We start from the raw sequence: 144,179 nt of genomic DNA, 5'->3' as shown, positions 1-144,179 counted from the left end.
TCAGCCTTTTTCAGCAGGATTCAGATTCGGCCGAACCCTTCTGCCCAGCCGAACCGAATCTGAATCCTGATTTGCATATGCAAATTAGGGGTGGGGAGGGAAATCTCATGACTTTTTGTCACAAAACAAGGAAGTAAAAATGTTTTCCCCTTCCCAACACTAATTTGCATATGCAAATTAGGATTCAGTTCGTATTCAACCAAATTTTTCGTGAAGGATTCGGGGGTTTGGCCAAATCCAAAATGTGTCCTTGGTGTGCCATCTACTGTTCCAGATGTCTATTTTTCTGACTGGCACCCAGGCTGTATTCTTTGGATAATGGTGTGTGTTCCCTATGTCCTTAAATGATGATCGTGGACCCAGGCGGCATACTAAAACTCTATAACCCTTCTTGATATATATATATATATAAAACAATGTCTTTGGACAGCACTTCTTGCCATAAAGCTACCTAGTAGCTGCCCCTGTGCAAGGAAATATAGTAGATAAAAGTAAAAAAATAAGCCAGCACCAAGGGTCTTAATGTGCAAAATATATATGTATTAATTACATGGTATGGTTATATTTTATTTATATATATATATATATATATATATATATATTTATATATATATATATATATATATATATATATATATATATACTGTATATACACACTATAACAAAAAAGGGAAAGTTGTGCTCACTACTATTTTTTAAAACCATTAGGCGGGGGTGTAATGAGGCTGTGACCACAAAATACATATAGTCAAATACAGTCCTCTGCACTCAACCCATTATCAATATATTTAAGACAGCGACATTTTGTGCATACTGCTTCTAAAAAATGCCTTACCCTTTAAACAAAACAGGGATTGTTTGTCCATATATTGCAATATATTTAAGCTGGCCAACTAAGTCAAAGTCATCCCATATCTGGCCAGTCCTATGCTCAATTTTATTGAGCATTTCATTAAGAATTCTATTGCTTCATTATACATTTTACAAAGGGACTAGGTTTTACCTGCAACTTACTTGCTGCTTTCAAAGTAAACCTCCATACTTGGCTGCCCTTTTATTAGACACCAGTGGGATCACCTGACTATAGCTGGGAAGGGTGGGAGCTACAAGGTTTAAAAAGAGACTTACATCCATCAAGTTCAACCTTTCAAATATATATAGAGAGAGAGAGAGAGAGAGAGAGAGAGAGAGAGAGAGAGAGAGAGAAAGATATATATAGATATATAGATATATATATATATATATCTATATATATTTGAAATGTTGAACTTGATGGATGTAAGTCTCTTTTTAAACCTAACTTACTTATTCTTATTTGGGCACAGAGATGGGCAAATCTGACCTGTTTCTCCTGACCAAAAATAGCAAAAACTCACCAAAAAATTTCGGTCATCACTTTGTTATCTTTGGAAATATATTACATTTCCCCCATAGTTTTGTATACTATACCATATGGCTAATTGGACTCCAACTACTGCTTCCATTTTATCAATAAAATGTTAGATGACTTCCAAGTCTATTTTACTATTAGAGAGAGACATAATAGGTTTTTCCACATTGAAGAATGATGTCATGTGGGAACTAAGATTTTGCCAGCTATAGGGTGGTATTGATCACTGCAATGTTTCATTATCTTCAGAAATATCAAAGAAAACGCTGGCATGAATTTCATCAGTACACTCTAGAGAGTCATTTTGCTAAATGGATGAACTCTAATTGACAGACTAACCCCCTCCTTTCTGCAGTTCTCAATTGCTCTTATAAAGACATGTATTATATAGCTTGTCACTTCTTGATAGAATTAATATTGATTCCCCTATGCTTGATGTTTCATAGGTTGTGAAAGATATAAATTAAGTTAAAAATAAAAAGTACAAAGGCTAACAACATATGAGAGAGAGAGAAAAGGTATAATAACCTTTGAATTTTAAATTGAATTATTCTACAAGGTTATGGTTAAAATAAAGAATTTTAATATGTCATAAAAGATTCAATGCTAAAAGTCAACTTAGAGACATAGAAATATGATGCAGAAGAAGGAAGGATAAATCCATCAAGTCTGTCCATTAGGTTATTATCAGCCCATGCTATTTCTTCATATACCTACTGTAGTTACTGTTTCCAACTATTATATCCAACCACAAATACCTTAAACATTTACACATTTGTTCTTCAATGTGCATGTCTCTGCTATGGCTATAATTCAGTTTTATTGAGACCTGGATGGAGCAGTCAGTAGTTAAGAGAGCCCAGGAACCATATCTTTGCCCACCTACCATGATGATATTTAGAAAAGACGTGCTTTCAGTTTCAAGTTCAAGGCTTTCAATTTAGCAGGGACAGCTAAAACATTTTTCAGGTATAAGGAGGCCAATAAATCATGCAAAAAAGCTCCAGACAAGCTCCAGTCCTTAAGAAGGTTATAAATGAGCTGGAAAGAGTGCAGAGACATGCAACTAAACTGGTTAAGGGGATGAAAGATTTAAATTATGCGGGTAAATTGTCACATTTGAGGTTGTTCTTTCTGGAGAAAAGAGGCTTGCAAAGGGACATGATTACTCTATGCTCTTTATACTTATAAAGGGACATTAGAGGGCATGTAGTTCTAAGGATAAATATGATTTTATGGAATAAAATTAATACAGTGCTGTGAAATATGGTGGATCTAAATAAATACATGTTAATAATTAATAATACTGCAAAAGTAGGCTTTAACATACAGGGTCGGACTGGGGGGCCCGGGGCCCACCGGGACCACTGTCCAGGGCCCCCCTCTGGCCCCCGCTACCTACTTTGAGCCGAAGCGCTGATCAGCATACTCCGTCAGGCGGCGCATCGCGCATGCGCAAAAATCACTAAGCGCGCATGCGCTAGGCGCGGGTGCGCAAATGGCGCTGCGATGCGCCAAAATAGTTTTTTCCGAAAAACTGTTTGGGAGAGGGGGTCTGGCCCGGCGGGGGCCCACTAGGGTCGGGGCCCACCGGGCCAGTCCGACACTGTTAACATATGTTAAAGCCAAAAGATTATTTCAGTAACATAATAGCCTACAAGCATTAATTTACAAATCAACACAGGCTAGCTAGGTTTGTGTTTTTCTGTTAACAGTGGACACCAGCTTTTGTCTCCCTGATGATTTACAGAACAAAGACATTGGGTCTCCACACCCAACATGGCACACCCAAACCTGTTTGGTGAAAATTGTCTCCCACTATCTGAGTGGTGGAGTTTGCACTAGAAGAATATTGGGAGGGATCACTAGTTTGTTCTGATAGGTCCCTCATGTACAGGTGGAGTTAGTTAGCCTATTTAGGTTGTGAAGTTTGAGGACACCCAAGAAATGAGCTTGCACAAGACTGTGAGGTGACTTCACTTCCTAAACTAAGTATTAAGTGTATAACTGTTTTAATTCACTATAGTAGGCTTAGCATTGTGTATTGTTTAGGATAGCGGTAGCCATTTTTGTTTAGTAAAGTAGTACGTGTGATACCATATAGTGGTGTTTATTTCCTTGACATCTACTGCAATTTCTGAACTTAATAGTGCCCTTAGTACTACAGGGCATTATAGACAGGGCATTATAGACAGCTAGAGGGAGATCTGTTCTTCCATAAAATGGATCATCAGACCAGAGTCATTTAGACTAGAGAAAAATAACTTTTGTTTGAAGCAATGTAGGTGGTTCTTCATAGTGAGGACAGTGAGGTTATGTAATGCTCTGCTGGATGGTGTTGTGATGGCTGATTCAGTTAATGTCTTTAAAGGAATTGTTCAGTGTAAAAACAAAAACTGGGTAAATAGATAGGCTGTGCAAAATAACAAATGTTTCTAATATAGTTAGTTAGCCAAAAATGTAATATACAAAAGGCTGGAGTGACTGGATGTGTAACATAATAGCCAAAACACTACTTCCTGCTTTTCAGCTCTCTTGTTTTACACTGACTTGTTACCCTAGTTACCAGGCAGTAACCAATCAGAGACTTGAGGAGGGGCCACATCTGTTACTTTTGAATGTAATTGGAATGCTGAGGATTCTCACTGAACAGATATGTAACATGTGGCCCCCCCTTCAAGTCGCTGACTAGCTCAGAGTTAGAGAGCTGAAAAGCAGGAAGGAGTGTTCTGGCTATTATGTTACACATCCAGTCACTCCAGCCTATAAACATTCCATTTTTGCCTAACTTACTATATTTGAAACATTTTTTATTTTGCACAGCCTATCTCTTTCCACAGTTTTTATTTTCACACTGAACTGTTCCTTTAAGAGGGCTTGGATGATTTCTTGGACAAGCATTATATTCAAGGCTATAGTGATAAAGCTATAATTAATATATATATATATAAATATTGGTACAGTAGGATATATATATATTGGGACATAGGGAAAGTAAGTGCTGTGCCACCATCTTTGACTGAAAAATTTGCGAACTCTTCTGATTTTTACCCAGTTCACCTAAGGGATAATACTATAATTATGTTTTAAAAAAAAGTTGAGATAGAACTAACCGATCTTTTTAAAAGTGTAAAAGATGTCTCTACACAGAAAAAAAGCTCAAATTTAACCCTTGGAGAATTGAGTGCTTTAAAAATGTTAAAATCTGAAAGAAATATAGCCATCAGAAAAGCCAATAAAGGTGGATAAATAGTCATCCTAAACAAATCTTGGAGGCTTTAAGACAGCTTTCCTATAAATATATAAACCACTTATTTTCAATCCCACAACGGGCTGAAATAAATATTCTTATTGAAAATGCTCTTCAACATGATGTTATTGATAAAAAGACTAATGAATACTTACGTGTTGATTTTCCTAAGACCCCTATCTTTAATCATTTACTGAAGATACACAAACAAGACACCCCTATGAAGACCCATTATAGCAGGCATTGGTTCCCTTGGGGAGAAACTTTGTGAACTAATAGACCATTTTCTACAACCCCTAGTCTTAAAACTACCGAGTTATCTAAGAGATAGTGGCCACGTGCTACATGTGTTTGACAATTTCAGCTGGCACCAAAATTACAATTCGGCCTCAGTTGACATCACCTCCCTCTACCTCCATAAGATATCATTTTTGTCGTTAAAGCACTTATGATAATAATACCATAACATTTATTCTAGAATCCATCTCTATTGTTGGTTAAAGAGAAAATAATTGAGCGAAAGGAGAAATCCTTACGCACAATTATTTTCTCTTTAACCAACAATACTATCTTCAATGTTGTGGCACACAAATGGGTGCAAAATTTGCCCCCTCCTTTGCCAATTTACATCTTGGATGGTGGGAGGACATGATCATTTTTAATGAATCAAACATATATAAATAATATATTGTCTAATTTGGTCGCTATATTGACGATATGCTCCTAGTCTGGTCAGGCACCAAGTCACTTTTTAAAAACTTCATCTCCTTCATTAATGAGAATGATTTAAATTGAAATTCACTTTTGAATCCAACACTCAGTTTTTAAATTTTCTTGATATCACTCTTGATTTCCCCAATGAAAAAGTTTTCACTACACTGTACAGAATGTACAGAAAACAATGTGAAGGTAACACAATTTGCATGCTAAATCCTCTCACTCTAGTCACTTAATTAAAAGTATACCTTATGGGCAATTCCTGAGATTGCGTTGAACATGTTCTTCTTTTGATGACTTTATATCAGAATCACGCCAATTGCGTAACAGACTCTCACAAAGAGGTTACAATATGTCAAATCTAATCAGTGCCTTTACTAAACTAAAGCAACATAATCTCTTCAAAAGATATATATCTAATGATATACAGTATGTGATCACATAGATCTTTCCTCATTCCACATTGAATCTTCAAAAAATTTAAATACTAATGCAGAAACTCTGCCCTGCATTTTTACTTACAGTTCACAGTTTAATCAAATCAAACAGATTGTAAATAAAAATTTGTCCATTTTACGTACGGATCCTGTACTTGATAACATTTTAGGATCCTCTTGCCGATTTGTTTCAAGACGTTCAAAAACTATCCCCAAGCCTCACAGAGCACTTGGCTAACTTGGCTAACTAGGGGGCTTCTAGATGTATTACATGTAACTATGTTAATAAGACTACCTTTTCGTCTTCTGTTTCAAAAAAACATATAATATAAGACAATACATTAATTGCAATTATAAAAATGTTGTGTATCTGATTACTTGCAAAAAATGTTTTCAACAGTATGTCGACCAAATTAGTCGAACCCTTAAAGAAAGAATAAGGAAACACATTCTGAACATTAAAAATGAAAACAGCACATATAGCTAAATGGCACATTATTCGCACACCTCCCCACTGGGTAACATTAGAAGGAGCTGAATTGAGAGCCTGCTCACTCGCTAATTTGTTATGGACCCCTAAAACGTCAAGACCTAAAATACATAATCAGGTGCTAAAACAAGCTATAGGACTTTGGGACCAGACTCACAAGTGGTATAAACTTAAATCCCCTCACGCTCCATTACTGGGATGGTCCCTTAATCCGGCCTTCCCTCTCGGGATGCTAGACAATTTTGAGTGGTGGCATCGGGCAGGGTTATCCCGGATCTGGGACTTGACTAGAATGGGTGTCTTGCCTTCGCCTCTGACATTAAGGGAAAAATGTAAAGTTCCTCCGGAGGAAACACTCCGTTTAGCCTAAATACACCATTATATATCAACTTTATTGAAGGGTCAGGACAAGGTGCTTTCTCCTGTGACACTATTTGAACATATATGTATTTCTAAACCTTTGGGTCCCAAAAGCGTTTCGCTTTTATATAAAGATTTGATCTCCACTATTCCGTTTCTACATTTGAAATATATTAATGACTGGCATCAGGAACTGGGGGACGCACAACCTGAGGAAGTATGGAACGAGATTTTATTACAACCTACTAAATGTTCAATAAATGCATCTATACAGGAAACTTCCTTCAAAGTTTTATTGAGATGGTATATGGTGCCTGTCAAGCTCGCCAAATGGTTCCTGGGTCACTTATAGCTCAGTCCTGGCGAACCTCATCTTTAGATTTTAATATGGTGAAACATAAAGTTGATAATGTCATGGTACTGGAGAAATTATCCTATATGATCAAGGATAAACAAACACTGTTCCTGAATATTTGGTCGCCCTGGCTGAGCTATAGGGATATCGGGATCAGCCCATGATGCACTCCGTAACATTGAGTGCTGTAGTGGTGAGGCAGGACTCAGTACGGCAATTTTCTGTATATCCAAGCATGTGAGTAAGTGCAATTTTGCGACATGTGAAATGACTAACATTTGACTTATGATGGGTCACTATGTCTTTTTTTTTGTTATTCGATGGATCTCTCTCTTCACCGGAGTTTGTATGGTATAGTAATTTTATATTCTTTTTTGTTTTATTTCTCCTGTAATGTGGACATATATTTGATGACATGCATATTCTGAAGGACTGTATGTGTATAATCATATGTTTGCATGTCAACTTGTAATAGTTGTAATTTCAATAAAGATTATTGAAAAAAAATGAAAACAGCACAACTGCAGTGGCCCAACATTTTGCTAGCTGTACAAATAGGTCCCTTAGCTACTTTTCAGTGACTGGTATAGAACAAATTTCATTGCATATTAGAGGTGGAAATACTGTAGACAGAATCTACAAGACGCAAAATGGATTTTCTTTTTAAGAACAAGACAACCCACAGGAATGAATTTAGATTACAATGTATCTTGTTTCATCTAAAAGTCTTTGAAATTCTGTTTATGATATGTTCCCAACCTCTAAATGAATCTTAATTAAATTATAAAGTATCCTGCTTTGTTCAAAGGTCTTTGAAAATCTGTCTAAGAACACATCTCCAATCTCCTGTATCTAAAGTAATTTGAAAAATACTAGAACTGTCACCTTAGCCTTTTTAAATTTATGAAACATAGAATGTCTATCACAAAAAGTATTTTCCCATGGAGTTTATGCATATGTTTTTTTCTGTGACAATATGTAATTTTAAGCCTTTAACTTGTAAACTTTATATGTACTTTATTTTTCCTGGACAAACCAGTCATTTATGTACTAAGCTTTCTGATTGGCTGTCCAAAACACTTCTCTGATTAGTGTGTTTCCATTTAAGTATCACTGGTTGTACAGAATATCCCTAGCCTATGACGAAGTGCCCACAAGGCACGAAAATCATAATGCCTCGGGAGATGTCCCTTTTTGCGTAGTAAATATTTTTATTTGCATCATATTTTGGAGTGAAGTCCAGTTTTTGTGCAAGCCTGCCACTGAATCGAGAATGTATGATATTACCTCCAAAGCTGAAGGTCTGGGGCTTGAGCACCTGGACCCCCTGTTAGTATTGGTAAGTGTACCTAACTGCTAACCAGCTTACAATACTGGACACTTTTCCCCCTTCCTTCATTTTATTCCTCTATTATTATGTACAAAACTATCCAGCCCAATAAATTCCATCCAGGATGTGGCATCCTTGCAACAGGATCTTGACAAACTGGCAATATGGGCAGCTAAGTGGCAAATGAGATTCAATATTGATAAATGTAAAGTCATGCACCTGGGATGTAAAAATATCCAAGCCACCCTTAATGGGACTGCACTAGGCAAATCCATTATGGAAAGTAGATGATAAACTTGGCTGTAGCAGCAGCATCAAGGGCAAATAAGGTACTGAGCTGTATTAAAAGGGGCATTGATTCATGGCAGGAAGCGGTCATTCTTCCATTTTATAGAGCACTGATAAGGCCCCATCTAGAATACGCCGTACAGTTTTGGTCTCCATCACTGAAACAGGACATTATTGTATTAGAGAGGGTACAGAGAAGGGCAACTAAGCTGGTAAAAGATATGGAAAATCTTAGCTATGAGGAAAGACTGGCCAAATTGGGGATGTTCACACTGGAGAAGAGGCGTTTAAGGGGTGATATGATAACTATGTATAAATATATAAGGGTATCATATAATAGTCTCTCTAATGCTTTATTTACCAGTAGGTCTTTCCAAGGGACACGAGGTCACCCATTCCAATTAGAAGAAAAGAGGTTCTGCCTAAATATTCAGAAAGGGTTTTTTTTTACAGTGAGAGCTGTGAAGATGTGGAATTCTCTCCCTGAATCAGTAGTACATTAGATACTGTAGCTTTAAGAAAGGGTTGGATGGCTTTTTAGCAAGTGAGGGAATACAGGGTTATGGAAGAAAGCTTATAGTACAAGTTGATCCAGGGAGTCATTTTGGAGTCAGGAAGGAATTTTTCCCCTTCTGAGGCAAATTGGAGAGGCTTCAGATTTTTTGCCTTCCTCTGGATCAACTGGCAGTTAGGCAGGTTAAAAAAAGTTAAAAGGTTGAACTTGATGGACATGTGTCTTTTTTTCAAATTAGCTTACTATGTTACTACAGTATGTTATGATGTAATTTGGGGGGGTTCCACACATTAACAGCACTTACACATACTTGCACACGTGAGCGCACATGCACATTTCACCCAGTGTACCCAGTGTACAGTGGTAATACCTTTTGTATGTTATTACAGTGATTATATTAAAATTATAAAATACGAATTTTTAGCCAATTTTATCGCAATTTTAGTGATTTTATTGCATTTTTAGCTCTGCATAGGTTTTTTTTTGCTTGTTTCTGTCCATAAAATAACATAGTAACATAGTAACATTTTAAGTTAGGTTGAAAAAGACACACATCCATTAAGTTCAACCTTTTAAATCTATAGATAACCTGCATATCTGATAATTGATCCAAAGAAAGGCAAAAAATTTTTAAGCCTCTCCAATTTGCCATCTTGGAGTAAGTAATTTTTTCTCCCCTCTGAGGCAATCAGACTAGTCCCCAGATCAACTTGTACTACAAGCTATTTTTCAAATCCCTGTATTCCCTCCCTTGCTAAAAAGCCACCCAACCTCTTATTAAAGGTATTCAATGTATTAGCCAATACGACTTCAGGAAGAGAATTACTCATCTTTACAGATCTTACTGTAAAAAAACTCCCGAATATTCAGGTTGAAAGACCTACTGGTAAATAAAGCATTAGAGAGATTATTATATGATCCTGTTATACAGGGCCGGAACTAGGGGTAGGCAGAGTAGGCACGTGCCTAGGGCGCAAAGCTGTGAGGGCGCCAGGCACGTACCTCCTCTGTCGCCTACCCCAAGTCCGGTTCCTTCTCTGGCCGACTTCTGCGCAAATTCGCGCATGCGCACACGAGCGCAACTTCGCACACACGAGCGCAATTTTGCGCATGCGCGCGAGCGCAACTTCGCGCTACTAAATAGTCGCTGCGACTGCCGGACCTGCCTAGGGCGTCTGCCCAGCATCACCCCTTAAGCACCTTTTCTCCAGCGTGAACAACCCAAATTTGGCCATCTTTGATCATAGCTAAGATTTTACCAGCTTAGTTGTCCTTTTCGGCACCCTTTCTAATCCAATAATGTCCAGGTTGTGTGATGGATATCAAAACTGTATGGCATATTCTAGATGGGGCCTTTCCAGTGCTCTGTACAGTGGAAGAATAACCCCCTCCTCCTGCAAATCTATGCCCTTTTAATACAGCTCAAGACCTTATTTGCCCTTGATGCTGCTCACTGGCATTGCTTGCTACAGCCAAGTTTATTAGGATTCCAAGGTCATTTTCCATTATGTTGTTTAATTAAGGGTATAAGTGGCTTGGATGTTTTTACAACCAAGGTGCATGACTTTACATTTATCTCATCTACTACTTTCCAGATTGCCAGTTTATCAGGATCCTGTTGCAAGGATGCTGCATCCTGGATGGAATTAATTAATTTTGTGTCATCTGCAAACACTAATACATTACTTACAATATCCTCCCTTAAGTCATTAATGAACAAGTTAAATAAACGTGGACCCAATACCGAGCCCTGAGGGACCTCACTAACATCCTTACTCCAAGTAGAGAATGTAGCATTAACAACCATCCTCTGTACCGGATCCTGTAGCCAGTTTCCTATCCATGTGCAAAAGACTTTGTTAAACCCAACAGACCTTAGTTTAGAAAGCAGTTGTTTGTGGGGCACGGTATCAAATGCTTTGGAAAAATCCAAATAGATTTGCCCTCCCACTGTCCAGCATCTTACTTACCTCATTATAAAAAGCAATCAAATTTGTCAGACATGAACTATCCTTCATAAAGCCATGCTGATTGCTGCTCATAATGCCATTCACTAGAGCAACATTTTGAATGTGATCCCTTTAAAAGCCTTCAGACAATTTGCCCACCACAGATTACAGATTACTATCCTATAATTGGCATCCTGAGATCGTAATCCCTTTTTAAATATTGGAATGACATCATCTTTTCTTCAATCGCTGGGTACCATACCAGATGAAAACGAATCTGAGAAAACCAGAGATAGGGGCCGGTCTAAAACTGAACTAAGCTTTCTTAGAACCATGGGGTGTATGTCATCTGGCCCTGGAGCCTTGTTTACATTAATTTTTATTAAAGCTTTATGAATCATATCCTGAGTTAGCCACTGACCAGATTGAGCTAAGCCTGATGGAGCTATGAAGTAAGCCTGGGAACCCAGGCTCCTCAATTTTATACACTGAAGAAAAGAACTGATTTAGCACATTTGCTTTTTCTGCATCTCTTACAACCATACTGTTAAAATTATTTAAAGGAACAACACTCTCAACCCACATCTTTTTACTATTAATATACTTAAAAAACTTATTGGGGTTAGTCTTGCCTTACGGATTGATGTTTTACAACATGTATTATAGTGTTTATGTTCATTAAATGCAGCTTATGTCCCAACAGACTTGTAGTTTTTAAATGCCTTTCTTTTCTTTCCTTTTAACTTTTTTACATCTATATTAAGGCATGGTGATTCTTAGTGATTCTACATTTACTCCTTAAGGGAATAAATTGAGAACAGTAACAATTTAATATCATTTTAAATGACAGCCATTTCTGTTCTGTGTTTTTAGCTTAAAACAATGCCCCAATCAAAGCTCTGAATGACAGCCCCATAGGCACTAAAACTAGCTTTTGTGAAATTCATGTTTTTTTTTGCCCCAGTGAATATTTGTTTTTTGCGTGAGACATTAAATGATATAACATTATGGTCACTATTTCCCAGGGATTCGATTACTTGCACATTTGCTGGGTTATTAGAGATCGCTAGATCCAGAATAGTATTTTTTTTGGTTGGCTCCTCAACAACCTGTGCCATAACATTGTCATGCAACAAGTTTATAAACTTGTTCCCATTAATTGGTCTGGCAGTACTGTTGCTCCAGTCAATATCTGGGTAATCAAAATCCCCCATTATCAATACTTACTAGCAGCCTTTGCTATTTGCATCAGGAGCTTAGCCTCCTCCTCCTTCCTTATATTAGGGGGTCTAAATCATACTCCTACAATTAATTTGCTGGACTCTTTAAAATTGGTGAATACTTCCACCCATAAGACCTCTGCCCCCTCATTTTCTAACATCACCTCCTGCTTTATATAAGATTTTTAATCCTGCCTAACAAACAGACATATCCTCCCTCCTTGTCTATAGCATATGTCCCTCTGAAACAAAGTACAGTAGAACCCCCATTTTACGTTTTACAGGGAACCAGAAAAAAGAGGCCCCTGCAAAGTCCCATTGTTGAAAAAAGACATATGCTGAAGAGGTTACAATTTGCCAAAGAACACATTCACTGGCCTAAAGAGAAATGAAGCAAGATTTTGTGGACAATTTTACTCTTTTGGGTCTAGGGCCCACATATAGTTTGTCAGACAACCTCCATATACTGAATTTAAGCCACAGGACATTTTAAAGACTTTTTGTTGACTGACAAAAGCAGTTTGTCAGATGACCCCCAAACACTAAATTCAAGCCACAGTACACTGTGAAGCATAATGATGTTATTATGATATGGGTATGTTTCTCATACTGTGGTGTTGGGCCTCATGGATCAATTTCAGGACATCAAAATACTTAAAGAGGTCACGTTGCCTTATCGAGGAAGAGGAAATGCCCCTGATATGGGTGTTTCAACAAGATTTGGTTCCAGACCAACAAGATTGACGTTATGGAGTGGCCAGCCCAATCCTTGCACCTGTTTCTAAGGCATCTAAGAATTGTGCAATGCAACAGGTCCCAGAAGTTAGTCGACTCCATGGAACACAGATGTGCAGCAGTTCTTAGAAACAGTATTTATACAACTAAATATTAGTTCAGTTATTCAAAGGAAATGCCCAATTAACTTTAATGCATTAGGACAAAAAAAAGTCTCTATAAGAAAAAACAATCACTGACTTTAATGCATTCGGAGAGACAAAAATTGTCGCTTGCGTAAAGATTTGCCGTGCGTAAAAATGCCCATTGACTTAAATGCGTTTTGCAAAACAGATTAGCTCATCGCTATTTATGGTACCTCATTCCTTTTGTATGAGTCTGCTTCTAACAAGCAACCTTCCTCTAGGGCTCTGACTGGAGTATTCCTGCTGACAGGCCAATGCTATCTGGTAAGGTGCCTGTGTTCCTCTGACTTCTTTGTATTGTTTGTTATTTGAAGTCTTATTTGTGAGCCTAAAGGTGGCCATACACGGATAGATCCGCTCGTTTGGCGATGTCGCCAAACGAGCGGATCTCCCTCCGATATGCCCACCTTGAGGTGGGCAATATCGGGCTGATCCGATCGTGGGCCCTAGGGCCCAACGATCGGATCCTAGCGTTCGCCAAACGGGCGGTCGGATCGCGGGACCGCATCAACGAACAGATGCGGCCGCGATCCGACGGGATTTTTAACCCCATCCGATCGAGATCTGGCCGACTTTCGGCCAGATCTCGATCGGGGAAGCCCGTCGGGGGCCCCCATACACGGGCCAATAAGCTGCCGACTTGGTCTGTCGGCAGCTTTTATCGGCCCGTGTATGGCCACCTTTAGTGTCACTGTGCAGATACAGTGTTTTTATTTGCTCATGTTTACATAGGGTATTTTCATTACTGGCTGGTGGTTAGCTCTGCTGAAGCAGAATGGTACCTGACTATGATTCCTTTTTTGTGTTTGAAATGCTCAGTACACTTGGAATTCTGCATGCTAATTGGCTAATTATGTCCCTCAGCTGGTCAGGTCCTTCTGACCAGTCACTGCTATCTGGAAAGGGGCATGGGCCTGCTCTTTGTCCTCTTGCTATTACTATTATTTTTCATATTCAAAACATGTTTATTGAAATAGAATTGTTGACATAGTTGTATAAAAGCAATTGTTACATGTATCACATTGCACCAATAAACATTATTTCAATAATTGCAATAATTCTCGACGTTATACACTTCAAGATAAAGAAATAAAATACAAGAAAAAAGAAAAATAAGGCAAGGCAATATATCCATATAAAATAACTTAAAATATACTGTAAAACTCTCAGGCTGCAGCATGTCAATGGGCACTTGTATCTCCTTTATTTTCTATAAATTGCATCCATAAGAATCATGTGGCCGCAAATTCCTCATGGGTATTATTTATACATGCTGTCAACTCTTCCATTCGGTAAATCTCACTCACCACTTTATACCACTCCTCTCTAGTAGGTGGCTTTGGGCTCCTCTAATGTATTGGGATTAGTGACTTTGCTGCCATCAGTAGCTGTACCAATAATTTCATCCTTGAAGGGTAAGACCCGATCTGATGCAACAGCAGTAGGGTCGTCGGGGATTTGGGTAGTTGAACTCCAGTTATACTTTAACAATCTGACAATATATGTAACCAAAAGGAGTTTAACTCCGAACAATTAAGTCAAATATGTGATACAGTTCCCCTTTCCATCCTACACCTCCAGCATAAATCGTCTTGAACCAGACCCATTTGTTTCAACCTCACAGGAGTTCTATACCACCGTGATAACAATTTAAAGGAGTACTCTTGATATTTATTACTGATAGAACAGCCAGAATTAGTTTGGAATATGTGGTCCCAATCAGAATCATTAAAAGTCATATCCAATTCAGCCTCCCATTGGCTCGCATAAGTTGGCCGGTCCTTGCATTTCAAGCTATTTACTAACTTATAGAATACGGACATCTGATGTGGAATAACCCCCTCTTTAGCACACACGGATTGAAAAGTAGTTAAATCTCTGACCTCTATTCTGATTAATTTTAATTCCCTCATCCAATGAGAAAGCTGCCTGAATTTCCATGGGTCTTGCAGGGACCTCTTTTTGCTGTAATACTTGGAACAGTACCCCTGGGTGAGTTTCTTATAGATGTGTTAATCTTGGCTTTGAAATTCCAAAGGTCTGTTTGTATCCGTCATCCTGTAAACTAGGTGGGAACTCAGGATTTCTATACAACAGCAAAAGTGGTGAGGGAAACTTTGTTAACTCAAGTTTACGGCTAAGCTGTCTTCATATTGAGAGGGTGGGAGTTATTAGTACGTGAGTACGGTATCCCTTAATATGATGGCTAATATCCTGAACCCATGGTAAGGAATGAAGAGTATTCTCCACCCATGTATCTTCCATTTGTCTCCACTGGAGGATAGAATTCCGGTCCGCATCTGCCCGTATTCCTGCCAATATACTGGCCTGGTAATACGATTCCAAGTCTGGGTAACCTAGCCCTCCATTCTGCTTTGTTTTATGGAGCGTTAGAGTCTTTACTCTGCCTCTTTTCCCTTTATTCATATAATCTCTAATCAGAGTGTTGAATTCTGTAAAGAGGTTCGGGGGAAGATGGATCATAGGGAGAATCTGAAAGAGGTACAAAAACTTAGGAAGCATGGTCATTTTTACAGTATTAATTCTACATAGCCATGTAAACTGTTTAGTTCCCCAAACTTTTAAAACTTTCTGAGTCTACTCTAGTAAAGGCTTGTAATTTAAATTGTATAATTGTTGACTGTCAGACGAGATCTGGATCCCCAGATATTTTATCCAAAAGGGCGGATACTTAAAGGCAAAATTAGACCGTAATTGTTGCTTCAATTGAGACTTTACATTTAAAAATAAGGCCTCAGACTTATCCATGTTAATTTTGTAATTAGATAATACTCCAAATTCCTTCAGTTCTCGCAAGAGGTTAGGGGTGGTAACAATTGGTTGCGAAATAACGAATAGGAGATCATCTGCAAACGCCGCAACAGTATAATTATTATTCGAAAATGGTTATACCCATAACATCCTGATTGCGTCTGACAGCATTCAACAAAATCTCCATAGTTATAACATAAATAAGTGGGGAGACCCTTGTCTCGTCCCAATCCTTATCTCAAATGGCGAGGAAAGAATCCCATTAACTCGTACTTGTGCTGACGGAACCGTATAGGAAGCCATCATTTTACCTCTAAACCTAGGCCCAATTTCCAAGCTTTCCAATGCTAGATCTAGAAAATCCCAACTAACGCTATCAAAGGTCTTCTCTGCATCCGTTGAGAGAAGCAGAGAAGGCCCTCTTTGTTTCTGCACCCATTCAATCCAATTGAAAACTTTATAAGTGTTCTCCTTGGCTTCCCGACCCATAACAAAGCCCACTTGGTCTCTATATATAATCAGTGGAAGAATAGGTCTTAAACATTGGGCTAGAATTTTGGTAAACAGTTTTAAATCCTTATTAAGAAGAGAAATTAGTTTCATCTTTACCTGGTTTGGGAATGACAGCAATATGTGCAAGCAAGAATTCCTGGTTTGGAGGAGTATCCTTATCTAAAGTATTAAACAATGTTTCCAAAAGAGGTGTGACATGTATGGTACATTTTTTGTAAAATCTGGCCGAAAATCCATCAGGGCCCGGTGCTTTATGGGGTGAAAGTTGTTTAATAGAATCTAAGATTTCTAATCTAGTAATAGGGGATTCCAATGCTTCTAAATACATGGTGGTATTGTAGGAAGTTTATTATTACATAAATACTTCCGAATACAAATTCTAAATTCTTCTCTTGCCTGAGAAGAAATAGATGGGTTAATATTGTATAATTTCTTATAATACGTATGGAATGTTTTCGCTATCTGTTTTGGTATAAGGTGAACTGTATCTTTATCATCCTTAATTCTATGAATATGTGAAATGGTGTGTTTCTGCTTCAAAGCCTGAGCTAACATTTTCCCTACTTTATTCCCATATTCAAAATATTTTTGTCTGACCTTTGTTAAAGTTCCTTGAATCTTATGATTTAACAAGGTATGGAGTTTGAGTTTACATTCCGTTAAATTTCTAAGATGTTCCTCATCATGAGATTTTTTATGTGTCTCTTCAAGTGTATGTATCTGATCTAACAATTGGGTGAGCCCTCAATTTTTTAAATCTTGAACCGTGTTTAATAAAAATTCCTGGCTAGACATTTAAAGGCTTGCCATTTTGACATAGGGGAAGAAGTTGTGTCTACTTGTATGGCTTCACTATAAGCCAAAGAGGCCTCTGTCAACTCTTTCATACAATCCTGATCCTCCAGCAATGATTCATTAAGTTTCCATTTCCATTCAGAAATATGCTTATGCGGAAAGCCCAAAGTCACTTGAGTTGCCCCATGATCTGACCACAAAATATCCTGTATCGAAGCTGATGACAGCCATCCCAGATGGTGTTGGGAGAGTAGAATATAGTCAATTCTTGTGTACACCTGTCACGATCAGCACCCAACACCAGTACAAATGCCAAGCACCCTGGTCTTGGCTCGTGCTTCACCTGTAGTGTGACCGCCTTTGGCCTCGGGAGGAGCCCTCAGCTACTTGGATGCCACTAGGACTTAAACCAGAGGTGCAAGGCTAGAGGTTCTGGATAGACAGAGGGGCACAACTGTTAGCAAAGTCTTTGGGCAGAAGGTTGTGGTGCAAGGTGTTAGACAGAATCGTAGTCGGAACAGGCAGGCAGAAAGTGAGTGTAAACAAATCAGGCCGGGTCTGGGCAGGCAGAGTTCGAAGTGTGGTCAGGCAGGCAAGGGTCAAAACCAGGAGATCAATTAGATGGATTAAGCAGAAGAGATAGTTGGAAATTCAGGCAATGGATCAGGATACAGAAGTCAGAATCCTCAGGAACAGGCAGGGGTCACAACAGGTTGCTCCCTTAGTTAACAGGTGCAGGATGAAGACCGATTTGTGGCGTCCCCGCCGAGGGGGCAGCAGGTGTCCCTGCCGTCCCCCCACTAGACCACCAGGGTAAGCTGTTACAACACCATTTTAGCATGAGAATAGAAAGTAAAACATTTTTCCAAGGGATGCAGATACCTCCAAGTGTCTATTAATTGGGCTGGATTGGGATCTTAATGTACCAAATTAATGGCAGAGTATGGCAAAGAAGATGTCCCTTTAGACTAATCTAACTGGGGGTGTAATGTTAGATTTAAATCTCCCCCAAGAATCAAGCATCCTTCTCTAAAAGTGTCTAAACTGTTTAATACCTTCCTGAGAAATGAAGGTTGGCATTTATTAGGAGAATATACACTCCCAATAGTACATTTGGTATTATGTACGAACCCTTTGACAAAAATATACCTGCCTTCAACATTTTTTAACACATCTATTAATTTAAAAGCTAAGTTTTTGTGTAACCCAATAGCAATTCCCTTACTTTTTTTGTGAAGAATAATTACTATAATACCACCTGGGATAGCCACCATGCTTGATAGGAGTACACTCCTCTCCCTTGAAACAAATTAATATCAGTTTTGCCCTTATACATTTCATGCAGGATGTTGCGCCTTTTTTCTGGAACGTTGAAGCCATTAACATTTAAAGATGTCACAGTAATATCACCCATTGATACACATTGCAAAAGTAAGCTTACTTATATAGCCTTGCCCAAGAAAGATAATAGAAAAAACTTAACATATTAAAACATGTAACAAAGATATCAACATAGATAGTGAACTGTGTTGTAAATCTTTCAAAATGGGGTATATATAAAATCACCATTGCAGGTGAAATGTGGCAGGCACCACAAGGGCCGACAGCCAGTGTCTCCCTTAGTAGTTACCAAATCTCCTGGGGGGTGGAGAGTCCAGTATGATGAGAAGTCTGCCCCTCAACTACCCGATCCAGATAACAGTGCAGAACCTTACATGAAGAATGTAAATATACCGTCCAGCAAAGATCTGATCATCGTATTTCATATTGAGAAAAAGATGAGGAATAATTAACTAATCAATTCCAATTGAATTCCTCCAACGCAGCTAACGAAGTGTGGCCGACAACAAAAGGCTCAAGTAACTGGTAGTCAGTATAGTACATGTTGTATACTTATCCCTCTGGCGTTTTGTCTTGGCCGGGGTGACTTTGTTCTTCTTTTTTTGATCCTTAGGCGTAGTCACCTCGATCCATGGTTCCCGATTAGGCAATAATGGAATTTTTGGCAGGTAACAGAATTTTATACATTCCAGTAGATCCGCATCAGAGAGCCCCAGACCATCAAGAAACAGAGCTAGGTCATCCGGCCCAGTGAGCACAAAGGACTGGCCATTTTTGGTTACATGTAGACTGAAAGGGTACTCCCATCTGAATAAAAGATTATTCTCTTTGAGTGCCATAAGGAGGGTGCCATAAGGAGTTGACCAGGATAAATCCTGAAGAATCATCAATTGTGTCTCTTGGAAAGGAATAGTTTGCATTTTCCTTGCATTTTGCAAAATTTCCTCCTTTACTGGGAATCGTGTCAGACAGCAAATTACATCTCTAGGCTTATCCATCCGTAGTCCTTTAAGCCGCAGCGCTCTGTGAATCCGCTCTAGCTCTACCTTATGCATTTCCGGCTGCTCTAATATTTGGTTGAAAATTTTCACTGCTGTAGCCTGGAGGCTCGCCCCGTCTACTTGTTCCGGGAGGCCCCTAATGCGCAGGCTACAACGTCTACCTCGATTATCCAAATCATCCACCCGCTTCTGTAAAGAATAAAGCAGTTTATTTTGGGCAGCATGTGACTGTATTAAGGAATTTGGAGCAGTTTCCACTGTATCTGTTTATGCATCCGCAACACGCAAGTGCAAGGTGGCCATTTCAAGTTTAAGATCTGCCACTTCTTCTCGTATAGTCTTTTTAATTTGCGTCACTAAATGCTCAAAATCACATTTAGTCAGCAATGACTTGAGATGAGAGTGGTGGTATCAGTACTCAGAGACTCGCTGTCTGAGTCCTCGATTGGGCTGCGGGGGTGTCTCAGCACCATTTTGGATTTGTGCAATGCAGCTTCCAAATCTGTAGAAGTAAAGAACTGATTCAACGAGCGTTGCATCTCGCTTGTCCTTGGGGTCTTGGAGTCCTCCGAGGTAGATTCCTTAAGTTTACCATGTTTGCCCATAGCCAAAAAGCGGGATTATCACTGTTCTGGATCGGTTTGGTCAGGAGCCACTCGCTCAAATGTCCACCATACTCGGCTGCAGGCCACGCTCCCCACTATTACTATTTGATATTTAAAGTTTTTGGATTGTGAGGCTCTGCATACAGTAAGTGTGTGTGCTTTAATTCACACCAGGTACTTTCAGGAGTGGCTGGGAGCCTGTACTGCTTAAGCAGCTTTGTACCTCCCCTTTTTTCTTACAATGAGTTTGCATTTATATGATAGCCGTACTCCAGGGTCCTCGCTTACATGTCCACCAAGTAATCCCTTGGTCACGCCCCCCGCTATTACTATTTGATATTTAAAGTTTTTGGATTGTGAGGCTCTGCATACAGTAAGTGTGTGTGCTTTAATTCACACCAGGTACTTTCAGGAGTGGCTGGGAGTCTGTACTGCTTAAACAGCTTTGTACCTCCCCTTTTTTCTTACAATGAGTTTGCATTTATATGATAGCCTTACTCCAGGGTCCTCAATGGAGTTCTCATCCTGCTGGCTAGTCCATGCTATTAAGTTAAGTGCATGTTTTCCTCTCACTTCTGTGTATCGTGGTTTAAAATCAGAATTATATTATATTTGAACCCTCTTTGCAAACACAGAGTTAGGGTGCTCATTATTAGACCAGGTGTTTCCAGGTTGGCCTTTGGCTTGAATCGCCATTGGCCCTCAGCTATGGTGTTGGTCCTTGTTAAAGCCATTGGCTCGCGTGGCTGCTGACCCATGTTATGAATTTGAGTTGTGTGCCCGCTGACCCTTGTTATGGCCTTTGGCTCGCATGGCTGCTGACTCTTGTTATGGCCTTTGGGTTGCATTGTTGCTGTATCTGGTTTGGCTTTTGGCTCATTTATTCACTGGCTGTTGGTAGGACCTTTGGCTCTGGTGGCCACCGTCCCTTGGTAGGGCCTTTTTCTCTGGTGGCCACTGGCCCTTGGTAGGGCCTTTGGCTGTGGTGGCCACTGGCCCTTGTTTTTGGCCCTCAGCTTGCAAGGTTGCTGGCTTTTTAAGGGCCCTTTGGTCTTGTGGTTGCTGGCCTTCGGTCTGATGTGTTGGGGTCTAGGAACACTGTTTGCTTGTCTCCTCTGTAGCTCTTGCTGCATCTGGTTTCTGGCCTGGCCTGTGCCCATTGGTGCATGTGGGTGCCAGCCTGCTCTGTGGCCATTGGCACAGGTGGGCACCGGCCTGGGCTGTGGCCCTTGATGCAGGTGGGCGCCAGCCTGGGCTATGGTGTTGTTGCAGTTGGGTGTTGGCCTGGGCTGTGGCCCTTGGTGCAAGGGGGCCTCCAGCCTGGGTTATGGCCCTTGGAGCAAGGTGTCTTCCAGCCAGGGCTATGGCCCTTTGCACAAAGGCCTTCGCTGTGGCCCTCTGCACAGGGGGTGCATATTGGGCCCACAGTGCATGTTGTCGCCAGCCTTTTCTTTTCGCAGGCATGGCTGCTGGCCTTTGCTATGGTTTTGGACTGGCTTGGCTGCTGGTATTTTCTTTGGCCATTGGCAAGCATCACTGTTTGCTTGTTTCTTTTCTTGGCAGGGCAATAGCCATGGAAGTGTAATGGAAGATGGAGAACTTACCCCACGGGATGTCCAAGATGGCGACCTCCTGCTCCACCATGCGGTCCTTCCTGGTCGCAATATGACTGCGTCCGAAACGAGTCGCCCTCGGATTGGTCGCCGGCGACGGAATGGACGCTGGCGTCAGAATGTGCGTCGGCGTCAGGACGCTAACGTGAGGACGCCGGCGTCGGCGTCATGACGTCATCGCGTCAAGTTTTGGCGCCAACTTTGGACTATTTATTCCTGACTGCCCTTTTCCTCCTTGCCCAATTATAGGTCTATCTTGCATAGTTCCTGGGTGTGATTTACTGCTTTTGATTATCTGTGTACCGACTTCTTGCCTGTTTTTCGACTCTGATCCTTGCTGCCTGTATTTGACCATTTGCCTGTTTACGACCGTCCTCTTGATAAATCCTTTTGTACCGCGAACTTGGTGTTATTGCCTCCTCCTTGGTCCGCACTACAACAGAGCCTGACAGGAAGATGGGGCTTCTGACTTTGGCACTTGCATGCATGGTGTTTGACTTGTACCAGGATTTTGTATGCTTGACAGCTGGATTCTTCATTTTACTGTCACATGCCAGCTGGTGAGTGCCCTGAGTCGTGCTGTGTGTGCTTATGTGCTGGTTTTCACCAGCAGTTCCATTTTCAATTTCAAATTACATTTTTTCTCTCTTACAAGATGTGACATAGGTGTGACCTGTGCTTTCTATGCGGGAGCTTTCCTCCCATTTCTGTGAGGTTATGGAATCCCTGCATCCTAACTGATAAATGGTATTGCAATGTTTTGGAATTAGTTTTGCAGCCTATCCAGGGCCAGATTTACATTGTGGGTGGCCCTAGGCCCACTGCCGGACGTCACCCCTGTCCCTTCCCCTTCATTGATGCAAATTTTAATCTGGACTGGAGCAATGGGTATTGGCGCATGGGAAATTAAAAAAATGATTGTATTTCCAGCGCATCCCCAGTGTTTTTGAACCAATGTGGGTGTGGTTGGGCAGCATGCCGTCCCCCTCTAAAATCCTGCTGCCCTAGGCCTGGGCCTAGGTGGCCTTTCCACAAATCCTGGGCTGAGCCTATCATTTTCTTCTTTTCTGTTTTTCCCTCTCTAAACAACTTTTTTTATCAAAGTACGCTATTTTTCTGAACAATGTCTAGAAACCATTTTAATCATATTTTCAGAGAGTGAACAATTAATAGAGAGTAAAGAATGACCCCTAAATTGCACCTTCCCAATTATTATTCCATGAATCTCATGAACACAAGGTAAAACTTAACCTTTATTGGTATATTGTTAAAATAGCACCAAGGGTGAAGAATCAAAAAAGATTAAAATTACAACCAGGAGGAGCACATTGTAGCTGAATTATGCAGTGTGTCCCAGATGCTTGAAAAACGATCGTATTCAATACTGAAAGGATCCCGTGAGAAGCATCACATTAAGGATTCACTGCATTCAGTCTTGTGAATCCAAAAAAAAGCCCATGGTGATTACCCAAGGGGTTAATTGACTGAGGGGCGCAAAGATCTGCAGTTTACAACAGTTAAATAGAATTGGAATGCAGATACCAATTAAATCGGCCCAAATCCTTGCAAGGAATATGCCTAATAGAACGGGCAATATAAGGTTAAAGAGCCTGTCTGAGCGAATGAGATGGTCGGCGTTACATTCTTCCACTGTTAGCAGATATGGTGCTATTGAGTCAGACACCTTAACTGCACCCCCAGAGATACTATGTTTCCAACGGAAGGATCCGTTACAGAACAATTAGCAGCAACTAACTGAATTAGCAGCACGAGTAACTCCCTGCCTGGTTGAGCTAAAAAAGTAACAAGCGCCTGACGCGCGTTTCGCTCGCTCGGCGAGCTTTATCAAAGGCAATCAGATTGCTGCTAATTGTTCTGTAACGGATCCTTCCGTTGGAAACATAGTATCTCTGGGGGTGCAGTTAAGGTGTCTGACTCAATAGCACCATATCTGCTAACAGTGGAAGAATGTAACGCCGACCATCTCATTCGCTCAGACAGGCTCTTTAACCTTATATTGCCCGTTCTATTAGGCATATTCCTTGCAAGGATTTGGGCCGATTTAATTGGTATCTGCATTCCAATTCTATTTAACTGTTGTAAACTGCAGATCTTTGCGCCCCTCAGTCAATTAACCCCTTGGGTAATCACCATGGGCTTTTTTTTTTTTTGGATTCACAAGACTGAATGCAGTGAATCCTTAATGTGATGCTTCTCATGGGATCCTTTCAGTATTGAATACGATCGTTTTTCAAGCATCTGGGACACACTGCATAATTCAGCTACAATGTGCTCCTCCTGGTTGTAATTTTAATCTTTTTTGATTCTTCACCCTTGGTGCTATTTTAACAATATACCAATAAAGGTTAAGTTTTACCTTGTGTTCATGGGATTCATGGAATAATAATTGGGAAGGTGCAATTTAGGGGTCATTCTTTACTCTCTATTAATTGTTCACTATATATCACTTGACCCTGCACACCAATTGTGTTTGCTGATAGGTGGAAGGTGCTGATTACTCCATTCTTTTTGCATTTTCATATTTTCAGAGAGAAATGCACTATAACCAGCACTCACAACATTTGCTTTCTTCCTTCCTTAAATAAGGGGTATAATTGGCACCTGTTTTTTCACAGAACGAATGACCTCCCTAATTGCTACAGACTGCTATTATTTGGAACACGCTATTATTATTTTGAACACTACTCAATTAATGATTCAATTACAGAGAATCAGCAGCATGCATGTCATAACTGTTGTGTCTGTTCGTTTTCTATTACTCTACTACATCTACTAGTAAATTATTTGCCATGTAGAAATATAATTTCTACCATTAACAGTGATTGATGTCGGACTGCTATTATTCTGAAAACAACTGTACATGCATATATAGATTTTAGCTTCTTACCCTTAAGTTCTGTGCATGTGTGTGTTGTGGAACCTTAAAAATCGGAGACCACTTGGGGTGAAAAGGTACAGTTTATTAAAGGACATGTAAAGTATTTTTGTGGTGCCAGTCTGTGTGCATAGAGCACCTTACCCTGACCCCAACCGCATCATTTTCGCACCCCCATTCGGATCCTACGTCCTGCACCATTGCTTTGTGTGTAACTGCATTAAACTTTTCACCCGGCGGCCATTTTCCCTGCCCGGCGTCATCGCTTCTGGCTTCCTCTTCTAAAAAAATATGCGAATGTGCGCATAGTCCCTTCTGCACAAAAACTTGATAACGCAAGCTTCAGCTGTACTGAAGCAGAGACAGGGCGCATGCTCCCCACGCCAAATGGCAAGGAGAATTCTGAAGGGAGGGGGGAGAGGGAGCGAGCCAGCTGCCGATATGCAGACAGATCAAGGGAACGGAGCAGCCGCTCTATTAACTTCTCAGTGACCGCAGAGGCAGGTATTTAAAGATCACAGTGGGGCTTTTTACAGATAAGATTTTTGGCTGGGGGGTTAACATGTCCTTTAAGGGTATTACCATTGCGAGAGCATATACCTTCACATCGCAGAAAAACAAAGAACTGCTCATATAACCAATGAGATGGTATTTTCTTAACGTCAAGGTGATAATGACCAAGCTAGCATGAGAACAGAATCCATCCAAATCAAGGGGGCTCTTGGGGAATCTGCATATGAAGAATTTTGTTATTTCTCAGTTGAAATATGTTTATAATAAAAAGGATTTTTTGAGAAGTATCAAATAACCTCAGATCAGATTGCATATGTTCACAGCACCCCTTCATTCTAGTTTTATTAGGCCTGCCATTCACAGGTGTACTTTGTATATATTGGTATTTCTTCTTTATTGGTTTAGAAAAAGCACCTGTTTTATTAAATAATGTCACACCATGGATCCTACATTACCTCGCTGCTTGTGCCCTGATTTTTGCTACTTGTTATGCCTCCAGCACTGTTCTATAGTTTGTTTTGTATCACCTAAACATTTAGCTGTATGGTTATGCTTTGTTATAGAAATGTAATTCTTAGGCCACCATACCCTTCCCATGTGATCCTGTGTGATACCAGGAAATGATCACTGTAGCTGCCATCTTCATAGTGTACACAGCTAGCACGTAGCACTATACTGAAGATAGTGATCTGCAGTAATCCTACCCCATCCAGCCTCGTGGTAGCATCGTTGGTCTCCCCTAGTTTTACACCTTTCCCTTTGTTAATAAACTGAAGCTTAATAACCTGTGTCAGTGGGTTAATGAAGGAAGGAGTTTAGCTGTATGTCAGAGTGTACCCGACAGGCCAAAGGGATAAAGCCATTTATGCAATTATGGATGATCAGAGCAACAAATCAGCCTTCTTTGATGAATTTAATGTCAAAGGCCCAAGCACTCCTGACTCTCTAAAAACGTGTGCAGGAGTTATTGAGACAGCAGGGAGGAAAGCATCTGGTTATCAAGTAGAGTCCATAGATGGACAAATACGCTTGCCCTTGCCAACTATAACCGAATGCAATCAGATTCCTGAACACAAACACACTGGAGAATGGTCGCCCTTCTCTTCCAACCATGTCCAAATCATTTTCTGGTCAAAGAAACTCAGAATAATTCTCAGCTAACCAACTTCTAAGGAAACCCTTGTTGTAACAGCTACCCTTGCAGTGAAGAGGAGGATCACTTGGGCTGCACAGTCTTCCAGAGATCAAAAGATGACAACCAACTAACTTTCTCCATTGAAGACAAAACCTTCCTAGAGATAATGAAGCAAGGTATGTGTAAAGACAATGCCAACAGATGGGTAGCTCCACTTCCCTTCAAACCACAAAGACATTCTCTTCCTAATAATAGGGATACTTTTCTACTCCTCCTGCAGGAATTAAAGAAAGGAAACTCTGTGTATTCTGTGATGCGTCAACTAAGGCAATAGCTGCTGTTGCTTAGAACAAGACTGTTGACTACAAAAATCACTGCCAGTTAGGATTTGTTATGGGCAAAGCTCCATAGCCAGAGCAAACTACAAAGTCCTTTAAGAAAGATTTTCCTCCAACCTCCAACAACTGCAAAGGTTGGCACAACTGTCCAAAGACATATACACCAGATGAACTTAAGCAAGCAACATTATCATTTTCAATGTACAGCATGGAACAAAGTTACATAGTTATATAGTTATATAGTTAAATTGGGTTGAAAAAAGTCCATCAAGTTCAACCCCTCCAAATGAAAACCCAGCATCCATACACATAACCCTCACTACTTTTAATTCAATTCTATATACCCATACCTATACTAACTATAGAGCTTAGTATCACAATAGCCTTTGATATTATGTCTGTCCAAAAAATCATCCAAGCCATTCTTAAAGGCATTAACTGAATCAGCCATCACAACCTCATGTCACGGCCGGCACCCAATACCAGAAAAAATGCCAAGGACCCTGGTCTCGGCTCGGCTTCACCAGTAATGTGACCACTTTGGGTTTCGGGAGGAGCCCTCAGCTTAATTGGGTGCCACCTGGACTTAACGAGGGGTACAAGTAGAAGTCTTCTGGCTGGCAAAGGGGCACAACCGGATAGCAAGAGTCTTTGGACAGAAGGTCAAGGTTGTCCTTGACCTTCTGTCCAAAGACTCTTGCTATCCGGTTGTGCCCCTTTGCGTCTGGTGGAAACAGAACAGACCGGATCAGGACAGGCAGATAACAGAATCGTCAGACAAGCAAGGGGTCAAAACCAGATAATCAGACAGACTGGATAAGGCAGAAGGATGGTCAGACAGGCTGGGTCGAGGCAGGCGATATCAGAATCGTCAGGCAGGCGATATCAGAATCGTCAGGCAGGCAAGGGTCGAACCGGGTTGTCAATCAAGGGGTTAAACAGGAAGAGTTGTCGTAGGCAGGCAAGGGTCAGGATACAGAATGCAGAATAGTCAGGAACAGGCAGGGTCAAACACGGATAATTTCAAAAATAGAAATAGTACTTTCAATGCCCACCTCCAGGTCATTAATAAACAAGTTGAAAAGCAAGGGACCTAGTACAGAACCCTGCGGTACTCCACTAACAACTCTGGTCCAATTAGAAAATGTTCCATTTACCACCACTCTTTGTAGTCTATCTTTTAGCCAGTTCTCTATCCAGGTACAAATACTATGTTCCAGGCCAACATTCCTTAATTTAACCAGTAACCTTTTGTGTGGCACTGTATCAAATGCTTTAGCAAAGTCTAAGTAAATCACATCCCAGAATCGAGGTCTCTACTTACCTTCTCATAAAAAGAAATTAAGTTAGTCTGGCAAGATCTATTACGCATAAAACCATGCTGGCACAAACTCATAGTATTATGATTTGCTATGAATTCCAGTATATTATCCTTTATTAACCCTTCGAAAAGCTTTCCTACCACTGACGTCAGACTAACTGGCCTATAGTTTTGAGGCTGAGAACGAGCAATTCGCCAGTCACTCGGCACTATGCCAGATCTCAATGAATCCTGAAAAATTAAGTAAAGAGGTTTGGCAATCACAGAGCTAAGCTCAGTAAGTACCCTGGGATGAATACCATCTGGCCCCGGACCTTTGTTAATCTTAACATGTTCTAGTCTCTTTTGAATTTCATCATGTGTGAACCATGCATCATTAGTTGTATTACTAGAATTGGGACTATTAAGAAGGAAACCTTCACTTATTGGTTACTTATTGGCTACTATAGTACAGTCAAGCACATCCAAGGCAAAAGCACATCCATGGCAAACAATTTGTCTCCAAAGACAATGTCCTGTGGAAGCTTGGTCCACTTATTGATCCAAATAGACTTTTAAAAGTGGATGCCAAGGTCACAAGGCAGCATGAGACTGAACTTTACCTCAGACCAAATTCTGAACTGGTCTTACCACTCTTTTCCAGAGAACTAGATAATGGATGATATCTTTCAATATCAGACGGGGAGTGTTATGCCTCTAGCACTGTTCTATAGTTTGTTTTGTATCACCTAATCATTTAGCTGTATGGTTATGCTTTGTTATAGAAATGTTCTCCTTAGGCCAACATAACCTTCCCATGCGATCCTGTGTAATACCAGGAAATGATCACTGTAGCTGCCATCTTCATAGTGTACACAGTTAGCACGTCTCTATCTGCAGTAATCAAACCCCATCCAGCCTCGTGGTAGCATCGTTGGTAGGTATTACTTATGTCCCAAGCATGATCTATAAAGGCAGACTATTATTTACCTGTTTTGTACTTTTATGCAAGTTTATATCTGTTATATACGCAGCTACCTCATGGCCCTGCTATACAGTATATGTTTCTCCCTAGGTATCTAGGCCTTATACTATTACAGATGCCTCTCATCCCCTTTAGTTACATATGCTACACAGTGTTTATGTATTTAAATATATATTATGATGTATTGTACAGCCTACTAAGCACTGTTATTTTCTATCTCCCCTAGTTTTACACCTTGCCCTTTGTTTATAAACTGAAGCTCAATAACCTGTGTCATTGGGTTAATGAAGGAAGAAGTTTAGTTGCATGTCAAGCTACACACTACCCCAGGGTAACACGTAGTGAGGACAGAACACTACTACACAAAAATATTACGACAGTAAGAAAAGCCAGGGAATTTTGTTTCTAACTACATAGTCATATGTACATCTAAGATTTACTTGATAATGGATTTGACATGCCTAAACAAAATCTGTAAATCAGTGGCAACCAATCATCCTGAGTTTAAATCATCTAATTTTTGGCTTTATTTTAATGTTATGCATATTGCATGTGGAAAGATGCATTAGTGATCCAGTTCCTAATTGCCCCTGTCGGAACAGGGCACATGAGGGGGCACCGGCTCACCAGTGTGCACAATTGCCCCTGGAAGCAAGTTAATACCTTCTGTCTTAAGGAGCACTGCATTTTGTACACCGGAAGGCTTTTTAGCTCATAATAACCTATTTGACCATTCAGAAACCATATATTTATGCATCCATAAATTTTCATACATACACACCTGTAAATTACCTTTTTTCAGGTTCCCTGAAGCCCACCAAGAGAGAGAGCCCCTCCTCCAAGTACAGGAAACAAAATAAAAGACCCCCCCACACTATTTCCCCAGTATTTATAATAAAGACCAAGAGACCTAGGGTTGCTTTGTCCAATAAATAAAGCTTTAATTGGGAGGGAACTATGTGCTGCCCAGGCCCGGATTTGTGGAAAGGCCACCTAGGCCCGGGCCTAGGGCGGCAGGATTTTAGGGGGGCGGCATGCTGCCCAACCAAACCCACATTGGTTCAAAAACACGGTTGATACGCTGGAGATACAGTCATTTTCTAAATTTCCCATGCGCCAATCCCCATTGCTCCTGTCCCGCTGGAGGGGACAGGGGCGACGAAGGCAGTGGGCCTAGGGGCGCCCACTATGTAAATCCAGCCCTGGTGCTGCCTGAAGGGACCTGAAGAAAAGGTAATTTACAGGTAAGAAATTTTTATTTTCATTCAGGTGCCTGGGCAGTACACCAATAGATATTGAAAAGATAACCAGTGATGGGTTACGAAACTGCCTGCAACACTTTTTGGCCAAACACAGCCTCCCCTGAAGACATGACATCCAACTTATAATGTTTTGTAAATGTATGCAGTGAAGTCCAAGTTGCAGCTTTATAAATTTGCTCTGTTGATGCCTTCATTCTCTGCGCCCATGCTCACTGCTCTAGTCGAATGTGCCTTGATTCTAGAGGGGGGGGGGCACAGAACCCTAGATTCATAAGCCAGAATAATAGTTGTATTTCAAGTGACAGCACTACAAATAGCTTCTTGAAAAAAGACTTTAATTAAAACATTTCTTGGAAGCAAATAATATGCAACATTCTAATGGGACTCTTTATCAAGCTTTGAAAAATAAACAGTGGAGTGTGTTCAAAATGTTGCATATTGTTTGCTGCCGGAAATGTTGTAATTAAAGCAGCGCTGGGCCCTAGGTGACCTGGCCGGCCACCACGCTCCCCCACCCCGTGCACACGGATGCCCCCAACTGAGACTATGCGCCATGCCCCTGAATGACTTAATTCGTGGGCATGCCTGCACAGTCTCAGTTGGGGGCACCCGCGCGCACGGGGTAGGAGAACGCGGTGGCCGTCCGCGTCACTAATGCGCAGAGCACGGGAGGGGAGAAAGGTAGGAGAGAGCACCGGAAGGGAGGGAGACAGGGGAGAGCAATGCAGGGGAGAGCAGCGAACAAGGACTAGGGGTAGGCAGAAGACAGGTACCTGCCCAGCTCCCCTTTTTCCTTGCACCCTAGGCAGGTACCTCTTTTGCCTACCCCTAGTTTTGGCCCTGCATTAAAGGATTTAAGTCTTTTGTGTTTTTTAAAGAAGCTGTTTGGAGTGCTGTCACTTGGAATACACCTATATGGAAAGGAGTCTTTGTGAACAGGCTTTAAGACGTGCACCCAAGATATTTAAGTGAGCTGAAGAGTAAGTGCTGTTTGCCTTGAATTGTTTGTACGCTAGAGTAATAATAATAATAATTAATAACCTATGATTCTCAGCCATCTGGAAATCAGTTTTTATGCAGCTGAACCTCTGGACCACTAAAAGATTAAGAACATTTGGAAAGATAAAAAAAATCTTGGAAAGCTAATAAATAAGGCATCTTCTGACATGCATCTTATACAATCTTAACTCCTTATTCTATTCTATTCCTTCGCTGACAATAAAATGATGGCAAAACAATCTCCTGAGAGGCATGGACACTCATCTCTAATTGTTGGCTTGTTTCTACTTGCTGCCTTAATGAAACGTCTAACAAGGAGATTGTTCGTTCCTCAAGCTGCCAATTGTACTTTAAGGGTGACGGTCTTAAGTCCATATGAAATCTATGTGAAAGGAACTGAAGATATGAGGGATAGATGCCAACACTGGATCCACTTAGTGATCTACACACCAAAAGGAGAACCTCTTCCAAAGTCTGGAGTAGATTTCCGTAGTACCCTCTTTCCTACTCTGAACCAAAATTTATACTATTTCAGATCTTGATTATTTAAAGACTGCCATTCAGGATCCAGGCGGAAACAGCCAACCTGCTGGGGTTCATATGGAATATAGGGCCTTGATGAAGCAACATCCTGTTGTACCCCAACAGCACTGTATCTTGCTCTGCCATCAGCAGGTAGAACCAAGCCCCTCTGAGCCAATAAGGAACCACCAAAATGACCCTGGCCTTGTCAAGCTTGATTTTTTGTAGCACTTTGGTCACCATCAGAAGAGGAGGAAAAACATAACCATGACTGCCGCTCTAACTCTGCAAGCATGGCATCTCTGGTCTGTCCTGAGAAGACAGAGAAAAGAAGGTCCTCACCTTGGCATTCTTCTTCATGGCCATCAGGTCTGTCTGTGCTCAGAATGTCTGATTCTCTTAGGTGGACTGCTTGAAGAGCCTGAAGATGCACATCTGCCCAGGACATGATGCCAAGCATCAGTTCCATCAGACTGTGGCTGGGAGTAACTCCTTGTATGTTTAGATGGGTCACTACTGTCATGTTGTCCAATTTGACCTTTACAGATGAGCTGTAGCACTGAGTGCTCTCCAAACAACACTGAAAGCTCTTCAATTGGAAGAGAGAGACACCTCCTGAGGAGACCAAGTCCCTTGCCAGACACCTTACTCAGAGGGTTGCTTCAGCCTTGCCTGTTGGCATCGGTGGTAAGAATGCGACCCAGGGAATGCCTTTGAACAGATTGGGGTCTCTCCGCCATCTAAAAGAGCGTTTCACATAAGAAGGAATTACCATGGGATTGTCCAGAGTGCTCTTTGTGCCATATCTAACTCTCAGAATTGCCTTTTGGAATACCTCATGTGTAACCTGATCCAGGTTCTATAGCAGCTGTCATGGCTCCCAAGACTGACATAGACTGCCTGATCATGTTCTGCTGAGAGAGACTTAAAATGTTCTTGCACAGGTTGATCTTCCTCTCTGGGGGAAGAAAAGTGTGAGTTCAGAAGAACACATAGAAACTGATTCCACTGTGAAGGAACCAGATCTGACTTCTGGTAGTTGATCTTCCAGCCCAACGCTGGACGATACCTTTATCAGCCAGTTGCTGAGATAAGAACTGGTAATGGCTTGTCCTGAATGGATTCATGTTAGTAATGTCCAGGAACTGTTGGTGCCCCTCCCATATGGGAATATGAAGGTAGGCATCTTGCAGATTGATTGTAACCATAAAATCCTGTAGAATAAAAATCGCTAACTAGATTCCTTTCATCTTGAAGTGAATCTTCTTCACAAAGGTGTTGAGGTATACATATTTATCACCATCTAAAATTTTCCTGACCACTTGAGGACTAAAACACAGAGGAATACATTCCTTTCCCTTCTTATTTTCATGGGAGTGGAACCAAAACATGGGAATGCACAAACTCCTGGATTCCCCTGAAAAGGCTTTCTTTTCACAAATCCCCTGTTGAGAACAAAAAGTGGTCTTGGGCAAGAGGCCAGTTTGATCCTGTAGCCCTCCTTGACAATGTTCAATATGCAAGCATCGGAACTAATCTTTGTCCACTCCAGAAAATAAAAAAGAAGTCTTCCTCCCACAGGTCCCACAGGTCCCACAGGTCTGAATGAGCTGACATTAGAACTGTTCTGTCTAGCAGGAGTCTTCTGACCTAACCCCCTTTGTTGGGTTCTTGATAGTTTGCCCCAAACAGCTCGAAAAAAGGGTGTCTTTTTATCTCTTGTATTCTTGGACTGGCTTGACAGGCGAAAAAAGCTATTTTGTGAAAAAAATAGTTTGTCCTGTGGAAGCAGCTTATTTTTATCTACTAACTTGAATACAAGAACTTACAACTCTTTGCCAAAAAGAAATGGATGTTCAAAGGGCATGCACAAAGATTATTCTTCAAATCCTGATACATTCCACTGAAGCATCACAAAGATAATCTGCCGCAAGCTTTACAATTTCCAGAGAGGACCTGAATTCCTCATGTGACCCTCCATTTTCCATATCCTGATCAAGCTGAGTAAGCCACAGCCTAATGGAGTGGATGAAACACTTAGTTGCAACACCCGGTCTAAAAATTGCAGCGTATGGTTCAAAGAGTCTCTTCAGGGCTGTATCAACCTTACGGTCCATAGGGATTCTAAGGCTGGAACCATCCTTTCTTGGCCAGCCTAGCTACTTCTACATCCACCTTAGGCGGATAACCAATCTTTTGTAATTTGGATCTTCATACTGTACCTACTAGAAAATCATGTAAACATTAAATAAACCCAAATAGGCTGGTTTATATAGTGAATAAAGTACCCCCTCTTGTAAAATATAAGGATATTATAAGTTACCGAGGAGCTTCATGACCATATAAAAACACAAGGCCGCAGGCCGAGTGTTTTTATACAGGTCGTGGAACTCCGAGTTAACTTCTAATATTCTCATATTTTGCAACTGGGGGTACTTTATTTATTATAATACACATGTTTTAGGGAGTCATGTGACAGAAATGACATCAGAACTCACCGTTTATAACTGATGACATCAGAACTCACCGTTTATAAGGATATAATTTACAAGATATTAATGGCTTTTGTGTATTATATATTTATATAATACACAAAAGCTATGAATATCTTGTAAATCGCACATAAGAGTTGTAGGGGATAGTGGGCCACTGCTCAGTTAGAAATAAATTACTATTGTATAGCCTGTGAGGCCAATAGGTTATCAGAGTAGCAAGGTGGGAGGGAGATATGGTCAGTTTAAGAATATATTCAGTTCCAAGTCTGACTGCCTTTGTTACATAACACTACTCCCAGGCAGCCAGAAGACCTAGGGTTAATATGAGGGTTAGGTACCTCATATATTTGAAGAAGTCCAAATTCCAGCACACAGAGAGAGAGAGAGAGAGAGAGAGAGAGAGAGAGAGAGAGAGAGAGAGAGAGAGAGAGAGAGAGAGAGAATGAATGCAGACTCACCAGAACAGAGGAGCAAAGCAGCAGCAGCTGCACTACAAAGGAAGGCCACATTTCAACCTAGCTTTCTCTCTAGATCACTGGTGGACATCACATGACATGCCGACATGCACTCACTCCCTCGGAGTGAGTGCATGGTCCGAGGTAGTGCTGCACATAGACTCCAGCACCAGTAGCTGACCCAAAATACATGCAAGATGCACAGAATTAAGCCCCTACTGCAACATCTGCTGCTGCCTCAGCTCAAGGACCGACCTGACCTGCATCCACTCCTCTGATCCTGCAGTCACAATGCAGAGAATAAACCAGGTAACCTGCACACCCACAGCTAGGGATAGTCCTCGACCCACTCTCTGCTTCACTAGATAGAGCATAAAAAAAAACAGTACTAGGTACCAGGCAACTACTTACCTTTCCTTGGAAGACAGGAAACAAACACTGTGGCAATAGTGGGGTGGATGACTTTTATTTTGTTTCCTGTCTTTGGAGGAGGGTCTCTCTCTTTCGGTGTGCTGCCTGGGGACCCGAAGGAAAGAATAATTTGTTCTTTCTTCTTTGTTAGCTCATTGTTAACTCATATGTGAAGGAGGAAAGTTAGTTGTGTAGGACTATACACAATTTGCCACTTTTTTTTGCACTGTGGCACTGATGAGAATGTAAAGAAGGACAACACTGAAATACCTCCCTTCTGTACCTAAAAACACAGGCACTCTCAGACTACATATTTCTTATCCTTTATTATTTCTTTATTCTTTAAAATATAAAGCAATATAAGGAAACGGTCATAGTTATTTTTTAAAAAAAAATCTGTGAACTGCTAGCTTCAAACTATTGCCAAAATAAAAATGCACAGTGTAGCTATCAACACGAAATCACTAAAAGAATCATATTTCTAAATGCTGTATGAATGCTGTATTAATTCATGCAGAAACATCTGAATACCAGCAATACCAGTCATCATAGTGTATTTTATTGTTTACACAGACAGCCCAGCATAACAGAAAGGACACAATTTATTGTTGTCCTTTCTGGAAGCATGCCAATGCAAATTCCTTTGGGTTACAGTTAGTGCCAACAACATATTTTCATAAAAGAGCTAGGTAATGCATTGTATTTAATGTTAACTAAACCAGCATGAATCAGTCTTAAAGGCAATTCAGATTTACATGGTTTGTTAATGTTCAAACAAACCAACTTTAAAGAATTGTACTCTAGTCAAAAATACTACCTCGCAAAAACTACAAATGCAGCTCTTTTTCAGAGCCATCTTATAATTTGAGCACTACTCCCTTGAAAAAAAGTAAAAGAACTGATAATATATACACAGTTATACAACAGTTTATACACCGTCCTAACAGCAGGTACTAGTAAAATGGTGTTGCCTTTGTGGTTTAGGTAAAAGACAGCCCCCATGTTGTATATGTACTGGCTTGCTTAATCCAGATGTGACAATGGGACAGTATATTCTTCATTAATCTGGCAGCCAGACTCAGATTTCAAGGACGGCAACTGATTGTCAGGGAAAGCCAAGGAAAAGAGAGCTTCAGGTTCACATACAAACTTGTATACATAGCGTTCGCCAGCCACCTATAGAAATAAAATATCTTAGGTCATTACGTGTTAGGGCAGTTGAGATAAAATATTATATTAATAAAAATCAGAAGATGACTTAGGTTTACTTGGTGCTTATAAATGTAATAGATTTGGCATGCACTTAGAGGGGCATTTCCATGCCCTAACATGTAGAGGCTCATTAACATCTGCAAGTACAGAGAGCAAAGTGCAATTCCAAGTGCGATTGCCATGGGTTTTTTTAAACACAATACAACATTTCTTTCCAGAATTCCAGCATAATTGCAGTGGCAAAGACAAGCATATTGACGCAAGTACCTTTAATGAAAGGTGTTTAAAGGGGACCCACATATGAAAATGTGTATAATAAAAGTCCTTCTAAAATGAATCATGAAAACCCAAATTAATTTTTAATTAAAACAACCATACTGGTTATATGTAAACTTGTTTAAAACTCTCAACTGTCAATCATATATTGCCGGCAGCTGGAGCAGGCAGTTACTTTCACTTTCCATTCTGCTAAAGCACTCTCTGCACTAGTGAAGCTGAATTTCTGGTTTAAAAAAACAGAAATCCGTCTCTTAAAGTTACAGGAAGCAGCTTTTTGACACCCCTGGTAACTGGCCGCTCGCTTCTGCATGAGGCAAGTTTTTCACTTTGCTTCATGGCAGGAAAGCCTGATGTTACCCTTTGTATCAGAGGGTGGTAAATAAATTGATGAGAACAGGGTAAAACCACAGTTTTGTCTTCTGTTTAAAGTGCAAGGACGTAATTTCATGAAGACTTCCTTTTTAATTGACCAAATTATTATAATTTAAGAATAGATGTTGTGGATGACTCAGGAGGAAATTAAAAAAGACTAGAACATGTGAAAGTAAACAAAGGCCCAGGACCTGATGGCAGTCAGTCCAAGGTAGTAAAAGAACTTGATGGACATAATTTATACTGGGTAATCAATGGATAATTTTCAAATAATTACAAATAAAATAAATTACAATGGTTAAAAAAATATATATTTTCAAAAGGCCAACAAAGCAAACACAATGTTAGCATGTAGACTAAGTAACAAAGTTCATCAAACACCCTTTACACAAGTTAGGACAAAAGATGGAGCTTTGACAGATAGTCCAGAAAAATATATACTGAATTTGCCATGTACTATAGAACTTTATATGAACAAATGGTGAATCCTACTCCACATGCAACAGATACTTTCAGCAAAAATATCTCTCCCTAAACTCTCTCGAGTTCAGCAAGAGATCTTATTTAAGCCAATTGATCTAGAGGGCCAAATGGGTACGCAACCAAATATTATAGACTATATGTCCCACTATTGCCCTCTAATTTCATTATCTTATTTAATGATAAAACATCAGGGAAGGACATTTTTGACTATGATTCCCAATTGTCCAACATAGCAGTAAATCCTAAGCCCAATAAGGATAAAACACAATGCAAAAATGTCCACCCTATTTCAGTTTTAAACATTGACTTGAAATTATTTGCTAAAATTTTTGCAGGTACAATAAATACATTTGTTGGTAGCTCACTCCATAGGAATCAAGCCAGTTTTCTTCCCAACAAGTAACTGACAACATTCATCATGTTATCAATTTGATTCTCTTATCTAAGAAGAGTGGTTTTCCCTCTATGTTACTTTCAATGGAAAAGGAATTTGATACGATCTCCTGGCAATATTTAGTGCAGATAATACAGAAATATAAATTCCCCTCTACCTTTCTAAATGTAACTAAAGCTCTATATCATTTAACTAGTGCTTGTGTATGTCATATGAGCTTCCTATCTGTACGTCATATGAACTTCCTCTTTTGCATCAAAAGAGGCACCAGGCAGGCGTGTCCCCTTTCCCCCCTCCTGTTTGCCTTAGTAATTGAACCAACAGCTATATGTTTTTGATAACATGCAGACATCTTTGGGCTGAAGACAGGGGAAACCCATCATAAATGAGTTTTAAATGCAGATGACTTTTTACTTTTCGTCACCAAACCATTACCTATCTCCATAATTTGCATAAATTGTTGGCAAACTTAACCATCAGTTCCGAGATAATGGAAAACTATCAGAAATGGAAAAATCTTAATATCAGCCTCCCATCACATATTCAAAAACTTTTGGAAATACATTTTGAATTATAGAGGCAGACAAAACACTTAGAGCCAACAAAACTTATAGAAGTAGATATAAAGGGGCCATCGTATCCAAGAGTTTAGGTCCTATTTTAACCTGGTTAAATGATGGAATGGTACCTCATTATGGACCCAATTAAATCTCATTATGGACCCAATTAAAACAATTCTTAATTGGAGTCCTACTAATAATCTACTATGGATCTGTGCTCCCCTACAATCACCCACAGTAAACCACTCTCTGCAAATTTGGCAGTCCAAGTGGGACAGATACCCATTAATTTGTATCCATCTCCCTAAAATTAACCCTGTTGAATAATCCTGAATTTCCCCCTGGCCAGGATCTTGTTGTGTTAAAAATCTAGCAGTTCACTCATAGTAAAATAGTAAGTTAGGCTGAAAAAAAGACACACGTCATTCAAGTTCAACCTTTTAACTTTATTTTAACCTGCCTAACTACTAGTTGATCAGAGGAAGGCAATACACCAGATTTGAAGCCTCTCCAATTTCCCTTAGAGGGGGAAAACTCCGAATATTAAGTTTATTTCTAGCCAAACTCTTACCTACCGATACCATATGCCCAATGCCAAAATCTGTAGATATGCTCAGAATTGAGAGACTTGACCTCACCGACTGTCTTCGAATGATTACGTTTGCATTTTCTCCCATTATAAAGGGGCTATTTCTAGGATTTATGAAATACTAGTCCACCAAACACCACTGAAAGATTTGCATTTTGTTAGACAGTAGCAGCAAGACTTACATATATGGCTAGAGGGCGAAGCCCGGCATTATATATTCCACTGCGTTAACATTGCATCGATTATTAAAGGGATACTTGGAGCCAACACAACTTACAGAAGTAGATATAAATGGGCCTTCATATCCAAGAGTAAGCTCTTGGATTTTAACCTGGTTAAATGATGGAATGGCACACTTTTTAGGAATCTCCTCATTATGGACCCAATTAAAACAATTCTTAATTGGAGTCCTACTAATAATCTACTATGGATCTGTGCTCCTCTACATCCAATGTAATCACCCACAGTAAACCACTCTCTGCAAATTTGGCAGTCCAACTGGGACAGATACCCATTAATTTGTATCCATCACCCCGAAATTAACCCTGTTGAATAATCCTGAATTTCCCCCTGGCCAGGATCTTGTTGTGTTAAAAATCTAGCAGTTAACTCATAGTAAAATAGTAAGTTAGGCTGAAAAAAAGACACACGTCAATCAAGTTCAACCTTTTAACTCTATTTTAACCTGCCTAACTACTAGTTGATCCAGAGGAAGGCAATACACCCCATTTGAAGCCTCTCCAATTTGCCTCAGAGGGGGAAAACTCAGAATAATTAGTTTATTTCTAGCCAAACTCTTACCTACCGATACCATATGCCCTGATTCTTGTGAGCCTCAGATGTGTCTTGTCACATGTATGTGGTGTTGGAGCAGCAGTTCCATGCAGTATTTACATGTGAGAGATGCCTGTGGGTTTTCATCTTGGAATCTGAACTTGCAGCACTGAGGGCAGCAGCAAATATGGGGGAGGAAAGGATGCTCACAGAGCAACCACTGGCAGGGGACAGTGCAGTGGGGGGGGCCAGTAGAGGCTAATTAAGGAGGCATTTATTACAGTTAAGAGGGGAAGAAGGTAACAGAAGTGTAGGGGGGCTGCTCCACAGCTCATCCAAATCAACAGATTCACCATTTTGGCTGAAGATGCTGGGGAGGACTGAACTGGTGTGTACGGAGTAGGCTGATTCTCAGAATACCCTGGGAGGCAGTGACTCTTATAAGGGTGGTGGGGGGAGTGCAAGGAAGGAAAGGCAGGTTATAGTTACAGGGGATTCAATTATTAGAAAGGTAGATAGGGTAATCTGCCATAAGGACAGTCTGCTGCTTGCCTGGTGCTAGGGTTAGTCATGTGGTGGAATGAGTGGACAGGTTATTGGGAGGGGCTGGGGAAGACGCGGCAGTCTTGGCACACATAGCTACCAATGAGAAAGTTAAAGGAGGTGGTAAAGTCCTCAAGAATGATTTTAAAAAACTAAGTGTAAAGTTGCGGATGAGGACTTACAAAGCAATTTTCTCAGAGATATTACCTGTGCCACGAGCACGAACGATAATAAGACAATGGGAGATTAGAGATTTATGCAAGATTGGTGTAGAGAGGAGGGATTTAAGTTTTTGGAGAACTGGGCTGATTTCTCAATCGCTACAGGCTCTTTGCCAGGGATCGGCTGCACCTCAATGATGATGGTGCTGCTACTTTGGCAGAGAAGATGGCTAGAAAGTTGGAGGAGATTTTAAACTAGGCATGGGGGGGTCAGTAAAGGATTCCATGAAACATAGGTAAGATGAGGTAGTGGGCAAAGGAAAGGAAAAGGGGGGCGAATATATGGATGGGGGTACTGTAAAGGATAGGGAGGACCACATGTTCAATATGTTACCAGTATTAAATGTATGTTTGCAAATGCAAGAAGTCAGACTGGTAAAATGAGAAAGCTGGAGGTGCTGGTGGGAAAATATGATATGATTGGTGTGGCCAAAACATAGCTGAATGAGTCGCATTACTGGGCAGTTAATATCAGCAGCTATACTTACAGGGTTGAAAAGCTAATATAAAGGAGGAGGTGATGTTAGAAATGAGGGGGCTGAAGTCTTATGGATATGTTAGAAATGAGGGGGCTGAAGTCTTATGGGTGGAGCTCTTCACCGATTCTAAAGAGTCTAGCAAATTAATTGTAGGAGTATGCTATAAACCCCCTAATGTAAGTGAGGGGGAGGAGGCTAAGCTAATAGAAAAGGCTGCTAGTTTGGGGAAGTAATGATAATGGGGGATTTTACACAGATATTGACTGCAGCTACAGTACTGCCAGGATAGTTAATGGGAACAAGTTTATAAACTTGTCGCATGACAATTTTATGGCACAAGTTGCTGAAGAGCCAACCAGAAAAAAATGCTATACTGGATCTAGTGATTTCTAATATATTTAAATGTTGCTGCTTTAAATAATGGTATCAATATGGTTGTAACAGATACAGAAAAGGCAAATGTGCTAAATCAGTTATTTTCTTCAGTGTATACAACAGAGGAGTCAGAGTTCCCAGGCTCACTTCATAGTACTGTTGGCTCGGTTCAATCTAGTCAGTGGCTGACTCAGGACATGGTTCATAAAGTTTTTATAAAAATTAATGTGAACAAGGTGCCAGGACTAGATGGCACACACCATGCTGAAGGACAGGTCATGTCAGACAAATTTGATTGATTTTTATGATGAGGTAAGTAAGATGCTGCACAGTGGGGGAACAGTAGATGTGATCCATTTGGATTTTGCCAAAGCGTTTGATACCGTGCACCACAAATTAAGAGGGTGGTTGTTAATGGTTCATTCTCTACATGGAGTAGGGTTCTTAGTGGGGTCCCTCAGGGCTTGGTATTGGGTCCACTTTTATTTAACTTGTTCATTAATGACTTAGGGGAGGGTATTGTAAGTAATGTATCAGTGTTTGCTGATGACACAAATTATCCAGCCCAATTAATTCCATCCAGGATGCGGCATCCTTGCAACAGAATCTTGACAAACTGGCAATCTGGGCAGCTAAATATTCAAAAGGGGGTTTTACAGAGAGAGCTGTGAAGATGTCGTACAGGCTACAGGATACATTAGATAGCTTTAAGAAGGGGTTGGATGGCTTTTTAGCAAGTGAGGGAATACAGGGTTATGGAGGATAGCTCATAGTACAAGTTGGTCCAGGGACAAGTCCCATTGCCATCTTGGAGTCAGGAAGGAATTTTTCCCCCTCTGAGGCAAATTGGAGAGGCTTCAAATGTTTTTTTTTCCTTCTTCTGGATCAACTAGCAGTTAGGCAGGTTATAATAGAGTTGAACTTGATGGACTTTCAACCTAACCTAACTTGCTATGTTACTATGAAAGGCATGGATGTTTACAGAGGTACATGCATTAATTTGACATCTGTGACTTGTTTACTAACTTAGGTGCATACTTGAACAAAGCAAATTGGACAAATTATTAGGTTCTAGTATGACTCCAAAAACACCTTATGAAAATTCATAGTTACATAGTTACATAGTTACTATGTAACTGAATTTTCATAAGGTGTTTTTGGAGTCATAGTAGAACCTAATAATTTGTCCAGTTTGCTTTGTTCAAGTATGCACCTAAGTTAGTAAACAAGTCACAGATGTTAAATTAATGCATGTACCAGCCAAACTGGACAAATTATTAGGTTCTACTATGACTCCAAACACACCTTATGAAAATTCATAATTAGAATTAAAAAATAATTATAGGAAAAATAATCTTATGTAGTAGTGAGAACTAATTATATAAACATACCTTCTGCATAATGCCTTTCTCATAATAGTAACGCAGAGACCGGCTGAGTTTATCATAGTTCATGGCTGGACGGTTTTTCTGCATGCCCCAAAGTCTTGCAACCTGCAATTTAAAAAATGTCAAACTTGGCATTCTAGCTTTTAGCAGATAAACACATGAGAACAAACCATTTAATGTTATTTTCTTTTTTTTATTTCTATTGTGTTAGATTTGTTAAGTCTGAAGTAATTTGGCCAAATAGGCCAAATTATTATTTTAATAATCACAGCTGTTTTGTGGAATAAAACAGCAATATTATTCTATGTACGAAGATCTCAAAAACTGTGACAACATATGTCTAACATGGACAAACTGCATCAGCACAAAAGAATAAAAAGCTACTGACTTTCTCTTGTCTCTTTTACTCTGAGCCTCTCTATTGGTCAGTCAGATGTCAATCATATCATGGGTGTCACAAAGTATTGAACTGGGGAAAACTCTGAATTAGCCATTGGCATTAGTAGCCTATATCTCTGGACCGACATCTGATGGTATCTTCTGAATATGTATTTTATAAATACAAAATGTACTTCATTACCTTGCGCTACCCAGATTGGTGACAGACAGGCAAATTCACTAAAGGGCAAATTTTCACCAGCGAAGGCTATGCCACACTTTGACATGTGTAAATTCGTTACCACTATGCTAATTAATTTAAATGCAAAGTTGCATCTCTGTAGCTGAACACTGGCAAAGTTTCACTAGCATTAATTCGTCAGCGTGAGCATTTCATACTAAAGTTTCGCTAGCGTTCATTTCTGCCTAGCGAAACTTCGGTAGTACTTTTACACTTGGGACAATTTGTATAGGGTGGGTACATATAGGTCATATAGACATCTTTATTAGAGATGTTGGTGCAAATGCTTGAAGTGGCCACTTATTATAATAAAATGTCCAAGGAAGCAAAATAAAGACAAAAGGGATCCTCTAATGCCCTAGACATGAGCCCACCCTAAAACAATTGTGGTATGCCCCTCAAATGGTTATAAAATGTTAACATGAAAATCTATAATAGTTAGACCTTTTGAAGGCAATCCTGCTTTAAAACATGAAAAAACACCAGTGTTTTGTAGAACTTTTATGATTTTTCGGCATACATGATATGATGTCACTGACATAAGATTCAGGGTTCACCAGGTCTAAGGTGGCGAAGGAAACTCTGGCGAAAGAGGTAACATTCTGTAAAATTTGCACTTTAGTGAATTTGCAGAGTAAGGATTATTTGCCTGAGAAAAAATCCACCTGGCGATAGGATGCTAAACTACGCTAGCAACGGTCTCTTTCACTAGAGAATTGTCCTCTACACCTGTTAGTAAATTGGCGTTGTGCCTGTGGATGGGATTTCTGCTATTTTTGCTAGCTGGAATGGGATTTCCGCAATTTTCCTAGCCACAGCCACTTCGCCCTTTGGTAAAAGATTTTTATGGTTTCTTAGCTGCTACTTATTGTAATGGTTGGCACCCTGAATCTAGAACCAATGCCAAGCACCCTGGTTTCGGCTCGTGCTTCTACCTGTAGCAGCTGTCTTTGGCCTCGGGAGGAGCCCTCAGCTACTCAGATGCCGCCAGGTCTTAAAATGAGAGGTGCGAGGTGAAGTTCTAAACAAGCAAAGGGGCACAACTGTAAGCAAAGTCTTTGGGCAGAAGGTCGTGGTACAAGGCGTAAGGCAAAATCATAGTCAGATCAGGCTGGGCCGAGGCAGGCAGCGAATAAGCTTAGTCAGGCAGGCAAGTGTCAAACCGGGAGATCAATCAGAAGGGATTTAGCAGAAGAGGTAGTCGGTATTCAGGCAGAGGTCAGAATAGTCAAAAGCCAGGCAGGGGTCACAGCAGGAATCAAAACATGTTCAGACAGATTAGCTTAAAGCTCAGAAGCACCAGGAACAAACTCCTATAACGGGCAATGCAAAAATGAATGAAGTCCCTTTAAATACCTTTTGAATTTCGCACCATTGCGTGCTGACATTATCATGCCAGAGCGTCCGCGTCCATAAAGGGGACGAGATGCGGGAGCGTGCGTCCTAAGGAACAACCATGGCGCAAGAAGATGAGCGGCGCGGTGGGCATCCCTGCCGCACCACTAGACCACCAGGGTAAGTGGATTTTATTACATCACCCCCCTTACTAGGGGGGGCCACTGGACCCCCAGGTTTCTCAGGAAGCTTAGAATGAAATTGTTTCCTGAGACGATCAGCCCTAATATCACCAACAGGAACCCAAGAGTTTTCCTCAGGACCATAGCCCTTCCATTTGACCAGGTATTGTTACCTCGCACTAGGCGAGAATCGAGGAGCTCTTGAGCAATGAATTCAGGCTGACCTTCTACCAATACTGGGGGAGGAAAAGACTGCTGGCATACCTGTGTGGCAGGTTTCAGGAGGGAAACATGAAATGAATTAGAAATTTTGAAATTATCAGGAAGTTTGAGACAAACAGAAGAAGGGTTGATTATTTCAATGATGGGATATGGACCAATAAACCTGGGCCCCAGCTTGAGAGAAGCGACCTTAAGCTTGATGTTTTTTGTAGACAACCATACAGAGTCTCCCACCTGATTTGGGTGCCTCTCTACGAGACCGGCTGCTTTTTTCTGAGCGGCCGTGGCTGCAGAAAGAGAATCGTGCACCCCAGACCAAATTTTGGCAAACTGTTTGATAGAAGAATTGACAGATGGTACAGGGGACAAAGAACCAGAAAAAGAAAATGCTTTGGGATGTAAACCATTAAAAATAAAGAATGGGGATTCACCAGTTGAAGAATAAGTTGCATTATTGTAAGCAAATTCTGCCCAGGGTAAAAGTTCAGCCCATGAGGACTGGTTGTCAGACACATAACACCTTAGAAATTGTTCAAGGGACTGATTAACCTTTTCGGTTTGACCATTAGTTTGAAGGTGATACGCGGTAGAAAAAGATAACTCAATTCCAACCAAAGAGCAAAATGCTCTCCAAAACTTTGAAACAAATTGTACCCCTCTATCAGAAACAATATTGACCGGAAAACCATGTAACTTAAAGATATTGGAAATGAATAACTCAGCCAGGGTTTTCGCAGAAGGGAGGTGTGGGAGGGAAATGAAGTGACTCATTTTGCTGAACCTATCTACCACCACCCAAATTACAGTTTTCCCCTGAGAAGGGGGAAGATCAACAATAAAATCCATCGAGAGATGGGACCAGGGTCTGTCAGGGATAGGTAGTGGCCTTAACAATCCCTGCGACAAATTCCTGGAGGATTTTGATCTTTGGCAAACAGGGCAAGAATCAATGAATCTTTTGACATCCTGCTTAAAGGAAGGCCACCATACATTGCAAGACAAGAGGGACACCGTTTTAGTGATGCCAGGATGTCCTTCCCTCAAATTCTCAGGAACAAATCTCCCAGGGGGAGTTTCTACAGGAGCAGAAGACTGGACTGAGGATAATAGGGTGGCAAGATCTGATGCCAGAGCTGCCACAATTAACTCACCAGGAATGATAGGAATGCACTCACTAGAATCAGATGAGTTGGATTCGAAACTTCTAGAGAGTGCATCTGCCCTGGTGTTTTTGGAGCCAGGCCTGTAGGTAAGGGAAAAATTAAACCGGGTGAAAAATAAAGCCCACCTGGTCTGCCTAGGATTCAACTGCTTGGCAGACTCGATATATAACAAATTTTTATGGTCAGTAAAGACCGTTATCAAATGCTTAGCCCCCTCCAACAGATGTCACCATTCCTCAAAGGCCCACTTAACAGCCAACAATTCTCTATTCCCAATATCATAATTAGCCTCAGCAGGCGAAAATTTTTAAGAGAAAAAGGCACAAGGGTGTACCTTGTTGGTTGTTGGATGCCTTTGAGAAAGTACTGCCCCCACCCCAACCTCTGAGGCATCAACCTCAACAATGAATGGGAGTGTGGTGTCAGGGTGACGAAGAATGGGGGCAGACACAAACTCCTCTTTGAGGATTTTGAAGGCTTGAATAGCATTGGGGGACCACATACTCGGATTTGCACCTTTCTTTGTTAAATCAGTGATAGGGGCCACTATCAAGGAAAAGTTTTTTATAAATTGGCGGTAATAGTTGGCGGACCCTAAGAACCTTTGGGTTGCCTGTAAAGAAAGAGGCTGGGCCCAGTCTAGTACCACTTTAACTTTCCCAGGATCCATTTCTAGACCTTAACTAGAGATGTTAAACCCCAAAAATTGCACAGGTGAAACCTCAAAGGTTCACTTCTCTAGTTTGGCATAGAGGTTATTTTTCCTCAACCCGAGTAACACCTCCTGCACGTGTTTACGGTGATCACTCAAGTTGGAAGAAAAGATCAGGATATCATCTAGATAGACCACTACGAATAACCCCAGCAAGTCCCGGAAAATGTCATTGACAAATTCCTGAAACACTGCTGGGGCATTACAAAGACCAAACGGCATTACTAAATATTCGTAGTGGCCGTCCCTGGTGTTAAAGGCCGTTTTCCACTCATCCCCCTCCCTGATATGGATGAGGTTATATGCACCTCTAAGATCAAGCTTGGAATAAATACTGGCATTTCTAACCTGATCAAATAATTCTGAAATTAGAGGAAAGGGGTAACGGTTCTTTATGGTGATCTTATTTAGACCCCTGTAGTCAATACAAGGATGAAGACCACCATCTTTTTTACCAACAAAAAAGAAACCCGCACCAGCAGGGGAACTAGAGGGTCTGATGAAACCTCTTTCAAGGTTTTCCTGAATATACTCTTTCATTGCCTGGGCTTCAGGCAAGGAGAGAGGGTAAATTCTGCCTCGAGGGGGGGTAGACCCAGGAATGAGGTTGATTGGACAGTCATACTGCCTATGTGGGGGTAAGGTCTCTGCAGCTTTCTTAGAAAAGACATCTGCAAAATCTGTGTAGGCTGCAGGTAAACCCTCAAGAGATGTAGTTGCTACCACCGGGGGAATGCAAGACCCCTGACATTTTAAACCCCATCGAAGAAACTTCCCAGTTACCCACTCAATATGTGGGTTGTGTGCTTGTAACCAAGGTAATCCCAAAATTAGAGAAGAAGCACCCTCAATAATATAAAAGGCTAACTCCTCACAGTGCAAGTTATTAGAACACAAAGATAAGACCTCAGTCTTTTTAGTCACCAGACCTGACCCTTTATCGACTGCTAATATCCTCATAGGAGGATCTAAAGGGGTTAGAGGAATACAAAATCTTGCCGCAAAGGCAGCATCCAAAAAACTCCCCTCTGCCCCTGAATCCACAAAAGCGGACAACTTGACAGAGCCTGTAGGCCAGGTTAACTTAACTGGTATCAAAATCCTAGAGGAAGAATGGGGAGAGGAAGCTTCTTTATCCAAATGGAGCTCCCCTTCTCCATTTAGGCTTGGAAGTTTCCCGGCCTCTTAGGACATTGATTGAGAAAATGACCCTTTTCCCCACAATAAATGCATAATACCAGCGACCGCCTGCAAGCCTTTTTCTCAGCAGAAAGATGAGAAATGACCAATTGCATGGGCTCCTCCTAAGGCACAAAGGGACTAGGAGGCCTGATATTGGTAGCCACTTTAGAGAAAGAGGTTTTTACGGTTTTTACATAGTAAGACCAGAATGAAAAGAAGTACCCCTTTCACCTCTTCTTTCCCTCTGTCTTCTATCTACCTGGATGGCTAGAGACATGAGTTAATCCAAGTTGGTAGATAGCGGATAGTTCACAATACTGTCTTTGACAGTGTCAGAGAGCCCTATACAGAACTGGCTACGAAGAGCTATGTCATTCCAACCAGTTTCTACTGCCCACCAGTGGATGCACCTCCACATCCCGCTTCCCCTGGCGTAATTTACGAATCGCAGAGTCGGCTGAAGAAGCACAATCCAGGTCATCGTAGAGTATTGCCATAGTTTTAGAAAAAAGTCTGTAGGGAATAGCGGGCAGGATCAGTGGAGGGTAGCCTTAGGGCCTAAATTTGGGGATCACCCTGCAACAGGGTCATTACAAACTTCACTTTTTCCTCGCCAGTGGCAAAAGATTGAGGAAAGAAGCTGAGGTAGAGTTTGCATGCCTCTTTAAACACAAAAAATTGGGTTCTATCCCCACTTCTCGGGGAAGACAATTTAGGTTCATGGGTTTTAGGTACGTCACCCAGCATGGAAGGAGAACCCACAGGAGCGACCACAGGAACTGGAGACTGTACAGAAGAATCCAGATGGCGGGTCAGATTGTGAAAACCTTGCATAACCTTGCTTCTGCTCATGTTCTTCCAGACGCTGCAGTAGAGTGGAAAGTAGCGCTTCTGTGGTGGAAGGAGCAGTGGCAGCAGCTGCTTGACCTTCTTCGTCCATGGACCGTTATAATGTAACGGTTGGCACCCTGAATCTAGAACCAATGCCAAGCACCCTAGTCTCGGCTCTTGCTTCTGCCTGTAGCAGCCACCTTTGGCCACGGGAGGAGCCCTCAGCTACTCAGATCCTGCCAGGTCTTAAAATGAGAGGTGCAAGGCGAAAGGTTCTAAACAAGCAAAGGGGCACAACTGTAAGCAAAGTCTTTTGGCAGAAGGTCGTGGTACAAGGCGTAAGGCAAAATCGTAGTCAGATCAGGCTGGGTCGAGGCAGGCAGCAAATAAGCGTAGTCAGGCAGGCAAGGGTCAAACCGGGAGATCAATCAGAAGGGATTTAGCAGAAGAGGTAGTCGGTATTCAGGCAAGGGTCAGGATCCAGAGGTCAGAATAGTCAAAAGCCAGGCAGGGGTCACAACAGGAATCAAAAAAGGTTCAGACAGATTAGCTTAAAGCTCAGAAGCACCAGGAACAAACTCCTATAATGGGCAATGCAAAAATGAATGAAGTCCCTTTAAATACCTTTTGCGTCCATAAAGGGGACGAGACGTGGGCGCCCTAAGGATCAACCATGGCGCAAGAGCGTCCATAAAGGGGACGAGACGTGGGCCCCCTAAGGATCAACCATGGCGCAAAAAGATGAGCACAGCTCTAAACAAGTGTGATGCAGGCTGACTCTCAGAGAACCCTGGAAGGCAGTATATTTAATACAGGTGGGGGAGGGGCTAGGAAGGAAAAGCAGGTTATAGTTATAGTAGGGGATTCATTTATTAGGAAAGTTGACAGGCACATTTACTACCTGCATGTAGCACATCTCTATTTTTGACGAAGTTTGAGGTAGAAGATGGGCCAGGGACAGGCCCGGATTTGGGGAAAGGCCATCTAAGCCCGGGCCTAGGGCGGCAGGATTTTAGGGGGGGGGGCATGCTGCCCAACACTGGGGATACACTGGAAATTCAATCATTTTTTTAATTTCCCATGCGCCAATCCCCATTGCTCCAGTCCAGATTAAAATCTGCACCAATAAAGGGGAGGGGACAGGGGTGACGTCTGGCAGTGGGCCTAGGGGCACCCACAATGTAAATCTGACCCTGGCCAGCGAGAGGGGGAAATGATACAGCAAACTCCATGGTCCAGGCCCCCCTGTTGCCTGCCCCCCCCCCAGGTCTGCTGTATATGTAGTTATGCCACTGGACCCTACATGCCAAACTGTCTGTTGCTTGCATGGTAGAGTTTGGTGCATATGGAGGAGTAAGTAGACCGATTATTGGAAAGATCTGGTGAAAACCCAGCAGTCATAGTACACGTTAATACCAATAACAAAGTTTGAAGAGTCCTCAAAATGATTTTTAAAAACTAGCTGAATAGCTGAGGGTGAGGACTTATATGGCAATTTGTCTCAGAGATTGTATTACCTGTGCCACTTGTAACGTTATGAACGGAGCATAAGGAGATTAATGCAGAATTATGGAGGTTAATAAGAGAAGAGGGATTTAGGTTTTTGGAGAACTCTGCTACAGGCTCATTGCCAATGATGCGCTGTACTTGAATAATGATGGTGCAGTTGCTTTGGGGGAGAGGATAATTAAACTAAGCATGGGGGCAGGGTGCAGTGAGTAATTCTGTGAAAAATAGGTAGAGGGTGTAGCAAAGAAAAATGAGGGTGGACATTTGGTCAGGGGGATCAATAATGGTAGGGAGGACCACAGAGTGTATTTTTGCAATTTACAAGTTGCTACCAGTATTAAATGTACAGTATGTTAACAAATACAAGAAGCCTGCCTAGTTAAATGGATGAGCTGGAGGTACTGATGCTGGAGGGAAAATATGACGTAATTAACATTGCTGAAACATGTCTGAATAAATCATATGATTGGGACATAAATATAGGGACTTTACTTTGTTTCGAAGGGACAGTTTAAATAGAAAAGGAGAAGGGGTATACTATATGCCCCTCAAGTCAGTAAAGAGGAAGAGGTGCAGCTCCTGCTGCAAATAGAAAGGCTGCTTATTTGAGGGCAAGTATTGATAATGGGTGTGTCACAATTTTGGCATTTCCAGCTGCACGTGACTATGTGTAGCTATCAGGGGTCACTAGCTCAGTCACTCACCTTGCATACAGATTAGACAACAACAACTTGCTACCACGATTTTCATACTTCTAGCACCCTGGCGATGAGAGAGACCAGGCAATCTAGTATTGAAAGGATTAACGCGCTTGAACTTGAACACACTATTCCTACCAGCAGTCAAATGGTTAACCAGCATACAGCGGCTAAAGCACACAGTTAAACACTTTCTGGATAGAGTTCATTTGAGCATCAATGACAAATGTATAAAACATTTTATTTAATAATTAGGAATGAAAAATTAGCAATGAAGTAAATAGGCATCAAAAATTTTTTATGTGCGACGATTTTTTTCTCTCCAAATGCATCAAAGTCAATGGGCGTTTTTTCTTATGGCGACTTTTTTGTCCTAATGCATTAAAGTCAATGGCCGTTTTTTCTTATGGTGACTTTTTTGTCCAAATACATTAAAGTCAATGGACTATGGGTGGTTTTCTCTGCAATTTTTTCCACTGCAAATTTTTGCCACAGTTTCTCGAAAAAATTTGCACGTAGCAAAATGCGGAATTTTGCTGCAAAACCATGGCTGGAAAGAAAATGTATTCATCACTATTAATATTATATGGTATAATATTATAGGTATAACACTGCATTTGTACAAAAAATATGTTACAAAAATTACATACATTAAAAATACAGTTTATAAAATAAAAGAAACAGAAAACCTACTGTATACTAAGAAACAAACAGGATAAACCCCTACAGAAATGGGTCCTCCTTAGTAAATCCAAAGTTTACTCAGAAGAGCTGACTATTTATCAGTGATTTCAGGGGTATCAGGTAAATGGACACTCCCTCGGGAATGCAACTGGGTATGGCCTAGCATACATACATACATATTGTGTTTTTTATGACCTCCTTTGAGTAGGAACTGGACCAAGAATATAATATCCATAGCTCTTTACAGGAACATAGTGGATAAATGATCTTATATTCATTGATTATGAATTTTCCTATGGATTCCATAGATGAATTCCATAGATGTATTCCATAGATACTATGGGGCAAATTCACTAAGATGCGAAGTTGCGACAGGCGCAACTTCGCCGCACTTCGCCGCACTTCGCCGCACTTCGCCAGGCGTAGTTTCACCAGCGCTCCGCAAATTCACTAAAATCCGAAGTTGCGCACAGGGGTAGCGTAAGGTTGCGAAGTTGCGCTAGCGTTGATTCGCTATATAAAGCGAAGTTACGCTAGCGAAGGCTAATTTGCATACGGCGCGAAATTCAAATTTCAATGGAGGAACACGTATCTGCACTACAAATGCCTAGAAAACCTTCAAATCAGCAAATAAAAATTTTATTTTGCCCTACACATGTGCCCACTGTCTAGGTAAGTTGCCATGAGTCAGGAAATGTAGGGGGGAGGAAGGAGAGCCCCAAAATTTTTTCGATCTTTTTCAGCCTATCAGCCATCATGTAGAAAACACGCCAGCGTTTTTTTGGGACTTAGAAAAAAAATTGACTTTTTTTTAAACAATCCCTATCTACTCTATTGCGCTTCGCCAGGTCTGAGGTGGCGAAGGAAGTCTAGTGTAAAAGGTAGCGTTCAGTACACTGCGCAAGTTAGTGAATTTGCGTAATTTCGTCGCTAACGAAGATTCGCCTGGCGTAAGGTTGCGAAGTAACACTAGCGAAACTACGCCAGCGTTCGTTAGTGAATTTGCACAGTAGCGAAAATGCCAAACGCTAGCGAATTAACGCTAGCGTTCGGCGCTTCGCGCCTTAGTGAATTTGCCCCCTATGTGACCTGCCCCTGCCCAGATATTCCCATCTGGTTAACCAAGTGTCAAACCTAGTCATGTTTGGAGTTGGACTCCTTTGAAAGCTAATACTGAATCCATAGTCAGTTTTTTTTTATTGCATTGGTAGAAAAGTTAAAGGTTCTATGATAATATATGGATTTGAGTTGTGTTATATTGTGACCTCCACATCACCTATGAAGGGGTCTTGTTGTGAACTCTAAGTTCCCCCTTTCATGGGCTTCCCACTCCCCCATATTGCATGGCTCTTATCAGTAAGTTATCAGCAAGTGCTTAGAGCAGGGCATTGGAGGTTTTGATCCCTTCACAGGACTGATTCAAGACCTTACTGAGCAGAGGCCTATTAACAATCTGTTTCTGTTAGTGGCAGAATGTTTTTCATGATACCTTGGCCTGTTTTATTAACTCTTACATGCATCATGACAGCAGGATTTTAATGGGGGGAGTTTCCTTACCCAGATTTTGACTGGCGTACTGCCAGTAAACAAGTTTATAAACATGTTGCATGACAATTTAGTGTCATAGGTTGTTGAGGAGCCAACAAGAAGAATCATGATATACTGGATCTAGTAATCTCTTATGACCCAGAACCTATAACAAATGTGCAAATCATTGAATCCCTTGGTAATAGTGACCATAATATGATCTAATTTATTGTTTGTTGTCCCAGTGTAATTTTGCATATTGCGCCAAAGTATCTGAATCACAGAAAAGCAAATGAAAGGAAAACTATACCCCCCCCCAAACAATATAGGTCTGTATAAAAAGATATTGCATAAAACAGCTCATATGTAAAACCCTGCTTCACGTAAATAAATCATTTTCATAATAATATACTTTTCTAGTAATATGTGCCATTGGGTAATCATAAATAGAAAATTATTTTAAAAAATAAGGGCCGCCCACTGGGATCGTACGATTCACTGTGCACACAAACATACCAACCAACCATACTTTGTTAGGTCATTTGAGCCAATTAACAGACAGAGTTCTGTCTTTTGCTTCAACACTTCTTCTTGTTACAGATAGAGTTGTAGTATTTCTGGTCAGGTGATTTCTGAGGCAGCACAGAGACCACCACAAAATGGTGGCTCAAGACAAGAGATATAAAAGGGCAAGCTTTACTTAAATACTGTTTATAGACCAGTTTGGTAAGATTCTTTAATGTGCCACTTAATATGATGTAAACTATCTGTTGCTTAAGTATTCATTTTGGGGGTATAGTTTTCCTTTAAAGTTCTTCAGTGCATATATTGGGGCATTATGATTTCTGTTAAAAACCACATAGAACAGAAATGGCTGTCATTTAAAATGATTTTTAATCATTACTGTTTTTTATTTATTCCCTTAAAATGTAAATGTAAGTGTTATGGATCACCCTATGTGGCTTAATTCAGAAGACAAAAAGTAAAGAGAATGGCATTTAAAAACTACGAGTCAGAGGGGACAGAAGATGCATTTTTATGAATATAAACACTATACAGCAGATTGCGGGAGAGGTTAAGACTATTCCCAAAACATTTTTTAAGTATATTAACAATACAAAGGTGTAGGTGAAGAGTGCAGCTCTATAAAATAATGACTCAACTGATAGGGACACTGATGGCATAAATGTTTACTCAAAATGAATGTGAACAAGGCACCAGGGCCAGACGGAATACAGCCTCTGTACTGAGAGAGCTTAGTTCAGTTTAGCTAGGCAATTTTTTCTAATTTACTATCAACAGGAATAGCACTTTTTGACTGGAAGAAAGCTGGTATAATGCAGTATTTAAAAGGGATTATGATATCAACCTGTCAATTGACATCCATGTTGGGCAAGTTATTTGAAGGTTTGAAAAGGGATCACATTCAAAATTATGTTTTGGGGAATGGCAGTATGTAATCAGCATTGCTTTATAAAAGATAGGTAAAGCCAGACAAATTTGATTGCTTTTTTTGATGAGGTTAGTAAGAAGTTAGACATTGGGGTTGCCTATTTGTATTTTGCCAAATTCCTTGATACAGCATCACATAAATGACTGCTTTCTAAACTATGGTCTGTCAGTCTTTATAAAGTCGTTTGCACATAAATAGGAAACTAGCTAAAAATAACATAGTAAAATCATTGTTTGCTGAACTTTATAGACCTGTTGAGCTTTTAGGGATAACACTTCACCTGATTAATTCTTCACATATTTATCTCTTACCTCTTCTGGCTCAATCAGTTTGAACTCCATGCCTCTCCCTGTCCATGCAATAAAGTTGGAATTTGTTGGATTGTCTAGCAAAGCCACAAGAAACTGCCATAGTTGCAAAGAACCTCGACGCTGATATGGCCTCTCTCTGTAGGTTACCACTTCTTGTTTTATATCTCCTGCTATGAAACATAGCTTGAAAACAAAATATTTCTACAAAATAGTTCTGTAAATCTATGAAATTAAAACATTAAATACATGTTTGTTATGTCCGATGTGCAAATTATAAGACAATACTGCATACAAGGGAGCAAGCATACATTTAAGGAAGTAATCAAAACTTGTATTTTTGTCCAGTAACCAACAGCAGCCAACTAATCAATTAAGATAAGAATTAGCATGTTGATAGTGCTGAAAATGTAAGTTATATATGTAGTCAGGATTGGCAGTGAAAATAATAGCAAGTAACAGAAACCTAGCGATATACAAATACATTTACTAATAACTGAGAAACAATTTACAGTAACTAATGATATCTTAAGGACATTTTTATTGGTGCCTAAACATTAGTAGCATAGTATGCTGAAAGTGATACAGTGGTAGATATGAAACTGTTATATCGGAAAATGAGGGATGAGAGGGAGTGGGGTTAGAAGGGTTAGAAGTCAGAATTTACATGTGACTTGTCAGCAGTATGGATTAGAGTAGTATTAAACTATTAAACATAGGTCAACAAATGAAAGAAGTTATATTAAAAGGAATAGAGAGAAAAAAAGTCTATCAATCTATTATGATCCACCAAATAAATTTAGTTTTGAGGGTGCTTTTTAACTATGTCTCCAGAGGAATAAGGAAACCTTCAACATGTTAAAGGAAGCAATTTTGCTAATTTTCTACATCACAATTAAAATTCCTCAACTATGTTGCTTTTATGTCAACATGAACATCACTTTAGCAGAAATAATGTATTCTTAAATAAAAATTATTGTCTTTAAAATTGGTAATAAAGGATTGCAGTTCTCAATGTATTCCCTTGGGAAAGAACTATCAAATTATGCAGGCCTTAATTAAGTTGCTTGTAAGTCAGAAAGGGCAGAAACACATGAAACCACATGAATTAGGATGTCACATCAATTTAGAAGGCAACAATTGAAATCAAGGAATGGATTGTTACACAAACTATGATCAATAACAAGGCATGTTTTATTATATTTATAGCCTATAAACCAGGGGTGCCTAGATTATTTTACCCTGAGACCTACTCTTGCTACCTGGCCTCCGTCGTGAGATCTACCTTAATATAAATACTGCGCTATCTATCGTATGGCCACAGGCAAAACTATCACTCTGCTGTCAAACTTTTAACCATAATAGCTATTACTATTAAGTTTCCATGATATTATCTACCATTCCGTCTTTGCCCAGTCTACTGAATTCGAGTGGGGAAAATGATGATGAATAGGAAATATTAGCAGAAAAATAAGCATTTTTCAGGTTTTTAATACATTGTAATGATCATGTTATCAGGAACCTTGTTCAGAAAATGTACCTTCTGACGCACAGGTGAACCCTTTGGGTTCCGGTGTGCACGGATGCCCTTTTGGAGCCCCAGGCTTTCTGCTGCGGAAGCCAACAAGGAAGTGCGTAACCAGTCCATATGCGAGGTACCAATAGGGATTAGAGAAGACGTAGTCAAAGCCAGGTGAAGAGTTCAAGGTAGGTAGCAGAAATCGTAGTCAAGGATCGGGCAGAAGTCAAAAAATAGGAATTCAAATCACAAACAAACGCTTTAGCAGGAACAGCTTGAGCACTCCCAAAATGGAGGACTGGACTTTTAAAGATGTTTTTGGCGACAAAATTTGAATCCCGTGCCTCCTTGTGATGTCACGACGCTTGGCGTCAGACACCAGCGTCAAACTGACAGGGACCCCGGAAGTGTGCACCTGCACACGGACAAACGTCTTACAATATCCCCCCCCCTTCAGGAGTACCCTCCTATACTTGTCTGTAACCGTCGTGTGAAAGGCCCGGATCAGACAAGGAGCATGAGTGTCAGCAGCTCTTACCCAAGATCTCTCTTCAGGCCCAAAACCCCTCCAATGGACCAAATATTGGATCTTGCCTATCGCCTTCCTGGAATCCAGAATCCCCTGAACCTCGAACTCTTGGTGATCATGAAGAATGATGGCTGCAGGGGGAGGTTGACACACTGAAAAATTTTTCTGACAAAAGGATTGAGCAGGGAAACATGAAAGGAACTGGAGATGTCCATGGTGGAAGGAAGTTCGAAACGAAAAGACAGGATTAATCACCTCCTTAATCTTGAAGGGTCCCACATAGCGAGTTCCAAACTTGGGAGAGGGTAGATGAAGTTTAATGTGCTTAGTGGAAAGCCAGACAAAATCTCCAATCTGGTAGGGAGGATCAGCAAAACGGTGTTTGTCAGCCACAATCTTCTGAGCAGCTTTAAGTAAAGATTGGTGGACTTGAGACCACATGTCTTTGAAATTGTGAACAAGCTCATCAGCTACAGGTATCTCTGTCTTTAAAGCATCAGGAGGAAGAGCAGAAGGGTTATAGCCAAACGCAATGGAAAATGGAGAAACTCCCAGAGACTCATGTTGAAGATTATTATGAGCAAACTCAGCCCAAGGAAGGAGTTCAACCCAATAGTCCTGGTTTTGAGAAATGAAACATCGCAGGAACTGTTCCAAAATCTGATTGGTCCTTTCCGTCTGACCATTGCTTTGTGGATGATATGCCGCAGAGAAGTGCAAACTGCACCCCACGGTTAGACAAAATAGACTGAGGCACACCATGCAGCGAAAGATCTCTCTCTGAAAATGGATGGAAGTTTTCTCAGAGGAACAAAATGAGCCATCTTGGAGAATCTGTCCACTACTACCTACCTAGGCAGGTCCACAATAAAGTCCATAGCCACATCTAGCCAGGGTTTAGTAGAAATGGGTAAGGGTTGGAGAAGGCCAGACGGGAAGGAGTCTGTTGTACACAGACTGTGCAGGCCGAAACAAAGAGCTTGACATCTTTAACAAGCAAAGGCCACCAGCAATACCTCGAAATGAACTCCTGAGTCTTCTTGATGCCAGGATGACCAGAAACCTTAGAAGAATGAGCCCAATCGAGAACTTGGGCCACCCTTGACTGTGGTACAAATATTCTCCCAGAGGGGCATTCAGGAGAACATTCCAAGTTTGAAAAATCAGACAAAGATAGAGAAGTAGGCACCACAACCAAGTCAGGGGAAATAATAGGAGCGGGCGGGATCGGATTACCCTGTCTCTGCACCATACATCTGGATAAGGCATCCACTTTAGTATTCTTAGAACCGATAGGAGATGAAAAAATTAAACCTAGAGAAGAACAAAGCCCAACGGGCCTGACGAGGATTGAGTCTTCTAGCCGAGGAAATATATTCGAGATTCTTCTGATCTGTTAAGATGGTAATAGGCTCTTCCTCAGGCAGATGACGCCACTCCTCCAGAACTTGTTTTACTGGAAAAAATTATCAGAAATTGAAGAATAAACCAGAATATCGTCCAAATAGACTATGACACAAGTTTGTAAAAAGTCACGAAGGACATTATTGATGAAATCTTGAAAGACAGCGCGCACGTTGCATAAGCCGACATGACCAAATACTCCCCGGTGTTGAAGGCCGTCTTCCACTCATCGCCTTGACGGATGCTAATGTATGCACCCCGTAAGTCTAACTTAGTGAAGACTTAAGCTCCTCTTAGACTGTTGAATAATTCTGATATCAGAGGTAATGGATATCGATTCTTTATCGTTATCTTGTTCAAGGCACGATAGTCAATGCACGGTCTAAGCATGCCATCCTTCTTCTGGACAAAAAAACCCTAGCTCCGGCTGAAGACGTGGATTTCCTGATGAACCCTTTAGAAAGATTCTCCTGAACATGTTCTTTCATGGCTTGGATCCTAGGCACGAATAAAAGAAATGTTCTTTCCCTAGAAGGAATGGAGCCAGGAATCAGATCAACAGGACAATCATATGAACGATGAGGAGGTAAGATTTCAGCATTTCTCTTCTCAAACACATTCGCAAAATCGTTGTAGGCATCAGGAAGAAGTGGATTGGACACTGGAAGTAAAGATGAGGCGGCCACAGGAATAACAGAAGAGGAAATGCAATTGGAACTGCAAAACGAACTCCAGGCCGTAAGTTCCCCAGAAACCAGTCAATGGAAGGGTTATGGAAGCCAAGGAAACCCTAAAATTATAGGATTCTCAGGATAATCAATGGGCAGTCCAATCAATAAAACTGGAAACAGCTTGGGCACTCACAAAACGGAGGACTGGGCTATTAAAGATGTTTTTGGCACCAAAATTTGAATTCGGAAGCTCTTCGTGATATCAAACTGACTGGGAACCTAGGAAGTGCACGCGTGCACATGGAGAGACGCGTTGAAGGTAAGAGATTGCAACAATCTCCCAGCGCGTCTTACAGAGATGCTGTTCCATGCGGTACCAATGAGCTAAAACTTTTTCATTTTTTCTCAAATATTTAGAAATCTTTGCAATTTTTTTTGTCTGAAAGGTGTCAAATTCTTTGTAGCAATCACTAGGGCACACAAACACTAATTTAAATCTGTAATGGCTGACAATTTGGAACAACAATCTATTCCTTGTTCAAAGCAGATACCATATAACTGTTTAACCCAAAAACATATGAGGAGTATGGAGTATTTAGCACTCCAGTTTGATGCTTCAGTAGCTAGGTCCAAATAATCAAAAACTTAAATAATGAAGACAACTGACAATTGAAAAGTTGCTTAGAACTGGCCATACATAACATACTAAAAGTTAAAGTAAAAAAGAGCTAAAGGCTTGTCCCCTTCACCCCCTCCAAGCTCCCTTCTTGGAGCATGTATTATTTTCAGAAGTCTCCCGGTCTGCTGACCTGCTATAAATCCATTTTCTGTCTGTCTTCTATTCCTCTTCTGTAGACCAGCAACATGGATCTTGGAAGAGTATGTACCATTAAGCCTATGTGCTGAATCAGCTTGTACTGTGCATGCTCCTGTAATATCCATATTGGCAACTCACAGAAGATAATCAGAAAACCCCACTATGCAACTCTGCAAATTTATAGCAGGTCAGCAGATGAAAAGAATACATGCTGCCTTCTGAAAAAAATACATGCTGCGGGGAGGGAGCTTGGAGGGGAGCAGTAGAGGGGACACGGTTTAGTTTTCCTTTAAAGTTGAACCACCCTTTAAATCATGTACTACACAATGTTCTTTAGAACCAACCCATTATGAATTCCTAAATGTCTTACCTGAATCATATGAATAGTCCATGTGTTCTTGCTTGATGACCACATTTAAATGGTATGGGTGGGTCGTCTGTTTACCCAAATTATTTGTCTCATCACACAGAGGGTCATGATAATTTTCTTTAAAACCTTGCTGCATATACTGGAGGCATGGTTCCGATATTTGAGAACAGTAATTATTAGAGGATTCTCTACTCATATGAAAAGATGGGAATGGTTGGCATACTTCTATTGGCTGTGTATACTGGGACCTGAAAGCATTAATAACTTTTATTCAAGGACAAACACTAACCTTATGTTTATACAGTAGCTATACTTTTTTTTGTTACTTGTATTTGTCAGAAATGAAAGCATACAAACAGGCGTAAACCCCCAAATATACATATTTTTCTATATTTTAAGAACCCTAAACAATAATTCAGAGACCCAGGACCTGCTGCAAAAAAGAAAATCTATTCCTGTTCTGTTCATGCCCCCATACGAAAGGGTCACCGGCGACTTTGCATCAGCTGATAGTCACCTCTGATTTCTTGCCCCTTGTCGGTCACTCACTTTAAAGTGCAACATGTATACACAGTGATGCAAAATCTTACAATGCAGAAAAGTACACACACAGGGAGGCCAAGATTATAACAAATAAATTAATTAATTAATACATATTATAAATATAGAGATGGTAAAGGGGAATATATTATTTAAAGCAATATTCCAACGTGCATTGATTAAAAATGTGAATGGTTTTAAAGTCATTTGTACACAATATAAAACTATATTATACTGAAAACACCATGGGCAGATTTACTAAAGGGTGAAATGGCTACCGATAGAGACATTTCGCCAAAAATCCCATCCACAGGGACATCACCAATTTACTAACCGGTGTAGCTGACAATCGCTAGTGACTGGGACCATTGCTAGAGTTCATTTGCACTCCGCCTCCTCAGACCAGATGAACTGCTAATATGAAGCTAGATCTTCCTCAGTCAGTTACATCATATCCTGTCTGCCAGAAATGCATTAAAGATGTAAAAACGCAGGATGCAACTTCACATTTTAGTGAATTAGGGTAGTGGTAATGAATTTTCACCTGGCAAAGTGTGCGGAGCGTTCATTTACTATTCGCCTTTTAGTGAATCTGCCCCCATGTGTTTATCCTTCTATTCTCTGGTTCTTTTTCTGGAAAAAAAAATTAGCAAAAGCCATTTTTACTCCAGTTCTGTTACTGGCTTCTGCCACACTGTTTCAAGAGTTACTGAAAGTTTCAATGAAAGCATTGAACAATCATATAGTCACTTCTTATTTTATATAAAACATACTATCTGTAATTTGTTATGTGTGCGTCTTTAGCTGTATATAGTTCTTTTCAGGCAAGGAAAATCTTTACCTATGTTCTGAGAAATACTCCTCAGCTGGAGCATGCTGGATAGAGCCATGTTCATTGCCAAGTCTTCTGCTTTCTATAGAGAAGTAGTGGAGCTGTGACCTTTGATCACCTTGCTTTGAAGAAATGATGCCATGTTGATGGGCACTAAAAAATATCAATAAGATAAATCAAATTTCACTAGCCAGAATGCTAGATGAAGTTATACTTATAAACAATATCCTGTTTATAAGTTTATGTTATCTTGTAATTGTTCCCCTTAGTTTGGAAAGGTACAGCCATACTTCATTGTGGACATAGAATAGCTGCACACACTTTATTTTGCATTCACAGATATGTTGAGTGCCCCACAAACGACTGCTTTCTAAACTGTGTGTTGGTATCAGCAATGTTGTCACAAAAATATGCAGCCCAATTAATACCAACCAGGGTGTGGCATCCTTGCAGCAGGATCTTGGCAAACTGGCAATCTGGGTGGCTAAGTGGCAGATGAAATTCAATGTTGAAAAATGTAAGGTCATGCACCTGGAATGTGATAATATGCAAGTCATTTATACCCTTAATAGGACTGCACTAGGCAAATCAATAATGGAAAAAGACCTTGGAGTCCTTGTAGATAATACACCTGGCTGCAATACCAGTCAACAGCTACAAAGGCATATTAAAAGGAGCATAGATTCATGGGAGGAGGGGTTAATTCTTCCCTTTTACAAAGTGCTGGTAAGGTCCCATATAGAATATGCTATGCAATTTTGGTCTCCAGTCACACACTGGATATCAATGAATCAGAGAAAGTACAAATAAGGGCAACTAAACTAGTAAAGGTAATGAAAAGTCTTGTTATGATGAAAACCACGGTAAACTAACAGCTGGAATTGGATAAGAGGTGCTTAAGGAGAGATATTATAACTATGCATAACTATATAAGGGGAATCTCTACAATGCTTTATTCATCAGTAGTTCCTTTCAGCAGACACAATGGCATCCATTCAATTTAGAAGAAAGGAGGTTCCATCCAAATATTCAGAAAGGGTTTGTTACAGTGATAGCTGTGAAGTTGTGGAATTCTCTCCCTGAATCAGCTGTACTTGCAGATACATTAGGCTCAAGAATCAGTTGGATGGCTTTTTAGTAAGTTAATTTAAATACAGGATTATTGATAATCGCTCCTAGTACCAAGCTGATCCAGAGACTGGTCCGATTGCCATCTTAGAATCAAGAAGGATTATTTCCCCTCTGAAGCTAATTGGAGAGGCTTCAGAAGATTTTTTTTTTGCCTTTTTCAAGTCAACTAGCAGTTTTTCTAAACATAAAAGGTTGAACTTAAACCATTACGTTAAACCATTAAGTGTGTGTCTTATTTTAACCTAAGTCACTATACACTTAAGTAGATCTACAGAGAAATGAACTTATAGCTGAGCCAAAGAGGTAGCTGGGTGGTTATTGGAAAATGGACTAATCTGCCTTTCCTGATGATCTAGTGCCTTGTCTTGCCTTGCATTTGTTACACTAAAGAAAACACAGTATACAGTGTCGGACTGGCCCACCGGGATACCAGGAAAACTCGCGGTGGGCCAAGGTGTCAGTGGGCCCTCTTTCTTCTAAACAATTGGCTTATTTCATGGCCATTCCCTATTTCTATGTAAACAAAGAGGCTAAATAGATGGAAAAATAGGTTTTAGTATGTAAAGAAAAGAGAATAGGGGAATAGAGGTTGAGTAAGGAAAGGAAGAAAATAACCTGGTCTAAAGGTTTTTGGGTGGGCCCCTGGTCTAAGGGTTTTTGGTGGACCTCTGGTGTCCCAGTCCGACACTGACAGTATATATTGAAAAATGAAAGGTATTTTGAACTACGTTTCACTTTTCTGTACTAGAAAGGAAAACTCAATATTGGTCAGAAAACCTTCTGCCACATCCACAGCCCATTCCAATGCCTTCCACCTTGCTCAGTGCCCACAGGAGAGTGGTTTCTTCTTTGCCCCGTGCTTACAGAAGAGTGGGTTCTGCCTTATTCAGTGCCCACAAGAAACTGACTAATGCTGTCATTTCTCGTTTCCACTCCTGACATCAGACAGCAACCCACTTTAGAACTTTTTAAATCTATAGTTTTTGTGTATTCAGAATATGCATTCTCTAACCACTGAAACATTGAAACAGCTGAGATTTTCCTGGAGAATTTTGACTTATCTGCCTTTCCTGGTGGGCATGCAAATTGCTGGCGCCCCAAATTTTCCAGTTAGGGCCAGCCAAACACATACAAGTACTGCCTATATAAACCTTCAAACTGGGAGCATTATTTATGAAGCAGTGTGCTCCAAGCAACATAGGTTGCACCCTCAGACATAGATCCATTCCTTCTCTTGTCTTGAGTGTGTGACTGCGGTAAGGACCATGATGAATCATCTTGTAGCGGCTCGGTCTTGCTTTCACTCCTGGAATGTCTATACAGCCCTTGCGCCTGCTGGTGGCTTCCTGAGTGTGCGACCATGGTAAGCCAACTATTAATTTACCGTGGTCGCACACTCAAGAATGTGACAGGCAATACGTGAAAGGCAAGACCGAGCCACAGCAAGCAGGATGAAGAGCTGCATGAGGCTCCGGAGTAGAGATGGCGCGAACTGTTCGCCGGCGAACTTGTTCGCGCGAACATCGGGTGTTCGCGCTCGCCGGAAGTTCGCGAACGTCGCGCGACGTTCGCCATTTTGGGTTCGCCATTGTTGGCGCTTTTTTTTGCCCTCTCACCCCAGACCAGCAGGTACATGGCAGCCAATCAGGAAGCTCTCCCCTGGACCACTCCCCTTCCCTATAAAAACCGAAGCCCTGCAGCGTTTTTTCACTCTGCCTGTGTGTGCTGAAGAGATAGTGTAGGGAGAGAGCTGCTGCCTGTTAGTGATTTCAGGGACAGTTGAAAGTTTGCTGGCTAGTAATCGTTTTGATACTGCTCTGTTATTGGAGGGACAGAAGTCTGCAGGGGTTTGAGGGACATTTAAGCTTAGGTAGCTTTGCTGGCTAGTAATCTACCTTCTACTGCAGTGCTCTGTATGTAGCTGCAGTGGGCAGCTGTCCTGCTTCTGATCTCATCTGCTGACTGCTGCAATAACAGTAGTCCTTGTAAGGACTGCTTTTATTTATTTTTTTGTTGTTTTACTACTACTACTACTACTACTACTATAAGAGCCCAGTGCTATTAGTCTAGCAGTGTTGGGGAGTGGGACTGGTGTGCTAATCTGCTGCTCCTAGTAGTTCAGCAGCACCAACTTTAATTTTTTTTTTTTAATATTCATTTTTTTTTTATTTTACTTTTTTTTATTTTACTACCGCTGTAGTAGTGTATAAATTGACCTTTTAGGCATTATTTGCCCTGTAGGCATTTTTTGCCCAGTGTGTTATTCAACCAACTGCCATCTAGCTGTGTGACCTTGTTCACATTCTGTCTAAATATCCATAATATTACCGTCTCCAGAAAAAACACCGGAGTGACTTTTTTCAAGCAGCCATAATATATTTTACGTAATCCGTATCCATCGCTGTAGTAGTGTATAAGTTGACCTTTTAGGCATTATTTGCCCTGTAGGCATTTTTTGCCCAGTGTGTTATTCAACCAACTGCCATCTAGCTGTGTGACCTTGTTCACATTCTGTCTAAATATCCATAATATTACCGTCTCCAGAAAAAACACCGGAGTGACTTTTTTCAAGCAGCCATAATATATTTTACGTAATCCGTATCCATCGCTGTAGTAGTGTATAAGTTGACCTTTTAGGCATTATTTGCCCTGTAGGCATTTTTTGCCCAGTGTGTTATTCAACCAACTGCCATCTAGCTGTGTGACCTTGTTCACATTCTGTCTAAATATCCATAATATTACCGTCTCCAGAAAAAACACCGGAGTGACTTTTTTCAAGCAGCCATAATATATTTTACGTAATCCGTATCCATTGCTGTAGTAGTGTATAAGTTGACCTTTTAGGCATTATTTGCCCTGTAGGCATTTTTTGCCCAGTGTGTTATTCAACCAACTGCCATCTAGCTGTGTGACCTTGTTCACATTCTGTCTAAATATCCATAATATTACCGTCTCCAGAAAAAAGACCGGAGTGACTTTTTTCAAGCAGCCATAATAAATTTTACGAGATCCGTATCCACCGCTGTAGTAGTGTATACGTTGATCTTGTGGGCAGTATTTGCACAGTGTTTTCTTCAAACCGCCATCTAGCTGTGTGAGCTTGTTCACATTTTGTCTAAATACTGATAATATTATCGTCTCTAGAAAAACCACTTGAGTTACTTTTTTTCAAGCAGCATTCATATATTTTACGTAATCCGTATCCACCGCTGTAGTAGTGTATACGTTGATCTTGTAGGCATTATTTGCACACTGTTTTCTTCAAACTGCCATCTAGCTGTGTGTATTATCGTTTCCAGAAAAACCAACTGAGTTTTTGTTGTTGTTGTTTTTTTAAAAATAATGCCAGGCAAAGGCAGGCCGCCACGCAGAGGCCGTGCTAGGGGCCGTGCTGCTATGCAATCCTGTGGCCCTAGCAAATTGCCCAGTTTTAAAAAAGCCAATGACCCTGAACTCCCAAAATGCTGAAGAGGTAGTTGACTGGCTTACACAGCACACCCCATCCTCTACCGTTTCTAACTTTACCACAACATCCTCCTCATCCTCCACTGCTATGGCCACCCCACGTAACACTTCCTCCACCACCGGTGCCCCTTCTTCACTGGAGTCAGAGGAGTTATTTTCCCATGAGTTTCTTGAACTGATTAATGCGCAACCATTATTGCCAGAAGAAGATGAAGGAGATGAGGACGTTACACCAGATTTAATTCTGGCAGAGAACACGACAGAGATGGACATAATGAGTGATGAGGAGGAGGTCCCCGCTGCTGCTTCCTTCTGTGATGTGTCAGAAGAAATTGATGCATCTGAGGAGAATGATGATGAGGAGATTGATGTTTTGTGGGTGCCTAGTAGAAGAGAGCAAGAGGAGGGTAGTTCAGATGGAGAGACGGAGAGTCAGAGAGGCAGTAGGAGAATAAGACTTAGAAGAAGCAGGGAGGACAGCCCGCAGGGATCAGTAGGGCAACAACATGTATCGGCACCTGTGTTCAGCCGGCCAACGCACCCGCCATTGCCGCCAATGCCGCCAACTTCTACTGTTACCGCCAGATCGCACACTTCCAAAAAGTCAGCAGTGTGGGATTTTTTTAATGTGTGTGCCTCTGACCAAAGCATTGTAATTTGCAATGAGTGCAGTCAGAAACTGAGCCTTGGTAAGCCCAACAGCCACATAGGTACAACTTCTATGCGAAGGCACATGAGCGGCAAGCACAAAGCACTTTGGGAGCAACACCTCAAAGGCAACAGGCAAACTAAAAGCCACACTCCTTCTGGTCCAGCATCTTACTGCTCTACCTCTGCTCTCCTTGACCCGTCTGAACCACCCTCCACTCCGCCTTCCACCTTGACCACCTGTTCCCATTCCCAGTCATCTGCCACCAGCCAAGTTTCTGTGAAGGCCATGTTTGAGCGTAAGAAGCCAATGTCTGACTGTCACCCCCTTGCCCGGCGTCTGACAGCTGGCTTGTCTGCACTCTTAGCCCGCCAGCTTTTACCATACCAGCTGGTGGACTCTGAGGCCTTCCGCAAATTTGTAGCAATTGGGACACCGCAGTGGAAGGTACCCAGCCGCAATTTTTTTTCTAAAAAGGGAATACCACACCTGTACCAACATGTGCAGAGCCAAGTTACCGCATCTCTGTCACTTAGTGTTGGGCCAAAGGTCCATATGACTACTGATGCATGGTCCTCCAAGCATGGTCAGGGCAGGTATGTCACCTACACTGCCCACTGGGTGAACTTGGTAATGGCTGGGAAGCAGGGAATGGGTAGCTCAACAACAACAGTGGAGTTGGTGTCACCGCCACGGATTGCACGCGGTTCTGCCACCACCTCTACTCCTCCATCGCTCTCTACCTCGTCTTCTTCCTCTTCTTCTTCTTACTCTGCTGCTGGGTCCTCCTTCTCCTCCTCCACACCTGTGCACCCCCAGCTCCCCCTAGGCTATTCGACGTGCCAGGTACGCCGTTGTCACACTGTCTTGGGGATGACGTGCCTGGAAAGCAAAAACCATACCGGATCTGTACTCCTGTCATCTCTGCAGTCACAGGCTGATCGGTGGCTGACCCCACACCAACTGCAGATCGGAAAAGTGGTGTGTGACAATGGAAGCAATCTGTTGGCAGCGTTGAGACTGGGCAATTTAACACATGTGCCCTGCATGGCACATGTGTTAAATTTAATAGTCCAACGTTTTGTCTCCAAGTACCCAGGATTCCAGGACGTTCTCACCCAGTCCAGAAAGGTGTCGGCCCATTTCAGACGTTCCTACACAGCCATGGCACGCCTTGCTGACATTCAGCAGCGCTACAACATGCCAGTCAGGCGTTTGATTTCTGACAGCCAGACTCGCTGGAATTCAACGCTCCTTATGTTGGAACGTCTGCTGCAACAACAAAGGGCCGTCAACGAGTACCTTTTTGAACTGGGTGGTAGGACTGGATCTGCACAGCTGGGGATTTTTTTCCCCCGTTACTGGGTGCTTATGCGCGATGCCTGCAGGCTCATGCGACCTTTTGAAGAGGTGACAAATATGGTCAGTCGCACCGAAGGCACCATCAGCGACCTAATACCCTTCGCTTTCTTCCTGGAGCGTGCCGTGCGACGAGTGACAGATGAGGCTGTAGACCAGCGTGACGAGGAGCTGGAAGCGCACGATTTCTGGTCGGAATCACCAGAACGAACCCAGGCACCTGCTGCAACGCAGGGAGAGGTGCCAGAAGTGGAGTCAGAGGAGGAAGGTGGCTTTGTGGAGGAGGAGGAGGAGGACCAACAGGAGCAGGCTTCCCAGGGGGCTAGTGGTGACCTTTTGGGGACCCCTGGTCTTGTACGTGGCTGGGGGGAGGAGACCGTGGATGATGCAGTCCTTGATAATGAGGAAGCGGAGATGGATAGCTCTGCATCCAACCTTGTGAGAATGGGGTCTTTCATGCTGTCATGCCTGTTGAAGGACCCCCGTATCAAGAGGCTTAAGGAGAAGGACCTGTACTGGGTCGCAACGCTACTAGACCCTCGGTACAAGCATAAAGTGGCAGAAATGTTACCAACATACCACAAGTCCGAAAAGATGCGGCATTTACAAACCAGCCTGCAAAACATGTTGTACAATGCTTTTAAGGGTGATGTCACTTCAGGAACTCCTCAACATTCCAGGGGCAGAGGTGCCAGTAATCCTGCCACGAGCACACCTGCAAGGACAAAGCCCTTTGGCCAGTCTGTAACGTCAGACATGCAAATGTTTTTCTGTCCAAGGCAGCGCCACAACCCTTCTGGATCCACCCTCAAAGAACACCTCGACCGGCAGGTAGCGGACTACCTGGCATTAACTGCAGATATCGACACTCTGAGGAGCGATGAACCCCTGGACTACTGGGTGCGCAGGCTTGATCTGTGGCCAGAGCTGTCACAATTTGCCATGAACCTCTTGTCTTGCCCAGCCTCAAGTGTGCTCTCAGAAAGGACCTTCAGTGCAGCAGGAGGGATTGTAACTGAGAAGAGAACTCGCCTAGGTCACAAAAGTGTCGATTACCTGACCTTTATTAAAATGAATGAGGGGTGGATCTCGGAGGGTTACTGCACGCCGGAAGACTTGTTCTGACTTCTATGCAGCTGTCCTTCTCTTCAAGCCTCATGACTCCACACACAGCTGTCCTTTAGCGTCCTCCTCCCTCCGCCACCGTTACAAACTAGGGTGCAAACCCTACTGGTTTAATTTTTTCTGGCCTCTGTGCTTCAGTGGCTGCAACCAAAAAAACTGGGCAAACAATGTCTACAAGGTCAACGTATGGCAAAAAATGACTATTTTCAGCATTTATATGGCATATTTTTTCTGGCAACTGTGCTTCAGTGGCTGCGTCCAAAAAAATGCATATTTTCTGCATTTATATGGCATAATTTTTCTGGCCTCTGTGCTTCAGTGGCTGCAACCAAAAAAATGCATATTTTCTGCATTTATATGGCATAATTTTTCTGGCCTCTGTGCTTCAGTGGCTGCAACCAAAAAAATGCATATTTTCAGCATTTATATGGCATAATTTTTCTGGCCTCTGTGCTTCAGTGGCTGCAACCAAAAAAATTTATATTTTCAGCATTTATATGGCATAATTTTTCTGGCCTCTGTGCTTCAGTGGCTGCAACCAAAAAAATTTATATTTTCAGCATTTATATGGCATAATTTTTCTGGCCTCTGTGCTTCAGTGGCTGCAACCAAAAAAATTTATATTTTCAGCATTTATATGGCATAATTTTTCTGGCAACTGTGCTTCAGTGGCTGCGACCAAAAAAATGCATATTTTCTGCATTTATATGGCATAATTTTTCTGGCCTCTGTGCTTCAGTGGCTGCAACCAAAAAAATTTATATTTTCAGCATTTATATGGCATAATTTTTCTGGCCTCTGTGCTTCAGTGGCTGAAAACAAAAAAATTTATATTTTCAGCATTTATATGGCATAATTTTTCTGGCAACTGTGCTTCAGTGGCTTGCGACCAAAAAAATGACTATTTTCAGCATTTATATGGCATATTTTTTCTGGCCTCTGTGCTTCAGTGGCTGCAACCAAAAAAATGCATATTTTCTGCATTTATATGGCATAATTTTTCTGGCCTCTGTGCTTCAGTGGCTGCAACCAAAAAAATGCATATTTTCAGCATTTATATGGCATAATTTTTCTGGCCTCTGTGCTTCAGTGGCTGCAACCAAAAAAATTTATATTTTCAGCATTTATATGGCATAATTTTTCTGGCCTCTGTGCTTCAGTGGCTGCAACCAAAAAAATTTATATTTTCAGCATTTATATGGCATAATTTTTCTGGCCTCTGTGCTTCAGTGGCTGCAACCAAAAAAATTTATATTTTCAGCATTTATATGGCATAATTTTTCTGGCAACTGTGCTTCAGTGGCTGCGACCAAAAAAATGCATATTTTCTGCATTTATATGGCATAATTTTTCTGGCCTCTGTGCTTCAGTGGCTGCAACCAAAAAAATTTATATTTTCAGCATTTATATGGCATAATTTTTCTGGCCTCTGTGCTTCAGTGGCTGCAACCAAAAAAATTTATATTTTCAGCATTTATATGGCATAATTTTTCTGGCAACTGTGCTTCAGTGGCTGCGACCAAAAAAATGACTATTTTCAGCATTTATATGGCATATTTTTTCTGGCCTCTGTGCTTCAGTGGCTGCGGCCAAAAAAACTGGGCAAACAATGCCTACAAGGTCAACGACGTTGACCTTGTAGGCATTGTTTGCCCAGTTTTTTTGGCCGCAGCCACTGAAGCACAGAGGCCAGAAAAAATATGCCATATAAATGCTGAAAATAGTCATTTTTTGCCATACGTTGACTCAACGTATATGGCAAAAAATTACTATTTTCAGCATTTATATGGCATATTTTTTCTGGCAACTGTGCTTCAGTGGCTGCGACCAAAAAAACTGGGCAAACAATGCCTACAAGGTCAACGTATGGCAAAAAATGACTATTTTCAGCATTTATATGGCATATTTTTTCTGGCAACTGTGCTTCAGTGGCTGCAACCAAAAAAACTGGGCAAACAATGTCTACAAGGTCAACGTATGGCGAAAAATTACTATTTTCAGCATTTATATGGCATATTTTTTCTGGCAACTGTGCTTCAGTGGCTGCGACCAAAAAAACTGGGCAAACAATGCCTACAAGGTCAACGTATGGCAAAAAATGACTATTTTCAGCATTTATATGGCATATTTTTTCTGGCAACTGTGCTTCAGTGGCTGCAACCAAAAAAACTGGGCAAACAATGTCTACAAGGTCAACGTATGGCGAAAAATGACTATTTTCAGCATTTATATGGCATATTTTTTCTGGCAACTGTGCTTCAGTGGCTGCGTCCAAAAAAACTGGGCAAACAATGCCTACAAGGTCAACGTATGGCAGTTGTTTAAAGAGAACAGTAGATTACTAGCCAGCAAAGCTACCTAAGCTAAAATGTCCCTCAAATCCCTGCAGACTTCTGTCCCTCCAATACAGAGCAGTATCAAGCAGATTACTAGCCAGCAAACTTACTATCATCTGTCCCTGAAATCACTAACAGCTCTCCCCCTACACTATCTCTTCCAAGCACACACAGGCAGATTTTTCAGATAAATTTTTGCCCTTGATCCCCCTCTGGCATGCCACTGTCCAGGTCGTTGCACCCTTTAAACAACTTTAAAATCATTTTTCTGGCCAGAAATGTCTTTTTTAGATGTTAAAGTTCGCCTTCCCATTGAAGTCTATGGGGTTCGCGAACCGTTCGCGAACCGCTCGCATTTTTGCGCAAGTTCGCGAATATGTTCGCGAACTTTTTTTCCGACGTTCGCTACATCCCTACTCCGGAGCCGCGGGTTGCCTACCCCTGTTCTAGAAAGAGTTCACTTGAACAGGAAGTTCTAATCTTTACTCTGTATACATTGTTACATGTCACTATGATTGTTTTGGCAACATTGTACATTATTGCAGCTTTACTGACTACTCCTCAGTTTCTGAACATGCAATGTTGTTTTCGGTCACCTTTTGTGTTTGCAAACAGTTTTTTGTATATTTCACACACTTTATTGTTGTTTTTATGTTTGTGTATTGCCCCACCCACATCCATGACACTCTATGATGTCACCCATACCCTTTCCTGCCTTTGATGCTTTAAAATGGTTGTGATTGTTTGTTTCATTCACATATATATATATATATATATATATATATATATATATATATATATATATATATATATATATATATAGACCAAACGAACAGGAACGCACAACCAAAAAAGGATCCAACGGCTGGGTGCCAGTCTGATAAATATGTAAATCTTCCCTTCAATGACGGCACCCCAAATACAGTCAAGCTTAGTCAGTCAGTTCAATTCGTATAGGTTTATTTAGGTGGACCAACGTTTCGATTCCACACAGGAATCTTTGTCAGGGTGAGAGTGCCAAACACAGATTGCCAATTTAAACGTACAAAATGGCGCCAAAATACTGTTGCTAGGGTGCCTAGCAGCACCAGTGTCAGGAAAGAAAGTTGAGCGTAAAGTGAAAAAGAGGAAGAGAAAACACGCAATACCATCCAGCAACCACCCTTACCTGTAAGCGCACCTATTGTGACAAAAACTGGATCAGTGTGCAGCCAGGGAGAGTACACCCGTCCTACGTTCCTATGGAGGTGAGCCGGCAACCCTGAAGCGACAGGCGGGTGGTGTGATCAGAACGATGCCCCTGTTGCTAGGCAACCCAAGCAGTTTCCCGGTCTGCGTGCGCCTATGGTTATTTGCATACCAGGACCGGTGACAGCACCCAGTGCAGAGCGTAGGGAGCTAGAAACGGTCACTGACCATTAGCAAATTAAATCCTTGTGCAGAGGGAGAGCTAAAGGCATCAAGCCCAACACAGCACCACAACTGCAAAGCAGTATCGGTGTTAGTCAGTTCTGCCATGGGGTTGGCTGTGGATCTCAGGGGGTGGTACAATATGAGTCTATCTCACGAGCACCTGCATACTCACATATAGGAACTGGGGTCTCAGTCAGCACAATATCAACGAAACCTCAGGCAGCATGTCCCGATAATAGCCATAGGAAGCGACACACAGTAGTCGTGCTAAGGGGTACTCCTGCTACCCACTAAGCTACGGGGGGTATTTTGGAGGTACAGTAAGGCGTGAAAGAAGCAGAAAAGGATAAAAGCAGTATCTGGGAATACAGGCAGAGTACTGTGTAAGTTGTTAAACAGGCAGTAAGGTGATGTTATCACAATGCATAAGGAGAAAAAAATCAATCAAGACAATGTATAAATGACCAAAAGAACACATCAATACTCTGGTTCAAAGTCCAGGAGTTGGTGCTGGTCTTACCTACGTAGTACAGACCACAAGGGCAAGTTATGAAATACACAACAAAGGATGATGAGCAGCTCAGTCGATGTGGAATCTTGTGTCGTTTTCCTGTGTGGGGATGAGGGAAATCAGGGCTAGTGAGAAGACTTCTGCATGTCACGCAGTCCGGGCATTTGTAACAACCCAGTTTCTTCTGTGTGGTTAGCCAATTGGTCTCGGTATTAGGGGATTTGATAAAGTCCGTACGTACCAGTAGGTCCCTGAGGTTTCTGTCTCTTCTGTATCCAAACATGGGTTTGGGCATGTGATGGAGAGATAGGGAATCATCCATGTTAAGCATTGGCCAATATTTATTGACAATTGTGGTCAAATTATGGGAGGATTGAGAGTATGTAGTTGAGAAAACTAATGGGGCGTTTTGTTCTTCTTTCGGTTTCTTTGCTGTCAATAGGTCGGCTTGTGTGTATTTTAGTGCTCTTTCAAGTTGTTGGCATAGTAGGTTCTCTGAGTATCCTCTCTGTAGAAATCTCTCGAACATTTCTTTAAATTGGATTATGGCCGGATCACGTGAGCTATTGTTTCTTATCACCCGGAGGAACTGGGAGTAAGGAATACCCCTAATTGTAGCCGGCGGGTGGTTGCTGCTTGCTTGCAAGATTGAATTACGGTCGGTGGCTTTTCTGAATAGTCTTTTGCCAATAAAGGATTCCTCCAGATATATGTTGAGGTCAAGGAAATCAATGTTGTTATTACTAAAATTCATGGTCAATTTGATCCAAGCTGTTGAGGTGTTGATGAAAGGAATGTAGCGCCTCTTCTGTTCCAGTCCAGATCAGGAAGAGATCGTCTATATAACGAAAATAGGTCAATATAGACTTCCCCAGTAGTGGATAGATGTGAGTTACTTCGAATTCTAACATAAATAGGTTGGCATATGAAGGTGCCAACGGGCTTCCCATAGCTGTCCCTGACACCTGTAAGTAGAACAGCTTCTCAAACCGAAAAAGGTTCCTTGTTAAGGTAAGTTCCAATAGTTGGAGTAGAAGTTCAATGGGTGCTGTGTGTGACGGAGAAGACAGTAGAGCCTACCGGCATACCCAGATCCCTTGTGTATGTGGTATCACGGTGTATAGACTCTTAACATCCATAGTCACCAACAGGCATTTAGGAGGTAGGTCATGTAATACAGAGAGTCGCCTAATCACATGCCTTGAGTCCTGTGTGTATGAGTCCATACTTTGTACAAACGGCTGTAAGAAATGGTCAATGTAGGTTGCTACAGATTGGTATAGGGACCCAATGGCCGATATGATGGGTCTGCCTGGAGGAGAGAGACTTGTGTACTTTTGGTAAGGTGTAGATAATAGGAGTGCGGGGAAATGCCGTGGTCAGGAAGCGATGTGTACTCTGGTCCAACACCCCAGCGTCCTTATCCAATCCCAATAAGGCATCCAGTTCCTTTTTAATCCGGAATTTTGTGGGAAATGGTGCGGGATCCTGAATCGATGCTCCTTTGATCTGATTCTTTTAGTGGTTGATCAAGTGGGTAAAGACCTTATAACAACAAAATCTGAAATTGCAAGACTTGAAGAACAGTATATGGAATCACTCAGAACTGACACAGCCACTGACTGGATTGGCAAGCTAAAGGGGATGGTCGACAAATATCAACAGGACCTGACAAATTTTAAACAGAACAAGCTTAAAAAAGTTTCAGACGACTACAAGGCCAAGAGAGTATACGGCTGGCTACTGGGGCTGAGACCAGACAACTATAAGGTATCCCTCAGACGAAGACGATTACCCCGGTCACTCAACACAGTCGACAGCTCTGATCAATCAACAGACTCAGACACTGGAACAGAACATCCTACATCGAAGCCTTTTTTAGGGGTAAAGACACGGGCAGGCAAAATAAAAGAAGGAGAACGCGGGGACAAGGTCGCACTAGACGCGGAGGGAGGAAATCCAAATGGAAAACCCCCAGGAACAAGAAAATGTAATTTTTAATCTGAGTAAACACGTACTCTCTCCTGGTGAAATGATCCTACTGTCAAAAGGCCTGTCCTATATCCCGAGAAATAAGCCCAATACTCTGGATACTCATAGACGTCCACAGATTTCAACGTAAACTTAAACTCAGAGAACACTTCAAGGACTCCCCCCCTCAACCCACAGCAACTTTCAAAAACAAAAGCTCCTTTGAGCCACCTAATACCCCTGCCTCATTAAAAACCTTTGGCAACATTCTCAGAGCAATGAAGGATTTTTCTTCACCCTTTAACAACCTGTCACCACCTGAACGTAATGCAATCAAAACACTGAAAGACGACACTGACTTGGTCATACGCCCTGCAGATAAGGGGGGCGCTATTGTACTTTTAGATTATACATACTATAGAAAAGAACTACTAGAACAGATGTCAGATGAAAGTACATACAAACTTCTCCAAGCGGATCCCACTGCTAAATTTAAAAAGGAACTGGATGCCTTATTGGGATTGGCTAAGGACGCTGGGTGGTTGGACCAGAGTACACATCGCTTCCTGACCACGGCATTTCCCCGCACTCCTATTATCTACACCTTACCAAAAGTACACAAGTCTCTCTCCTCTCCTCCAGGCAGACCCATCATATCGGCCATTGGGTCCCTATACCAATCTGTAGCAACCTACATTGACCATTTCTTACAGCCGTTTGTACAAAGTATGGACTCATACACACAGGACTCAAGGCATGTGATTAGGCGACTCTCTGTATTACACGACCTACCTCCTAAATGCCTGTTGGTGACTATGGATGTTAAGAGTCTATACACCGTGATACCGCATACACAAGGGATCTGGGCATGCCAGAAGACTCTACTGTCTTCTCCGTCACACACAGCACCCATTGAACTTCTACTCCAACTATTGGAACTTACCTTAACAAGGAACTTTTTTCAGTTTGAGAAGCTGTTCTACTTACAGGTGTCAGGGACGGCTATGGGAAGCCCATTGGCACCTTCATATGCCAACCTATTTATGTTAGAATTCGAAGTAACTCACATCTATCCACTACTGGGGAAGCCTATATTGACCTATTTTCGTTATATAGAAATCTCTTCCTGATCTGGACTGGAACAGAAGAGGAGCTACATTCCTTTCATCAACACCTCAACAGCTTGGATACTCCGATCAAATTGACCATGAATTTTAGTAATAACAACATTGATTTCCTTGACCTCTACATATATCTGGAGGAATCCTTTATTGGCAAAAGACTATTCAGAAAAGCCACCGACCGTAATTCAATCTTGCAAGCAAGCAGCAACCACCCGCCGGCTACAATTAGGGGTATTCCCTACTCCCAGTTCCTCCGGGTGATAAGAAACAATAGCTCATGTGATCCGGCCATAATCCAATTTAAAGAAATGTTCGACAGATTTCTACAGAGAGGATACTCAGAGAACCTACTATGCCAACAACTTGAAAGAGCACTAAAATACACACAAGCCGACCTATTGACAGCAAAGAAACCAAAAGACGAACAAAACGCCCCATTAGTTTTCTCAACTACTTACTCTCAATCCTCCCATATTTTGACCACAATTGTCAATAAATATTGGCCAATGCTTAACATGGATGATTCCCTATCTCTCCATCACATGCCCAAACCCATGTTTGGATACAGAAGAGACAGAAACCTCAGGGACCTACTGGTACATATGGACTTTATCAAATCCCCTAATACCAAGACCAATTGGCTAACCATACAGAAGAAACTGGGTTGTTACAAATGCCCGGACTGCGTGACATGCAGAAGTCTTCTCACTAGCCCTGATTTCCCTCATCCCCACACAGGAAAACGACACAAGATTCCACATCGACTGAGCTGCTCATCATCCTTTGTTGTGTATTTCATAACTTGCCCTTGTGGTCTGTACTACGTAGGTAAGACCAGCACTACTCTAAACGAACGTATTGCAAATCACAGGTCTTCTATCAGCAAAGCTTTGAAGGAAAGAAAGGCACTACAACCAGTGGCCAAACACTTTTTAATGAAAGGTCACTCTCTACCAACCTTCAGATGCATGGCCATAGATCACCAACCCCCCCTGGACAGAGGTGGAGACAGGGACCAATCACTATTAAGGATGGAAGCTAGATGGATTTACAAACTAGACACGGTAGCCCCGCGTGGATTGAATGAAACACTTCCTCTTGGCTGCTTCTTATAAAGATAGCGCACTGATCCTCCTTCATCCACTAGGACAATCCTATTATGGAGTTGTGCTGAAGGCCAACTCCTGGACTTTGAACCAGATTATTGATGTGTTCTTTTGGTCATATATACATTGTCTTGATTGATATATTTCTCCTTATGCACTGTGATAACATCACCTTACTGCCTGTTTAACAACTTACACAGTACTCTGCCTGCATTCACAGATACTACTGTGTGTCGCTTCCTATGGCTATTATCGGGACATGCTGCCTGAGGTTTCCTTGATATTGTGCTGACTGAGACCCCAGTTCCTATATGTGAGTATGCAGGTGCTCGTGAGATAGACTCATATTGTACCACCCCCTGAGATCCCCAGCCAACCCCACGGCAGAACCGACTAACAACGATACTGCTTTGCAGTTGTGGTGCTGTGTTGGGCTTGATGCCTTTAGCTCTCCCTCTGCACAAGGATTTAATTTGCTAATGGTCAGTGACCGTTTCTAGCTCCCTACGCTCTGTGCTGTGTGCTGTCACCGGTCCTGGTGTGCAAATAACCATAGGCGCACGCAGACCGGTAAACTGCTTGGGTTGCCTAGCAACAGGGGCAGCGTTCTGATCACATGACCCGCCTGGCGCTTCAGGGTTGCCGGCTCACCTCCATAGGAACGTAGGACGGGTGTACTCTCCCTGACTGCACACTGATCCAGTTTTTGCCACAATAGGTGCGCTTACAGGTAAGGGGGGTTGCTGGATGGTATTACGTGTTTTTTCTTCCTCTTTTTCACTTCACGCTCAACTTTCTTTCCTGACACTGGTGCTGCTAGGCACCCTAGCAATGGTATTTTGGCGCCATTTTGTACGTTTAAATTGGCAATCTGTGTTTGGCACTCTCACCCTGACGAAGATTACTGTGTGGAATCGAAACGTTGGTCCACCTAAATAAACCTATACGAATTGAACTGACTGACTAAGCTTGACTGTATTTGGAGTGCCGTCATTGAAGGGAAGATTTATATATATATATATATATATATATATATATATATATATATATAAATATATTTTATTTCACACAGATACAAACATTAATAAAAATCATGGCTTGTGTACCACAATACTTACTCAGCATAAAGGCATTGTCCATCACTATTATATTGATACTGTTGCTCCTTTTTGATTTTCTTGGGAGGGCTATAAAAAGTAACTGAAACAAAAGAATTTACCAAAATAGAGTTATACATTTGCAAATGTATACAATTTTAATCTTTAATGTTTTCATATAAGGCTACTAAAAAATGTTGCTGATTTAATAAACCCAATAGGACTATGATTTAGGATAGCTTACTAAGGATTGAGTACAAGGTAGTCTTGTTACAGAGAAAAGGGAAATTATTTGAACAAGTAGAATTATTTTTCTTAAAATGAACTACGTGGGAGATTGCCTTCCCCTAACTTGGAGCTTTCTGGAGTCAAATATGTTATGTTTTAGGTTCTTGTATCAGCACACACTGCTCTGGACTGAGCTTTGGGACTGACTTACACTATACAGAGCAGAGAGGGAAGCATCATTTGTCTCTGTAACAGTTAATTCAGATACATTTAGGGTCAAGTGAATACATGCTGCCAGTGTCGGACTGGACATGGGGGGGGCCCACTGGGTTACTAACCTCCGGGCCCCCATACACGCATGCGCCATTGTCAGTATGCACATCGGCGCAAGATCGGGGGAGGGGGCTGGGCCAACGGGGGCCCACCAGGTGAAATTGCCCAGGAGAGACTCCTTCCACAGTCCAGGGCACTGGCATTTCGTGGCTGCTTTGAGATTTTTTTAACCACTTTGGCTGCAATACTTCTGCTGGTTTTTTCTGTAGGAGTTCAGTGACGCCAAGTTGTATGGGTTCTTCTCCAGAAGGTAATGCGCAGAAATAACCACAGGCACAGACGAAGAAAGAGAGTCATGCAAAAGACTGCAAACACAGGGAGAAAGTGTATCTCTTAAAAATGTGCATCAGTATAAATGGAGACACTAAATCTGAAATGGAGGCAAGTCTGGAGCTGCTAGCTCATTCTTGAGAGGTTCACTAAGGCCTTTGCCAAAAAGCAGCTACCAGGGCTTCATTGCACCCACTACTACAGGGTTCAAAAGTCTATGGCATTATTCTGCTGCTGAGAATGATTCCTGAGCAAAATTCTCATGAGGTTGGCATAAGCATTACACACCAGTTCCTCTGGTAAATTTTATTAGTAACAGCTTTTCTGCTCTGCAAAAGAGTATCGATTACTATCTAATACAAGTGATTCAAAAACAAAGAACTGGACTTGCTGAGTAGTTATTGAAGATGTTTCACTGCTCATCCAAGCAGCTTCTTCAGTTCTACTGACTGTGGGACGTTCTCGACATATAAACTCTTCCACCAATCCAATCACAAAGGCACAACTGCATCTCTTCAGAGAGGTGTTGATTCTGTATAGTTACTGGGATAGGATTACCAATGTGTCATGCAACTCCTAGAAACAGGTGTTACTTGTGAGAGTTGCATGAATGGATGTGTGAAGTGAAGTGAAATCGCCGGGGTACAGATGTCAGAACAGCATTGTATATAGCAGACAGGTGGTCTCGAAGGCCCCCCGCCTCTGTTCAGGGATGGTTTCTCCACCTTGACATGAATCGCCTCTTTCAAACCAGCAGTCTTCTTTATCCAAGATTTGGACATTGCTATCTTCAAAGGAGTGTTAGTTCAGTGTGAAAATAAAAACGGTGTAAATAATAGGCTGTGCAAAATAAAAAATATTTCTAATATAGTTAGTTAGCCAAAAATGTAATATATAAAGGCTGGAGTGACTGGATGTCTAATAAAACAGCCAGAATCCAACTTCCTGCTTTTCAGCTCTATAACTCTGAGTTAGTCAGCGACTTGAAGGGGAGCCACATGGTACATTTTTGTTCAGTGAGTTTGCAATTGATCCTCAGCTCTCAGCGCAGATTCAAAAGCAACAGATATGACCCATGTGGCCCCCCCTCAAGTCTCTGATTGGTTACTGCCTGGTAGCCAGGGTAACCAGTCAGTGTAAACCAAGAGAGCTGAAAAGCAGGAAGCAGTGTTGTGACTGACCTGTTATAGATCAAATCACTCCAGCCTTTATACATTACATTTTTGCCTAACTATATTAGAAACATTTTTTATTTTGCACAGCCTATCTATTTACCCAATTTTTATTTTTACACTGAACAATTCCTTTAAACCCCCTTGATGCTTTAGCTAATATGCTGTTGCTTATGTGTCTGTGTCAATAAGAACATGTTTATTTCTTATATATGGAGAAAAAACTTTTAAGGCTCTTCAAATGGCTTCCAGTTCTAAGGAATTTGATGGATGGTCTGCCATACCCTTCTCCTAGGTGCCTTGCTTTGAGAGGTCTTGAAGATGAGCACCCCAACATCTTTTGCTTGTGTCTGTTGTGATCAAGATTGGGCAACTAAAGGTATATGGAATATACATCAGTTCATTCAACAGGAGAAATGGATACCTTGGGACAACCGAACAGGACAGATTTCAATTTATGCAGCTGTCCCACTACATTAAATCGGCATTTCCAACAATGCTCACAGCCAAATTAAAAAGGTTTGAATGGATTTTTACAACCTGTCCATCTGAAGAGCCCGAATAACCGAGTTATATAGACAATCATGGCATGAGAGGACTCCAGAGAAGACAAAGCATCAACAAAGATGGGAAACACGCATACCAGACCTATTCACCGAAATGGCACACATCTCACTATATGATTGGTATGTATGACCAGACCAACTACATAAATGGAACCCAGAATGCTCAGAAATGTGCTTCAGGGGCTGTGGAAAGATAACTGGTGGCAGATAACTGGTGGACATGCCCAACAGTGCAACAAACATATGTGTAAACTTTTATAAAGAAAGAATTGTTCAGTGTACCTTCCTAAAAAAGCAATACGTTTTCCGAACGAAAGAGGTGTGATTACCAAAATAATGTGTTATAGAAATGAAAAGAAGTAAAACCCCTCTCTATTCAATTGGCCACCAATTAAAGAAAATTCAAGTATTAGTGCAGCAGTGTCAGAGTTTATTAACAGTTTCGTTAACGGTTACTAACCCAGTGTTGCTTCAATTATTGGGCAGCCATTGCTGGGTTACCCAATAAAGTGCTATGTGCTAGGTGCTAATAATTCATTAGCAATTAAAAATCATGTAACAGGATTAATTAATATTGTGTAAAATTGTATATGTGTAAACTTTTATCATCACTGTTCCAAATTAATATAGAACGGCCCCAAATGAAAAATGACGACAAACTTGTGATTCAAGTCTGCTTGGCCACAAGATGTACCTTAGCCTCAATGTGGAAAGGGCCAGGCCAACATCATATGGCTATAGAGAGGAAAATCTAGTGAATAGCAGCCAACGAAAAAAATACTTACACCCTAAATGACAAACTTGATAAATATGAACAAATTTGGAACTCCTGGATCAATAAAGAAGACTTTACCCAGGAGGACAATGCTCTCTAATTTGAAATACTTAAACGTATACTGAATGCTAATAATAATGACACAGTGATAACAACATTTTGCATTGATACTGTTATGACTTTATTTTACTTTATTTGAAAAATGAAAATAAAAAGTTGAAAATAAAAAAAAGAAAGATTGCGGGTGCAGGCAACAAATGGGTCACTTATGTTAGGTTTTCTATCTAAAGCCACCAAGTGAGGGGTAAATGGACCTTTTTGATTAAAGGTTTCTTTTGATGGTCCCACACAAAATGTAAGAATTGTTGAACATCCTTTGTGTGCCCATGATATAACTACTAGGGCTGCTGAAAAGAGTCCCAGGACTTCCATGAAACTTTTTTTTTTTTTTTTTTTTAATTTTTTTTATAGCAATTTTAATTTGTTTCTGATCTTGCAAATTTTCCTTAGTGGCAGGGAAACACTGCCTGTCCAGGAATTTTGTTTTTTATAGCTTGGAGATTTGATGAAAATTTGAATTGTCAGATTTAAATGTTTTTGTAGCTTTTGCTTCTATTAAACAGTCATCTAGATCACCATCACTTTTATGAAGACCCTTGGTGCACTTGAAATTCCAAAAGCTAGTGCTGTATAGCTATTCTTAGGAATTTGGTGGCATTGTCTTATGCGGATATGCAAATATGCATTTTGTAGAACCAGAGTCGCCATTACTTCTTGTTTGCGAAGGGCCTATATGGTAGAATGCATAGTTTCCATCTTGAATTTTTTCTTTATGAAATAATGATAAAAATCTCAGATCTACAACTGTTCTGTATTTGATGCTTGGCTTTGAAACTAGAAAAGTAGGAGATTATACCCCTAAAATATTTCTTCTTGCAGTACCTGAATTAATACCCCATAATCTTTGAACTCTTGAATAGCCAAAACCAGTCTTTGGAAACTGGCTGGAGGAAAAAAGTTGAATTCGATGAAGTAACCTTTTTCCAGTGTTTGTTATACCCATTTGTCAGGTTATTTCTCTCCATTCTGCTACAAACCTCCTTAATCTCCCTCCAATCTCCCTGACGTCATGCTGAAAATGGCCGCTGGTGAAAGTTTGTATGTCCCCTCCCTCTACTAGCTCTTCCTCTGGACTGACTATTGGACTAATCCTTTGCACCCCTTTGGCTTTTCCACTCATTTCGTTATTCCTATGAAGTACGAAATTTGATGCTATATCCGCAGCCCATGGTTTTAACGAAATTTCTCTTCTTGTTGTAAAGGCTGTAGACAACACATCTATGGAAGCTAAAGCAGCTTCTGTAAGGAAGTCTGTTGCTGAAGACTACATAGGGAGATCTGACAGTAGCTTGCCCCTTATAAAACCCGGCTGCCGCTGCAAAAAGGCACCAATGGCTTTCCTATCCATTGGATCTCTACGGCCTCTTCAAAGTGTCTGTGCTACTGGAGGATCCAACTTTGGGGCAGTATCCCAACTTTTAGCATTAGACACATCAAAAGGAATAAGGATAAACTTCCTATCCAAGTTAGACCACTGATTTTTAAATTTTCCCTTTAATAGCTTCAACCAAACATGTTTTACGTTTACTGATTTTAGCAAAAAGCTTGCTTGATTGTTTTAGGGGGTCCTGAAGCATCCTCAAATCCCATTGTTTCTCTCACAGTCAAGATCAAAGAGTCCATATCCTCTATAGGAAAATAAATCCTCAGAATCAGAGCATTCTCCTTCCTCGGACTCAGATTCAAGCTTATATTTGGAAAAACAAGGTTCCACAGATTCCTCTGATGAGAGAATCTCATAAAAAGGACTGGCTTCAGCAGGCATATCTTTACTCTGCTTAGTTTGTTCAAAGGCTTGCATCATTGCATCCTTTGTCTATGATACCAGTTTCTTTAGACCTAGAGGCATAACCTGCAGGATTTTAATTTTCTCTTTACAAACACCGCATAGCTTGTCTGCCTCACTAGATGAAAGTTTGTTATTACAGCCTAAACAGTAATTGGAGAATGTTTTCTTAGACTCCTCTCTTTCTTATCCTTCAGATTCAGATGTAGACGCTTTGTTTTTTGGTTTTCTCCTTTGCCTTGTTTTTAAAGTCCCCCATGTCAGGTGCAGTGTCAGCCATGCTAAAAGACACAAGCACAACAGGAGCTCATAAATATCGTGCTCCCGAATAAAAATAAGCATAAAACATTGCCTTGGATTCAGACTTACTTGCAGAGTTTGGGGACCCGAACAGCGGTGTGTATACCCAGTAGTGGCAACCCGTCACCATGCCGCATGGTGTACATAAACGGCAAAGACTCGGAAGTGACCAATGCGAGTCTCGCAGCTTATGTGATGCCATTTCCTTTGTGCCCACATGCTGCCTCTGTCCTATCAGATATCCTTATGCGCATAGCCAGGGGGCCTGGTCATCTAAACGGCACCTTGCATCTGCACGCTGAAGATTTCCCCTCTAGCAACAAGCGATGCGGCGCATCACTTCTGCCAGGCACAGATCCTCCTAGGCAACGAGCATAGGCAGTCATACTCACAGATCCCATGGACGATCGTTTTTTTGGCAGCCAATGGGAGCAGTAGAGATACGAGGAACACAATGATGACATCTCCACTGCTCCTCCTATAAATGACACCTCTCAAACGCCTCCCCTGCGCACTTGTGACTGCTGGAGCCCCCCTGCTGCCTTTCTGAGCTTTGATCGCTGAATTGGTTGCCTGGATTGCCTGGATTCAACATTGTGAGCTGAACTGCACCTCTCTACACCCTTATTTTACATATTTCTAAAATAAAAATTCAATTTTTTTTCTTCTATCTTTGGCCTTAGCACACTTACAGGCATCTTTGCTAAGCATACACTCACACTTACTTTCTTACTTTTTTCCTCTTATTTTTTAATATACTTTCTTTAGTAGTTTTTTCTTTATTTCTTGCTCAAACGTTATTTCTGATCTTGTTCTACAGTTATTTGATTGCTTTTTACTGTTTGCCATTTTCATCTTCGGTTTGTGATTTTTTAGTACTATTACTTGTTTTGTTCTTCTCGTTAGTAAAAAGTTCTGTTTGCAGTGATGCTGGTGGATCTAGATTTCTGACCACCGATTTCACTCCAATAACTTCATTTTATTGCTTTTGGTGATTTTATTAGGCTTATTTTTTATATTGTTCTTTGCTGCTGGTTTAGTTTCCCAGAAAACTTTCCCTTTGCAGTTATCTGGTGGATCTATAGTTCTGACCACCGATTTCACCCAAATAACTGTTCATTTTATTTCTTTTGGTCGTTTTATGAATTCATCCTTTGCATTTTTCTTTACTGCTGGTTTAGTTCCCCAGAAAACCTTCCCTTTGCAGTGACGCTGATGGATCCAGTGTTGGACTGGGCCGGTGGGACACCGGGAAAAAACCCGGTGGGCCCCGCTGGCCCAGATCCGCTTCTTAGTGGTGCGGCCGCGACCCCACTTTTTCGGGGTTGTGGTGAAATAAAAATTTTGCGTATGCGGCAAACGCAGCGCGCATGCGTACTAGCGTGGCGCACACACGTAGGTACCCGGCATACCCGATGCAGCACACCGAAGCGGGAGCCAGATTGGTGGCCCTGGGTCAGTAGCCCCGGTGGGCCCCAAGCCCCCCAGTCCGACCCTGGGTGGATCTATAGTTCTGACCACCAATTTCACTCCTATACCTTTTTTTATTTTTTTTTTATTACTTAAGCTGTTTTTACTGCATCTTGTTGATTTTATTCAGTTTTCCCATACATTGTTTTTACTACTTGCTTAGTTCCCCAAAAAGGTTCCCTTTGCAGGGACCCTTGACCACTGATTTCAGTGTAATCACTGTTCTTTTATTGCTTTGGGTAGTGTTATTGCATTTTAGTGATTTTATTCAAGAGATTTGCATTTGTTTTTGTAGATTTAGGCATCTCTGGATTTGTGGGTAGTTTTCTTGAATAGTAAAGATTTTTGAGCACAGGGTGACCGAAACACTATGGTCTTCTGTTTAGATTTGTTTTTAGTGTAGGCATTCAGCATTTTCCAGAAAAGCTGTGGTTGGAACAATCCTTTTTATTTTTTTTATTTTTTTGTACTTGTAGCACAAATTGAATACAAGTTACATTGGCTCTCTGAATAGGAATAGCATTTTGATCATGTGCCATGTCTGTCACCAGTGGGGCACCAGCTTTTTTACAAATTTCTGGTGTGCATGATTTTATGGCAGCTGCTTATTCCCCAATCCTTATTGTTGCCACCTAAATTCCTAAACTTCTTTGGACACTTGCATAATTTATAGGGCAAATTTACTATGGACTCTTGGTGAATATATTTACAGATTTTGAAAAGTGTATGAAGAAGCAAACAAATTGGTATTGTAACACCAAGACAGATAAAACTCAGACGCTCCACTAATTCAAAAAGGGTGAGTGAAATATATTTTTGGGGTTAATTTGGGGTAGTAGCACCCAGATGCAGGTCTATAGAGTAGTCCCAAAATTCTCTGGGAAAATTCTTGGGTATAACTAACTTTGTATATTGTCTTTTCCTTTATTTCAGATCAAAGCACTGAGTTCTACAAAGGAATGTGGCCACAATTCTCCATGTAGTAAGGCATGAATGACATCTATGAATAGTTGAATGTGTTTATTTGCAAGAAATCTATAGTTTGTGGGGGTTATTTCATCGGTAAGGGACAGTTTAGGATGAAATATGGATACATGCACATAAATTCACAGCCCCAATATTACGCATTGTGCCTGTTTTGGGGTGTTTGGCGGCTGCATTTCTATGTGTATCCATACATATGGGGTATTGTTTTATTCAGGGGAACTTGCAGATTGTTATTGAGCAGGTTTTTGTTAGTTGCCATGGAAACATAAGGAGAAATCTAACTTTGTATATATATATATATATATATATATATATATATATATATATATATATATTTTATTTTATTTTTTTATTCAGACCAAATCACTGACTTCTTCAAAGAACTGCGGCTACAATTCTCTGTATGAAAAAAGCAAGTATCTTTGAAAAGCTGAAGAAATGCATTTTTGGAAATATATGGTTTGTAGGGGTTATTTCACAGGTAAGGGGCAGTTTGGAATGAAAAAAGTTGAGAACTGCATATAAATTCACAGTCCCAATATTACGAAGTGCTCCTGTTTTGGGGTGTTTGGTGGCTGCGTCTCTGTGTATCCATACATATGGGGTATCATTCTATTCAGGGGAACTTGCAGGTTTTTGTTAGTTACCATGGAAACAGGGAGAAATCAACCTTTTTTCCCCTTTATTTCAGACCAAATCACTGACTTCTATAAAAAAAAAGACTGCGGCCACAATTTTCCATGTAGAAAAGTGAGAATGGCATCCCTGAATAGGCGAAGAAGTGTACTTTTCGGAAATATATGGTTTGTGGGGGTTATTTTACTGTTTGGGAGTGTTTAGACTGAAAAACTGCAAGTAGTACACATAGAGCGCAGCCCCCAGATTTTCAACTGCAGTTGTCCTTATGTATTGCTCCTGTTTTGGGGTGTTTGGTGGCTGCGTCTATATGTGTATCCATATATATTGTAAGACGTGCCGGGAGATGTCGGCAGTCTCTTACCTCCCGGTGTGTCTAGTCTAGGAAGTTGGTGCACAGGCGCACACTTCCTGCTATTGTGTCTGCTTTGACGCCGCGGGTCATGGCACCGAGCGTCATAACATCACGAGCAGGCGTTGGATTCGAATTTGACGCCAAAACCGCTTTAAAATCACAATAAAAAAGAATTAATATACATTACTTGCTTCCAATATGCTGCTCTTTCCTGCCGTTCATGTAAGACATCTGAAAAAACTCAAACTGGCGCTGTCCCACGGTGTCCAAAGGGTCCCGTCATCTTCTTGCTTCTTCTCCCCTACATGCGCCCAGCTGTGACCCAACTTCCTGCTTCGTCACATAGCAACCAAGACACCGGGGATGCGGCTTCAGTTTCTAGGCTGGACGCTCATCTGGATGGTAGTTCCCTTTTCCCCAGCTGTTCCCTCTCTCCCTGCAGCCTCTCTTGCCCAGCTGTCCTGCTTCTTTCCCTCCCCGCAGCTGTTTCCACTCTACCTGCAGCAGTCCTGCTCCTTTCCCTCCCCCAGCACTTCTCTCTGTCTCCCAGCCTTCACCTTTCCTCAGCACCACCTTTAAATGCAGCCCCTTCCCTCCGTGTTCCTCTCACTGCCGTGCCTTTCACTCTTCCGTCTCAACAGCTTCGTGCTGGTTGCTTGCTGCTCTGAAGCTCTTCAGACTTCCGGGTTCCTGCCGGAATTCCTGGGAGGAGAAACACTGTCGGCGGCGTGCACGTACTTCCATGGGTAAGGGTTAGTCGCCATATTGCCGTTTTTCTAATGTCAGTTCAGACTGGGGACTATACTGGGGACTTTTCAGGAAAAAGGAGGGCTAATATGGGATATTTATTAGTTCATGGGTATTGTGTGCAGGCTGTAATTTTTTTTTTCTAAATGATAAAGTTACTGGTCCTTTAAAGGTCCAGTCCTCCATTTTGTGAGTGCCCAAGCTAGGTTCTATTTCTACTGTTCCTGCCTAAGCATTTATTGTATTTGAATTCCTGGTTTTTGACTTCCGCCTGACTTTTGACTCGGATTATTGCCGCCCGCCCAGAACCTTTGCCTGATTCTCGACTATGTCTCTTCCTCATCCTTAGTAGAACAGTCCAGGAAGCACTCGCACACCCTGGCCTTCCTGAAAGGCAGAGACCCCTGGTGCACAGCAAAATGGAGGAAACGGCAACCTCACTATCCAATGGCGACAAGAATTCACCGGCACACAGGTAATGCAAGCAGGTTATACCTTACTAAGTGTTTATTGCAGCATGCAATGTTTCGGCATTACCCCCTTTATCATGCTTGATAAAGGGGGTAACCCCGAAACGTTGCATGCTGCAATAAACACTTAGCAAGGTCCTCTTCATCCTTGCCTTTACCTCATTTACGGACTTATTGTTGTCATGCACTCGTCCTTGTGTTTTCTGCAGCAGAAAGCCGGGGCCCCAAAAGGGCGTCTGTGAACACTGGAATTCGCAGGGTTGCGCTGTGCATTGTGAGTGTACCCACCACCAAGCAAAGTTCCCGATAACGAGAACATTACACATATGGGGTATCGTTCTATCCAGGGGAACTTGCAGGTTATGTTTCCATGGAAACTTATGGAGAAATCTAACTTTGGAACTCTTTTTCCCTTTATTTCAGACCAAATCGCTGACTTCTACGAAAGACTGCGGGCACAATTCAACTGCAATTGCCCTTATTTATTGTTCCTGTTTTGGAGTGTTTGGTGGCTGCGTCTCTGTGTATCCATACATATTGGGTATCGTTCTATTCAGGAGAAGTTTGTCTTTTACATTTTCTGTGGTTTCAACATTTATGATAGTGTTATTTTGTCAGATTTACATTTGATCCTGCACCTAAGTTTACATTTTAGAAAAAAACTAAAAATGCAACAAAAAAAGCTCTAAATTTCAACTGAACTTTGAATTTCAATGGGTCAAAAAGGGTCTTAAATATCTGGGCGTGACAATCCCTCCCACGACCAGTCAAATTGCAGATATTAATTACACCCCACTGGTAGCCTCCTTACGCAAAGATCTCCAAAGGTGGCATAGAATGCCAATATCATGGATGGGTAGGATCTGCTCTGTTAAAATGAATCTACTTCCTAAACTTTTGTATTTGTTTAGGGCACTGCCCGTGCCTCCTCCCAAGAAAGATCTGGAGAAGCTGCAACAGCAGATGTTCGATTTCACTTGGCAGTATAAACGACACAGAATAAATAAAAAAATTTGCTATCAATCCACCACACGAGGGGGACTGGCCTTTCCAAATTTAGAGAATTATAGGAAAGCAGCTGTATTAGCACAAATATCTAAGTGGCACTCAGATCCTAATGATTGCAGATGGGTAGAACTAGCAAACCAACTGACCGCTCCCAATACAGCTGCAGATTTACTATGGCTAGAGCATAAATATCGACCTAGACATAGTATGAGGAATGTGTTTATTAAGTACTCAGTGACTGAATGGGATGAAGTTAAATCAACCCTGTCTTCTCGGACGCTCCCCTCTCCTCTTACTCCACTGTTTCATAACCCTGCTTTTCCTCCAGGGATGAACTCCACAACATTTACATGGTGGATTAATAATGGTTTCTCCAGAGTTCAGGATTTGTTCATTAACTCTAAACCCATCTCATGGGATACTTTACGTTCGAAATATCATATACCACTGAAGGAACATTATGGATTCCAACAGCTCCTTCATTACGCTTCTGGGCTGATGGGACGAAGATATCCCGATGCCTCCTCCTTCGAATCCTTATGTAATCATCCCTTACGCAAACATAAAATCAGTGTTTTATACTCTGGTCTTGTGGAAGCCACATATACACAGGGGAAAACAACTACTATGCTGAAATGGGAACAGAGACTAGGGGAGCCCATAGAAATGGAGGAATGGGAGAATATTCATAAGGTAATGGCAAAAGCTTCTATAAATACCTATATTAAAGAGAATGCGTATAAAATTTATCATGACTGGTATTACACTCCTAAGAAGTTGCATAAATGGTTCAACTCTTCTGATCTATGCCCAAGGGGATGTGGGGAAGTGGTAGATGAAATGCAGATGTGGTGGACATGTCCTACAATATACAGGTTATGGGAGGACGTCTTTAAAACGATAAATGACACTTTGGCGACATCAATGCCACCTGATCCTTGGTTAGCTCTCTTATTGCGTAAACCTGAACAGATAACATACAATGAACATAAACTATGTGTTCAACTCTGCCTAATCACTAGAGGTTTAATAGCTAAAAGATGGAAGGGCCCACCTCCAACTATGCAGGAAATCCAAAACAAATTGCGGTGGTCTATCGAAATGGAGAAGCTTACTGCTTTGATGAATAATAGGCTCAGTAAATTTGAGGATGTATGGAATATTTGGCTATATAGAGAAGGACTGTTGCTAAGACAAATATAATACCTCAACCACCAGGAGGTCTCACTCAACACCTCCCCCACCTTTTTCCCCCCTCTCCTTTTCCTCATTTAAAAGGAATTGTTGTAAATTTGTTAACAAATAAATGGGTTTGTAAATGTGAAATAATGCGATAGGCACAGATTGCATCTCAGTAAAATTTTATTGCTGTATGTGTAAACAGGAAAAGACAATTGCATTCTGTCGAGCTTATGTGTTAACTTCAATAAACAGAAAGTTGAAAAAAAAAAAAAAAAAGCTCTAAATTTCATGATGCACTAGTAAAATGTATTTGAATTTTGAGTGAAAACTACAGCACCCCTAGAAACCTGAAGGTCTGTAGTTTCTACAAATACCAAACTTGAAGGGATAATTTAGATTTACATATAAGTTATGGTGTTATATGTGCTTATCCACTTTGTTCTGGTGTCAAATTTACAAAATTTAAAAAATTAGGTTACTCCTGGGCAAAAAAAGTGGGTTACTGATACATATTTGGTATCGTTGGACTTGGCAGGCTTTACAAACACAAAAAAAGAATGTAAAAATAAAATTTCCTTGGAAAAAAAACTCGATATACACAATTTATTTTATATATATTTTTTTTTTTACACAAAATACACATTACATCTCTAGAAAAGTTGCAAAATTCCACTTGCATGTCAAAGCCCAATTTGCAATGAAAAAAACAATATATAATTTTCCTAATTTCATGGAGGTTTTCCTACAAAAAAACCTTGTTAAACTGAACAAATACTTAAAAACGGTTGGCATTTCGCGTAACCAAAATGTGAAATTCTGCTGGCACTTAAAGGGTTAAAAAAATAAACCAAACTCCCAAACTCAAATCCCCTTTGTCAATTGACGCTCTTAAAACTCAACTTTATCAAGCTGTAGCCCATAAAATTTGGATTATCGAACAACCAGCACAAATAGTCCAAAACTTTCGAGAACCGTGAAGGTATAAAACATGTTCCAAAATAAAAGGGTAGTGTAGAAAGAACCTCACTGCACACAGGTCTGCATGAAGTTTTCAGTGATTTATTGAAGCGGAGTGCACAGCAACGTTTCGGGGTCACCCCCTTTGTCCCCCTTTGCTTGACAAAGGGGGTTGCCCCGAAACGTTGCTGTGCACTCCGCTTCAATAAATCACTGAAAACTTCATGCAGACCTGTGTGCCGTGAGGTTCTTTCTACACTACTGCTTTGGGGGGTTGCCGAGCCTCCACCCACGTGCACCAGGCATATCTTTGCTGACCTAGAAGGTGGGTGTGCTAATCCACACTACATTGCCCAAAATAAAAGGGACCATTAGCCATTGACTTTTACATGATTTTAACAGGTTTTAGCTGAAGTATTTTCAGATTCAAACTGTTAGCAGCTTGGGGTATACTAAATCTCTAAAAATTCTGTTTTTCCCCTAAAACTAGTTGGTTTCAAATGTGTTTTAGACTTTACCTTTTCTACAGTAACTATATATTAAATGTAGTATGGTTAAATGCTATCAGGAAGTGAGTCTCATGCTTAGGTCCAATAGCATTACGCAATAATAAAACAAAAATGCATGTCAACTCACTTCAAACATTTTATTTGTGCAAAATCACCCAAATCAATTCAGACAATATGAATAGTTAATTTCTTAGGGGGACACAGCCAAGTGGTATGTAAGAAATGAACTATTTTTATTGTCTGAATTGATTTGGATGATTTTGCATAAATAAATGTTTGAAGTGAGTTGACATGCCTTTTCTACAATATAAGCACAATAAAATGATATTAGGTACTATTTAAAAAATATTTTGGTTCTTTGGATATGGTTCCTTAATTTTATGATGGCCCATCCCTCATTGGCCAGTTGCATTTTAGATTTAAATACTGTGAGGTGTATTATACTAACTCAGCCCTAGATTAAATGTCCCCAAAACTAGGCACAGACATTCAGTTTTCATTCCTTTGGGATTTATTTTTAGCAAATTTGTTTTGGAACTGCATGGAGCCTTAAATAGTTACATGTAATAAATTCAAGAGATGAACAAATACTTACTGTTTTCAGACTGCAAGTCTTGTGGAAACTGTTCATCTGAGTCTGGAACTTGAGCTAAACAAGCGACAAAAAAAACATATATTTCAGATTTAATGAAGATTAATGCCAGCAACAGGATAGTGGTATCACTTGACAAGACCATAGCGTTTGATGAGATATTGACTTGGTATGGATAAGGACCTCAGTTCCAAACCTGGACTAAAGCCTTGTACAAACATCTCCTGGAGAAGGTTCTGGTTAAGGGCATGGGCACACGGAGCTGTAGGCTGCACTGCTCTCAGCCTGACTATTTTTTTTGCAGGCTGAGAGAAACAGATCTGCTCTGTGCCCCTGCTCCATTGATTTGAATTAGCTCCATCACACACACCGGAGTGAAAGTGACAGCCATCTTAAATATGTGAAAGGAGGCATATAGCTTGTAAAATAAATAGCAGCAGCCCCCTTCCAACACATTTGCAGATTTCAAAAGTATTTTTTTTTTTTTGTGTTATCGTATAATCTTACCCATAGGTGTGGAATAGGTATGGTTTATAGACTGCAGTAGGGGTCATTTATTATTCCTCAAGGCACAAGTGCTAAGCACTAAGGGGCACAAGAACATGCTTCTTAATACTCACATACCCTGCACCCCCAGTGAATGCTGCACTTCATATTGAACACCGGGTCAAAAATCTGGCCCTCGTGCAGACAGCAGTGTAATGGGGTGCAGCTGAGTTCTGTCCTTACTACCAGCCAGCTGACTTTGCCTGACTTGCATGTCTGAATGATGCCTACCTGCCACCCCCTGTCCCCCCCTCTTGGATAAAGGGGGAACAGGCAGAGCTCTATCCAAAGGGCAAACTGCAGGTCTCAAATAGAAAATAGATTCCAATTGCAAATTATACAATGCTGGGCATAGTGTGCAAAGTGCAAAGAAAAGGTCAGATTGCAGCTTTTTTTTTCACTTTGCAAGCAATTCCTAATGAGTTTTATGGGTATATGCACTAAAGACTTGCAATGTAATTCTACCTGCTGCTAAATATTTTAACTTAACACAAATGCACACATCGAAGTGCAACAAAATTAATTACTGAAGTAATGAGGCTGAAGATTAAGCGCTAAACTCCACGAGTGCTTTTGTCGCATGGTGTCGGATTGACAAAATGCATCCAATAAGTTGGATATAGTTGCATGGGCCAAAATATAATAGGACTGATAGAAAAATCTGATGTGTAAACTATTTTCCATCAGACACAACATGTCTATTGGATGTGAACACTGCATGCTGCATCTTCACCCCACAAGATAAAAAAAGGATGGTGTTGGAAAGACACTTTTTTTCTCATTGAAATATATTGACTGTCGGATGTAAACGCATGAAGAGAAGACTCCACCGACTAACTGTTCTGACTTTACATTGTAGCCTAGGGGGCCAGATTTTGCAGCATCCTACAAAATCTTGTGGTGTTGCGTGTTGTTGCATGATGAATCAGATAAAATCTGACCCGCAAAAGCTGATAAAAAGCACTCATGGAGTTTTACCCTTAAATCAAACATGTTTTATGGTGAGTTAAAATATAAAATATACATAAACATACATAAACATAATTTTTAGTCAAATATCACTTGATGGGACAACTGCTATTTCCTAGTATTTTTCTAAAATTAATTATTAAAATGGATGCTGTGTAAATTTTACATGCATGTATTAAGTTTTAAGTATTTAAGTTTCCTCTGTTTTAGTATACGTAAGGTAAGTTAAAAAGGACAAATTAACATCCTGCTACAGGATGGAGGACAGAGTGCTCAAAGGCAGAACTGTCCTGCCTAAAGCAGGATGTCTATCCACTCTTATTTGATTGACATTAACATAGAGACTATATTTTGACTGCATTCCAGTATCGTAGCTTCAGAGTTTGCATGCCTATTATGATCCTGTCTCATTCTAACTTGTTCATATCCACCACTGCAAAATAAAGATTTTAGTCTAGCAGCACACTGATTTAGTGAAAAAAGTGTTTTCTCACTAAATCTTTTTTCTGTTTTTTTCCCTAACTCAGTGTGCTGCTTGAATGAAATCTTTATATTAGATGTTACCCTTGGCAGTGGGAAATCAGCATGCAGCTGATGCAGCTGACACTACGAGTGAGAAAGCTTTGCTGTGCATCACTCTCCGTGTTTACATAACCACCATTGCTCCACCTGTACAATTTGCTACTATCTTAAGCTCTTGTAGATCATTCAAAATATAATTTCTATCCACCTTAAATCAAAAGTCTTATGAACTCATTTAAAAAATCAATTGCATTACTGCTAATGTGTGTTTTTACACATTAATGGGGATGAGTCCCACCTCTTACATCCTCAGCAAAAGGATATTAGAAAATGAGATGAAAGGACATATGGAGATTCCAAGCTAACCTTTTTCTAAATAAAGATATCCTGAATGGTATCCTTACAGACTCAAGGGACAAGTATTGGGAGATAATAAGTTAAAGAAAAATTAAAAGAAAAACAGAGAACCCCTTGTAGCACTAGAAAGCCTCAAATCTGCTGAGTTGCATTGTGCCTATGCAGGTATAGGATTCATTCTCCAGAAACCCATTATCCAAAAGCTCCAAATTACAGAAAGGCCCTCTCCCATAGACTCCATTTTATCTAAAATAATTCAGATTTTTAAAAATGATTTTCTTTTTCTCTGCAATAACAAAACAGTACCTTGTACTTGATCCTAATATATAATTAATCCTTATTGAAGGCAAACAAGCCTATTGAGTTTATTTAATGTTTAAATGATTTTTTAGTAGACTTAAGATGTGAAGAGCCAACTTACAGAAAAATCAATTAACCAGAAATCCCTGGGTCCTGAGCATTATGGATGATTATATCTGTATAATAATATTAATTAAAAATGTGAGCACTTAATTGTGTAAAATTACATAAATTAATTGACTTCAATTAAATGATCAATTTTAACTCAAGAATTTTGACTTGTATTGCTTAAAATGATTTGTGATAATAATGCAAAAATCATGTAAAATGGTTTTGAATACGGAGTAGAAGAGAGTAAAAAGAAACATTGAAAAAATTAAAGCAAACAAACGGCAGACCCCACACAATTCTGCTGGAGTTACAGTCAGGCATGCACTAGTTGGTTGCACTGTGCAGTCACTGGTTCACTGGTAATGTGTTAGATGTTCAGCACTGTTGACCGATAGAAAGTGCCATTTAACTGCTTATATAATTTCTAACACTCTGTATACAGCAACTGCCTTCAAGTCCGTTTTCAGCAAAGTTTCTGAAAACAGCATTAAATAATGCAACAAATAGACTTTGCTAGTAGGTATTGCTGGCAATAGTGAACAAGGATAAGGAGTGATATTTTTCAGAATTTAAAGCATTATTTCTACTGTAGAAAGATGCATTCTAAAGAACTATTCTTCCTTGTTTTTATTTTACCATTTATGCATATCATAACAGTTTTTCGTTTTTTATGGTCTTGTTAAAAAAATAACCCTGATTTCATATACTGTATGTCCAGTTATCCATGTTATTCTCTGTTCCTTCCACTAGTTGTTTCAGATTTTTTGTTTACATTTGTCCATTTTCAGAAAAAGCACAATTGCAATTGTCTGTTGGTGTCCCTTATTATGATTTCATTATCTGGCTATATTTACAGGATATACAGTTGTAAAAAAAAAACTCTTTACTCTATCTATAATTGGTGCCTTGGTCTCACTCTTCCCATTCTTCTCTTTTTCTTCTGTTCTTCTAATTTTAAAAATTATGCAAAAAAAATCTATGCATACAGGCTTTTTTTCCTTTGTCATAGTGTGCCTTCCTGTGCTTAGGTATAGGGCTGTCTAGTACCTTGCTTTAACCTATCAAATATTCTCTATGTTTATGCAATAATATTTTTTTTTTTTTAATATTCTATGGGCTCTCCAGTCTTATGCCATTTGTATAGATAGGATATTTACAGATGCTAAATTGCACCGGTGCACTTACCTATAGCAACCCAAAAGCAATTACGTAAATTACGTAAATTAAAGCAAATATTTTGTTGGGTGTTATGGGTGTACTAGTGCAAGCTAGTATAGCCCCAGAAGCAAACAGTAACAGCACATAAGTTGCACATGCACACGTGAAAACAAGCTGACAAATATTTGTAAAAAACATACATTTAGCATGCTATGCAAGTTTGCTCACTGAACATTATGGTCTCTGAAAATAATTTTCAAATATTGGCATCTATAATCCTGACATAACTACTAAATTTAATTAAGACTATAACTGGATTCAATTTACAATAGTTTTTACACTATTAACATTTTTATCTTTTATGAGTGCGCTGGAAAATGATTACTTATACGGTCACATACCACATACAACAAAAGTCTTAACTCACTCTGATTTTTAGTCTGTAGCATGCAAGCAAAATTAAAGAATATAAAAATGAGAACCAATATCGCATATTACAAGGATGATTACAGTTATATCTCATATTATTTAAACTACATAAACATTTAGAATTCATATACAGAAACAGTTATGCCTTAAAAAAAATATAAAATTGCAATTAAACCCTTGGTGGCCAGACATATACCATTAAAAAAGTGAAGGTCACATAAACTGAAAAATTCTTTAAATAGTACTGTACACCATAATTTTTCTCCTATTAAAATCAGTTGTACGTTTAGAATATAATTTATGACCTACCAGTTTTATCAGCCCATACGGACACAGGTGATTGTATCAATTTTTGTATCCCAGTATTAACCAGCATGTTGTTGACTACTTCACAACTGATTAAGAACAGTACCAGCAAGAGGGCTCCCACTGTGTAGAAACAGAATATGCAGTGCTAGGCACCTATTTCTGAGTTATTCCTCATTAATAGCCACTCTTTTGAAAAACCTGCTAGCTCACCTGCATTAGAACTGGCAGTATGTCTTTTCAATATTCCAGCTAAGGATCATCATGCTAATCTCAGTGATCCAATTGTTAAAAAGCAATTTCCGTTCAGGGCATTTTCTAGGCAATTTGGCTCGCACTTCCCATACCAACCCCCAAGAAAACATTTAAAATAAATGGCACCTCTTTAGGATGTACCTAACAAATGAACGTGAAAAAACTGTCAGTTGCAGAACATTGCAATATTAAACTCTTTACATCTAAAGAGAGATTATACCTGACTCAGATATGAACAGGCTAAAAGTATCTATAATGATATTAGCTAACTATGTTTACTAGTGCTTTTCTATTCCATATAATGGACATGTAGACTATGAAACACAACAGGATGGTTATAAAAAGCCAGGGTTCAAACACAAAGCAACAGCAAATGTCACATAAGTACATTTTTATATCATGTACCATAGGTCCACCCATCACTTTTGCCAATTCATAATATTATTTCTAGTTCATATATGATTTTAGTGGCATAATAAAAATGTGCTGGGTACCCCCCACCCCCAAATAAAAATCCCAGAGCTCCTCAACCTGCTCAAATGGTTATCTAACAAACAGTATAATAGCAATATAAAACAATACACAGGTATATATGACACAAATAAATCTATAAATACACTAAAAAAAATAAATTGTCAATTGCTGGACTAAAGTCATGTGATAATATAAAAAGTCATGTAATAATTAAGGGTTTGAATTCAGCTTAATCACAATTCCAGTATTTGGTGCATTCCTGTTTTTTTTTTAGTTTTCAAGATATTAGCTTTTTTTTAAACTGCTAACATAGACACAACAGTGCCACTTGCTGGTCACGAAAAGTAAAATTTCTACTCTGCTTAGATTAGTTTTTCCCAACCAGTGGCTCCTGAGAAACATGTTGCTGCCAGTGGAGGCAGGTTTTTCATAAAACCCAGGTGTACTGCCAAACAGAGCCTCCCGTAGGCTGCCAGTGCACACAGAAATAGCAAACCACACACTTACCCCGTAACTATTTTCATGCTTGTGTTGCCCCTCGACTGTAGTTACATTTGAATGTGGCTCACAGGTTAAAAAAAAGTTTGGGGACCCCCAGCCAGTCTACTGGTATTTCTCTGGTTAGTTCTAAATATGGCAGCAAAGCAAGACATTTTGTTTGCAGGTTGCAAAGTGGCAAAGTTCTTTCAAAATAATTATATAAGCAGTTTCCAAATAGCTAATTGCTTGAAAACAGAAAAAATAATAGAAGTTGCAGAGGTCCAACTTGATGGATGTACAGAGAAATTCCAGCACACAAGTTAAATGCAAATGAGGATAAACTCTGTATTTACTGGTGTCAAGACAAACAACTACAATGTTTCAGTGGCAAGCCCCTTCTTTAATAGTATTTGCAGGGCCGCTATAAGAAATCACGGGGCCCCGTACAACAAAATTTTCTGGGCCCCTGGGCCACGCCCACCCCAGCCTCCAAGCCCCACCCCAGATGGCACCCACACAACAGTTAAAAGACCACACAGACATCAGTGCTAAAAATTGTAAAACCCTCCCCCCCACACAAGTTATATAAAGCCATTGATGATGAGGTTTAAACAACTGTGGCATCAGGGCCCCTCATAAAAGTTTTTTTTTAAAAAACATTGGCGCTCAAGGCCCACCTACAAGTTAAAAAATAATTGGTGACCAGGGCCCCCTATAAGTTAAAAAAAATTGGCACCAGGGCCCCCATAAAAGTTTTTTTTTTTTTTTTTTTAAAACCTTGGTGCTAGGGTCCCCCGTAAGTTTTTAAAAAATCATTGGTGGTCAGGGTCCCCATAAGTTAAAAAAAAACGGCACCATGGCCCCCCCATAAAATTTTTTTTTAAAATAACATTGGTACTAGCCCCCCCCCTTAAAAGTTAAAAAGAAACACTAGGGCCCCAGAGAATTATTTTTTAAAAAAAACATTGGTTGCAGAGTATTAAAATAATACATTGGTGTTCAGTAGAACTGATCTTGTGGCTTCAGGACTTCAACTTCGGCTCCTTTCGTGGCTTCGGGTCTTTTTGCGGCTTGGGGACTTCAACTCTTCAAGACTTAGTCGGTTTGGGAGTTCAGCGGCACGGCTTCTGCGTCGTTAAGGGGGGCCCGGCTATTTCAAAAAGTGCAGCACAACCGGGCCCCCATTTAGGCCCAGTACAACAGTACCCCTGTGCCCCCCTGATGGCGGCCCTGAGTACTTGCAATATAAATTTGCATGATAGTTTTGTAATAAATAATTCATTATTGTGCCAAGTTTTAGAACTCCTACGTTCAGACAGACCTTTATTTCAGCCCACAACAGCTCCATGCCAATCACCAGCAGTCTCTTTTATTGTCCACAAAGCTGCAGCCTCCAGGGGCGTAACTACAGAGGAAGCAGACCCTGCGGCTGCAGGGGGGCCCAGGAGGTACATGGGGCCCCATGAGGCTCTCATTGATGAGCAATTTGAACATATATTGGTAAAACAGGACAAACACTGGATATGTTGGGGGCCCTAAAATTAATTTGCTGTGGGGTCGAGCAACATCTAGTTACGCCACTGGCAGCCTCCCTTTCATGTAATTTCAGATAACAGTAATTGCTTGCAGAAAATTTTAATTAAAATACAAAGGTTCTGAACCTTCTGCACCTGGTTTCAACAATGAGTTACACTAAGCAGCTAGCCACATCATGTGTGCCTATGAATCTTACCGGGCTCCCTGCTGCCCCTGCCTGGTCAGTAACCAGTCCTACCTGCACAATGTGCCTTAATGGGGACCCAGATATTATCATTTAATACAAAAAATAGTCCAGCTAGGCCCTCATTGGACAAATTTCACTTCAACCCTTATAGCATTTCCCTCCATATAGTGGTCCTGCACACAACACTTGCACTTCAGAGTGCAATGACAGATTTGGAAGTGCACTTTTTTTATGCACAATTAGCACCAAAACACCTTTATATTCTTGCACTTGCCTTGTTTGTGTGCTCTTTGAAGGTATCAGCTTCTGGAAAGTACCTTGCACTGTTTTATCTGAATTCATTCCTGATCCTGTTGTTTCTTTTACCAGGTATATCATAAGAGATTGCATTATCTGCAATGGACTTAAAGGGCAACAATCCTAACTAAAATAATTTACTAAGTAAATACACTAGGTGAAAGTTCAAGAAATCTGATTTTTAAAACAGTTACCTTCTGCAAGATCTCCAGGGTCGGACTGGGGGGCCCGGGGCCCACCGGGACCGCTGTCCAGGGCCCCCCTCTGGCCCCCGCTACCTACTTTGAGCCGAAGTGCCGATCAGCATACTCCGTCAGGCGGCGCATCGCGCATGCGCAAAAATCACTAAGCGCGCGTGCACAAAAGGCGCTAGGCGCGGGTGCGCAAATGGCGCTGCGATGCGCCGAAATAGTTTTTTCCGAAATACTGTTTGGGAGAGGGGGTCTGGCCCGGCGGGGGCCCACTAGGGTCGGGCCCACCGGGTATTTTCCCGGTGTCCCGCTGGGCCAGTCCGACACTGAAGATCTCCCCTATCTCCACTGCAGTTCTAGCTGAGGCAGGCATCTTGGATTTCACTGGCTCCTTCTACCTATAACTTCCCAGTCAACTGTAGCTCTGAAATCTTGCACATGCTTAGTTGAAATTCCTTGGTTGCTTGGCAACCCTTCTAAGCTATTTTCAAATCAGGCAAACTTCTGTGTTAGCTGCTGTTCAGTAGTGCTGCCACCTTCTTTAAGTTAGTGTGTGCCCTTCATTTGCATAATAACATCACCAGCAGGGGACAAGATAGGGAAATCTCATGATTCTTCTAGTGGAGGAGTTTACTAAAACAAGGCATTCTGGGTAGAATACTCAAGGCAGTGCTACAATCTGATCATACTCCTAAAATTTGCATGTTATAGTCTCTGTTATAGTCTCAGTATGGACTCCCTCAGTGAAAGAACCCATTTGACAAAGTAAGGGATTTTTTAAAACCTGCAGTTTTTTTTCAAAAAAACTATATGTGTAGTTGGATTAAACATGTTTAGCTTGTACTGGTCAGATTCAGGGGCGCGCCGCCAATGAGGCGAGCTGAGACGCTCGCCTCAGGCGGCAACGCCGGAGCGGTTTCCAGGGGCGGCAAAAAGCCGCTCCTGCACCTTTAAGAGCCGAATTTCCGGTTTTTAAACCGGAAATTCGGCTTTACGAATGCGAGAGAGCGCAATTGCGCTCTCCGCATTAGTGTTCCTACCTCCCCTCCCGACCGGTAAGTCGGCGAGGGGGGGCGGCGTTGCAGGAGCCGCCTCAGGCGGCACTAAGGTACGAATCGGCGCTGGTCAGATTGATAATATGTGTTTGATTTTGAATGCTATAGGTGCCCTTTAAAAGACTGCAATAACTGACAGCACAATACTATAACCAAATTTTTTGACTCCCACTTTGCTCACATTAAGATTTGCCACAGTGGCTATTCCTCTCAATATAGCAAAATTAGCTTTTTGTCAGTGAATTACATGAAGTATCATAGCTACAATAAACTAGCTAATGTTTCATTGACTTTAAAGTTCTGTAGTCAGACTTTTAGCAATGTGCATGTCAACATGAAGTCTGCTGCAGTGTCGGACTGGCCCACCGGGAACCAGGAAAATTCCCGGTGTGCCCAGGTGTCAGTGGGCCCTCATGCTGCTAAACTTTTGGCCTATTTCATGGCCATTCTCTATTTCTATGAGAACAAAGTGGCTAAATAGGTGGAATAATAGATTATAGTATGTAAAGAAAAGAGACTAGGAGAGTAGAGGTTGAGTGAGGGTGGGCCCCTGGTCTAAAAACTTTTGGTGGGCCCTTGGTGTCCCAGTCCGACACTGCTCTGCTGGACCCGCTATTTGTCCACATGAGTGTGGGCAAACCTTTTTTTGAGTATAGACATAACAGTGGTAGCCTAAGATAGCAAATACTAGAAGAAATTAAACTGCCACTGCGAGGAGGTGATAGAAAGTTAATGCTCCTTCAATGTGAAGCAAAATGGATAGACCTCCTAAATACACTAGAACCTTGGGGTTTAAATGATGCTTTTAGCTATAAATGCTTTCTATAACTTATTATCCTTCGATCAAAAAAACTTAGGAAAGCCTATGGGGACCTTCCCCATGGCGAACTAGGGGGTCGAAGATTTTTCTTAAAGAGACAGTACTTCGACTATCGAACGGTCGAATAGTCAAACGATTTTTTAGTTCGAATCCTTCAATTCGAAGTCGTAGTCGAAGGTCGTAGTAGCCCATTCGATGGTTGAAGTAGCCCAAAAAACACTTCGAAATTCGAAGTTTTTTTACTTCGAATCCTTCACTTGAAGTTTGAAAACTCTTTAAGTGAAACTGGATTGAAAATTGCAGAATGGTACGATTTTATACTATTTATTTATTGTAACTATTTATATGAATACTGAAATTTTAAATGTTGATACAACAGAATGTAGATTGTGACAGAATAAGGATACTTTTGATATACTTTGTATCGTAAATTGTGGTTCTGAATCTATACAATTGTATCTATATGGCTTGGTGCATTACTTGAGTAGGCCACAAGATGGTAGTACTCTGTTAAGTATATGTTAATTAAAGGACCAGTAACATCAAAAATTTTTATTTAAAAAATACATTCTATATGATAAAAATAATGGACATGCCCTAATAATGCCCTATAAAATACCTAGCGTTTTTTTTCCTCCACACAGCACCAGAAGTCAGGAACAGGACGTCACACACAGAGCAGAGAGGCATAGCTTCTGACAAGGCAGCGTGAGCTGTGGTGAGAGAGGCTGCACGGAGAGAGAGAGAGTAACGCTGGGGGGGAGGGCTTCAGAACAGCTGGCACAGAAAGCTGCTGGGACAGAAAGGGTGCCAATAAAGAAAGCCCGCGGGGGGGGGCGGAAATAAATTCTGTAACGGAGAAAGGAAGGCTTGTCAAGAAACTCTGGGGGAGTGACAAAAGGTGAAGGCTGCGCGACTGAACAGCAGTGAGAAGAACACAGAGGAGGGGGAGGAAAGTTTAAGGCTGGGTGAGGGAACTGCAGTGAGACGCACACGGAGTCAATGGCTGTGTGACAGGAACATGCTGAGGGAACAGCAGTGAGAGAGGAAGTGACGTCACGAAGAGCCGGAAGAGGCACACAGCTGCGCGCACGTAGGGAAGGAGAAAGAAGATGAAGCTAGAATATGGTGGAGACCCTTTGGACGCCGTGGGACAGCGCTGGTTTGAGTTTTTTCGGGTGTCTTGCCGAAACCGCAGGTAAGGGCAGCATATTGGGGGTAAGTAATGTACATTAATTATTTTTTATTGTGAAAAAAAAAATGATGTTAGTGGTCCTTTAAGCCTGGCCACTAGCTGGAGCTGGCACACTTATTGTTGGTGTAAAAGGGTTAATAAATAACTTGGGTTCTCACACATTTGTAATTTGATGAAGGATATTTATATCCGAAACATGTTGTGAAATAAATTATACTGAGCTTGCTGTGGGTCTCCAGAGTTCATTTTTAAGTTGATTTGGAAGCTTTTGTGGCTTGATGGGGCCATTACTCTGTTGAGAATACCCTGAAACATATGGAGTGAGGGACCACCAAAATCTTTTCATTGATTGGTGAGGTTCAGGTTGAAATTTTGTTGACCATTGAGGATTGGGTGCAGGCCAGGCTTGAGAAATGCAATCCTTCTCTGCTCCCGAAGATTCCCTATCGTCAAACCAAATTTAGTATACAGACACTACAGGAGCAAAACCAAAAGAGTAGAAGTCCAAAATGGCCAATTAAGCACTCCTAATCCTATCCACAGAGTTTCTAAAGAACATAAGGCTTCTTGCTGCTACATTTGTATTCACTGTTACAGGAGAAAGATGTAAATAGTTACTGTATATAGGAAGCTAGGTCTATTATATAGGCTTAGATAGGAAGCTTCCGCTTGGGCACATTTATTAAAGGGTGGTTAATCTTCAAACATCTATTTGTTTTCAGATAGATCACCAGAAATAATGACTTTTTACAATTACTTTCTATTTTCTACGTGTGACTGTTTTTCTAATATTGAAATGTCAAGTGTTATTTTTAACCTTCTGAAGCAGCCCTGGGAGGACCCTGTAAATTGTTGGATACATTTAGTTGATACATTTCTTATTTTTGTCCCTGCTGGAGCAGAATCTCTGGGTTTCATTACAGGCAGCTGTTAGAATTGATACAATAGTTGCTAATACTCCAGCAATGCTGCTGAGAAATGTATCAACTAAATGTTGCAAAATTGTAACAGTTTAGAGTCTGCATTAAAATTACTGCACCAGAGACATGAACATTCAACTTTAAACTGGGTTTAAAATGGGGTTCAAGTAATACAAAAAAGTATATTTCTGGGGAACAACCCCTTTAAGAATTTGTCTATATTGTATTATTTTGCCATTCTTTCAGCTTAAAGGACAAGTTAACCCCAGTAGAGATAAAATGCCAAAGTATTACTACTTGCACTGAAGTCTGTAGCGCTGCTGATTCTTCTTTATCCTGCATGATTTCTCAGTAGCAAAAACTTGCCTGTTTAAATTCCTATTACTTGCATGACATGTAAAGTGACATGACTTCCAGAAATGCAGCAATATCAAGACCAAGACTATCGATTCTGCACACTTAATCCAAGCCAGGATTTGTGCATGCGCAGATGGTGCCATATTCTCAGCAGCGAGCAGGAAATATTTGGCCATCTTCAGAACATTGTAAGGGGGAAAATGACGATCACGACCAAGGAACCTACAGAAGTTTTACTTGCTGCATCTCAAAATAAAAGTAAGACGCTGGGCAGTGCAAACTAAACGATTGTGAAAAGCTAAGGGGGGAGGAAAACTAATACCATAGTTCAGCAGGGTTGCCTTGTCCTTTAAAGGGGTGGATCACTTAAAGGACAAAATAACATTTAGTATGTTATAGAATGGCTATTTCTAAGTAACTTTTCATTTAATTTTTCCTTTTTTATAGTTTTTGAATTACTTGCCTTCTTCTTCTGAGTCTTTACAGATGAAAGGGGGGTCACTGACCCCATCTAAAACAAATGCTCGGTAAGGCTACTATTCTGACTCCAATTGCTGTGATGATGGCTGATTTCCCAGTGAGACTTCCCTGTTGGGCCTATATGGAGCTGTTACAACCACTGAAAGCAATCTTTGCCAGATAGCTGAACTCACCAGACACTTGGAATCCACAGGGGTGGATGGTCAAATGTAGCAGTGGATGTACTGCAGGCAGGGCTGCCATCAGAAATCGCAGGGCCCCATATGAAAAAATTTCCTGGGCTGCGCCCATCACAAGCCCCACCTAGAGGTCCGCCCTCCCTACCTCACAGGTCCACCACACACTAAAAAAAAAACATTGGTGGCTATGGTTCCCACATGTTAATAAAAAAATATTTGTGGTCAGGGCCCCCCCATTGAAAAAAACATTTGTGGTCAGGGCCCTCCCATTTAAAAAAAATTTGTGGTCAGGGCCCCCCATTAAAAAATATTGGTGGCCAGGGCCCTCTTAATCGTCCATTTAAAGAAACTTGCCCCCCCCCAGAAGTTTAAAAAAAATTGGTGCCCAGGGCCCCACCAAACAACAGGGACCACAAAGGGTTACCTTTAGGGGGCCCTGCCATGTTACACTTACTTCATTAGCGTGGCCCACCTGCTAAAAGTGAGCTGCCAACTACAGAAGGGAGGAGGGGAGCACAGGTGGCTGCATCTTTTTCCAGTGACAGCATTTTCTTCCCTTATTGGTCACAGAATTTCAAGTTCTGGTAAAGCTGCATGGTGATTGGATGAGCTGGAGGATAAGTTCAAACCTCAGCTATCCAATCCCTGAGCAGCTCAACCGGGACTTAAACTCAGTGACCAATAAGGGGATGTAATAGAGTCACGGGAGGAGGGGGTCATTCTTCCACTGTATAGAGCACTTGTAAGGCCCCATCTAGAATATGCCGTACAGTTTTGGTCTCCATCACTCAAACAGGACATTATTGTATTAGAGAGGGTACAGAGAAGGGCAACTAAGCTGGTAAAAGGTATTGAAAATCTTAGCTATGAGGAAAGACTGGCCAAATTGGGGATGTTCACGCTGGAGAAGAGGCGCTTAAGGGGTGATATGATGACTATGTATAAATATATAAGGGGATCATATAACAATCTCTCTAATGCTTTATTTACCGGTAGGTCTTTCCAGCTGACACGAGGTCACCCATTCCGATTAAAAGAAAAGAGGTTCCGCCTAAATATTCGGAAGGGGTTTTTTACAGTGAGAGCTGTGAAGATGTGGAATTCTCTCCCTGAATCAGTTGTAGTGGCTGATACATTAGATAGCTTTAAGAAGGGGTTGGATGGCTTTTTAGCAAGTAAGGGAATACAGGGTTATGGGAAATAGCTCATAGTCCAAGTTGATCCAGGGACTAGTCCGATTGCCATTTTGGAGTCAGGAAGGAATTTTTCCCCCTCTAAGGCAAATTGGAGAGGCTTCAGATGGGTTTTTTGCCTTCCTCTGGATCAACTGGCAGATAGGTAGTTAATAAAAAAAGGTTGAACTCGATGGACATGTGTCTTTTTTCAACCTTACTTACTATGTTACTATGTTACTATGTTTATCTATTCAGACCATTTCCGGTTCATATTCCAGTCTTTTATTCAAATCAGTGGTTTCTAGGATAATTTAGACCTTAGCAATCAGATTGCTGTAATAAATAAAAATAATTTCAAATTATCTCAAAATATCACTCTCTACATGATAATAAAAGTTAATTTATAGGTGAATAACCCCTTTATGGATTTGTCACTGTTCCTGCTGCCAGTATTTGGTGTATGACAAACATCCTGCTTGCTTTGTCAGACAAAACAGAAATTAAATTAAATCAAGATAACATTATAGATCAGCACCACAGGCTATGGACAAAAAAAATATAGAACCTAGTGCAATATTGTTAAAGGAACAGTAACACCAAAAATGTAAAGTAAAAGTAAAGTAAAGTAAAAGAGATGACAATATAATGTACTGTTGCCCTGCACTGGTTAAATAGCTGTGTTTGCATCAGAAACACTGCTATAGTTTATATAAACAAGCTGCTGTGCAGCCATGGGGACAGCCATTCAAGCATAGGATACACAGATTACAGATAAGTTCTGAAGAACCCCACTGTACACTACAGAGCGTATCTGTTATCTTCTGTGTATCCTGTGCCTTTTCTCCTTCTTCAGCTTTGAATGGCTTTCCCCATGGATACAGAGCAGCTTGGTTATAAAAACCATAGTAGAGTTTCTGAAGCAAATACGGGAAACACTACATTATACTGTCATTCTTTTAAAACACTGTCATTTTTTGGCATACTGTTCCTTTAACTTTCAGTGTAGTCACCAGTGTGTTACTTTATGTTGGCTAGGCCCTGTCTTGAGTGTTTCTTGAACCATAGAAGTCTATGCACAGATTTTTCACTATCAATTCCAGGGCATTTCTTTTTCTGTAAAGACATTAAAAAACAGAAAAAAAGCTCATAGTGTAATTTGCCTTTTTAACATTTTTTATAAACATATTGCAAAAAAGTATATTGCCTGCATTGCTATGGTTATACTTTTTTCTTTTGCAAGTCTATTTTATGCAAAATTATTCAGATTATGTAATGATATACAGTTGTGTTCAGAATAAAAGCAGTGTGTTTAAAACAGTGAATAAAGCTCAAAAAGATGTGGGTTGAGAGTGTTGCTCCTTTAAATAATGGTACCAGTATGGTTTTAACAAATACAGAAAAGGTAAATGTGCTAAATCAGTTATTTTCTTCAGTGTATACAATAGAGGCCTCAGAGTTGCCAGGCTCACTACATAGCCACACTAATGGCTCAGCTCAATCTAGTCATTAGCTGACTCAGGATATGATTCATAGTAACATAGTAAGTTAGGTTGAAAAAAGACACGCGTCCATTAAGTTCTACCTTTTAACTTTTTTTAACCTGCCTAACTGCCAGTTGATCCAGATGAAGGCAAAAAAAAAACCATCTGAAGCCTCTCCAATTTGCCTCAGAGGGGGAAAAAATCCTTCCTGACAATCGGACTAGTCCCTGGATCAACTTGTACTATGAGCCATCATCCATAACTGTCAGGACTGACCACATGTGAGTGGTTGGCGGGTAGGAGTGTTGGTGCTGTATAACACGGGTACAGCGGGTATTTGAGGTTTTGATAGGCAGGAAACATGTTTGCAGAAGAATATTTTAATAATGAAAATTATGGCAATATAACAAATGAACAAAAGATAAAAAATAATATAAGTTCTTACACCAGGCCAGTGGTCAAGGGCAGGCAACAATAAAGGCAAGTCAGAGAAACAGGCCAAGGTCGGGGGCAGGCTGATGGCAATAACAAGTCCGTATGGCAGAGGGTAGTCAAGTAAACAAGCCGAGGTCAATTACCAGGAGATCCAACAGAGAGCAGGTAATGGGAACTGGAGAGAAGAACACAGGCACTGAGAAGGAACAGGGAACCAGATGGGGACTCAGGAACAAAGGCAGGAATCAGAAACAAGGCAGGAATAGGGAACCAAGCAAGGTAATCTCAGGTCTGTAGAAACAGGCTGTGACGCTTAATGATCAAGCACTTGGGCATGGTTTGCAACAGGCTTATAAAGCCCCTTAATTGGCAAACTACACACACCTGCGTTTGATAAAGGAGGAGGAGTTGAGTAAACACATAAGGAAACCAGAGTGTCTATAATCATTTGTGTAGAATGCAATCCCAAAGGTCTAATGTATCAACCAGTACAACTGATTCAGGGAGAGAATTCCACATCTTCACAGTTCTCACTGTAAAAAAAAACCCCTTTCCGAATATTTCTCTTTCTTTTCTTGTTAAAGGAATGGGTGACCTTGTGTCAGCTGATAAGACCTACTGGTAAATAAAGCATTAGAGAGATTATTTTATGATCCCCTTATATATTTATACATTGTTATCATATATCCCTCTTCTCCAGCATGAACATCCCCAATATGGCCAGTCTTTCTTCATAGCTAAGATTTTCCATACATTTTTCCAGCTTAGTTGCCCTTCTCTGATATAATAATGCCCTGTTTGAGTGATGGAGACCAAAACTGTATGGCATATTCTAGATGGGGCCTTACCAGTGCTCTAAAAAGTGGAAGAATGACCACTTCCTGCCGTGAATCAATGCCCCTTTTAATACAGCTCAAGACCTTATTTGCTCTTGATGCTGTTGACTGGAATTGCTTGCTACAGCCAAGTTTATTAACTACAAGAACTCCAAGGTCCTTTTCCATAATGGATTTGCCTATTGCAGTTCCATTAAGGGTATAAGTGGCTTGGATATTTTTACATCCCAGGTGCATGACTTTACATTTATCAACATTGAATCTCATTTGCCAACTTAGCTGCCCAGATTGCCAGTTTGTCAGGATCCTGGGACTACCTTGTTTAGTATGTAAATTAAGCCTTGCCCACGTGCACCCAATAAGAAAGGTGAGGAGCGGCATTTCAGCTTGTTTGTTTAAAATTTTTATATTTTTAAGGGGGGTGGCTCTCTCCTTAAATGCTTGCTCTCCCAACCCCCACCTAATGGTGTCTTTGGAAGAGATCATGCTAAATAAAGGTAAAGGTAACACTTTATTATTTCACTTAGGATAGGACTGACGCATGGACACTGCCTTGACGGGGTGCTTCAGCTTATGCATGCTTTGTACAAACTTTGTAACTAAAAGTGTCTTTTTTAAGAAAGTTACCATTGCCACTCATCCCATTGTTCTATATTCTGCCCAAAATTCATAAGAACCTGCAACATCCTCCGGGCAGATCTATAGTCTCGAGTGTGGATTCAATTTTTTCACCAATTGCAATTTTTGTAGACAAAATAATTCGACCCTATGTGGAAAGACATCCCTCCTACATACACGGTACAAGTGATTTTTTGAATAAGCTCAATGATGTATCTGGTGATGTTAATAATTGGTGTTTGGTGACTCTGGATGTTGAGAGCCTCTACACCTCCATCCCACATGATGGGGCTGTAGAGGCTGTCACATCGGAGCTACTTACAGATAATTCAATGGATGGCTCACAAAAAAAGTTTATAGTACAATGTTTGACATTATTGTTGTACAATAATTATTTTCAATTCCAGGATGAATATTTCATGCAAATTAGGGGCACGACAATGGGATCTAATGTGGCCATGTCCTACGCAAATATCTTTATGAGCCTGTTTGAAAAAAACATGATATATCCTAATTTACTATTTGGAAAATACTGTAAAAAATGGATTTGTTTTATCTATGATATTTTTGCGTTATGGGCGGGGCCACAGGAATCCCTTGAAGCTTTTGTACAGGAAATCAATTGTGCACTTCCCTATATCCGATTCACTTTGAATTATAGTATGATAGACATTTTGTTTCTAGATACCAGGGTATATAAACAAGATGATAAATTATTGACAGACTTGTATGTCAAACCAACTGACCGAAACATGCTCATACATTATCATTCATTTCATCCTCCTCAAATTAAGAAATCGCTCCCTAAATCACAACTGATGCGAGTGAAAAGAATAGTATCCTCTGATGAAATAGCTGATACTAGATTGACAGAAATGTGCAATAAGTTTCAGGCAAGGGGATACCCAAAAGATGCTTTGGAGAGACAATGTGAGGAGCTAAAGATACATGAAAGATCACTATTGTTACAGAAAAGGGAGAAAAAAACTGAGGAGCATATAACATTTGTTACTCAGTATAATGCTCTCAGTAAACATATTGCAAAAATACTTAAAAGTCATTGGTCATTGGTGAAAGATAATTTGCCCAATATCAAGGCTTTTAATAGAACACCGGTTATTGCATATATAAAAGGAAAACCCTGGGTTCTACTCTGGTGAAAACGGATATAGATAAAAAGTGTGGAAATCGAGTCAAAAATGTTACTTTTCCCTGCATTAATTGCAATTGCTGTTCTAATGTTCAGAAAGGAGAATTTTTGTATCACCCTAGACAGGGGACTCCGATACGGATTCCCGGACGGTTCTCTTGTAATTCCACATATGCAGTGTATGTGATCAAATGCCCATGTGGGCTAGCATATGTGGGACAAACGACAAGGACCGTCCGGGAACGTATCTGAGAACATAAATCTGCAATTAGAATGGGTAAGAAGGAACAAGCAGTTTCTGGTCATTTTCTTGAGATGGGCCATAATGTTAACCAACTTAGGTTTCAGGTCATTGAAACAGTTCAGCAGAAACGACGAGGGGGAAATAGATTGAAAGCTTTACTATATAGAGAAGCCTATTGGATTAGGAGGTTGGAGACACTTACCCCATTTGGCCTAAATAAAGAATATGACAAACCAATTTTTAGATAAATTCATTATTTTAAAAGATTTTATATTGTTGTTATTTTAAATCTTTTACAGAACTGCATCATTTTGAATTTGATTCACCTATACTATTGACTTCACTACGGATGGATACTTTGTGGAAACTGTCACACTCGCTTTTGTAAATGGTTACACTGTTTGACATATTATAAGATGTAACACATGATTGTTATTAGATACTAATTGGCCACTAGATGGCTCACAAGGGTTTAAAAGGCTATGTTTGGATTGTCAGTTTAGCTTGATAAAAGGCCATTTGAGGCCTGAAACATCGCTGTGATGCCCAGAAGTCTGCAATAAAGGCATTTTTATCTTACAAAGATTGAGTGGTGCTGTTCAATTACAATTTCTTCCAGAGAAAACAACCCCAACCTTGATAGTCTACCCTTCTAATGTGTCTTCCATCCCTCTAACCAGTTTAGTTGCATGTCTATGCACTCTCTCAAGCTCATTTATATCCCTCTTAAGGACTGGAGTCCAAAACTGCACTGCATACTCCAGATGAGGCCGCACCAGGGACCTATAAAGAGGCATAATTATGTTTTGATCCCTTGAGTTAATGCCCTTTTTTATGCAAGAACTTTATTCGCTTTAGTAGCCACAGAATAAAACTGTCCAGAATTAGACAACTTGTTATCTACAAAAACCCCAAGATCCTTCTCATTTAAGGAAACTCCCAACACACTGCCATTTAGTGTATAACTTGCATTTATATTATTTTTGCCAAAGTGCATAACCTTACATTTATCAACATTGAACCTCATTTTCCAGTTTGCTGCCCAGTTTCCCAACTTAGACAAATCACCCTGCACGGAACCTATAGTTCTGCACAATTTAGTATCATCTGCAAAATAGAAACAGTAGTTTCTATGCCCATCTCCAGGTCATTAATAAACAAGTTGAAGAGCAAGGGACCTAGTACAGAGCCCTGCGGTACTCCACTAACAACACTGGTCCAATTAGAAAATGTTCCATTTACCACCACTCTTTGTAGTCTATCTTTTAGCAAATTCTCTATCCAGGTGCAAATACTATGTTCCAGGCCAACATTCCTCAATTTAACCAGTAACCTTCTGTGTTGCACTGTATCAAATGCTTTAGCAAAGTCTAAGTAAATCACATCCACTGCAATCCTAGACTCGAGGTCCCTACTTACCTTCTCATAAAAATAAATTAAGTTAGTCTGGCAAGATCTATTACGCATAAAACCATGCTGGCACAAACTCTTACTATTATGATTTGCTATGAAGTCCAGTATCTTCTCCTTTATTAGGATCACCTAGCAGTTAGGCAGGTTAAAAGTTCAAAGGTTAAAATTGATAGACGTGTCTTTTTTAACCTAACTTACTATGTTACGTTCCACAATTCTTCTGCATTTATTGGTTTTGCCTTAGAAATAGCATTTTTGATGTCACCCACAAGTTTTCTATTGGGTTAAGGTCCAGGGATTGGGCTGGCCACTCCATAACATCAATCTTGTTGGTCTGGAACCAAGATGTTGCTTTTTAACTGGTGTGTGGTCATCTTGTTAAAACACCCATTTCAGGGGCAGTTCCTCTTCATCATAAGGCAACATGACCTCTTCAGGGATTCTGATGTATTGAAACTGATCTATGATCCCTGGTATGGGATAAATAGGCTCAACACCATAGTATGAGAAAAACACCCATATCATGATGCTTGAGCTACCATGCTTCACTGTTTTCACAGTGTACTGTGGCTTTAATTCAGTGTTTAGGAGTCGTTTGACAAACTGTCTGTGGACCCTAGACCCCAAAAAAACAATCTTGCTTTCATCAGTCCACAAAATAGTTTTTGGCAAATTGTAGCCTCTTCAGCACATCTTTTTTTCAACAATGGGACCTTGCGAGGGCTTGTTGCTGATAGCTTGGCTTCACATAGGCATGTGCTAATTGTGAAGATACGAAGGAGAGTGATCCAAACTAGAGACGTGAGCACACATCAGCAAACAGCCTGGCAGGTGTGGCCGCTGGGTCCGCTCTGGCCGCGGCAAACAACGATCCAAGGAAATGAGAGTTGCGGGCACCTCCAGCTAGTGTCAACACATGCGAACCGAAGTATTTAAAACAAATCCATCTTTATTAGACAAGTTAAAAATAGCGGGCAGGGGAAAGGAAAACAGGCTTGACGCGTTTCGTGACGTCTAGGTCACTTCATCAGAAGCTTGAATGCCCCCTGCTGGAACCTCACTAAAATAGCATTCACAATTAAGAACATTGAGAACATATGTTAAAAGTCACGTAACAGGTACACTCTGTATTCAAATAATGATAAGCATATATAATGATAGGCAAGTCTAACAGCAAAAATGTGCACTGCAAAAATCACTATAATATAATATAAACATAATTATATAAATGTTATAAGAGTAATTATAAGAATGTTAAGTGAGGGAGGGCAAGCAGTACCAATCATATGAGATTGAACAACGTGTTAACAAATGTGAAACTGAGGTGAAACGTATCAAGAGGGAGAAATTTCTCAGAGACAAGAGGGACTACGAATTGAATCGCGTTTACGATTGGAATATCAAAAGTAGTTTTGCCTCTTTTCGTTCCAAATCTTTCAACCGTAAACATAACAAGGGGGCACTGGCACAAGAAAAGAAGGTACGCTTCAGGGATGATGATGAGTATCTTTCAGAAGGAGCAGCGTCCTCGTCTTCTTTTTTATACACCGAAGGGGAATTCTCAATGAGCGATTCGGAGGAAGACAACAGACGTACCGACAGACGCGACCATGGGGGGATCCCCATAGACAGGGACAGGGTGAAAACAAGGAGCCAACCGGGCCCTATAGATCCAAGAGGCCTGGAACCATACAAGAAGAAGATCCAATCGGGTCCAATAGATCCAAGAGGGCTGGAAACACACAAAAAGAAGCATGGCAACAAACGCAATTAACCTCTGATTCAAACTTGAACATTTCCGAAAATAACGTTATTAATTTGTCTAGTTATAGACTCACTAGGGAGGAAACTAAAGTTTTGAATTATGGTTTGAATTTCATTCCAGAATATGATCAACAGATTTTTGATATGATTCTAGAAATTAACAACTTCATTCGTAAATTAACATTAATGAGACACTTCAATGTTGAGTCTATTCCTTGCGATGACTACTCTGTGGATGTTTCGTCCACTTCTGACAATGATAATAGTTTTTCCCACAATGTTCTTGATGGAGATAATAACGCGAGCAGTATTCAGGGGTTGCGTACATTTGAAGAAGTGTGTACTTTGAATATTATGGAAGATCTCTTGTGTGAATCAGGGACAGTGCCGCATCTAGATGGTTCGGTTATACACACCAGTCTCAGTAATAAATCTAAGTTTTATCCGATCCAGAGTAGAGGATTTTATATTGACACTTTTCAGAAATTGGTAACCAAGGATCTTTGTAAGCTCAAAGGCAGCTCTGGATCTGATAATTTAAGTAAAGTTGAAATCCTGGCTATTTCCAGACTTAAGCGAAATAAAACTATTGTAGTTAAGAACGCGGATAAGTGTGGATCAGTAGTGGTTTTGGATGCAGAGTACTATAAAGTAGAGGCATACAGACAACTTGGAGATAGGGATACCTATGAGTCTTTGGATGGGGATCCAACCAGAGAGTTTAAGAGTATATTACAACATTTATTGGAGGGAGCCAAATATGATTGTATCTTGAGTGATAAGGAATTTGATTATCTTAATTGTGATTCCCCCCGCATACCTTTCTTCCACTGGTTGCCTAAGGTTCACAAGACACTCGTGAATGTACAGGGTAGACCCATAATGCTTATCATTATTTGAATACAGAGTGTACCTGTTACGTGACTTTTAACATATGTTCTCAATGTTCTTAATTGTGAATGCTATTTTAGTGAGGTTCCAGCAGGGGGCATTCAAGCTTCTGATGAAGTGACCTAGACGTCACGAAACGCGTCAAGCCTGTTTTCCTTTCCCCTGCCCGCTATTTTTAACTTGTCTAATAAAGATGGATTTGTTTTAAATACTTCGGTTCGCATGTGTTGACACTAGCTGGAGGTGCCCGCAACTCTCATTTCCTTGCATGTGCTAATTGTAACAGTCAGTGGCGTAACTAGGGAGGAAGCAGACCCCGCAGCTGCGGGGGGGCCCGAGAGGAGAGGGGGCCCGGCCGAAATTGATGTCCTCCGCCTTTCACACAAGCATGCGTCAAATTTCCATATCGAACATCCAGTATATTTGTTGTCTCATGGCTTTCCGTAACTAGTGCGCTTCAACAACCTCAGTGTCTACTTCGTTTTGCTACTTCCACTGTCTCCCTGCGTTCTGGGCTTCCGTGGTCTCCACAGCCCTTCTCAAGCAGTTCTTGGTCGCCTGCGTCACGAGGTGGAGCTTTCACCTGTCACCGAGCAACCAGGACCAGCGTTCATTGGCTGAGAGCATGGTTCCTGTCTTTACAGTATGATAGAGTGATATGGAAAATGTGGGGTACCTACAGCCTCTGTGTTTGGTTGGGGTTGGGTACTCTATGGGAAAGTAAGGGTTCCAGCTTATGTGTGGAGACATGGGGCTATAATGAGAAGAAAGGTAAAATGGCGGAAAGGCAAAGATCGGAAAATGCGCTGGTTACACACAGTAACCATAGTATTGCGCTTGCGATTTTTCTGCGCTCTTGGAAGCTTGTTTGGAACCATAGCGCGTTACTTGCAGCTGTCCTAAGAAGCTGGAGGTTGTTATATTCATGCGCACCACCTATAAATACATTTCATTATTAGAGATGAGAACATGATATATATGTGGGCGCCGTAAGTGTATATACATAGTTTATCAGATGGAGATAAACATTGTTGAAAAGGGTGTTGTTGTTCCGGGAGTGCAACTACAGAGGAAGCAGACCCTGGAGGTATAGGGGCCCCATGACGCCCAAAATAATGAACAATTTCAACCTATATTGGGACAACCTCTGGTTATGTTGGGGGCCCTAAAATTAATTTGCTGTGGGGCCCAGTAACATCTAGTTACGCCACTGGTAACAGTACTCACAGGTAACTTTAGACCTTTTTTGATCTTCCTGGAGATGATTCCTGGAGATTATCAGAGTCTTTTGGTCTATCAATTTGAATGGTAGTTTTCCGTTTTCTTCCACTTCTTTCGGGTTTTGGTTGCTATTTTAAAGCATTTGAGATAACTTTATCTGAGCAGCCTATCATTTTCTGCCCTTCTTTATGTGTTTTCACTCTCAAATCAACTTTTTTTTTTAAAGTTTTTATTTTCAGCTTGATACATCCATAACAAACAACAACAAACAGTTCAAATATATGGTGGTCTGTCATATCCATACATAATTATCACATGTGAATTGTCGACCCAAGTTAGGCCATGGAAGGATAAGTCAAGTGTTTTTTAACCTTTTAATTTGAGAGGGGTTAACAGGGAAGGGGTAGTAGAGAGAGAAGGGGAGGGGGGAGGCCGAGGGATGCATACCATAGTAGTCTAGTTATATATAGCTTGTAGCACACTAAATATGGTCCTGGACATATGCTGCATCAAATTCATCTATCCAGGGACCCAAAACTTGTCTGGGCATCCTCTACTCAAATAGGTTAGTTTGTATAGGGGAAGAGCTTCATTTACCAGCAATTTCCAACTTTTTAGGGAAGGGGCTCTAGGCAGCTTCCAAACCAAGGTTACATAGTTACATAGTTAAATTGGGTTGAAAAAAAACAAAGTCCATCAACCCCTCCAAATGAAAAGCCAGCATCCATACACACACCCCTCCCTACTTTTAATTAAATTCTATATACCCATATCTATACTATACTATAGAGCTTAGTATCACAATAGCCTTTGATATTATGTCTGTCCAAAAAATCATCCAAGCCATTCTTAAAGGCATTAACTGAATCAGCCATCACAACATCACCTGACCACCATCAGTGCATTCCACAACCTCACTGTCCTGACTGTGAAGAACCCCCTTCATTGCTTCAAATGAAAAGGGGTAGCCTCTGGTACGGTGATCCACTTTATGGGTAAAAAGTTCCCCTGCCATTTGTCTATAATGTCCTCTAATGTAATTGTAAAGTGTAATCATGTCCCCTCACAAGCGCCTTTTTTCCAGAGAAAACAACCCCAACCTTGAAAGTCTACCCTCATAATTTAAGTCTTCCATCCCTCTAACCAATTTAGTTGCACGTCTCTGCACTCTCTCCAGCTCATTTATATCCCTCTTAAAGGGGTTGTTCACCTTTGTAACACATTGACAAATCTAACAGTTCACATAAATAGAACAAACTTTTCCATAGAAATAGTTAACAGAAAAAGTACAGTTCAAGAGATATTCACCTCAAAAGTGTCCCTGTACTAATCCTTCAGTTCTTCACAGACCCTGTGCTGGGAGGGGGTCACTGACCCCCAAAAACACTACAGTGTTCACTTCCTCTTCCTTATATGACATCACACATTGTACTGGCAGCTAACTTAACTCCTATTGGCTGTGTCTGCTGTCAATCTGCCACTGCTTCCTGTGCTGGGCTGTGCTGGGGATTTTGAGCAGCATTCAGGTACTGAAGAGAAACTGTTACAAGTTTGTGAGAGGGAGGGGGAGTGTGGGCTGCCTGTGTGCAGCAGAGACTTCAACTGTGCAGATGGGGGGGGGGGTCGAGGTGCTTGGGACCTAGAGTTTTATGGATAATGGATCTTTCCATAATTTGGATCTTCATACCTTAAGTCTACTAGAAAATCATGTAATCATGTAAATCATGAAATAAAGCCAATAGGCTGCTTTTGCTTCCAATAAGGATTAATTATATCTTAGTTGGGATCAAGTACAAGCGACTGTTTTATTATTACACAGAAAAAAGAAATAATTTCTATAAATTTGAATTATTGGATTATAATGGAGTCTATGGGAGACGACACTTGTTCTTTCCAGAAATATATTATTTTGGGGGGGGGGTCCATGTATTATTTTGTGTATTTACCTAATAAAAATCATTATTCGGCAGCTGACGTGACTTCCGGGACTATTTGTATGAGCTTGAGGCTTTCCAAATGAGTTGAATTTTTTGTGCATAAAGTAAAATATTTTTCTGGTATGGATCCCCATATCATGAAAAATATAACTTTTGAATTGTTTTCTATTTAGAGCTCTAAATCTTGTTCCAGAAGTGGAACACTTAAACACTTAAAAAAGGTATCGTTTTCCTCCCCCCCCCCCCCCCCGGGAGAGCGCACAAAATGTTCAAAAAACCTACCTGCCCTCATCACTGCTCTGCCTGTCACTTAGGGCTGCCACCGTACCCTTTTAAAACCAAACACATATGAAATCCACAGCCTGCATGGCTAATTATCAATTCATTTAGATGCATGATACATGGCTGCACAAAAATCAGTTCAGTCTGCAGCATCTAAATGAGTTGATAATTAGCCATGCAGGCTGTGGATTTCATATGTGTTTGGTATTAAAAGGGTGAGGTGGCAGCCCTACTGTCCCTGCTAGATGTGTAAGTTACATACGTTTCTAAGCAAGTCAGTGCTGGTTTTGTTGCAATTTTGTAAATAACTGACATTATGCTTAATGCCAAAGGTATTAAAAGATAAAAATATGAAAAGCCAGTATTTATTCCCAGAAAAGGTTGCACCCCTTTAGCACTCCATTCAGTTTAAGTCTAGGTAGAAGGAGAGTGCCAGAATTGGGAGAACAATGTTGCTCCTTCCTTTTCTGCAGTATTTGTCTGCATGGCTGTGTGATTGTTTGTTACAAAGCAGGTTTGTTTATATGCTGCGTCTGTTAACCTCTGCCATTACAATTGAGTAATCAACCAATGACCATTCAAATTATGTGACCGGTTACAGTTCACAAGCACCCAATAAATTACTAGGAGGAGGGCAGTATCAACATCCAATAGGAAACAAGTAAGGGCAAAGCCTGGGCATGATGATGTCATCATATAGGAAGTTCTTGGTGTGTCAGGTTCAAAATAGGCCACTCCCATCACTTCAGAAAACTGGTCAGAGAGACAGGAGAAGGACTGAGTTAATAGGTATAAAAATTAGCTTTTACAATGGCATTTTTTCTTTTCGTTATGGAAAATGGTTTTTCTAACACATTGAGAACATTGTTACTGGTTTCATAAGATTTGTACATTGAAGGTGAACAACCCCTTTAAAGACTGGAGTCCAAAACTGCACTGCATACTCCAGATGAGGCCTTACCAGGGACCTATAAAGAGGCATAATTATGTTTTCATCCCTTGAGTTAATGCCCTTTTTTATGCAAGACAGAACTTTATTTGCTTTAGTAGCCACAGGATGACACTGCCCAGAATTAGACAACGTGTTATCTACAAAGACCCCTAGATTCTTCTCATTTAAGGAAACTCCCAACACACTGCCATTTAGTGTATAACTTGCATTTATATTATTTTTGCCAAAGTGCATAACCTTGCATTTATCAACATTGAACCTCATTTTCCAGTTTGCTGCCCAGTTTTCCAATTTAGACAAATCACTCTGCAAAGTGGCAGCATCCTGCATGGAACCTATAGTTCTGCACAATTTAGTATCATCTGCAAAAATAGAAACAGTACTTTCAATGCCCACCTCCAGGTCATTAATAAACAAGTTGAAAAGCAAGGGACCTATGTTCCAGGCCAACATTCCTTAATTTAACCAGTAACCTTTTGTGTGGCACTGTATCAAATGCTTTAGCAAAGTCTAAGTAAATCACATCCACTGCCATCCCAGAATCGAGGTCTCTACTTACCTTCTCATAAAAAGAAATTAAGTTAGTCTGGCAAGATCTATTACGCATAAAACCATGCTGGCACAAACTCATAGTATTATGATTTGTTATGAAGTCCAGTATCTTATCCTTTATTAACGCTTCGAAAAGCTTTCCTACCACTGACGTCAGACTAACTGGCCTATAGTTTTGAGGCTGAGAACGGGATCCTTTTTTGAATAGAGGCACCACATTAGCAATTCGCCAGTCTCTCTGCACTATGCCAGATCTCAATGAATCCTGAAAAATTAAGTAAAGAGGTTTGGCAATCACAGAGCTAAGCTCGCTAAGTACCCTGGGATGAATACCATCTGGCCCAGGACCTTTGTTAATCTTAACATCCAGCTGACCCCCCTCTGAAATTGCCTTCCTTGCATAAAAATAGAGCAACCTTAATAGAACACGTTGGTATTTGTCAGGTGTGATATTTTCAACCAAGCCCAAAAGGCATGCCTCCGGTGTCCGCACACATGGTATATTGAGAGTTTGCGTTACGAAATTCACCACCTTGTCCCAGAATCGAACCATCTGCGGGCACATACAGAAGGTATGTAAATAAGTACCTGGATCCATTCCGCATTTAAAGCATGTGTTGTCTGCTTTAAGGCCCATGGAGTGCAGCCTCACTGGGGTAAGATAAATTCTATGTATCATAAGATATTGTATTAGAATATCATTGCAACTTTTCACAGATGGCAAATATGAGTGTAATATCATCCCAGTCGTCCAGGTCAAGGTGTGGTATCTCCTGCACCCACTTATTATGACAATGTGCATAAGGATTGCCGCTTTGTTTATTAAGAATGTTGTAGATGCGGGATACTAACTTCCCCTGATTTGGTGACCTCAAGGTTTCCTCAAGTAGAGAGGGGGAGATCCAGGGGGAGGTCGGGAACTGGCTAAGTGCTGCATGTCTTATTTGAAAGTATCTGTACCACGTTTCTAGCAAGCTTAAATTCTGCTGCTAGGTTCGCATATGACTTAAACCCCTGGTTGTCATAGAGCTGACCAATATATTTTATGTTGTATCTTGCCCAGAGTACTGGGTCTGGTATTGTCTGAAAGTGTCTTAATTTGGGATTGCACCATATAGGTGTGTAGGAGGAGATGTCATTTTGGCGTGTTTTGTCGTATTTAAGGGCTGTTTCCCATATTGGAGGTAACATCTTTAGAGTTGAGGGGGGGGCAGCCCCTATGTGTAGTACCCCGGAGCACTGTATTAGTGAGTGCCTCAATAGACCCAGCTGCTTCTGCCAAGATAGGGAAGGCAGTGTTCTCTGCTGATGAGTTAAGGCTCCATGCTACATACACTAGTTGAGCTGCCAAATAGTAATGAAGAAAATGCAGCCAAGCAAGACCTCCAAGTGTTTTAGGGGCTGTCAATGTTTTAAGACTTATACGGGGTTGTTTATTGCCCCAGATAAACGCGCGTGTGAGTAAGTCAAATTTGGTAAAGAGGTTGAGAGGTAGAAGAACTGGGGAATTATGTAATAAATACAATAGTTTGGGGAGTACCACCATTTTTAAAAGATTAATGCGCCCTAACAGATTAAGTGGAAGTCCCGACCAGTTAGTGAGATTCATGGTCAATTGCTGGACATCTGGGTCAATGTTTAGTTCTTTAAACTTGGACGGGTCTGGCGAGACCCATATTCCCAAGTACTTAAATGTCTCTACACATTTCAAATCTGAAAAGGAAGAGTGTGAGGGGAACTGGTGACCATTTATAGTCATATACTGTAGGTAGATTTTTGCCAGTTAACCTGTAGCCCTGAAAATTCACCAAATTAGTCAACTATCCTGAGGAGGGCCCCAAGCGACTGTTTGGCATCTGCCAGGAACACCAAGGCATCATCAGCATACAAGGAAATCCGCTCCTCCAAAGCACAAGCCAGTGATGTGTGGGCTTGCACGTATCAAGCTTGCCAAAGGCTCTATAGACAACGCAAATGAGTACTAGGCGGAAACCCCTGCCTAGTACCTCTGCCTACACCAAAAGGGTCGGAGACCAGCTTATTAGTTCAGATTCTAGCGGTCGGATTAGCATATAACAGCTGTGTCCACCTTATAAATTTAGGGCCAAAGCCCATGGCTGCCATCACACTCCACAAAAAGTTCAACTCAACAGAATCGAACGCTTTCCGTATATCAAGAGAAACTATTACCCCAGGGTAATAACCCATTCGGGCTAAGTTAATATTAGTGTATAGTCTTTGTATATTGATGTCAGATGCTGGTCCAGGCATAAAACCAGACTGATCTGGGTGCACTACAGAGGAGATTACTTTGGTGAGGCAGTTAACTAGTACTTTTGCTAGAATCTTAACATCATTACAGTAGTCTAAGGGCTATATTAATCTAGATTGAGTTTGTACCAGTATATTGGAATACCGTCTATACCCGTGTCTTACCCGGAGGGAAGGATGAGATAACATCCCCAATTTCGGTGATTGATATTGGCTCTTCCAGTAAGAGACTTTCATGTGGGGTCAGGGTTTCCAAGGGGATGTTACTCAGGAAGCCTCATAGGGTTTGATGTGACACAGTGACAGTGGACTTGTATAAGTTATGGTAATATTGAACAAAGGCTTTGTTAATGCCTCTAGGGTATCCCTCAGATCTCCCAGAGGAGACTGTATTTGTGATTGGGGTGGGGGCAGTAGATTCCCTGAGTAGAAAGGCCAACAGCTTGCCCCCCTTATTGCCTTTTTCAAAAAGGAGGTGATTAGTATACAGAAGCTTTTTTTTGGTTTTGTCAAGTAGGTGAAGCTGATACTGCCGATGAGCCTGTGCCACCTGTCGGTGGTGATTTGGAGAGGGAACTCTGGCAAACTCCCCATCTGCCAGTCTTATATTATCCTCCAACTTTTGGTTAAGCAGTTTCCTGTGGCTGGATACAGAAATGATACATGAACCTCTAAGATATGCCTTAGAGGCTTCCCACACTGTTAGTGCAGATGCTGAACCTTCATTTAGCGTCCAATATTCCCCCATTTCTTTAATCATTTGATCCTTTACCTCTGGGATCTGTAGCCATCGGGGGTGTAGTCTCCACTGCACCAGGCTGGGTTCACCCTGGGACCGTAAAGTAAGGGATAGGGGGGCATGGTCTGATATACCGCTCGGAAGATAAGCAGTGCTGGCTACCTCTGCCAATAAGGGCCTGTTGATTAGAGCAAGATCAATTCTAGATGCTGCACTGTAAGAGGTCGAGTAGCATGAATATACTTTCTGGGTTGGAAATTTATGTCTCCATGGGTCTATGAAATTATACATATCGCACCAGTTGGTTAATGGGCTAGTGGTCAAATCTGTTGAGGCATGTCTGTCCAACTTATGAGATAGGACTAAGTTCAAGTCGCCCATTAGTATCAATGGCGCAGGGTCCCAGCTACTAATTTTACTGTATTAGGGAAAGAACCTCTATATTAGCTGGTGGAGGAAGATAAACATTGGCAATAACGTAAGGTTTGGTTCACCATTAGCACCTCATAAGAATATATCTACCCAGTGGATCGGTACATATGTGTTGAATCAGTATATTAGCAGACTTACCAATGAGGATGGCAACCCTGCGGGAGTATGTGAAAGAAGAGGCATGAAGAACCTTGGCCACCCAAGCTCTTTTCAGTGTCAGGCCCTTGCTGTGTAGACTGTTTTTTAAGGTACTGAATGACAAGTCCCCTTTTAATTTTGGAATTTAGACCCGGTATTCCAGGAAATGAGCTTAAGGTGAGCCATGGATACTGCTGCGTGTTAATCGATACCCGTGGGTTGGCACATACCTCCTACTGACAAAAATATCCTTGACACCTGGGGTCTCTGGTTGTTCCATACGACCAATAGTGTGCTGCATAAAGATCCCAACAGCCTTGTAGGGAGGGGAGTGGGGAGATGGGGCGTGAAGTAAATTGGACAGAAAAGAGGAGACAGTTAACACTTTCACACAATTGAATTTTCCCAAACCCACCCTGCCCAACCAAACAACCTGGCGGGCTTCTTCCCAAAACTGGGGTTGAGCATGGAGTGTGCTCCACCTAAAGTTACACATGAATAAACAAAACAATGAAAGCTTAAAGTGTGTCACTGGCATTACCATCAGGAGAATAAATGCACTGGCTTTAAGGTTCTTAAGTTTATAATTTACCACCCGACCCTCACACCTGAAGGTGTTTCAGCTGCACCGTAGCTTGTCCATGCCATAGTTCGAATATAGAGCGTCAATGCTAAAGAGGGGGCATTGCAGAGGGGACAGCGCCGAGCCCCACTTGTTTGTGGGTACAAAAAAAAAGGGGGGGAACAGAACTACAGTAAATCGTGGGGTTCCCATTAATTAGCATCTGGCCTGCATAAAAAAAAAAATTGACTTAGCCCTCACAGTCCAAAGAAATATTTTCCAGGCAAACATAAAAGGGGGCCCTCAGTGCAATAGGATATACCCAAGATTTGTGAGGTTAAAGGTCGGGGGTGTTGTCACTTTACCTTTAGCGATTAGGACTGGCCCGAGAGGGTTGCTGTGAAAGACGATCCAGCCATACTCCTGCTTCCTCTGATGAGGTGAAGAAGTGGACCTGCGAGCCATCGGTTACTTTCAATTTCGCTGGATACATCATCGCATATTTCAGCTGTAGCTCCCTCATCCGTCTCTTGACACCAACAAATGTGTATCGCTTCTTTTGCAGACGAGGAGTAGTCTGGGTATATGGCTATTCTGCTGCCTTCATGAGTGAGGTCTTGCTTATCTCTCGCCATGGCTAATATGGCATTTCAGTCTCTATAATTCAGAAGGCGGAGCAGAAAAGGCCTGGGGGGTGCCCCAGGAATCGGGGGTTTACCCGGGACCCGGTGAGCTCGTTCAACCACGAGGAAGGCAGATAGTGCATTAGTACCCAGGTTTGATTGTTCCTTCACTGTTGATTTTCGTAGTTGTCCAAAAGATCAGCTTGGTTGTGTAGTTGCTGAGTGAGCTGTTGTATTTGATTTGGGATTGGATCACACCTGTCCTCAAGCCCGGAAACTCGGCCCTCCATGTTGTTCACTCTCTCTCTTACAGTCTGAAGATCAGCTCTTAGCAAGGAGACGTCTACCTTTAATTCCTCGATTTGTGTAGACAAAGCTGTTTTAGATTCTGCTATGGCAGCAAGCAGAATTTGGACACCTTGATCTTGCTGCAGGATCCCTTGAACCTTTGTCTGTGTCCCTGGGTGGGGAGCTTGAGACTTTGTCCGATTTTTTTGCAAATTGCTCTAGCGTTCTCTGTTTGGGACCGTATTTGCCCATTGCAGAGGAGTATATACGGATATTGGAGGCCTCAGGTGTGCGTTTTTTTTCTTTAGTTAGTAGCGTGTAATACACTGGACACTTGAGTTATGATCTCATGCTGTCACATCCACATTTCCACCTGTTGTGTATAACATTGGAGTAGCCAAGGTGGTGTGGTGCGGGCAGTTCGCGACAGTCTGCAAGATATAGGTTACACCTCAATTTCGGTACTTCCAGGATGTCATATGCACAGAGATGCTGAATGGGGTAGGCAAATGCGTGGTACTCCCGGGGGGGGGGGGACCAGCAGTATGCACCTGCTTTATAGAAGTGCACAGCGATCAGGCAAATTGTAGGGGCCCTCGCAGGAAGTAACCCCGGTTGTGTAGGAGGTTCAGTGGGCTCCCCTCTGGCACCAACCTGTTACTAGGTGAGAGGTTCACTGGCTGCCTGTGTGTGTACAGCCTGGGTGTCCATTCATGTAGGCTGTCAGGACTTTTCCCTCTGTTTGGGGCAGTCTGGGTTAATGCTCCCCTGGTGTGCAGGAGCTGTCTGTTGGTTTGTGCCTGCTAGCTTATAGAGCCCCCACACACTGCCTCTTTGTTTCCTCTCAAAATTGCCAACCCCAGGACGGGCTTTTTAGTCGGGTATAGACTGGTGTAGGTGGGCAGTATTGTTCACCGTGTCCTCTGTTGCCCTGCTGTTCTTCTGGCTGCACAAACATAAAGCTCCTAGGTTCTTAACAACTTGGGCCTCCAGTTCCTTCCCAGCCCATTTGTGCTGAAGCTGCAGGGGGTAAATTAGCATTGGAACTGGAGGGGGAGCATACAGGGGCTGCAAGGCACTCACCCCTTGCTGGGTCCCAGGAATCTTGCCAGCCTATGCGCTTATTATTGCGCCGCTGTTCCGGTCGGCCAGCTTTCCGGGTCGCATTCCCACGCGAGTCCCCGGCTTCCGTTTCAGGAGTAGGCCCCCGGTTTGTGCTGCGGCTCTATTAGTGCCAGAGAGACAGTTTTTTTCCTCCAGGGGGTGGGGGCTTAATCAGGCTGCTGGGGTAGGGGAGAATAACCTCAAGGGCTGTTTCGGGCTAGATGGGGACTGTGTATTAGTCTATGCCCTGGGAGCCCAGTACAGACGTGTCTTTGCTGCTGTGCGGTCGGCCACGCCCCCTCAAATCAACTTTTTAATCAAGGAAATGCACTTCTTTTGATGCCTTCCTTAAATAAGGGCCTTAATTGACACCTGCTTCTTCACAGACGTCACTAATTTAACTCCACACTTATTTGGAACAAGCTATTATTATGAACAAGCCTCAATTGATTCAGTTACACAGAATTGGCATGTAATGATTGTTGGGTTTGTTGGTTTTCTATTACTCTACAACACCTACTAGTAAATTATTTGCCATGTAGAAATATTTCTACCAAAAACCGTGATTGGTCAGGTTACTGATGTTGGACTGCTGTTATTCTAAACTGTAAGTGGTTTAGTAAGGATAAAACCAACATCAATTTGAGGTGGGTGGGTTATGATTAGTTGCACTTGAAAAGTGTTTAATGAACTCCAGCTCTCTCCTATGAATTGCCAATAGGTAACCGTGTGTTCTTTAAGTGGGGCTCTGTAAGTGGAGTTTAAAAAAACAAATAGGAATTTAAAAGTTGAATCCATGCAACTTTGTGATTGATTACACTTCACTGGAAGGGAGGTTCACAGTTAGGGTTGCAAGCTAGCTAGTATTTTACCTGTCTGGTAAAAAGGATACTTGATGTCAGTGTTAAATAAAAATATATGAAGGCTAGTATTTACTTCTGGAACATGTGGCAACATTAGCAGTGCAAGGGGAAAGGATTGCCAAGAGGCTGCAGGAGTGTTTAAACTAGGCAAGTGGCTTTGTGATCAAAAGCATTATGAGGAAGCGGACATAGATAAAGACGTGATTAGAATTGTCTCAAAACAAAGGGTGAGAGGGGCACACAGTATACTTGCTGAGATCTCACTGATCTACAAAAGTATAATACATTCCATTCTATCTTTTGTTCTCTAATTTGTGCTGTAGGGGTTGTCACTATGTGTCATAATATTGCATAGGTCATTGTGTGTCAGTAATATAATGCTTGTGCACTTTCCAACCACTTAAAATGGGGTGTGTTTTTGTTAAACAGGTGTGTGTGTGTGGGGGGGCAAAATCCGTAAAAATTCTTTGCCTTAGGCCAGATTTTATCTAAATCCAGCACTATTTCACAGTACAGTATAACGCATGGTCAACTTTAATTTTTTTGCTACATTTTCAGATAGGCAAAGTGACATTCAGCTTGGACAAGTGTGAGGTAATTACAGCAATTCCTAGTTAAAAATCTGCCAGTATCTCAATTAAAATAAAAGTGAAACGTTCTCACATCCCATGTAATTGTCATCTGTCTCACAAAGCAATGTTTTTGTAGTTACTGTTTATAGTGGACTATATTATTTGTTTACACCACTGAATGATTTTTAGCTCTTATGGCACTAACAAAAGGGAAGTTTTGTTGCCTGTGCTGAATCTTGGCTATAGCAGATGACAAAACGTCCCTTGTTTCCTCTCCCCCAGCTAACATGCAACATGGTGCAAAGTTGCCTGTAGTTTTCTTGCAAGAAACCTTTGGGCTACTTTAGAAAGTATGCATGAAGATTTCCCCAGAGGCAATTCATATTTTAGTGACCAGAGAAATGTGACAAAAGGTTAATTTTGCTTTCTCTCTCCAATAGGTGATGGAAGCTCCAGGTTTCTCTGTTCATAGACTTTAGCCTTCAGGTCCTGGAGGCTGGAGTACTCTTGAGAACAGGCAGGCCAGTTATTCTACTCCATAAGCGGCCCTCGTGCCAAACAACCTGATCAGGCAGATATTGCCCACCTCAAGGTGATGATATTGGGGAGAGATCCACTCTTGTGGTGACCTCTCCAAACTGGCAGACCTTTCATTGTATGGCCAGCTTTAACAGGCTTAATGTTGTTAACAGGGCTAATGAAACAAATACAAAACATTTTAAAAACATTTTATGAAAACTGTATATATTTATTGTCAGAAAACACCAAACATTAGTTAATTAGAATTTGCAGTAATAAACTATATAGAATACATGAAAGTGGAAGATGATATCCCTTTAAGAGAAAGTTCACTTTTGATTTGATGTTGTAGATGGGTGTATTATACACAATTTTAAATTCATTTTAATTTTGAATTATAGTTTTTGAATGATAAGTTTCTATTCTGCCTATTCCCATTCTGCAAGCAACTGAAAAATCTGCTTGCCAGCTAATATATTTATGTAAGAAATAATTTTAAAATCATATACAAGAAGGATATTAGAAGTCAATTAGGTGATTTATGGCCATTTAAAGCCATGAGCATAAAGGCAAAGCAATTGGTCATTAGTCACAGAGCTCTAAAACTTAATGTACAAAACAGAGAACATTACTTGGTATAGGTTTCAAAAGGATTATTTTAAAGACAGTTCGTGGTTCTACAGGTTACAGGAGTATAGGATTATAAGAGCATAAAGACAATCATAATAAGCTTTTCAGAATTTAGTTTCCCTTTAGCCTAAAATTAGCTTCTGGTTTAGGGCACCAACTTGTCACAACCGTAGCATATTTTACATTTCTAGACTGATATAGCATAAAGAAAACAAGGATGACCAATTGCAAATATTCTAAGAATATCAATGTCTTATTAAAGCTCTAAAGCACAGATGGAAAGTAATGCTATGCATTTGCATGTTGACAGTACAAACTTTTGTAATTTCTACATAATTTTTAAAAAGCTTGATTAAATCTTGATTAACCCCATATGTAATAAAAGACACTAAGATTGCCTAGGTGAGGTACCCCATAGCAACCAATTAGATGTCTGATTTTAAACAGGTGACCATAAATACTTATTGGTTGCTGTAGGTGATCGTTAGCAAAATTTGTACCTTTTATTACATAGTCCCATCATTTTGGAATTGCTTCAAACCAGGATCAGATTGAACATGAAAAAACTGCATTTGTATATAGCTTACTTTTCATCTGTATATAATCTTCCCATTTGTATATACTACTTTTTAACGACCAATTGAGGCTTTAAATATTTTTATAGCTATTTGTGTTGCTTAAGAAAAAGTATATTGCCAATTAATTAAATTAGGCTAGTGATTTAGTAATTGCACAATATGCAGTAAATATACGGACCATTAGAATTGTGTTTTGGAGTGCTTGTACAGTAAAACAAACAAGTTACAGTTATTAGTATTTCCTGTGCTGTGTACTATGTGTATCATATGGCTTAAATTAAATAATATGAATATGTTATAATAGTGAATGGTTCACATAAGGAGTAGCCTTTAAATACAGAATTCTTTAAAGATGTTAAAATAACATGTACAACACAGATCAAGAAAGCAGTTTTCTTTTTCCTTTTAATACTTTGGCCTGCTTGATCAAAACCTATATACTGGTCTTGAGAATTGCCGGGGGTGCATAACAGACCAGAAGTTGCGCCGATTTTGCAGGGTTTGGAAAACATTCCTGGTCCTCCATCTGTCCCGTTTGAATTTCATCTTCTTTATCTATGAGACAGAGGTGTACAAGCATCTTTTAGCTGTCATGCACAAAATGTCTTTATAACAAAGCACAAAAATCAGACTTGAAAAATGAAAAGCAAAATGTAGTGCTAAATATTAAAGAAATTAAAGGACAAAGTGTTTCGAGTAAAAGCTCATTAAGTTATAGTTGTGGTCCAGGTGCACTAACCCCTATAAACATCATAATCAAAATATACATTGGTGGTCGTAAAAACAAAATGTGTATATAGTTAGGCCCATAAATCTTTAGACAGAGACAACTTTTTTCTAATTTTGGTTCTGTACATTACCACAATGAATTTTAAATAAAACAACTCAGATGCAGTCTGCAGACTTTCAGCTTTAATTCAATGGGTTGAACAAAAAGATTGCTTAAAAATGTGAGGAACTAACGCCTTTTTTTAACACAATCACTTAATTTCAGGGCCTCCCAATCAATTTGACTGCATTTAGCTGGATTTGAGCAGACCGTAAGTCTCTGAACACCTCAGCATTCATTCGGCTGCTTCTGCCCTGTCACATCAACGATAAACACTAGTGTCCCAGTGCCACTGGCAGCCATGCACGACCAAGCATCACACTGCCTCGCCATGTTTTATAGAGACGTGGTATGCTTTGGATCATGATCTGTTACACACCTTCTACATACTTTTTTCTTGCCATCATTCTGGTAGAGGTTGATCTTGGTTTCATATGTCCAAAAAATGTTTTTCCAGAACTGTGCTGGCTTTTTTTAGCAAAGTCCAATCTAGCCTTTATATTCTTGATGCTTATGAGTGGCTATCACCTTGCAGTGCACCCTCTGTATTTATTTTCATGAAGTCTTCTCTTTATGGTATACTTGGATATAAATACGGCTACCTCCTGAAGAGTGTTGTTCACTTGTTTGGCTGTTGTGAAGGGGTTTCTTTTCACCATGGAAATTATTCTACGATCATCCACCACTAATGTCTTCCGTGGACGTCCAAGCTTTTTGCGTTGCTGAGATTACCAGTGCTTTCTTTCTTTCTTTCTTTTTCAGGATGTACCAAACTTTAGATTTTGACACTCCTAATATTTTAGTAATTTTTCTGATTTTTTTCAGCGAAAGGATGGCTTATTTCACCTGCTGGAGAGCTCATTTGACCGCATGTTGTCTGTTCAGAGCAAAATCTTCCACATACAAGCAGCCCCCCCCCTCAAATAAACTCCAGGGCTTTTATCTGCTTCATTGATAAGATAACGAAGGAATTGCCCACACATGCCCATGAAATAGCCTTTGAGTCAATGGTCCAATTACTTTTGAGCCCCTGAAATGAAGTGATTGTCTTAAAAAAAGGCTTTAGTTCCTCACATTTTTATGCAATCTTTTTGTTCAACCCATGTAACACCAAGAAATTGAAGAGCTTTAAAGGAATGACAATATAATGTACTGTAGCCCTGCACCGGTAAAAATAGAGTGTTTGCTTCAGAAACCCAACTATAGTTTATATAAATAAGCTGTGTAGCCATGGGGCAGCCGTTAAAGCACAGGATACACCGTTAAATAAATTCTGAAGAATCCCATTGTATACTACAGGGCTTATCTGTTATCTGCTGTTGTTTCCCCTCTAAATAACCATAACATGACATTTGAGGGGGGACTACTGTGTCTTTTATAATTTAATTTTGGCTGGGTGCACTTTTACAGCTGTGAGTGCAAAAGCCCAGGAACTTTGAGCACAGATAGGTGAATGTGGCAGAATAATTTCTAAACTATGTGGTTTCACACAAAGGTTTGTGTGCACTACAATTTGTTGATAAGTTCCTTAAAATGACAATTTCCTTAACTATGTGGATTTTACGTTACTCTCTTTTGTGATGAAATGGCTGTTGGGGAGTCCAGCATAGGAATGGAAAAGGCAAACACAACTGTGTTAAAAAATCATAAGTTTGAAGGCACTTGGTCATACATTGAGCCTGGAGTTACAATGTTTGGGATATGTTAAAAGGGGACCTACCTGGCTATGAGGCTGATTTACCCATGATGGAATTCAGCAAATAAATTGTGTTATTTTTGTGCCTAATAAATTGGTTTGGGGCTTTACTACACTGTGAAGGAGACATTTACATAATTATATGCTACACATATTGATTCTAATGCCAGTTTTGTCAGTACTCCTGGGAAGGAATATAATGATTTTGAGCGATATGATCCCAATTCCAACTAATAACTTCAAAATACCAGCTGCAGATATTAAAACAATGATTTAGCAATTTTCCCCGGTCTTATGAACTGGCTAGAGGGGCCCCTCCAAATACTGTGTTTTGTTTTTATGAGATAGGTTTTTTAATATGATCGGTTTATAAATTCTAAAAAATATGTATGACATCTTATGGTTTTCATGCAAAATCAATTACAATGTTAAGATTTCCAAGAGGGGAGTGTTGTAGTTCATCTTCGGTATTGTTTTTAATTCGTAACATAGTTCTACACATTAAAGATATTTTGGTGAATGGTTATTTGACCATATACTTACACTGAATATTATTACAGACATATGCTATTTTACAATACCCAACTGAAACCATCAAAAGCATGTTGCCTTTTTTGGGCTAGGATTGAAAAATAGATCTTTAAATCTGTATTTAGAATTAATAAAATGCATATTGTGAGGTCCTTGCCTGCTTTTTATATAGTTATTATTTAGAAATTAAAAATTAATTTCAGACAGAAACTGCTTTGTATTGCTTGGTTCAACAATTTAATAAAGTATAGTCCAGGGCCTGAACTAAGGGTAGGCAGAAGAGGCATGTGCCTAGAGCCCAGTCAGCTTGAATATCTTTGCTTGTTTTATGACATATATTTGTATAGCCATCTGGACTTCTTATTTATTTGGAAAGGCATTTATTTGTTTGATGGTTTTGGAGACTTCTTGATCTGAAATAGGGGTTCATTAGTGGTTAGCAATATGATATTTTGAATGATTTTCTTTAAAGCTTCAGCCTGGGGTGTGCTAAATTGGGAATCTGCTGTATTTACTGAATTTATTGCATTTCCTTTCTCTCCAGGTTTAAAAATCCTGACAGGGATTGCATGGGATTGTTGATTTCTTATATTATATTTTAGATTGCCAATGACAGTATACACACACCCTTTCTACAACTGGTACATGCAACAAATCTGCCTCTGAATAGTCAAGATCTGTGATTTAGAAATTAAAAAATAATACCTTTCCGCTGTCAAAACCTTCATCCCATTCATCTATCACCGTATTGTATTTGGTTTCATTAACACAGGATATTGCATCACAGCTGACATCAGATACTGCTTCATTCCAGGTAAGCACTAGGGGTAAAATATGCTTATTAGTTATTGCTAATATAAGTAATTCAAAAAATCCATGACTTGGATGAATGAAAATCTTCATAGTCATATTTATTAGTTATTGTTAAACCAAGTAACATTTCTAGGCTGACAAAAAGTAGTGATGTGGTAATGGCGGAGCTCATCCCATGCACGCCATCTCCTGCTTGACCGCAGCTCTCGCGATGTGTTGGTCACTTCTAACCGGCTACTACATCAATCACATTTACCGCTGTGGAGCGCTGATCAAGGTATTCAGGAGTCTAGTATATTTAATATAAATTTTCGGCTTTATTCTTGTGCATTAAAAGTTACAGAGGAGCGGGTATACGTCTAACGCGTTTCGTGTCAAAAGGCTTGACACGTCATCAGAGTAATTAGTGCACACTTGTGTTGGTCTTTAAATAGATACATACGAGTATATCATTAACGATTTAAAGGCAAAGAAAGTTATAGTGAAAAATGGATTCATTGAATAATATATAAAATGCAAATTGATGCTTGTGTAAAAAAGACACTCCTTCATATATAATATAAACAATACCAATCTCAAAGTGTAAATGTGTATATATTCGTTTAAAAAGAAAATATGAAATAAATTCATGTGTATATAAAGTACTATACTCCATATTACTATATATGAATAAAAATGAAAAACGTGTGATCAATTAATTAATTAATATTTATGTGGTCAATTAATATAGTGTGATTAAATAGTGTGCATATGCTAGTTAGAAGCTTTTTTTATAATACATTTCTAATAGCAATTAAAAACACACATCTATATAAATACAAAAAAAACTTAGTGTTTTCATTATAAACATTTCAAACTCTTTATTACTTAATGTACTGTTCGTATTCAACCCATTAATAGAACAAGATAATAGATCAGGGATTTTTCCTAAGTTACGTGTAATCACCTGTAATGAATTACTGGTACTATATATTAGACAAAATAACATTGTTCTGCTTATTCCTTATTCACTTAATTAAGTATTCGCATTTTTATTTTTGATCTTATTCTCAATTATTTTAGTTATCATGTTGAACAAAGTTATTCTTTTCTGTATTTACTCCTTTAATCACTAAAGCGCTTAGTAGTACCACCCAGTTATTAATATCTGAGTAAAGGGAGAATATACAAATAGTGGTCTATCCTATAAATTTTTTTATCTCAAATACTTTGTTCAGCATTTCTAGGCTCAATTTTTGTCAAGTTTTGCAGTCAACATAAATGCTTTCTAGCCAGTATCTATAGAGTTTGGCCCTATTTTAATTGTACAGCCCCAGTGGAACTTGCAGAGTTAATAACAACCCTACATGAACATTAATCAGTTTCTAATCTATGATACGGAGACTCTGCATGTAAAATATCAAATGCTCAACCACTGTAATCTAGCTCAAATGCAGGATACACTATATCCTGTTCAATGTAGTTCGGTATTTTGCCATTAATTAACCGGTATCACTATTTATACCTAACCACAGTATTCACAAATGTCTTTTTCTGTCCAGATGCTCCAATATGAAGTGCAAAGGATTTAAAGAAACCTTTCCAAGCGTAGGTGTGCATATATGTTTGTGAAACATTCAGTGAGCAACTACTTTACTATTCAAACTAGGACTGTTTAAAGCAGGATAAAAAAAAGTCAAAAATGATTTTCATTAATGAACATTATCACCTTGTTTGCTGTATGCTTTGTTGCTGGAATTTTTAAGTAATTCCTCTGTTACATGCCGAGACTCGTTCCCTTTATTGCTTGCCATAACAGGAATTTGTGCAGCAGACAGATTTTTCCTATCAACACTGCGGATTTTGCTGTCCCATACAAATACAGGGGCTGTAAAGAGAAAACAGTGTCTCACACTATGCAAGGATAAAACAGACATTGTATGATTTATTTGGGAAAAAGTTGTCTTCTTCAATACAGCTGGGACCACCAAACATTTTTTAATGAAGATAACAAAGAAAGCATAACAAATATAAAATACTTTTTAACCCTTTAAGTGCCAGCAGAATTTCACATTTTGGTTACGCGAAATGCCAGCCGTTTTTGAAACATTTTGTGCTCTCTCACTATAGGGGCATTTTCTGAGGGGAAACCTATAGTTTACCTAGGAAAACTATACATTGTTTTTTTCGGTAGAAACTGAGCTTTCTAAATCTGCCTGAGTTTTCATGTATTTCCACCTGTGCAAAAAAATTTATAGTGCTAAATACCAAAAAAAAATGAAAAATTACCATTTTTCATCGTATATCAATTTATACCAGAAAAATATTTCATTTTACGGATGAAAATCCAACTGATTTGGAAAGCCTTATGTCTCTCGAACGTGCCAATACCAGATATGTATAGTTTTAGGGAGATTTAGGATTTCTGTACATCAAAAACTCCCGGCAGTATATTACCGAATTTTGAAAGCACTAAGGCAGAAAACGGCATGCTTTAGATTCCAAGGCAAAAAATCCTGAAACTGTAGGTTTACCCCAGAAAACCATACATTTTTGAAAAGTACACATTCTGCCGATTATAAAATGGGTAACTATGTCTCTCTACTCCCAACTACCAAACATAAAAGCTTGTCTGAATATAGCGGTTTTTCAACAAAAAATTCAAAATTCTGAAAAATCATTTCAAAGGTTTTATTTTGCTGCTCCGCATATCCCAAACTATATTAGGTACCAAGAAAAAGCACCTGAAATATGATTGCCAGGGGTCCACTGAACAGTTTGATACCCATTATGCATAGGTTTACCAAAGTATCTGGCATTTAGAGACACCAATATGAAGTTAGCACATCCAAATTGTTCAGGACTTTACTTCAGCTACTGAGAAATCAACACATTGACTGCATTTTTTGTGGGGTAAAAACACAGAAATATATATGTTTACCCCCCAAACCCATATATTTTTGGAAAGTACACATTCTACTGAATCTAAAATGGGTACCCATGCCTTTCTGCTCCAAACTACTGAGTCGCAAGGCTTTCCCAGAATTGTCGGTTTTGGTGAAATATCTGAAAATTGCCTCAAACCTTCAACTTCCCAGCACCATATCGCCCATGTATCATTACGTACTAAGAAAAAGCACCCTAAATATGATTGCCAGGGTTACTCTGAACATTTTGGTGGTCATTGTTCATAAGTTTACCAAAGTATCTGGCATTTAGAGGCCCCAAAATGAAGTTAGCGCATACAAACAGTCCCGTGGGTAACTTCAGCTAATGAAAGATCAACACATTGACTGCATTTTTGTGGGGTAAAAACACAGAAATATATGTTTACCCCCCAAAACCCATATATTTTTGGAAAGTACACATTCTACCGAATCTAAAATGGGTACCCATGCCTTATTGCTCCAAACTACTGAGTCGCACGGCTTTCCCAAAGTTGTCGGTTTTGGTGAAATATCTGAAAATTGCCTCAAAGCTTCAACTTCCCAGCACCATATCACCCATGTGTCATTACGTACTAAGAAAAAGCACCCTAAATATGATTGCCAGGGTTCCTCTGAACATTTTGGTGGCCATTGTTCATAAGTTTACCAAAGTATATGGCATTTAGAGGCCCCAAAATGAAATTAGCACATACAAATTGTCCTGTGGGTAACTTCAGCTAATGAAAAATCAACACATTGACTGCATTTTTGTGGGGTAAAAACACAGAAATATATGTTTACCCCCCAACCCCATATATTTTTGGAAAGTACACATTCTACAGAATCTAAAATGGGTACCCATGCCTTTCTGCTCCAAACTACTGAGTCGCAAGGCTTTGACAAATTTGGCGGTTTTGGTGAAATATCTGGAAATTGCCTCAAAGCTTCAACTTTCCAGCATCGTATTGTCCATGTATCATTACCAGCATAAAGCATCCTAAATATAAACATATGGGTCTACTAAACAGTTTGATGCCCAATGTGCATAGATATACCAAACTATGTGGCGCACAGAGACCCCCAAATGACAATATGTATAGACATTTTCACGGCTGACGTGCTGGCTGCTGCAATATAACCACCCGGTGTGTGTATTATGCGACATTAGACCACCTAACAGTACAGAGACCCCAGAAAACCATATATTTTCAGAAAGTACACATTCTGACGAATCCAATATGGGTAAATAAGTGTTTCTACTGCAAACTGCCAAACTGCAAAGCAATGCTGAACATAACGGTTTTTATCAAATTTCTGAAAATCGTCACAAAGCTTGAATTTTACCCCATTATATGCCCCACATTTCGTAACTTATCAGTATAAAACATCCTAAATATGAACGCCAGGGGTCTACTAAACACTTTGATGCCCAATATGCATAGATATACCAAACTATGTGGCGCACAGAGACCCCCAAATGACAATAGTGTATATACATTTTCACTTGTATTTATTACTCACACGCGACTGGTCCGCATCTATCCTCGTGGTGGCCCTCAGTCAGCCGGACTCCGCACCTGGCAAATTGGCAACATCCAAGAAAGTAATAGATAGACTGGAGCCAATAACCACGGGATATTAGAATAAAAGAAAAAAGTCTTTATTTCCAAGCATCTTTAAAAACACAGACAGGCATTCTCCTGGGACTGCACAACTAAACCATAGCGTGTCTAGTCACCTGACGCGTTTCGTGCCTCTCTTTGGCACTTCATCAGAGGTGGAGTCTGTTCCTAGCTCTCTGTCTTATATAGTGAGTACAATTAAAACAATACACCCATTAAAATTAGCATATTACACTCATGGTTTGTTTTCAGGCTATATTTTTTCTATTTTCTCTATACATCTGTGTGGGAACATTTAGTCAAAATTTATATAATAATCAGAATCTCAATAAATAGAAATTATTCCAGTAATTTAAGTTCACTTTAGTTTAAAGGAAGCATGAAACCTCCCAATCGCTATTCAATCCCTGTGGAAGGCGTGTTTTTAATGTGAAAATCCAGTATACCTCCCTTTGATCTATTTTTTTCTGCAAGTCTCCTCCTCTTACTCCTAGTTTAACCAGTTCTATGCCTTGGAATTTTATTAGGTTGAAATTACCATTATGATTTAACATAATATGTTTGCTTACAGCTGATACTCTCCTATGGTTATGACTAATGTGATCCAGGTTGTTCAGATTGATGGGTGTAAGATGTTCTCGTACCCGTTCTTTTAAAGATCGGCATGTGCGGCCCACATATTGTATGCCACACTCACACGTTGCTAAATAAATTACACATTTAGAGTCACAATTAATGTAACTGCGTATAGGGTAATTCTTTCCAGTTACAGTGCTATTAAAGCTTTCTTTTATCATTATATGTTTACAAACCTTGCATTTGTTTTTGCCGCATTTATAGCACCCATTTTTGTTTAACCATAGATTACTTTTTTTTCTAGTTCTTTTGTGTGAGTATAGGCTGGGGGAGACATCACTTGCAATGGTTCTATTACGTTTGAATACATATCTGATATTATTCAGAACTGATTGGTCCAGTAGTGGATCCATTCTAAGGACATCCAATCTTCTATTAATTATTTTCTTAATCTGATTTGCTTGGCTGCTAAAGGGAGTGATAAACAATGTTGATTTTTCATTAAAGTGTCTTTGCGAATTATTTGTTTTATTAGCTTGCTTATTATTAGATTTCTTATTTGAGGCTCTACTTAGGAGATCATGTCTGGAGGTGGCCACTGCTCTCTCATAAGCCTCTTTGATATCTCTCGTATCGTATTTCCTCTCCAGCAGTCTATCCCAAAGTGCCATAGCTTGGTCCTGAAAGGCATCCCAAGTGGTGCAAATACGTCTTAGACGCAAAAATTGCCCCACCGGGATGCCCCTCAGGACCGATTTGGGATGACAGCTGTCGGCTCTTAGAATTGTATTTCTCATGATGGGTTTCATGTATACATCACATTCTATTTTGTCATTAATGGTACCCTTCAAAGAGATATCCAAAAATTCAATTTTGTTTTTTTGCCAATTATGTGTGAAATGTAAATTATGATTGTTGGTATTACAGTATTCCACAAAATTGATTGCTTCCTGCTCAGTACCCTCCCAAATTATAATCAAATCGTCTATATAGCGTTGGTAACTCTTTATACAGTGTCTGAAGGGGTTAATGCGTCCATAGATGTTGCACCGTTCCCACCAACCCATTCCTAGGTTGGCATATGTGGGGGCAAATTTTGCCCCCATTGCGGTGCCCCGTCTCTGGAGGTAGAAGACCCCGTCAAACATAAAGTAATTATGTGTTAGGAGGTATTCAATACTGAGCAGGATAAACCGTTGTGTATCTGTGTCATAGATATTCGAATAAAGTAGCCAAAATTCTATGGCCTTCATCCCTGTTTCGTGCTGTATACTGGTATATAAGGAAGTGACATCTAGTGTCAACCAACTATACTCAGGTGACCAATCAATCTTTTCCACTATATTTAAGTAGTGGCCAGTGTCTCTCACATATGATGGCAACAGTTTAACTATAGGTTGTAACATGTTGTCAACAATACGAGAGAGGTTCTCATTTAAGCCATCAATTCCGGAAATTATAGGCCTCCCTTTAACCTGTTCAACCCCTTTATGAACTTTTGGTAAAGCATGAAAGATAGGTATTTTAGAGTTATTAGATATTACTTCATCATGTTGGTCTTTAGTAAATACCTTCATGCCCACTCCAAAATCAAATATTGTTTCCAAAATAGCTTTATAATCATTGGTTGGATCACTGGATAGCGGCTCATATGTCTCACAGTCATCCAATTGCCTGGAGCATTCAGCAAAGTATTGTAGTCTATCCAATACCACCACTGATCCGCCTTTATCCGAATTTTTTATTATAATTTCTTTATTTTGGGACAGCTCTTTTAATGCTTTTTTTTCCCCTCGGCTAATATTGGAATTAGCTTTATATTTTTTTTGTACATAATTAGTTTTATGTGATAGTTTTTCTAAGTCCTGTTTGACTAATTTTTGGAACAATTCAATATACTGCCCTCTATGTTGGATTGGGTAGAAGGATGAGGACCGGGCTTTGTCAATTTTTGTTGGAGTCACTTCTGTAAACACATTTCTATCTAGACATGCATCTACAATATTACATACATCAATAAAGTTAGAGCCATCACATGTCATATTGTCACTTTTATCATGTGAATTGGAGTTTCCTTCTGGAATAAATTGTGAAGTATCATTAAAAAAAATTTGATCTACATTATGTGTCTGTTTGTGAAAAAAACGTTTCAAAGTGAGTTTTCGTGTGAATCGGTTCAAATCTAATACTGTGTCAAAAAGAGAAAAATTATAATCTGGTGAAAAATTTAGGCCCTTATTCAAAAGGCTAATTTGTGATGGTGTTAAAGTGCTAGAAGACAAATTTATGACATTGTTAGGCTTAGACATTTCCATACTTATCTCTGATCCCCTCTGTCCCCCATCCCCAGTCCTGGATCCCCACTGTCCAGAAATCTCTTGCGTTTGGCGTTTAAAAAAACCCTGGATTCATCTCTCATCGGATATTCGGCGTCATCATCGCTGGTATTGGCTGTGTCTGAGAATGACACTCTGCTGGATCCAGTATCTGAATATGTGTTACGTGATCCTGATTTCTTCTTTTTAAATGTATAGTTCTTCTTTTTCATTGCAGGTCGTGGTAGCTGAGGAGGTCGCATCCTGTGCCAAGTATAAACATTGTCATTATCAAAGTCAATTTTATCTCTATTATACTTTTGTTGTTTGATCTGCATGATTTCATCCTCATTGTTGTTCAATTTTGCCTTTAATTTTTTATCTCTATACATGAAATCACTGTTTCTTGGTAAGTTGTTCATCTCCGCTTGTAATAAATTAATTTCAGTCTTTAATTCTACATGTTTCACTCTTTCCTTATTAGCAATCAGTGTCATCAAGGTTATAGAACAGGTGGTCAATGCTTCATTCCAGGCTGTTATAAATTCATGATCTTTAGGATCAACTCTAAAAGCAGGGTATTTATTTATTCTCAGCCCCCTAGGGATACGTTTCTCTTTTATATACCTCTCCATTGTAGTGTAGTCCCACCAAATTCTTTGTTCAGCCAGCATCAACTTTTCCAGCTGATAGAAGATTGCAGACACAGATTTGGATTCCGAATTATAGAAATTTGTAGCACCTGCGGTAAATAAAAGATCCGCTTTGTTCCCCCTTGTATTATTTAAAAATTCAATATCATGCATACAAAAAGCCTGTGTGTTGGCAGTCTCTGATGCCTGTTCGTGTGCTTGGTCCGCCATTATGAGCGTTGAACCGTAAGTCTTAATACGTCTAATGGCCAGTAAAATTAAATCAAGGATAACTCACTCCCCCGGTATTTTGCAATATATTAAGCAATGTCCAGCTTACCCTTCTTCGCGGTGTTGTTTTAGAACCAATTCCCAGGTGTCATGGCCGTTGTGTAGCGGTCAAATTTCTATAATTCGGAATCCAAATCTGTGTCTGCAATCTTCTATCAGCTGGAAAAGTTGATGCTGGCTGAACAAAGAACTTGGTGGGACTACACTACAATGGAGAGGTATATAAAAGAGAAACGTATCCCTAGGGGGCTGAGAATAAATAAATACCCTGCTTTTAGAGTTGATCCTAAAGATCAGGAATTTATAACAGCCTGGAATGAAGCATTGACCACCTGTTCTATAACCTTGATGACACTGATTGCTAATAAGGAAAGAGTGAAACATGTAGAATTAAAGACTGAAATTAATTTATTACAAGCGGAGATGAACAACTTACCAAGAAACAGTGATTTCATGTATAGAGATAAAAAATTAAAGGCAAAATTGAACAACAATGAGGATGAAATCATGCAGATCAAACAACAAAAGTATAATAGAGATAAAATTGACTTTGATAATGACAATGTTTATACTTGGCACAGGATGCGACCTCCTCAGCTACCACGACCTGCAATGAAAAAGAAGAACTATACATTTAAAAAGAAGAAATCAGGATCACGTAACACATATTCAGATACTGGATCCAGCAGAGTGTCATTCTCAGACACAGCCAATACCAGCGATGATGACGCCGAATATCCGATGAGAGATGAATCCAGGGTTTTTTTAAACGCCAAACGCAAGAGATTTCTGGACAGTGGGGATCCAGGACTGGGGATGGGGGACAGAGGGGATCAGAGATAAGTATGGAAATGTCTAAGCCTAACAATGTCATAAA

General features: G+C 40.6%; 2 protein-coding genes across 6 annotated transcripts in view; both read right to left on the bottom strand.

Annotated features, from left to right (window-relative positions):
* Positions 1-35,553: 35,553 nt before the first annotated feature.
* On the bottom strand, positions 35,554-99,070 carry LOC108702199 (ETS translocation variant 4). The gene is made up of 9 exons (XM_018237707.2): positions 99,056-99,070; positions 98,399-98,543; positions 93,701-93,754; positions 79,256-79,337; positions 61,957-62,100; positions 60,576-60,823; positions 55,269-55,438; positions 42,844-42,945; positions 35,554-36,347 (listed from the first exon to the last, which is right to left on the bottom strand). The coding sequence occupies exons 1-9, from the start codon at positions 99,068-99,070 to the stop codon at positions 36,195-36,197; spliced, it is 1,113 nt and encodes a 370-aa protein (XP_018093196.2). The 3' UTR covers positions 35,554-36,194.
* A 31,021-nt stretch (positions 99,071-130,091) lies between these two features.
* The window catches only part of usp36.S (ubiquitin specific peptidase 36 S homeolog), a 146,655-nt gene continuing 132,567 nt past the window's right edge, over positions 130,092-144,179 (bottom strand). For all 5 annotated transcript variants that reach the window (XM_018238342.2, XM_018238345.2, XM_018238346.2 and 2 more), the window contains 3 exons: positions 136,669-136,827; positions 134,853-134,968; positions 130,092-131,646 (listed from right to left, as the gene is read on the bottom strand). In XM_018238342.2, the coding sequence (XP_018093831.1) occupies positions 131,518-131,646; positions 134,853-134,968; positions 136,669-136,827 (404 nt within the window). In that variant the 3' untranslated portion in view covers positions 130,092-131,517. The remainder of the gene's footprint in view (positions 131,647-134,852; positions 134,969-136,668; positions 136,828-144,179) is intronic.

The sequence above is a fragment of the Xenopus laevis genome, chromosome 9_10S, assembly GCF_017654675.1.
Source record: "Xenopus laevis strain J_2021 chromosome 9_10S, Xenopus_laevis_v10.1, whole genome shotgun sequence".
Lineage (NCBI taxonomy): Eukaryota > Metazoa > Chordata > Amphibia > Anura > Pipidae > Xenopus > Xenopus laevis.
The sequence above is the reverse complement of the archived record's forward strand: the minus strand, read 5'-3'. Positions and strand labels throughout refer to the sequence as shown.

Excerpts from the sequence above, each read along its gene's own strand:
- LOC108702199 (XM_018237707.2), bottom strand. Across the intron at positions 93,755-98,398 it reads CGTATGGGCTGATAAAACTG|CTCAAGTTCCAGACTCAGAT; the intron begins GTAGGTCATAAA and ends TCGCTTGTTTAG. Across the intron at positions 55,439-60,575 it reads GGACTATTCATATGATTCAG|CAGGAGATATAAAACAAGAA; the intron begins GTAAGACATTTA and ends TATGTTTCATAG.